Source organism: Heterocephalus glaber, unplaced genomic scaffold (genome assembly GCF_053883595.1).
Source record: "Heterocephalus glaber isolate CG9 unplaced genomic scaffold, H.glaber_assembly_v1.0 deba00001452, whole genome shotgun sequence".
Lineage (NCBI taxonomy): Eukaryota > Metazoa > Chordata > Mammalia > Rodentia > Bathyergidae > Heterocephalus > Heterocephalus glaber.
Genome location: NW_028258302.1, coordinates 984,334 through 1,128,512, shown reverse-complemented (window position 1 = coordinate 1,128,512; position 144,179 = coordinate 984,334). Strand labels below are relative to the sequence as shown.

The window sequence follows — 144,179 nt, the reverse complement described above, 5'->3', positions numbered from 1 at the left end:
GCTGTAGGGCCAAAAATAACACACCTGCACAACTTTTGTCTCCCATGAGACCATGCACTGTCTTTGGTACTTCCTCTTTCTATCTTCCAATATACACTTTTTAATCTCTCATTGTGGCAAGGTCTTATGCTAGGAGAATAAGTGCAGAGCCAAGTGGAATTCTTTCCTTGTGACTAAGCAATTACAAATCTTTAGAATGTTCCATGAAGTTTGCACAAAATGCTGGGGCTCTGAAGAATTACCAGCTACGTTTTCCCAGGGGAATGAAATTTAAGTTGGACATTTAGAAAGCAGTGAAATATTTCTTATGGGAGGGAAGGAGAATCTTAGATGCAGACAAGAAAAATCTAAATGACATCAACATTTATAGCATGTTGTAGAAACAGTGAATTATTTAGAGATAGACCTGGGTGTATATCTGAGTGAGATCTAAGGGAGAAGTCAGGGAGAGAGGCAGGGCTAAGTAATAAATACTCCCTTCAATCATGGTAATAATCTAGGAATCTGTCCTGAGCTGTATGAAACTCTTAGAGCATTTAACATAGGAATCTGAATTTCATGAAATGACCTAAATTTGACAGATATCATTCTGGTGACTATTGTGTAGGAAAACCTAGAAAGGATATCCTGGAGATAATGATACCAGGAAAGAGAAAATCTAAAACTGAGAAATATTTCCTTGCCATAACTAATAGGGGCAAGACAGAGGGAGAAGTACTACCATGAGCATCTAGTAGGTAGATATTGGAGGTTTCTGAATGATCCAACAGTGCACAGGACAGCCCCCTACAATAATAAACTATCCACCCCACAAGGTCACTAAGGCCAAGGTTAAGAAATCCAAGATCATAACAATGTGAAGTTGTAGATCAGCTATATACTAAGTGATGGGTCTGCCTTGGCTTTCTGGGATATAATTAGGATTGAAAAGACAAGCCTGAGAGGCCAGAGGCCTGAATTATGTCCCAATTCTATCATATGGAATTTAAGATGAATTTACCCTGAGAGACAACGTTCTTATTTGTGAATGAGTGATTTTGAGCTTAAAGAGGTATGTTCTCAGAGTATCTGCTATTTTCCTGAGAAATGAAAAAATAATATATGGCTCTTACTCTCAAGGGACGTGCATGTATCACATGCATGTTTAGTCACCATACCTTAAAGATAACATTTTATAGAGGGGGTTGTACAAATGTTCTGCGTTAATGCTGTGACATCTGTATGAAGGTTTTTATTTTCATTTCTATTTTTACTTTGGTTGTTGTATTTATTGTTTCCTTCCTTCTTTTTTTAATTTGGATCATTTTGATTGGTTTTGTTTTTTGTTTTTGTTTTTGTCTTTTTGTGTTTTTTTTCTTTTCCTCTGGTTCTTGCTTCTTTATTGGTATTGCTTCATATTGCAATTTGTTCTTTAAGGTTTCCCCTTTCACTTGCTCTTTCTTTTAGTAGTTTTTCTCTTCTATTTTTTTACTCTCTTCCTTCCCTATTCCTTTTCTCCTCTCTTTCTCATTATCTCACCTCTTTGGCTTCACCTCCTCCTAATCAACTATCTAATGGCATAAATATAACAGAGGCTTGTAAAAGTGCTGCTGAGAGTAAGAACTAAGCAGTGTTATAAGTTAAACACCACTATTCATGGGCATGTCTAGGTTATCCTTAACAAAATTGGATTTAGAGGATCCAAACAAACCTATAAGTTCTGACCATCTCACAGACTCCTACAATCTCTAAATACATTCCTATTCATCTACATACCACCCCCTACCAACATCAATACTCTCTCAAACCTGGTCAACACTAGTCCTTTATCCTAGCTATAAAAATAATTACAACAGAGTTCAACTTCTTCTCTATTTTTCACCTATTGACATTTCTCTTACCTCCCTCTCTTCACACTGAAATATCCCCTTCCTTTTCCCCTTCTTTCTTTCCCCCTACCCTCCACATCCCAGACAAAGCACAAGTAGCAGTATAATACAGTCTGTAAGTGGTATTGACAAAAGAGTAAAATTATCAAAACAAGTTTTAATGTTTATGATTGATGTATGGTTGGATCTGTTGACACTATTATAATCAGTAGAAATGCTCTCCTTCCAATGTAGTGACAGGGTCCAATCCAATTAAATTGAATAGGTTGAAGTGGTAAACAATATCTCTTGACAAATGAAGCCAAGACTATAACACTGGAAAACAGAACCTAACTAAAGAGATGTTCATATCAACAGCAAACTCCCTAGGGCCTGGGGATTTAGTTCAGTGGCACCGCACCTGCCTCGAAAGCACAAGGTCCTGAGTTTGATCCCCAGTAAAAAAAAAAAATAACAAAACAAAAAGAAACAGAAAAACAAACTCCCTTTACTCTATTTAACTTCAACCCTCTGCATAAAAAAGAACATGAAAAAAAAAGGCAACAAAATGTCTCCAAAGGTTCCTAACTCTCCCAAAGCAGACCCACGGGACAATGAAAAAGAAAGCAAATGCCAGATGGCTGACCTATACAAAATGATTAAAGAAGAAGTAAAGAAACTCAGTGAGTTCAAAGAAGACAATCCCAAAAACAGTGGAACCATCAAACAAACTGACCAATGTGGTTATGAGAGAAGCAAATAAAAAATTGGAGGAAGTGACCAAAACAGTTCAAAACATGAATGACAAATTTCCCAAAGAAACAGATGTCACAAAAATAAACAGCTGGATGATTAATATGAAGACAGGATTTCAGAAATCAAGGACAAAACAGAGATGCATGATGACTTGCTCAGAGAAATTTTTTAAATTTTGACAGCAAGAAAAATTCATCTACCAGTTACTAGATGACACTAAGAAGACTAACCTAAGGCTAGTTGGAGTTAGAGAGAAATTGAAGGAGAGCACATATGGAATAAAAAATATGTTCACAGAAATCATAGCAGAAAACTTTCCCAAGTATGGGGGAAGAACTCAACATACAGGTAAGCAAGGCTTACAGACACCAAACAACTATATGAAAAAGGAAACTCTCCAAAATATATCACAGTCAAAATCCCAGAAGTAAAACACAAAGACAGAATCTTACAAGCTGTCACAAAAAAATTACTCAAAAGCCAAACCCAGTAGGACTATAAGAAGACATTTCAACACAGACTGTAAAGGCCAGAAGAGCTTGGAATGAAGTGTTTCAAGCTCAAAAAGAAAACAACTTCGAATCCAGACTAATGTATCCTGCCAAACCATGCATCAAAACTGATAGAAAAAATAAATATCAATACCCATATCAAAGAACACCTGAAGAGAGTCATGAACACCAACTAGCACTCCAAAAATACTCAAGAATATCCAGGACAGAGACAATGAAGCCACAAAGCCAAAAAGTCAGTTGGGATAAACACATCAAGCAAGGCAAGCAGTTAAACAAAAAGGAAAAAATAAAGGAATTAACAACAGAAAACAGAAGGCAATGACAGTAATGTCAATACCCTTCAGTAATAACTCTCAATATAAATGATCTCAACTCCTTGATTGAAAAACAAAGATTGGCAGACTGGGATCAAAAACCAAAACTCAAAAGTCTGCTGCATTCAACAGACTCATCTAACACAAAAACACATTTACAAACTATAAATCACAGGATGAAAGACAATATTCCATGCACCAAGACCCCAAAAGCAAGTATGGGTAGCAATTTTATTCTGAGAAAAAGTAAACTTCAAGTTAAAACTAATCAGAGAGGCAAAGAAAGTTGCTACATATTAGTTAAGGGAACAGTTAAACAGGAAGAAATAACAACTGTAAATATAAATGTATTGAATGTCAGTGCATCTAATTTCATAAAACAAATGCTACTGGACATAAAAAGATCAGATAAATACCAACTCAATCATAGTGAAAGACCTTAATACCCCACTTTCACAAGCAGACTGATCAACTAAACTAACAAAAAAATAACAAAGAACTATCAGAGCTGAACCACATTCTACTACAACAGAATACACATTCTTCTTAGCAGCAAACAGAACTTTCTCCAAAATGTATCACATCCTAGTCTATAAAGCCTGCTCTAAATGCAAAATCATTCCATGTACACTATCATATCATAGTGCACTGAAAATAGACATCAATGACAAAAGAAACCACAGAAATTTTACAAACACCTGGATATTAAATAACACTCTTGAACATTCAATGAGTCACAGAAGAAATTATACTGTTCCTAGAATCAAATGATAATGCCTATACAACATATAAGAACATATGGGACATAATGAAAGCAGTCCTAAGGGGAAAGTTGACTGCTATTAAAGCTCACATTAAAAAATAAAGTGAGAACTAATAAATAACCAATGATGCACCTCCAGGTACTAGAAAAACAAGAACATTCCAAACCTAGTACAAGGAGGGAGATCATAAAGATTATAGCAAAAATTAATAAAATTAATTTTATTACTTTTTAAATTAATAAGAAATATTAAAATAATGAATTAAATAAATAACCATCTTATGAAGAAATAATGAATTGAAGAGCTGGTTCTTTCAAAGAATGAACAAAATAGCCCCCCCAAAAAAAAAGGAAAAAAGACAAATGCCAATGCAATAAGAAATGAAAAAAGCAAAACCACAATGGACACTTTGGAAACTCATATTATTAATAACTACTATGAAAAATTGTATTCCAACATATGGTAGAATCTACAAGAAATGGACAGTTTCCCAGACACATATGAATTACCAAAACTAAACCAAGAAGACATAAAAACTCCGAAAAATCCAACAACAGGCAATGAATTGAGGCAGTAATAAAAAACCCACTGAAAAAGAAAAGCTCAGGACCTGATGGATTCACTACTGAATTCTACAAGACCTTCAGGGAGGATATAATGCTAACATTCCTCAAACTCTAATGAAATCAAATAATAACAAATGCTGGGGTGGATATGGGAGAAAAGAAACCCATTTACCTTGTTGGTGGGAATATAAAATAGTACAAACACTATGGAAATCAGTATGGAGAGCCCTCAAAATGTGAAAATAGAAATCCCATTCAATAAAAGATGGAAGATGGGGAAGAAAGAAGGGAAGAGACATAAAAAGAATTAAGATGTGTCATGTACATGTACCAACTAACCACAATGAACACAATCATTATGCATCATATACATATACTAATAAAAATATATAAAAAAAGAAAGGTAACATTTTATGGCCACAAAATTCAAAGTGTTTAATAAAACAAGGAAAGAGGTCCAGACAGAGATAAAAGAGTTTTTTAAATATACAGTGTGGAGCCCACTGCAGACAGGCAGGTCTGCAGACACCATACCAAGGTCACAAGTCTTGCAGAACACATTGAATCAGCCCACTGCAAACAGGCAGGTCTGCGGACACCGCAAGTCATGCAGAGCATGCTGAATCAGCCCATGCCCTGGCAGCAATCCACTGGACACCCCTCCCACCCTCGCTCCTCTGGCCTCTTCTCTGTACAGCCACCTGGTTCCACACTACAAAGACACAGAGGACACCGGACCACCAGACCACTGTACTGGGTAAGTTGGAGTCATCTTCACCTACAATCAGGACCAGGACTATCTTCAGAGGAAGGGCAGCTGGAACCTGCAACACAACTCTGCAGAGTTCAACCCTACAGGAGGACAGGGAGCTCAACTGGGGACTTGCAGCCAGAAATCTGCCTGAATCTCACAGGTCTGCAACTAGTTTGCTGAGACTCATTGACTTATATCTGCATACTGCTACCCACATTGTCTATTGTGACAGCAGAGACATACTCTGAAAGAGGCCCTTCATCTTCATTGTTATTTTTTATTCCCAAAATTAGTATTATTAGTTTGGTTTTATTCTCTTTTCTTTTCTTGTGCTCCTCTTATCTTTATTTTTTTTCCTACTCTTTGCAAATATTGGTTTTTCTCTCCTTTTTTTCTTTTCTTATCTTCTTTCTTTTCTTTCCTTTCTCTCTCTCTCTCTTACACTCACTCTCTTGCTCTCCCACATTGTTCATCTTCCCTTTTTGTCCCTGTTTTGGTCCTCATTTGGAGTTCTTCTTTATTTTCCTAGTATTCTCTTTTTCCTTCTCACCTGTGTCCTCTGGCCACACTACTAACCTTCCCCTATCCTTCTTCCCATCTGTCCCTCCCTCCCCAAACCCTTCTAACTCCCCATCCCAAAGGGTAAAGTTGTTATATTGAAGAGTTTATTCACTATATATTGGGTTGATCCTCAATCTTGATTTAATTCACACAGCTAAAGGTGATAGATTAATAACTACAACAAAATGTCATTTTTGAAGATGTACTTGATGCAATGGTGTTGCTGATTGTAACACTTGGGCTAAGGTGTTGGTATTGATCTAGTCAACAAACCTTCTTACTATAAGGACAATGAGATAGCCTTAGAGTCATTAGAGACTCAAAACTTAAAGAACAGCTATATCTGGAAGACACCTCTGAGAAGCAATCATTCCATAAGGGCTCTAATTACAAGTAACAAAGATACCTACAATAAGCAATTTCAAACTATCAACCCAGGAGTTAAACCAAGGACAGTACCAAAAACAAAAATGAGAAGACATTTAAGTAAGGCACAAACTCAGACTTCCACCCCAACAAGGGTAAACTCTGGGGGAAACGAGGTGGAAAAGTCCCATAACCAACCACCTGGAAACCCTGAACTGATAGCACAGGAAGTAACAAAAGAGATGAATGAGACTCTAGAAAAATTCAAAGCAGAAATAATCTCCCAGATATCTACAGAGATGGTGAGCAGAGTGAAAGACATGATTAGAGGATCTAGAATAGAAACTGATAAAAAAAATAGATGAGCTCAGAAACATGCTGGAAGCCATGAATACCCAGCATAAGAAAGAAATGGAAACCATGATCACACAACATAAGAAACAAATAGAATCCATGAAACAGATTCAAACAGATATTCAGGAGATCAAAAACTCCAGTGAAAGTATCCACACCAGATTAAGGGAATCTGAAGATAGAATATCCATGAAAATAGAGATTTCTTAAAAATAGTAAGGGACCACAAGAAATCAATCCAACAACTGCTAGATGATGCAAAGAAGAATAACAAAAGATTGACAGGAGTCCATGAAAAAATAGGGGAAAGCACAATTGACATAAAAAAACTGTTCACAGAAGTAATACTGGAAAACTTCCCAGACAGAGGTAGAGAATTGGACATACAGGTAAGTGAGGCATATAGAACTCCAACTAGCCATGATCAAAAAAAATCTACATCTAGACATATAATAGTCAAGATCCCAGAAACCCAACAGAAAAACAAAATCCTACAAGCAGTTAGAGAAAAGAAACAAATCACCTACAAAGGAAAGCCCATCAGAATCACGGCAGACTTCTCAACACAAACCCTCAAATCAAGGAGAGCTTGGAGTGAAGTATTTCAAGACCTAAAGGAAAATAACTTCCAACCTAGACTGTTGTATCCTGCAGAATTATCTTTCAAAATCGATGGGGAAATTAGATACTTCCATGACGAAGAACACCTGAGAAATTTCATGAACACCAAACCAGCACTACAAGCAATTCTAAACAATATCCTAGAAAAAAGCAATGAAGACCACAACTCCATGAGGCTCAACAGAAGGAAGCCACCAGGCAAGGTAAGACACTAAAGGGAAAGGGGGAAAAAATAAGAAATAAAAGAGCCAACAAAAGGAAAACATCATCACAAGGATAAATCAATACCTATCAATTATAACCCTCAATGTTAATGGCCTCAAATCACCAATCAAAAGAAATAGACTGGCAGAATGGATTAAAAAGGAAAATGTAACAATATGCTGTATACAAGAAACACACCTAACTAAAAAAGAAACTCATAGACTGAAAGTGAAAGGATGGAAAATGGTTCTCCAGGCCACAGGAACCCAGAAGAAAGCAGGGCTAGCAATCTTATTTGCAGACAAAGTAGATGTCAAACCAAAACTAATTAAGAGAGACAAAGATGGTCACTACATCCTTGTGAAGGGAACAATCCAAGAGGAAAAGATGACAATCTTAAATATATATGCACCAAATACGAATGCCCCCAACTATACAAAACAAATATTAATAGACATGAAAAAACAAATAAACACTAACACAATTGTAGTGGGGGACCTCAATACCCCACTATCACAAATAGACAGATCATCTAGACAAAAAGTTAACAAGGAAATTCTAGAACTGAACCAAGCTATTGAACAAATGGACTTAATAGATGTTTACAGACTGTTCCACACGACAAAATCAGAATACACATTCTTTTTGGCTGCACACGGACCACTCTCCAGAATAGAGCACATTCTAGCTCATAGGACATGTCTAAGTAAATGTAAAAGAATAGAAGTTACCCCCTGTATATTATCAGACCATAGTATAATAAAATTGCAGATCAATAACATAAGAAACCGCAAAACCCCAACAAACACATGGAAACTGAATAACACCCTCTTGAACAACCAATGGGTCACAGAAGTAATTAAAGAAGAAATTAAACAGTTTCTACAAGTAAATGAAAATGTCAGGACAACATAGAGGAATCTATGGGACACAATGAAAGCACTTCTACACAGGAAATTCATCGAAGTGAATGCCCATATTAGGAAAACAGAGAAAACTCAGATAAATAACCTAATGCAGAACCTCAAGCTCCTAGAAAAAGAAGAGCATAACGAATCCAAAGCTCATACAAGAGAGGAAATTATAAAGATCAGAGCAGAAATCAATGCAACGGAGACTAAGAGAACAATACAAAAAAATCAATGGATCAAAGAGTTGGTTTTTTGAAAGAATAAATAAAATTGATAAATCTTTAGCCAACCTTATCAACAAAAGGAAAGAAAAGGCACAAATATATGCAATTAAGAGTGAAAAAGGTGAAGTCACAACAGAGTCAACAGAAATCCAGAGGATCATCAATACCGACTTCAAGAACCTCTACTCCAAAAAATGGAAAACACAGAAGAAATGGGCAGATTCCTAGATACATACAAATTGCCAAAGTTAAATGAAGAATATATAGAAATTCTAAACACCCCAATTACAATGAGTGAAATTGAAAATATAATAAAATATTTACCAACAAAGAAAAGCCCAAGTCTGGATGGCTTCCCCGCTGAATTTTACAAGACATTTAAAGAAGTACTAACGCCATTACTCTTTAAACTCATCAAGGAAATTGAAAGGGAAGCAAGGCTTCCAAATTCATTCCTGGAAGCAAGTGGTACTTTGATTCCAAAACCAGGGAAAGACCCAATTCAAAAAGAGAACTACAGGCCAATCTCCCTAATGAATATAGATGCAAAAATACTCAACAAGATACTGGCAAAAAGAATACAGAGGGTCATCAAGAAGATCATACATCCTGACCAAGTCAGATTTATCCCAGGACTGCAAGGATGGTTCAACATTCATAAATCAATAAATGTAATACACCATATTAACAAAGTCAAGGACAAAAACCATACGATCATCTCAATAGATGCAGAAAAAGCATTTGACAAAATCCAGCACCCATTCATGATAAAAATCCTATAGAAAATTGGAATAGAAGGTCTTTATCTTAACCTGATTAAGGCTATCTATGAAAAACCAACAGCCAACATCATATTAAATGGTCAAAAACTGAAAACTTTCACACTACAATCAGGAACAAGACAAAGATGCCCACTATCACCACTCCTGTTCAATATACTTCTGGAAACATTAGCCACAGCAAATTAGAAATAAGAAAGAAATAAAAGGAATAAAGATAGGAAACAAAGAAGTTCAACTGTCATTATTTGCTGATGATATGATACTTTACATAGAAGACCCAAAAGACTCTGCCAGAAGACTTCTAGACTTAATTGACAGATTCAGTAGAGTAGCTGGATACAAGGTCAACACTCAAAAAACAATAGCCTTCTTGTACACAAATAACAGACTCACTGAGAGAGAAATTAGGGAAACAATTCCTTTTACAATAGCTTAAAAAAATGAAATATCTAGGAATCAATCTAACAAAGGAAACAAAAGACCTCTACACTGACCTCTATAGCACTCTGAAAAAAGAGATCGAAGAGGGTACAAGAAAATGGAAAGACATCCCTTGCTCCTGGGTAGGAAGAACCAATATAGTAAAAATGGCCATACTTCCAAAACTACTATATAGATTCAATGCAATACCAATTGAAATTCCAACAATATACTTCACAGAACTAGAGAAAACAATCCAAAAATTCATTTGGAACAAGAAGAGACCTAGAATAGCTAGAGCAATTCTAAGCAACAGAGACATGGCTGGGGGAATCACAATCCCCAACTTGAAACTATACTAGAAAGCTACTGTGATAAAATCAGCATGGTACTGGCAAAGGAACAGACCTGAGGATCAGTGGAATATGAAGGACCCTTGTTAGCAAGACAGACTCCATATTGCTGCTTGACCCACCTGCCTGCCCTTTAGATGAACTCCGAAGGAGGAAGCTTAGAAACCTCCTCCCCTTAGAGAGTCTCTTAGAAACAACAATTAATCAACTATGGTTTTACAAATGTTCTAACAGCAGGACGTTCCGCTTCTGTACCTTTTGCTTGCTTTACTAGTTCTATCCCATAGTGGGGCCTAGAAACTGTTGGCCTCAAAGGTGTATAAAACATGTTTGTCAACCCCCAGTCAAGGCTCAAGTCCAATGCTTGGCTTGGGTCCCGGCCGGTAATAAACTCCTGTGTGGATTTAATATTGGTCTCTGGTTGGTTCTTTCTCACTGGGTGCAACAGAATAGATTAGAAGATGCAGAAACAACTCCAGACATGCTCAGCCACCTCATCTTTGACAAAGGAGCCAACCACCATCATTGGAGGAAAGATAGCCTATTTAATAAATGGTGTTGGAAAAACTAGATTTCAACCTGCCAAAGATTTAAACTAGACCCATACCTATCACCACGCACTAAACTAAGATCAAAGTGGATTAAAGATATAAATATTAAGACAGAAACACTAAACTTGCTGGAAGATAAGTTAGGTAGAACTCTTGAAGACATTGGCATAGGAAAAGACTTCATGAACAAAACCTCAGCAGCACAGGAACTAGCAGAAAGAATCAACAACTGGGATCTCCTCTTATTAAAAAGCTTCTGCACTGCAAAAGAAACCACCAACAGAGCTAACAGACAACCTACAATATGGGAAAAAATTTTTAGCAGCTCTACCTCAGACAAAGGACTACTATCTAGAATATATAAAGAATTGAAAAAAATCAGACTCCCCAAATTCAAAGACCCAGTTCAAAAATGGGCATCTGAAATAAACAGACATTTCTCACACAAAGAAGTAAAAGTAGCAAACAAATATATGAAAAAATGTTCAACATCACTGGTCATTTGAGAGATGCAGATGAAAACAACACTGAGATTCCACCTCACCCTACAAAGAATGGCTGCTATCAAGAAATCAATAAATAACAAATGCTGGCGGGGTTGTGGGGAGAAAGGAACCCTTCTCCATTGTTGGTGGGAGTGTAGACTGGTGCAACCACTGTGGGAGACAGTATGGAGATACCTCAAAGGACTAGGACTAGAGGTCCTATTTGACTCAGCTATTCCCCTGCTGGGAATCTTCCCAAAAGAATTAAAAGAATCACACCACAGTGATGTATGTGCACCCATGTTCATAGCAGCACAGTTTGTAATAGCTAAAGCTTGGAAGCAGCCCAAGTGCCCATCAACTGGAAACTGGATAAAGAAAATGTGGGGGTTTTTTATAAAATGGAGTGCTACTCTGCCATAAAAAACGAAAAACTAGAGTCATTTATAGCTAAATGGATGCATATCGAGGCCATACTCTTAAGTGAAATAAATAGGACACACGTGTAAATACCGAATAGTTTCTCTAATGTGAGAAACTCATTGTGTAAACAAGGGTTAAAATGATTAAAATGAATAATTGATAATTTGAAATAGGAAAAAAGGTCCAAAGACAAAGGAGTGAAGGGAGGGGAAGGGGAAAGGAAAAGAGAGAAAGGAAAAACTATGAGAAAAGAAAAAAAAATGGAAATGAAATCTATGTAAATAGGGAAGGGCAGAGGGGGTGAAGGGCGCACAGGTAATGGGGAAAAAAATAAGAACCAAGATATATCATGTACAGGTACAAACACCCAATGACAAATGTAAATGAATTGTATATCTAAAGTGTACCGATAAAAGAACAACAATAAAAAATATAAAATGTGGCAACAGCAACAATGATACATGAGTTAATAGAATGCTAGAAAAGAATAAATCATGATAGAAAAGTAGGCCAGACACTGATAAAACCACATTAAGAGACAGGGAATTAGAATTTTAAAAATAAGGAATTAAAGTGAAAAATAAATAATTTGAAAGAATTATCAAGAAATGAAGCACAGGGCTAGGGATTTAGCTCAGTGGCACTAAGCCTGCCTCTCAAGCACAAGGTCCTGAGTTTGATTGGCAGTACCAAAAAAAAAAAAAAAAGATATAGAGCACAAACAAAGACATAAGCAGGAAATGTAACATTAATATTCAAAACTTAACATAAGAACATTTTAAATGAGTCTACATATTGAAAGGTGACACAACACTATGGGTCATGATAATTGATATAGGAGATCAACAAAGAAGCCTATCATAGGTGTACTATGCTTTAATGATAAATAAATCTCCTTTAGAGGGTCCAAAGAAAAACCTATGAAGAAAAATATTAGGTTGGCTTCCAACTTTTTATACCACCAATGATAGAAGATAAGGCATAGTAGACCAATCTTTACCCAAAGTGCTCAGTGGGAAAAAGAAAAGTATAGCCCAAAAATATTATAATTTAACCAACCTTTTTCTTATTCATGGTTAACAAATCTATTTGTAGTTGACAATACTTTCTATATAGAAAATCCTAAGTAATTTTTGCATACACACGCACAAACACACACACACATACAGTGAGACTCAGGTGTGAACCAGCTTAGTGTCAGGCTGAACAACCCAGGGACTACTTGCAGCTCCCCTCAGACAGGCAGAGAGGAGTAAGACTCCAAGCAAAGAAGACCAGAGCAGGAAAGTGAGCCCAAGACTGTATTCTGAAACTCAGTGCAGAACACAGCCAATATACAAAAATCAATTTTACTTGTAAGCACTAGTAGTAAATAATCTGAAGACAATCAATGAAGTAGTTCGATTTATTGTAGCATCAAAAAAATCAGAAAAAATTTTAATAGTAGGGGCCAGGGATTTAGCTCAGTGGTTCTGCCACCTGCCTCGCAAGCACAAGTTCCGGAGTTCGATCCCCGGTACCAAAAAGAAAAAACTTTAGTAGTAGTACAATGGTACCTCAGTTCATAAACTTAATTTTTTCCACAATTCTGGCCACAAACAAAATTGTATGAGAACCAAGTAAAATTCAGTGGTTAGGTTCGATGTTGACCTTATGGGGAAATTTGATTTGGTTCTCATCCAATTTCATTTGTGACCAGAATCGTGGAAAGAATTAAGTTTGTGAACTGAAGTGCCACAGTATAAGGCTTATACATTGAAAACCATAAAACATCACTGAAAGAAATTAAGGAACTAAATAAATGGAGAGACACCATATGTTTGTGTATTGGTAAACGTAATATTGTTATGACAACAATAAAGGGGACTGAAAGCAAGATGGTGGCTGAGTAAGACACTCCATGATTCTCTCCCACAGACACCCATTTGAACAGTTACACACAAATCCACCTTCACAAGAGCTAAGGAAGCCAGATGAGAAACCACAGTGCCTGGTTTTAGTATAATAATAAGAAAAGCAGATTGAAGAAGACAGGAAGAAGAGTTGCCTATATCCATCCTCTCCTAACACCAAGCAGCACAGCATGGAAAGAGATGCCTCCTGCTTGGAAGGAGGAGAAGGAATGAAGTCCAGACCTTACACTTGAAACCCAGGAGCAGACAAATCACTGTAAAATTCAATGCCAGACAGGGGCCCCTAGCCCCTGCCTCCAGATCAGTACCCACACAGTAGGCCCCTGGACCCTTGGCTAAGGGCCTATCTCCACCACCACCACCACCTCAATCTGAGGAAAAGAGCAAAAACCAAGACTCCAGATTCTGGGGAGCAAGGAGGAAAGGAAACACAAGACTTTGTCTTGGAGCTCAGTGCTAGCACAAGTCAGTAAGACCCCACACCAGGTGGAGTACAAAGGCCTCTCTACCCAGGCCAGTGTTCATTGACAGAGTCTCTAGTCCTGTCCTGGCACTACTCAGAAACCTGAATGTGACCCAATGTGACAGACTTGTGTTTCAGCCTGCTTCACCACCAACCACAGGTGGGCCTGATGCACACTCCCAAGAGTGCATGTGTCCCTGTGGCTGTGAGACTCAGGTATGAACAGTTTAGTGTCAGCCCGGACAACCCAGGGACTACTTCCTGCTCCCCTCTGACAGCTAGAAAGAAGAAGATTCCAGGCACAGAAGAACAGAGCAGGAAAGTGAGCACAAGTTTGTATTCTGAAACTCAGCACCAGTATGAAAACCTTACACTGGGCACATCCTAATGTTCCCTGTCCCCAGGTCAGTGTCTGCAAACAGAGCCTCTGGACTGGTTGTGCCAACTAGAGACCCACTGCCCCTGTCAATCAGACGTATATCCCAGTCAGCATCACCTGGGGCAGTGGCTTCTGGCCACAAGTCCACAACAGCATCTGGCAGCCCATAGCAGCATGGGAGCTGTTTCTATGACCATGCTGCACTGGTCTCAGTAAGGAGTGGACTCCAAGTGTGATCCAGCATTGCCTCATTGATGGTCATAAGATTCCCCACAACCTCCAACCCCATGCAGTATAACACAAAGAGAGTAATGTTGTCTTAGGGGAAGAAGAGGAAGGTGAGCACTAAGTCATTGCATAGGAGCCTCAGATTGTTCTCTCCGTGACAGGCAGAGATAGGCAGAGTCCTGTGGTTCCTCACCAAAGGCAAATTACTGTAGACAAGGCATCTGACCCCATCCTGATCCCACTTGCAGGGACAAACTACCCCTTATAAATGTTCTCTCACTTTATCCTGGACCACATACCAAATGTGACTTTAGGACAAACCTAGGCTTTAGACACCCACAATTGCTGAAAGAGCAGCAACACAGCAGCAGATTTGAGGCAAACCTAGCCTTAGGTTGCCACCCAGTGGTGGAAGTGTCCACAGGCTTAGAGAAAACAAGCAGACAGAATTTCTAGGAGAATGGGCACCAAAAAAAAAAAAAAAAAAAAAGCAGTTTGCAAAGACTGGATAATTATCTAATCCTTCAATGTGCACATGACTTGCATGCCACAAGCATCAAGAACTTTTTGGAAACCACAACCTCATATAATAAACAAAAGGCAACAAAAACTGACCATATGTCAACTGATATCTACAAACTCTTGGATGAAGAATACAAAATAGCTGTTTTAAAGAAACTCAATGAGCTTTTAAAGAAACTCAGTGAAAACACAGAGAGACAATTCAGTACTCTAGCAGAGAAACTTAACAGAGAAGTTGAAATAATTTAAAAAGTCAAAGAGAAATTACTGAACTAAAAGGTATACTAGGTACAATTTAAAACTTGATAGAAAGCTTCAAGAGCAGATTGATAAACATAAGAATTAATGGGATGAAAGATAGCCTATTAGAAAATATACAGAGAAGAAAAAAATAAAAACAATGAAGAAAAATGAAATATTTTTGGGAAATTTGGGGCACCATTAAAAGAATAAATATTTGAGTTATTATGATTCAAGACAGACTGTATAATGCCAATGGGGTAGAATGCTTATTCAGAAAGATAATAACATAAAACATCCCAAACCTAGAAAAAGATACAATTATCCACATACAAGAAGGTCAATGGTTACCAGAGTCAGCTCAACCAAGTCTATCCCCAGACACAAAAGAATCAAGTTCTGCAAGGTAAAAGATAAAGAGAGGATACGCAAGACAACAAAAGAAAAAAATAACACATGAAGGTGTCCTAATTCACCTGACATCAGACTTCTCAGCAGAAACCTTAAAGGCCAGGAGATAGTACAAGGAGAGATTCACAATACTGAATGGGAAAAAATTTCCACCAAGAATACTATACCCAGAAAAGCTACTCATTAGATTAAGGAATGAGAAAGATGTTCCCAGACAAAAGCTGACAGACTTTCTCAACACCAGCCCTGTCCTATAGGAAATGCTAAACAATGTTCTTCAAATTGAAAGAAAGACATGTTAATATGTAAGAAGAATTTATCAGACAGTATAAAACTCACTGGTAAGAGTAACTATGCAGACAAATTTAAAATATTGTATACATGGTGCATAAACCATATCTTCAGTATGAAAACTAAAAAACAAAATCACTTTAATTTATATTAAAGATACGCATAGCTATATTAATGTTATGAGATAGGCATTATAGAAAGATACAAAATGGAACGTCAAAAACTCATAATTTGGTGAGAAATCAACTATGAGTGCAGTGTGTGTGTGTGTGTGTGTGTGAGATCTATCTCACAAAGTTTTGTTTGTTTGTTTTTTGGTACTGGGGATCGAACTTGGAGCCTTGCGCTGCGAGGCAGGCGGCAGAACCACTGAGCTAAATCCCCAGCCCTACAAAGTTTTTAATAAATCTGCTTTTCCATGTTACAACTTGGGGGGGGGGGGAGAACAAGGAACAGATTTCCAAGGATGAAATTTCCACATTTATTTTTCTTTCATGTACAGAAAATGGCAGTGAAGTGTCCTATGAAAGAGATCAGGAATGGACAGGATGCTGCCATACCAGACTGGACATTGTGCTTCCAAAGTACACTATTCACTGCGAAACAAAAGATGTCATGGTTTGTTTTTAATTGTTAACAGTTCCTTGGGTTTCCACTTTTAAGCTGTCCATTTCTTCAAATCTCTTTCCAAATGACACACTGCATTACTAATGGTGGCACTTAACTAATGATATTATCCTACTTTTTTCCTCACTGAGACACAATACATGAAACCCATAACTTAAAGGAGGAGAAAGGTTTATTTTGGCTCACAGTTTTTGAAGGATTCAGTCCATCTGGCTCCAAGGCAGAAAGGGCATGGTGGGAGGGCTTGGGCAGAGGAACCTGCTCATCCCATGGCAGTCAAGAAGCAGAGACAGGGGCCAGGGATTTAGCTCAGTGTTTCAGCCACTTGCCTCGCATGCACAAGGACTTGGGTTCAATCCCTGGTACCAAAAAAAGAAGAAAAAGCAGAAAGAGAAGGGAGGAACCTGGAGAGAGAAACAGTGGAATTCTTTGAGATCAGAATGAAAAGCTGAATTCCTCCAGACAAGTTTGCATTTGTTTCATCCAGTTACCTAGGGAGAAGGTACTTCCAATCTGTTACTATAAATTATTTTGTTGAAGCTATTTCAAGCTGGTCAGGTAGTAAAAAATTGGACTGTAAACCATGATAAGGCTAAGCATATGGTTAAAAAGAATTTTAGGGGAGACACTTTTGTCTTCTGGGTATCATGTTTCAAAGGGGCAAAATTTTTTGTTTTTTCTTGTTTACTCTTAAAATGTAGGTGTAGTCTTTTAAGGCTGAATGTTTGCATCAGGATTGTCCATAATGCTCCTCTGGAGAAAAAAATACTAGAAGACAAACTACAAAAAATCAAAATTAAATCCAAGACAAAGTCATTAACCAAAAATTGGCCCATGTATTAAGCTACACTGAAAACATTTTTAATTTCCCCACCAAAACAGACACTATTTATTGAGTAAAACAATAAAATTAGACACCAACAACAAAAATATAATCAAACAAAATACATACTTAGAAATTTAAAAGAAATATTCTCAGTTACTCGGGTTTAGTAGGAAGTTTGTATATGTTAACTTAATAAAAACTATGTAAAAGCAATTAAATAAATACTAAGTAAAATGAAGAATATAAAAGTAAATGCATAAATGAAACAAAAAAGAGGTTATTATCAAAATTTAAAATGTTTTTTAAAGACTTATACAAAGATATAAGAAATAGGCTGGTAATAAACTATAGAGAAGAAAAAGTTAACAAATGACAGATAATAAGGGCATTTTTAAAATTTTAATAAAATACTATGTAAGATTTTAAATCAATAAATTTGAAAATTTAGATAAAATGGGTAATTTGTTAGAACCATTCTACTGGCCAAATTGCCTTATGAAGAACAAGCTCTGAGTAGACCAAAGAAAGACATTAATATGTTAGTCATGTATCTCTACTTTCAAAAAAGTCTTGGGGCCGGGGATTTAGCTCAGTGTTTTCGCTGCCTGCTGCCCAAGCACAAGGTCCCAAGTTCGATCCCCAGGACCAAAAAAAAAAGTCTTGGGGCTCCTAAAAGGACTAAATGTCCCCATGTTATACAAACTATTCCAGAATATAAGAAATATAGACACTCAATAGATACAAAATTCTTAATAAATTTCTAATGAATTAAAGCATGAAAAGTGTATGCCAAAAATACACAGAATATTTGTATAAATTTAATATGCATATTGTACTTCTAAGTAAGACCACATATACAGCAAAAGAGGAAAAATGGTTGATTTGACAAAAAATACAAAAATTTTCAAAAGAAAAATGATAAACTGGGGGAAATATTTGCAAAATATGTAATATATGAGAGATATGCACACAATATATAAAATATATAATATATAAAGGATGTATATTCAGAACACATAAGTACAACTTTAAAAAATCAAAACTAATGAAAAAGTTGACCAATTATATGAACAGAGAACTCACAAAATATAAATTTCATATGGCCAATAAATGTACAATTATGTCCAACCTCATTACTAATCAGTGAAATTCAAATTAAGAACATTAATTCACCCATCAGATTGGGCCAAAAATGAAAAGGAGTGATTGTTTTTCAATTTTGGCAGTGATAAGTAAATATATCCATAGTTTTTTTCTTAGAATATATAAACTCTTTATTAATTATAATTTAAACATATTTTTATTTCCCAAAGTTAAAAGTACACTAAAAAGATAAGGTGGCCTGGTGGTCATTGATCACAGTCACTTTTGATTCTATAATTATAAAAATTTCATCCCCTACAAGGAGTTCCCCATGTATCCTAGCTCCATCCTAGAAAAGGGGTGATAAACAATTGGTTTCAACTCAGATATAGAATTTATGTCATTTACATTCTTTGTTACACTTTAAATGGAACAGTACTCTTTGGGAAGAATCTATAAAAAGTAAATACAACTTTGACCCAGCAGTAGAAAAAATATGATTTATTATTATTATGTTATTGATATCACTGTGTGCTTCTAAGAAAAAAGAAATGAAATAAAATCATATTTCTAGATGTTCATATAAATGCAATGGTAAAGCATATTTTTAAAGTCTAGAAGCTGACTTTAACCTCTGGTGTGGGCCCTAGTATTGAAGAAAGGGAAAGGTTAACTCTTACTTATAAATATTATTTGAATGTTTATAATGAGTATATTAATATTTATTGTGTAGTTAAGGAAAAATGAAAAGAAATTACAAATGATGGCACTAAACCCTTCAGGGGCTTCTGATGTGACCAGGCTATCACTGGTCCTTTAAAACAGTCATTTAAGAGCTAGCAGAGACAACCTCTAAGGCCCATAACACTGTGATCTCAGAGGCTGACTTGCACTTCAAGGGCAGCTCAAGGTAGAGTAAAACTTCCCAGGCAGCAGCATGTGCCACCTGCATTCAGAGACCTGCCTTAGGGTTGTGTATGTGCCCTCCCAAGTACAATCACAGGCTTTGAGCTGCTGAGAATCTCCCATAAGCTCTGCAGGAGGCTGAGACTTCCCAGGAGAAGAGCAGAATTGCTCTTCAACTGAGAGTGACACTCTTGGAATCCTAATTAAGCTTAAGGTATTTCTTCAAAGCCTCTTCTCTTCCTCTTCCTCACTACTGAGTCTCCAAGTTTATTCCCCAGGCTGTGGGGGCTACTCCTGGGTGCCTCTGTCCCTGGAGCCCTCCTTCCTAGATGTGGCCCAATTAAGCCACAGTTGAGTTGCTCTGAAGTGAGAATTCCTGGGAGGCTTGTTAAGTTCAGCGCTTGAGAAAATGAAAAAACATCATTAAGAACTTCAGCTGATTAAGCAGCTGGATCAACCCCAGCAGCTAGGCAGGAAAAGCAGAAGTGACTCAGTGTTCCTCAGAGGTACCTGAATAAACTTGTTTTAACTTTTTCCTAACTCCATCCCGTGTGTACATCAGCTACTAGCCACAGACCCAAGGTACCTTCCCTTTCACCACCAGCACCTTGTTGTTTTCATCACACATTGCATCATCATAGCTCATCTCTCCATTAGTGTTCTCATTACTTTTATCCACGATCACACCAAAACTATCATCCTGTCCCTATTGCATTACCGTTCTCAGTATTATCACCCAGGTGACAACCATTCAGCTTTACTATCCCATCACTGTCATGACCACCACTGTAACATATAGCATGTAGCAGCTCAGGAGCACAGAGCAATGTGATGAAGGCTCAGAGGAAAAGTCTTTTATTTGAAAAACAGGCAAGAAAAATATTTCTCAATAGCCATTCTATCGTTTCAATCAGGTTCAAGAGAACAAAACATGCTATGATAAAAAGGTAATAGACTAAGAAGAATAGAGTAAGTATAATAAAATAAAATCGAACCCTAGAAACAGTAACTGTAAAAATTAACCTCTCATAAAAATTGAAATATCCCCCCCCAAAAAAATTGAAATATTCCCTAGGATGGGGGGATTATAATTATAGAATGGAGGATGAGATACACAGATCCATCCTACAAATGTTAGAGGATTTCTAAAGAAGAAAACAGTGAATGGATCTGAGGCAATATCCAAATGTATGATATATAAAAACTTTCTGAATCTCAAAAGAAATACTGTTGACATCAAAATGTCCACTATATTCCAGGGAAAGTTAATGAAAGAGCTCTACATCTGCATATCTTCACCTGGTAATCTATCTACTACACTGCAGCTAGGATGATCCATTCAAATGCCAAGACTTACAACATTGTTACCAGGTTTAAATAGTTTAGTAATACTCCAGAGCTCAAAATACAAAAAGCAAAATCCCAGAGTGGCCCACAGACTCATGGTTTGGTTAGGGTTATTTCCTCCCTTTCTTTTGCCTAACTGGTCTTCTTTCTGTTCCTTGCACATGGCATGCTCCTTCTGGCAAGAGGAACTTGGTAGAACTTGTTCTCTCCCCTCAAATGCTCTCAACCCTCCACCGTCAATTTCCTCTACTGAACTCCTACTTTATCATCTCATACAGCCTCCGACCTCCACAAGGAAAGCTTTCCAGCTCACTCTATCTAAGCTAAATGGATTTATTGTAAGCTCTTACAGCACCATGCTCCTTTAACCTAAGTTCCTCTAACAATTGGATTTTTATTTCTAATTCTTCAATTATTATCTGCCATGCCCTTTGATTATAACATCCATGAGAGTAGGCGTAAAGGAGGCAGGTCATGTGTCAAAGCCCTTTCCCAACAAGCTGATGTCCATTGCATTTCATGGTAATCACGCACATCCTTGGAACACCCTGTGGGGAAATGCAGGCACCCTCCCTATTGTTCTTCCTCTTCTCCCTGCCTTCAAGGGCCTCTCCAGTGTACCCACTACCTTCAGAATTCTCCAAGTGAGAAGGAGGCACCCTTCTCATTCATTCACAAACTTTCAAAGGGCCTCATTAAATCTCCCATCATCTCAGGGTGCACCTGTCCAATGGCATTGTGGGGTGAGGGTGGGGAGGAAGCCCAGAGTTGCTGCAACTCAGCCCAAACTTCTCTCCACAATCTCCCAAACCTGTTTCTTGCAGAGCCCTCACTTGACCTGTGAGGAAGCCCTCCCTCAGTGAAAGGAAAGAGAAAGAGCCACACTGCCCTTTCCACTAGGACAAGGAATAAAACAAATACTCCTCTTCAGTGACTCTTCCTTCCACATTTCAAGTCTTTTTGTGTATTTGAAAGATGTGTGATGACAGAGTGATCATCACAGGATTGGCTTGTGTCTAACAACTTTAGCCAAGCATGGTAGTGCATGTCTATAATTCCAACACTGAGGAAGCTGAAGCAGGAGGATCATTGCAAGTTCAAGGCCAGACTGAACTACAAAGTGAGACCCTGTCTCAAAAAAAAAAAAGTGTCACTTTACTTTTGAGCTAAAGGAAAAGTCCAGTCAGCAACCTTTTATGGTTATCTTCCTAGAAGACAGGAACATAGGGAATATTAGGGAATATGAAAAAGGAATCAATCATAATCCCTCCACTCTGAACCCAGTGAGATTTTCTTTTTAGTGTATTTCCTTCCACTTCTTTATCAAGAAGATATTTTGTATAAATTGGCATCACTGTATCCTAGTCATTTATTTGGTAGATTTCTGTTGTCCACATCATGTTCTATCGCATTTGCTCCCAGTTGCTTCACATTCAAGGTTTATATCATCTTAAATGGATACATAATAACAGGTACAATTTAACAAAATTTTCTTTTATAAGAAATACTGAAATGTGTACCTTTACATATGTAGAATCCTGAATTTTTTTACTAATTCCTTCCAAATTATTATCAGAATTAATTTCCTAAACCACGTGGGATGTCTGCTTTTGCTAGCCAGAGTCCATTCCCACCGCTTCTAGTAACAGTACCTTGAAGCTTCTCTCCATAGAAGCTTAGAAAAGCCCAGAAATTCCAACATACTGGTTTGTATGGCTAAAAGAAGGAAATGATCAAAGTATGACTTCATGAATCACAGGGTTCACTACCATACAAAGAGTATCATTTTGTTCACAATGCTTAAAAATAGAATAAGAACAAATCTAAAAAAAAAAAAAGAGCAAATATCACTGGGATTACATTTGATAGATGAGGTAGACTAACCACATAGGGAGTTTCAAATTTGTCACAGTGAAGTTATTTATTCTGGTTGCTCAATTAGGATGGAAACAGATCTCTATGCAAAGTAAAGATTAGTTGAGATTAAAGGTGAACTTTCATATGGCTTGGCCGATAGGAGTGGAGATCCATGAGGACATGTAAGGTCCCTCAATACTAGAGGGCAGGGCCCATGTGGACAGTGAAGCTTTCGAGATCAGCTTAGAGACATATGTGTGGCCTTGTTGCTACCTGAGCTCTCAGTCTTTGGAGAAGTGGCCAACAGAGCGTTGCCTGGTCATTCCCCATTAACAGTCCAAACTCTTAGCTTTATATGTACTTTGAATTCCATAATTGTAGTCAATCACATATGGGGCTTGATAAGCTGTGATGTAACACTCCCAAGGTAAGAGAGAGTACACTCCAACTTCTTTTTTTTTTTTTGGTACCAGGGATTGAACTCGGGACCTTGTGCTTGCAACTCAGGCACCGGAACCACTGAGCTAAATCCCCAGCCCCCAAGTTCTTATGACAGTAAAACACATATCATTCATATAGCAAACTATGTAAGTACATAACACATGCTGAGTGAATTCTGTCAAATTTATACATAGAAAATCATATCATCAAAGAATAAACATTTAATGGGGAAAAAATAAGAACCAAGATGCATTATGTAAAGGTACAATTCCCAATGAGAAATGTAATTGTGTTGTATATCTACAATGTACCAATAAAAGAATTTAATAAAGTGAAAATAAATAAACATTTTTAAACTTCTTGTTTGTGTTTTTTGTTTGGTTGAGGTTTTTTTTTAAACAGGGTTTTGCTACCTAGTTCAGGCTGGCCTTGAACTCACTATGGAGTGCAGGCTGGCCTCAAACTCGCAGCGATCCTCCTGCCTCAGCCTCCCAAGTGCTAGGGTTACAGGCATGCACCACCATGCCCAGCACTCCTTTCCTATGTTTTTCTTGCCTTAGTGCACTGGTTAGATCCTCTAGCCCACCTCTGAATAGAAGTGGTAAGAGCAGACATTCTTGTCTTGTTCTTGATCTTAGAACAAAACCATTTTCACCTTTTGTGTTGGTTACTTTTCTCTCGTTGCTGAGAAGAATGTCTGACACCCAAAGTTGGAGGGGAAGAGGTTTATTTGGCTTACAGTTCATAGAGGTTTCAGTCCATAATCAGCTAGCTCCGAAGCTGGGATGGCAAACAAGCATTGCAGAGGAGAAACAACATGGCACACACAAGGTAGCAAAGGCAACAAGAGGAAGTTAACAGTGTCTCCCTGCCCCTTTTATCTTATTCAGACTACTTAGGGTGGGAAGCACTCACACCCTTGATCCTAGTGCGCTTGAGCCTAGCATTGCATCATGAATCAATTCCAGCTGCACACATTCTCCATCAAGCCTATGACCCCGTGAGGCTTTGGGGAGACATCTAGACCCAAACCATAGCACCTTTTACTATCAAATATAATTTTAGCTGTAGAGTTTTCATAGATGTTCATTATCAGGTTCAAGGAGTCCTACACCTTTTATCAGGAGTGCATGTTGGATTTTGTCACTTTTTCTGTAGCTGTTGAGATGATCACGTGGTTTTTAGTTTGTTGACATGATGAACTACATTGATTGATTTTTGGATGTCAAATCGACCCGGCATCTACAATAAGTGCTACTTGGTCATTACATATTATACACTGTTAAGATTTTGTTTGCTAAAATTTTGTTTAGAATTTTGCATGTGTTCATTAGAGACAATGGTAAGGGATTTTCTCTTCTTATCTTTGTTTTTGGCATCAGAGTAACGTGTGGCCCATGGAATAAGTAGGAAAGGAGTCTTTGAAGGAGTCTTTATTTTCAATATTCTGGGAAAGTTTGTACTGAATTAATATTTTCACATTTAATATTTAGCAGAATTCAACAATGAAGCTAATTGGGCTGGAAAGGTGTGTGTGTGTATGTGTGTGTATGTGTGTGTGTGAAGGTTATTAACTAAAAATTCTATTTATACAAATAAACCACTCTCCAAAAATCTCTTGAGTAACCTTTGGTTCCTTGAGAAACATTCACTGATAGTTGTCTTCTTTTACTAATTATTTCATTGATTTACACTCTAACTTGTATTATTTCATTTCTTTCGCTTGTTTTGAATTTAATATGCTCTCTTTTTCTAGTTTCTTAAGGTGGGAAATGAGAACATTGATTTATGCTTTTTCTTTTTTTCTAGTATAGACTTTTAGCACTATAAATTTCCTCCAAGTACTGTTTATGAAACATCCCATGTAGGAAACTTTGATATACAGTATTCTATTTTCTATTTTATTTAGTTAAAAATACTTTCTAATTTTCCACTTTTTAGAAGTATGTTATTTAGTTTCCAAATATTTGGAGATTTTCTAGAAGTGGTTGTCATGGGTTCTCGATTCCATTTGTGATCAGAGGATATATGCTGTATGACTTGAATAATTTCCAATTTATTGATACTTGTTTTATATTCCAGAATATGGACCAGATACATCAGAAATTCTCTGTGCACTGGAAAGAAATGTTTGCTCTGCTGTTATGGATGGGGTGTTCAGAAAATGTCAATTGGTTCAAGTTGGTTGATAACATTTTGAAGTTTTCTGTACTATCATGGATTTTTGTTCTTTTGATTTTTCCAGAGAGAATTACTATATCTAACAATAATTGTATATTTGTCTATTTTTCCTCGGAGAGCTCTGTTTTTGCTTCATATATCCAGCCCCTACTAATCAGGATGGCTTTCCTGGGACCCTCCTAGAAAAACCTCACTCCCAGCTCACCCACTCCTACTGTAAGGCCAACAGTGGTGTCAGGAGTTGGGCCACAGCAGACCCTCTGTATATGTAGTTGGGGACATTCCCTGCCACCCACCTGCTAGACTCCCTGCCCATGCCCAAGTCCGCCTTGCTCCATGTCTACCAGGCAATCAGCCCCAAGTGGACCTTAGGAAATGGAGCCACAGAAATGGGCAGGCTAGGAGACTCTTACCTCTCCCTCAAGCCAGAGAGAGAGAGAGAGAGAGAGAGAGAGGGAGAGAGAGAGAGAGAGAGAGAGAATGAATATTTGAATATTTGGGGAGCAGATCATAACAAAAAAGAAAGGGCAGACCTGAATCCATCTCTGAAGAAATGTTAAGTGTTCCTGTAGGCTCAGGCTACAGGTGTTGCCACGTCACTACCAGATTGCTGGTGACCCCCAGATCCTTTCAGTAGCCTGGGGCAAGGTGAAGGGGTAATGAAGGTAACTGTAGGAAGCATTAAGGATTATGACACTCTTACTCCTCTTCACCAGGGTTTGTTTTCCCTACACCTTAAGGTTTGGGCCTTAAAATATCTGCAATACGCATAAGTTCTTCATAGAGCACTTATGCAAAATAGGTAGAAAACTCCTACCAATCAGCAAGACAGGCAGCCTAGTGCCTGTCTTGAAAGTAATTTAGAGATGAGAATAAGTACTTAGTAAATAAGGACATGCCAATCACCAATGAATACATAATAGCCCTGGGACCCTTGCTCAAAGATCAGCTTCCCACAGCAGCCATTCAAGAAAGCTTGTCTCACAGAAAGACTAATGGGCCTGGAAGCAGCAGGGTGGGAGGGAAGTCCATTGCTATGACTTTTTCAAAGCAAAGAACACAGTAATGGGTTAGGGTGCTGACCCCAGGTATGCAGGAATTTATCTCCTTTGAGATGATGTTTACAGAGGGGAGGAGGAATGTGTCCAGGTTCACAGTAAATGACAGAGCTGACCAGTATGATGTCAAAACCATCACTATCCTCATTTCTTTTTCTGTCCCATATTATCTCTCTGTGCCTGTCTTTTTCATGTGTAAAAAGTGGATAATAGTCTCAGCTTTAAAGGTCAGATATTAAATTGACAGTTTATGTGAAGATACATTTTGGAACAATTTAAGTCATTTGGATTAGTCTGAGGTCACATGAAACTGTAATGGTTTCATCCATTCGAACCAGTCTGTACCAGATTAAAGTAGGTTGATAGAATTTGATCTGGATTCTGCTGGCTAGACAATCTGAGAAACCTTTGACCTTTCTTTTGGTAACACTTTCACAGAAATACTGTTGGCTGAGATAAATTTTGATTATTAAGAAAATACAATTTTATTCTTGGGTTACTAAGGGCTTTAATCAGGAATGATTACTCTCAAAAAATCATTTGGGCATCTTTAACATTACTAGCATGTAAAACCATGTGCTCAATACCTCCTTCAAATTACTACCTTCTCCTCTTTTCCCAAGAATATTTTTATCCTCACTTAAAATGCTGTAGACTAGTTTCACCTACTTAGGAACTTTTTTTTAAAATTTATATATTAATTGGTACATTTTAGGTATACAATATATTTACATTTATCATTGGGTGTTTGTACCTGAACATGATGTATCTTAGTTCTTATTTTTTTCCCCATTACCTGTACACCCTTCATCTCCACCACCCTTCCCTTTTTACATAGATTTTGTTTCCATTTTTTTCTTTTCTCATAATTTTTCCTTTCCTTTCTTCCCTTTCCACTTCCCCTCCCACCACCCCTCCACCTTTGGACCTTTTCCTATTTCAAATTATCAATTATTTGTTTTAATCATTTTCATCCATATTTACACTTTCAGTTTCTCACACTACAGATACTATTCAGTATTTACACATGTGTGTCCTATTTATTTCACTTAAGAGTATGGCCTCAATATGCATCCATTTAGCTATAAATGTCTCTAGTTTCTCATTCTTTATGGCTGAGTAGTACTCCATTTTATTAAAAAAACCACATCTTCTTTATCCAGTTTCTAGCTGATGGGCACTTGGGCTGTTTCCAAACCTTAGCTATTACAAACTGCCACTATAAACATAGGTGCACATATATCGCTGTGGTATAATTCTTTTAATTCTTTGGGGAAGATTCCCAGTAGGGGAATAGCTGGGTCAAATGGGACCTCTAATCTTAGTTTTTAGAGGAATCTCAACACTGATTTCCACAGTGGTTGCACCAGTCTACACTCCCACCAACAGTGGAGCAGTGTTCCTTTCTCCCCACAACACTGCCAGCATTTGTTATTGCATCCTGTGGGTGCAACGTATGGAAATGTCACACCTTTGACCTTCCAGGACATCTAGTGGCAAGCTCCACATACATGATAGGAAGAACAAGGACATCTAGTGGCAAGCTCCACATACATGATAGGAAGAACAAGATCTAGGTTGGCCCACCTAGATCTGCGCTGCTCTGAACCTCCTGTGCCTTGCAGATAAGAGATTGCATTTGTCTGAGTTGCAGGGGCCTAAAAATACTGCGTTCCCGCTCATCATTATAAATTTGTGGGCAATGCCATTGCATGGTTCTAGTGGCACATTTAGAAACTATATCCCCCCAAAACATTAGATCCAGGTGTTGTGGAACCATAAGAGGAAATGAAGATGGAGTTCCAGAGTGATGTGTTCTGGAACAGAAATTTGATGGGCCCCAACCTGGGATTTCCTGCCCCCCTAGCAGGACCTCCCCCATTCGGGCAAAGAACCTCAACCTTAATAATGGGGACACTTGGAGAAGCCACACTCAATGAGCACCTTTTAGTGTTAATGTCTCCTGGTAACATTTCCTGAAAATATTGTACAGTGTAATTAAAGTTTCTGTAAAATTTATGTCAGAGTGCTCATTCTCACTCACTTCTCTGTGCAATTCCTTCCACAAAATCATTTTTTCATTCAACATATACATATTGCAAAAAAAAAAAAACCAAAACACATACATATTGCATACTTAGTGTGCTGGATACTGTCCTAGGAAGTAGGGTTACATGGACACAGGTAGAGCACTTCCTTTCTTGAAGCTTACTTTGGGGGAGGGTGGTTGGTGTGGCTCCACCGTAGGTAGGAGAAAGGGCTATGCCTCTGCTTTGCATAGGTTACTCCCATCTTCAACCTCCAGACTCTTTAAATATGTGTTAGTATCTCCATTTCATAGATAGGGTTGATCAAGAAAAAGGATCTGAGACAATATATCTGGAGAGAGGGGCTCGATTTAAGCCCAGGCCTATCTGACTCAAATTCAGGTCTTCCCACATGCACATAAGCCTTCCTCTTCACCCTGCATTCTATCTAGGTCGACCCAGACCCCCATGACCACAGGCTAAAATCACTTAAGGGCCTACAATGACATCGCTCTCATCTTAGTTACTTTCTTATCACTGAGACACAATCCCTGACACTCACAATTTAAAGGAGGAAAGGTTTATTTTAGCTCAGTTTGTAGAGGTTTCAGTCCATAGTCAGCTGGCTCTAAGGCAAGGCATCATGTCAGAGGGGCATGGCAGAGGAGAAACAGGTCATGGTGTGGCAGGCAGGAAGCAGTGAGACTTTCTCCTTCTTCCCCTTTTTATTCTATCCAGGCTACAAGCCTATTGGTTTATGCCACTCACACCAAGAGTGAGTGTTGCCTCTTCAGTAAACCCATTATCCACACCCACAACTATCCAGTGGACCAATCCAGTATCACTCGTGATCCAGTCACTTCCCAAAAGCCCCACCTATGTGTGCATGAGGTTTTAGGGGGACATCTAGATATAAGCCATAAAAACTCTCTACAAGGCTAAAACGGGGAGCTTAGGTGACGATCCTCACAGTATTCCAATGGTGGATTCAGACTTTGTGTTGAACACCCAAAGTATGCATTGTCCAGAGTATAAATATTTCTTTTGTTAAATTTGCAGCAAATCTCATTTTACAAATTATAATTCACTTGTAAGATTCTAGAATCAAGCAGTAGTCTGGAACAAAAATTGTTCAGAATGTAGCACTCCATCAAATGGACCGCTTACAGCCATGGAAAAGAAAATGGCCTACTGAAAAGGGAAGTAAGGTACAACAAAAAGCCAATTGGTTACAGCTTGTGTCAATCTTACTTGAACTGGTTTAAGCAGATGGTCGTTTGTGACTGGCTAAGCCTCGGCTACTTGTTACAAGACAAGGTTGCAATGCTTGCACATTGGCTTAGGTACAGTATGTATGGGGGCAGCTTGAGATGAATCTTAACACTTTCAAGCCTAAGTCTGGCTTTTCCTATCCTTAGTACCACTTTTTTCATTTCTCCCAAGAGATGTAAACCTTTCTCTTCTATACCAGTGTGAGGGTTCCAGGTAAAGATGGCAAACTAGGGACATATAATGATCTCCACTACCTTCTCAAACACCAATAAATAAATAAATAAATAAATAAACAAACAAACAACAGCAGGGGTCAAAATAACAGAGTGAATGGGAGGAAAATTTATACATATTTAAAGGATAGAAAGTTGATGGAGGAGGGTGGAGGAAATCACAAAATCCAAGCTGAATGAGATGGCTCTGAGCATGGACTCCCAGACAGCAGGGTATGGAACAAAGAACTGCAAGTGGGCATTGGCAGGAGTCCACAGAGTCCCTCTCCACACATGCAGGGGGAGCTAGGTTTATAACACCTCTCTCACACAGGAGGCTTATTCTTGGAGAAGTAAAATAGTCAGAGGGCTCAAAGGCAATAAAATACAAGAGTAGGGGTAAGGTGTGTACTGAAAACATAAAGATCTATTCATTTTTACACTGCATTTGAAATTGGAAGTGTGTTTGGAAAAATGAAGCCACTCTAAAGACATCCACACAAGCTGAGTGTGGTAGCACACGCCTGTAATCCCAGCAGTTGGAAGGCTGAGGCAGAAGGAGTGCTGTGAGTTCCAGGCCACCCTGGGCTACACAGTGAGTCCAAGGCCAGCCTGAACTACATAGCAAGACCCTGTCTCACAAAATTTTTTTAAAAAGACATCTACACAGTATCATGTGTGGGTCTCCAAAGTAAAGAGGCAGGAAAGTCAGTTTCCCTATCATGCCACCAAGTGCTCCTTCTGAACATCATCATGCTGAGCCAGACCCTGCCTCAAACTGCAGCGGCCTCTGCTTTTCTCAGCTTTTGCAGACAGGACTCACCTGTACACTGCCACCTGGGCCACAGACCTCTGCAGGGTGAGCAAAGCAGCTATGTGAGCAGGCATCTGGAAACCTGCACCCTAAGTTGCTGCACTTCACCGAGAAAAGTGTGGCAGCATGAGGGATGCTAGGCCACCAGCTCCTCACCAAGCTAAGAGGCAAATGGCTGAGAAGGGGGGAAAAGTCAACAAGGCAGGAAGTCAGAGGAATCCTTATAGCAGACAAGTGATCATGAAGGTGTCACTGAGCCAGACGTTAATGAATCTGCAGAGGTAACCAAAAAGATAATGGAATGGGCAAATAAAGTGTGCTGCCACTGAAGCCCCAACGATGAGCTCATATGACTTCTAGAAAGTCAATGACTTGTTCCCAGCTACCATCAAGCCAGATCTTTAATCATTCTGTGTTTCAAGAGAGCACTGTCTTCAGACAAGGCCAAAAGCCAGTGGTGCCATACAAAAGGTGTGCTAGAGCCTTTGATGCAGCTCAGCATCCGAGCTCAGTAGCAGAGACCATGAGACAGAGCAGCTTGCTACCCTGCCCTTGCCTATAAACTGAACAATGATGAAGATACCAGCAAAATGAAGAATGAAGCTCAACCAAGGGTAAGAGGACTGCAGAACACTGGAGAAAGCAGCAAAACATGTGAGGAGCCAATTAAGGCAAGGCCAGAGAGGCAAGGCCTCAGGAGTCACACAAGAGGGCTCAAATGGACATGCAGCAGCTCAGCTTGGTGACATCCTAGATCGTCTTTCTGGTTGAATGCCTAAATCAAGGGAGTGGAGCAGAATGGCCTGGATTCACAGGAATGCCTTGGCTCAATCAATTCTAAGCAGTGAAGCTCCTTTAGCACTGAAGAACCTAGAAGTAATGATGACCCTTCAGGATGTGGCCCAGATTTCAGCAGTTTTCAGAGCAACCCAAAGGCTATGAATCTTAATAATTCACTGGTCAAATGTCGAGGGCACACATAATGCCTTTTTGACAAAGTCTCTTTCCCCAAAGAAAAATAATGATCCAAATCAGTTACTGGACATCACAATAATTAAAACCACGTAATTTTTTCCTCCTAACAGAAAATTATCTGGAAAGAAACCTTGACCTAATACATTAGAAACATGTTAGAGTAATATACCATTAGTATTTTCAGATGTTTTCCTGTTTCCTGGTTATGACAGATTTGAACTAAAACAGGCATCTTAAGCTAATGTAATGGCTCATGTCTGTAATCCTAGCACTCTGGGAAGGCAGGAGGGTCACAAATTTGAGCTTAGACAGCAATTTAGTGACTTAATGAGACTTTATTTCAAAACAAAAAAAATTAAAAGTAGCTCAGTTTATGGGCCAGGGATTTAGCTCAGTGGTTCCACCACCTGCCTTGCAAGTGCAAGGTCCTGAGTTCAATCCCCAGTACCCAAAAAAAAAAAAAAAAAAGTAGCTTAGTTTGAAGGCCCTGGATTCAATTCCGAGACCCACAAAAAATTAATAAATGGGCATCTTAGCATTCTTTAAAACTAGAAAGTATAGAAAGCTCAAAGAAAAGTGAGAGTTAATTTCTAAATTTTAGAATGTACTTATCACTTTAATCACTTTTTCCTTTTGCTTGGTTGGATAAAGAAATTTAAAGTGTAGGATAATCCATTTAATTAGAAGAAAACATTGCTCAAATAGGTATATTTGTCTTTGGATACTGTTTTGTAATTATTAATTTTAAGAATACAGGCCAAGGGCCGGGGATTTAGCTCAGTGGTTTCGCTCCCTGCTACGCAAGCACAAGGACCCGAGTTCGATCCCCGGTACAAAAAAAAAAGAATACAGGCCAAGACCCATCAATATATAAAGTTTGGTCAAGGGTGGAAGGAAGTTTCAGCAGTTTTACCCTACTGTGTATCATAGAAGCCCATATGAGCAATGAAACCCTGCATTGTGTGAAGACATGTGTAAATGTTACATAGTCTTGGTTTTGTCACCAAACGTACAGATGAAATACTGCGCAGTTTTCACATCTGGAAGTAAGTTTGTCTGTGTCTGAAATTACCTTCCTATCAAGAAATACAAAATCCTTAAGTGCCCACTCTGCTTATTTTCTATGTCCGTGCTTTGATTTTCATTGAGTGAAAAGCCTTTTTTCATGTATCATCAGAGCTGCCATTATCCATAGCAACTCTGTATGAGCATATCTACACTGGGGGTAATTCAACCAGCAATGCGGTAGGTGATATGAAAGACAATAACCAGACATCATTCTGTCCAGAACAGTTAGCTTATATGTATGCATTTGGGTTCCAATGACCTGCACTTAATATTTTATACCAAAAGTTCCTGGAAGATACTATTGGTCATTTCAGTCTTCAATTTGGAAAAGGTATCAATTATAATTTTACTTACATGCATTATCATGAATATTTATCATTTGAGGAAAGCATAGAAAGTAAGCTAGTTGACATGCAGAGATGAGTCGAAGTTTTATGATCTGCTGTAAACTGTAAAACAAATTAACCCCTGGTTAGTTTTCATCACAAGGCTATTAGCTCTGAAAGCAATCATTCTGCACTCCCATAGTTCCATTCCTTTAAAGAGTGATCACATTTCTTCTTTCACCTCCTTCTCAACTACACCACAGAAAGAGAAAGATTTGCACACTCAACCCATCTTTAAAAGTACCTTACAGGCAGTCACTTTGCACAGAGGTGCAGGACTATAAAAGTGGCCTATTTGCTGAAACCCTCGATCTGTGGTTTTTCAAAATTTTGTCAGTGTTAAAAATTCTGTTAAATTTCTAAGAAATGAAAAATAGTAAAATATTTAGTAGACTAAAACAGTAAAAGGATTACAAATAAAGTGCTTTGTTTAAAAAATGTCCAAGCCTTTATTTCCTTATTAAACAATTTGTGATACACAGCAAGCATATTTTGTGTGTGTATGCTGGGGATTGAACCAAGAACCCCAGGCACACTAAGCACACACTCTATTACTGAGCTATGACCCCAGACAAACATCTTCTTTATGCCTTGACAAACAGTCTTACTCTTAAGTTTGGATTCACGCCAACATTTTAATTTTCATGCATTCAGTTTCAAGAAATGTCTTTAAGAGTCCCTTTAACATAAAATTTTCTCCACTACCACTTCCTCAGAGACATCATCATCCTTTTAATATTTCATTTATGTAAGTTTACCTTGACTAAGTTTCTTTTTTTTCCATTAAGTTTATTAGTACATTTTAGGTATAAAATACAGTTACATTCATCATTGGGATATTGTACCTTTACAGGAGTTTCTTGATTCTTTTTTTTTCCCTCTCCCCTGCCCTCTCTTCACAACCTTCACCCTTCCCTATTTGCAAAGACATTGTTTCCATTTTTTTTCCTTTCTCATATTTTTGCTTTTCCCTTCTCTCCTTTCCCTTACCCCTCCCACTTCCCCTACTCCTTTAGACCTTTTATTCCTATTGCACAATATCAATTATACATTTTTAAATTACAATATCAAGATTTAGAGGATATTACCACAGATTTTACAGAATTTACAAGGATATAGAAAGCATATTACAAAAATCTTTTTTGAAATAAATTTGACAACTTCTAAGAAGTACCTTGGAGGACAAATTAATGAAACTGACTCTGGAGGAAATATAAAATTTGAATAGCACCTATTAAAGAAAGTATACTCCTAGTTTGAAAACCTACCTATGTGACAACAACAGGCTCATATACATTTTAACTGATAAGTTATATCAAACATTTAAAGCAGAAGAAAGAAGGAACACTTCTCCCCTCATTTTAGGAAATCAACATTGTGCTAATCCTAAAACTGGATAAAGATAATAGAAGAAAAAAGTATGAACAGAGATAAAATTTTGTTTAACAAAACAAACTATTAGAAGGCAGATCTGGCAGTATGTAGAAAGTGGTTTTATTATAGGGATGGAGGTGTTGGTTCAGCATTGGAAGATCCACCCCCATAAATTATCATTTTAACAGAGGAAAGGAAAAAGCCATATGATCCTGTCAGTAGTTGGAGAAAAGTATTGGGCTAAATTCTACAGCTGTTCATGGTAAAAGGTACCAAGAGGCTAGAAGTAGAACAGAACCTTCTCAACAGATCAGACATGTACTCCATACTTCCACAAAAATGCCTCACATGAATGGAGAAGATACAATGCTTTCTCCCTAAGGTGAGGAACAAGGGCAGATATGCCTACTCTTCATCTGTCCATTAAACTTTGAAACATAGGCCTAAACCAAAATAGTCTGCCAATAAAATGACACAATTAGAATAGGATTGGCAAGGTAGAAGCAAAATCTTTATATGTAGATGAAATGATCATCTACAGAGAAAATACTAAGAAATCTCTAGGAGCCCCTAGAACTTGTATTTGAATTTAAAAGGATTAGAAAACACAAAGTATATATAAAAATTCAGGTCTCTGCATACTTGCTATAGATGAAGAATTGGATATTGAAATTTAAAAGTTATGTAGGAGTACAAAAGACCTAGAAAAGTAAAAAGAAAAAACAAAACAAAACAGTGTTGGAAGACATTACCTAATTTTAAGACTTTCTCTAAGGCTACAGTAATCAAGGCAGTGTTGGTGTAAGGAAAGATATATAGATCAATGGAATAAAACAGAGAATCTAGAAATAGAACCACACATATATGGTCCACTAAGTTTTGAAAGATTATTTAACATTAACATTTTATAGAATATAAACTCAATTCAAGAGCAGAGGAAAAGATAGTGTTTTCAGCATATGGTATTAGAACACCTGATATCCGTATGTAAAAACTTAACCTCAACCCTTTATTTCCATACATAAAAATAACTTGAAAGGATCTATGAACCTAAATATGAAAGACTAAAACTATAAAACTTTAAGAAGAAATTATAAGGGAAAATGTTCATGAATTTAGGGTAGGCAAGAATTTCCTAGGATACAAAAAACATGATGTTTAAAAGAAAGAAACTGATAAATGAGATTCCATCAAAATTTAGAACTTTAAATGACATCGTTAAGAAAATGAAAAGTGGTCCTTAAACAGACCATATTTATAATACATATAACCTAAGACCAGAATATAGAAAGAACTCTTACAGCTCATTAATAGACAACCCAATTAAAAAGTAGACACAAGATGATAGCCACTACAGATATGTATTGACTTATCATTGTCATGACTTTTTCTTTTTGTTGGGTTCTCCCCCTTTACATTTAATTTCTTGTCGTGCCAGACGGATTCATTCTGCTTTGCTTCCTGGGGATGTGATCCTCATTGTCTGTTCCTAGGATAGTATGTAAAATTTTTTGCAGTGTTGGTTTGGTATTCATGGAGTTCCTAAGGTGCTCTCTGTCATGAAGGTATCTTATTTCACCATCAATTTTGAAAGGAAGTTTTGCAGGGTACATCAATCTGGGTTGGAGGCTCTTTTCCTTTAGGGCTTGAAATACATCATTCCAAGCTCTTCTAGCCTTGAGGGTTTGCACTGAGAACTCTGCTGTGATTCTGATGGGTTTCCTTTGTATGTGATTTGTTTCTTTCCTTTAACTGCTTGTAGAATTTTGCTCTTCTGTTGGGTTTCTGGAATGTTAACAATTATATGCCTATTTGTAGATTCTTTTTTGATCAAGGCTAGTTGGAGTCATATATGCCTCACTTATCAGTATGTTAAGTTCTTTTCCCCTGCTTGGGAAAGTTTCTGCCATCACTTCTGTGAATAATTTTTTTATGTCATCTGCACTCTCTATTTCTTCATTGTTTCTCATCAGTCTTATGTTATTCTTCTTTGCATCGTCTAGCAGCTGCTGGATTTATTTCTCGTGGTCCCTCAGTATTTTTTTTTTTTTTTTTTGGTACCAGGGATTGAACTTAGGTCCTTGTGCCTGCACAGCAGGTGGCAAAACCACTGAGCTAAATCACTGGCCCTCCCTTGTTTTTTTGTATATCCTTTTATTGGTACATTTTAGGTGTACAATATAATGACATTCATCATTGGAGATATGCACTTTTACATACTCTCTTGGTTCTTATCTTTTCTCCCTTCCCCTGCCCTCCCTTCAACCCGTCCATCCCTATTTACAAAGACTTTGTTTCCATTTTTTCATTTTCTCATATTAATTCCATTCCCTTCTTTCCTTACCCCTACCGCTCCCCTTACCACTTCCCCTTCCCCTTTGCCTCTTTTCTTCCTATTTCACATTATCTATTATACCTTTTAGTCCTTATTTACACTTTCAGGTTCTCAAACTAGAGAAACTATTCAGTATTTACACCTGTGTCTTGTTTATTTTACTTAAGAGTATCACCTCAATGTGCATCCATTTAGCAATAAATGTCTCTAATTTTTCATTTTTGATGGCTTAGTATTCCATTTTATTAAAAAAACACATTTTCTTGATCCAGTCTCCAGTTGATGGGAATTTGGGCTGTTTCCAAGTTTTAGCTTTTACAAACTGTGCTGCTATGAACATGGGTGCACATATATCACTGTGGTATGAGTCTTTTACTTCTTTTGGGAAGATACCCAGCAGGGGAATGGCTGGGTCAAATGGGACTTCCAGTCCTAGTTCTTTGAGGTATCTCCATACTGATTTCCACAGTGCTTGCACCAGTCTACACTCCCACAGGCAGGGGAGGAGTGTTACTCTTTCCCCACAGCCCCGCCAGCATTTGTTATTGGTGGATTTCATGATAGCAGCCATTCTTTCTGGAGTGAAGTGGAATCTCAGCATTGTTTTCATTTGCATCTCTCGAATGACCAGTGATATTGAACATTTTTTTGTATGTTTATTTGCCAGTTCTACTTCCTTGTGTGAGAAATGTCTGTTCATTTCAGATGCCCATTTTTGGATTGGGTCTTTAAATTTGGGAGGTCTGATTTTTTTAAGTTCTTTATAGATTCGAAATAGTAGACCTTTGTCTGAGGGACAGCTGGTGAAAATTTTTTCCCACATTGTAGGTTGTCTCTTCACACTCCTGGTGGTTTCTCTTGCTGTGCAGCTTTTTAGTAAAAAGAGGTCCCACTTGTTGTTTGTGCTAGTTCATGGGCAACTGAGATTTTGTTCATAATGTCTCTTCTTACCCCAATGTCTTCAAGAGTTCTACCTAACCTCTGTTCCAACTGGTTCAGAGTTTCTGTTTTTATATTTAGATCTTTAATCCATTTCAATTTTAGTTTAGTGCATGGTGGGAGATATAGGTCTAGTTTTAGTCTTTGGCAAGTTGAAGACCAATTTCTCCAGCACCATTTATTAAAGAGGCTGTCTTTCCTCCAGCGATTGTGTTTGGCTCCTTTTTCAAAGATGAGGTGGCTGAGTGTGTCTGACGTTGTTTCTGCATCTTCTAATCTGTTCCACTGGTCCTCAAGCCTGTTTCTTTGCCAGTACCATGCTGTTTTTATCACAGTAGCTTTGTAGTAGAGTTGCAGGTTGGGGATTGTGATACCCCCTGCCATGTCTCTGTTACCTAGAATTACTTTTGCTATTTTGGTTCTCTTCTTGTCCCAAATGAATTTTTGGATTGTTTTCTCAAGGTCTATGAAGTATGCTGCTGGGATCTCAATTGGAATTGCATTAAATCTATATAGCAGTTTTGGAAGTATGGTCATTTTCATTATATTAATCCTTCCTACCCAGGAGCAGGGGATGTCTGTCTATTTTCTGATAGCATCTTCAATCTCTCTTTTCAGAGTCCTATAGTTTTCAGAGAAGAGGTCTTGATTTCTTTTGTTAGGATGATTCCTAGGTATTTCAGTTTTTTGGATGCTATTGTGAAAGGAATTGTTTGCCCTATTTCTCAGTGAGTGTGTTGTTCGTGCAGAGGAAAGCTATTGATTTTTGTGTATTGACGTTGTATCCAGCTACTTTACTGAATTTGGTTATTAGGTCTAGAAGACTTTTGGTGGAATTCTTGGGGTCTTCTATATAGAGTATCATGTCATCTGTAAATAATGACAATCTGACTTCATTTCCTATCTTTTTTTTTTTTTTTTTGGTACCAGAGATCAAACTCGGGTCTTTGTGCTTGCATAGCAGGTGGCGAAACCACTGATCTAAATCCCCGGGTTCCTATCTTTATTCCTTTTATTTCTTTCTCTTGTCTAATTGCCGTGGCTAATGTTTCCAAAACTATATTGAACAAGAGTGGTGATAGTGGACATCCTTGTCATGATTTTAGTGTGAAGGATTTCAGTTTTTGACCATTTAGTATGATATTGGTTTTTCATAGATGGCTTTTATCAGATTGAGGTAGAGACCATCTATTCCAACTTTTTGTAGGGTTTTTATCATAAATGCATGTTGGATTTTGTCAAATGCTATTTCTGCATCTATTTTGGTTTTTGTCCTTGGCTCTATTGATATAGTGTATTATATTGATTGATTTGTGTATGCTGAACCATCCGTGCATCCCTGGCATGAATCCCACTTGGACAGGGTGTATGATCTTCTTGATGATCTTCTGCATTCTATTTGCCAGTATCTTAGTAAGGATTTTTGCATCTATATTCAGTAGTGAGATTGGCCTATAGTTCTCCTTTTCAGTTGGGTCTTTCTCTGCTTTGGGGATCAAGGTGATGCTTGCTTCCAGGAATGATTTCAGTATTGCTTCCCTTTCAATTTTGTTGAAGAGTTTAAACAGTAGTGGCAGTAGTTCCGCTCTAAATGCCTTGTAGAATTCAGCAGTGAAGCCATCAGGACCTGGGCTTTTCTTCATTGGTAAGTTTTTAATTATGTTTTCAATTTCATTTGTTGATACTGGGTTGTTTAGAATTTTTAGGTCTTCATTCAACTTCAGTAATTCATATGTGTCTAGGAATCTGTCCATTTCTTCTGTGTTTTCCGTCTTATTGGCGTATAGGTTCTGGAAGTAGGTATTGATGATTCTCTGGATTTCTGCTGGGTCTGTTGCAATTTCACCCTTGTCATTCCTAATTACATGGATTTAGGCCTTTTCTTTCCTTTTTCTGACAAGGTTGGCTAAGGGTTTGTCAATTTTGTTGATTCTTTTGAAGAACCAACTCTTGCCTTCATTGGTTTTTTTCTATTGTTTTCCTATTCTCCATTGCATTGATTTCTGCCCTGATCTTTATAATTTCCTCCTTTGTATGAGCTTTGGGTTTGTGCTGCTCTGCTCCTTATAGAAGCTTGAGGTTCAGCATCAGGTTGTTTAACTGGGCTTGCTCTGTTTTCCTAATATGCATATTCACTGGTATAAATTTCCCTCATAAGACTGCTTTCATTGTGTCCCATAGGTTCCGATATGTTGTATTCTCATTGTCATTTATTTGAAGGAATTGTCTGATTTCTTCTTTAATTTCCTCTGTGACCCATTGGTTATTCAGAAGTGTGTTGTTCAATTACCATGTGTTTATGAAGTTTTTGCAGTTTCTTTTGCTGGTGATCTCCAATTTCATCGCACTATGGGATAATATACAGGGGATAACTTCAATTCCTTTGCACTTACCTAAATATGTTCTATGAACGAGTATGTGGTCTGTTTTGAAGAATGACCCATGTGCAGCTGAAAAGAATGTGTATTCTGATTTTGTGGGGTGAAACACTCTGTAAACATGTTAAGTTCATATGTTCAAGAGTTTGATTGAGTTCTAGTATTTCATTGGTTGTTTTTTGTCTAGTTGATCTATTTGTGACAATGGGGTATTGCGGTCCCCCACTATTATTGTATTAGTGCTTATATGGTTTTTCATGTCCATTAGTGTTTGTTTTATATAGTTGGGTGCACTAGTGTTTGGTGCATAGATATTTATGATTGTCATCTCTTCCTTGTGGATTGTTCCCTTTACAAGGATATAGTATCCTTCCTTGTCTCTCTTAAACAGTGTAGGTTTGAAATCCACTTGGTCTGCAAAGAGGATAGCTACTCTTTTTTTTTCAGGTTCCCATCACATGGATTATTACTTTCCACCCTTTAACTTTCAGTCTAGGAGTTTCTTTTTTAATTGTGCTTCTTGTATGCAGCATATTGTTGGATCTTGCTTCTTGACCCATTCTGCCAGTCTATTTCTTTTGATTGGTGAGTTGAGACCATTAACATTTATGGTTATAACTGATATGTATTGAGTTATCATTGTCATGACTTTTTCTTTTTGTTTGACCTCCCCCTTTGCTTTTAATTTCTTGTCGTGCCTGGTGGGTTCATTCTGCTGGGCTTCCTGGGGTTGTAATCCTCATTGCCTTTTCCTAGGATTGTGTCTAAATTTTTTGGTGTGCTGGTTTGGTATTCATGAAGTTCCTAAGGTGCTCTTTGTCATCAAAGTATCTTATTTCACCATCAATTTTGAAAGATAGTTTTACATCAATCTGGGTTGGAGACTGTTTTCCTTTAGGGCTTGAAACACATCACTCCAAGCTTTTTGCCTTGAGGGTTTACATTGAGAAGTGTGCTGGGATTCTGATGGGCTTTCCTTTGTGATTTGTTTCTTTAACTGCTTGTAGAATTTTGTTCTTCTGTTGGGTTTCTGGAATCTTAATATTATATGCCTATGTGTAGATTTTTTTTTGATCAAGGCTAGTTGGAGTCCTATATGCCTCGCTTATGTGTATGTCAAGTTCTTTTCCCCTGCTTGGGAAGTTTTCTGCCATCACTTCTGTGAAGTTTTTTAATGTCATCTGCACTCTCTCCTGTTTCTTCATTGACTCCGGTCTTATGTTATTCTTCTTTGCATCGTCTAGCCACTGCTGGGTTGATTTCTCGTGGTCCCTTAAAGTTTTAAAGAATTTTTTCTTTTCCTGGTCACTAATTGCAATCTTATCTTCTATATCTGAAATTCTGTCTTCACATTGGCTCATTTTGCTGCATAGACTTTCAATGGAGTTTTTAATCTCCTGGAAATGTTTGCATCTGTTTTATGGATTCAATTTGTTTCCTATGTTGGGATTCCATCATGTTCCTTAGCTCCTCTACTTTTTTATCTGTATCCTCTCTAGATTTATTAATCATGTCTTGCACTATGGGCACAATCTTTGCTGTTATGTGAGAAATTATTTCTGCTTTCATTTTTTCCAGATCCTCCTTCGTTGCCAGTTCAGGGAGTCCAGGTGGTTGAGTATCAGTGTTCCATCTCATTTCACTTTGGGGTTCCTGTAGGTGATCTGGAAGTCTGGTTCTGAGGCTTGTTTACCTATCTTCTCATTTTGACGGGGGGGGGGGCAGTGTTCCTGGCACCCATGCGGCTCACCTCCTCTATGCTAGGAACCGCAGCACACCTACCTGGAAGCCTCCTCCTGGCAGGGAGCCGTGGCACACCAACCTGGAAGTCTCCTCTGGGCTGCAAGCTGTGGCACACTGATCCACAGGCCTACACTGTGCTGGGAGCCACAGCACACCTAACCAGAACCTCCTCTATGCTGGGAGCCACAGCACACCTACCCGGAAGCCTCCTCTATGCTGGGAGCCACAGCACACCTACCCGGAAGCCTCCTCCTGGCTGGGAGCCATGGCAAGCTGACCTGGAAGTCTACTCTGTGCTAGGTGTGGCACGCCGACTGGGAGGCCTCCTCTGTATTGCAATCTTATCGTCTAAGTCTGAAATTCTGTGCTCACATTAGCTCATTCTGTTATATAAGCTTTCAATGGAGTTTTTAATCTCCTGGAAATCTGTATCTGTTTTATGGATTCCATTTGTTTCCTATGTTGGGTTTCCATCATGTTCCTCAGTTCCTCTATTTTTTTTATCAGTGTCTTCTCTAGATTTATTAATCATGTCTTGCATGATTATGGGCACAATCTCTACTGTTATCTGAGAAATTATTTCTGATTTCATTTTTTCCAGATCTTTTTTGCCAGTTTAGGGAGTCCAGGTGGTTGCGTATCAGAGTGTTCCATCTCATTTCCCTTTGGGGTTGCTTTAGGTGATCTGGAAGTCTGGTTTTGCGACTTGTTTATGTGACTTCTCATTTTTTGACTGGGGGGTGGTGGTGTTGCTGGCACCTGTGTGGCTCACCTCCTGTGTGCTGGGGGAGGGGACGGTATGGTGGCCCAGAAGCCTCCTCCTGGGTGCTGGGAGCCTCAAATTTCTTGACAAGATACCCTAGTCCTTCTGCCCTCTCCCGCTCCCTCCTTCACTACCAGATGGACCTCATCAGCCTTCAGTGGCCATTTCTTCTTCTTCTTCGCCATTTTCAGGACCAACTCTCCACCCGTGCTTCTTGGTCCCAGCATCCCCTGCATTCACCTTCACTAAGTTTCTATGTTATCTGTCTCTACAATGGCAGCAGTAACAACATCCCTATTATCAGCTATTTCTTCTATATCACCAGTTGCATCCTATTTAAATTCTATTTCCAGCCTAGTCATTTTAATTTTTTGCTGCCATTTGTCTTGATTACTAAGTGTTCAAGCTTCTTTAAAATATGTATGTAGATTTATTGCTGGAGACAAGGAATTATACAACCATACACCTTGCTTGTCTGTCTGTGAAATGTTTAACAGATGTATGATGACCAACTGGACGGACTTTGAAAGAAGTGACATTTGATCACTGATCATTACACATCTGCTACTGATGTAGTGACCGGTGGACTGAAGGGCTGGCAGGGCATGCCAAAACTCATGCATGTTGGAATTATGCACACCAAGAATTACCTGGGCTCTTTCTCAAAAACAACCTATCAGCCTATCTTTCAATGCACAGGATTAGATTTTAAAGCACAGGAAAGGATAGTATTCCCTGCATCCTGATCATACTTTGAGGGCTGGAATGGTAGATATTATAGCTTGTGTCTAGATGTACCCCAAAAGCCTCATGCAGTAATAGCTGAGGCTTTTCAGAAGTGGCTGAACCCAGAGTGCATGATGCTGGGAACAAGAGTGGGTCATTACTAAATTAGTCCACTTACTGGTTTGGTATAATTCTGGGTAGGATTAAGGGTGCCCCACCCTGAGTGTGAGTGCTACCTGCCCTAAAGGCAAGTAGTCTGGATACAATAAAAGGGACAGAAAGAGGGTCAGTCACTCGTCACTTGCTGCTTGCTACCTTTCTGCCTACCAAGAACTGTTTTTCCTTTGCAATGCCTCTCTGCCATGCCACCTGCCTTGGAGGCAGCCAATTATGGACCAAAACCTCTACAAATTATGAGCTAAATAAGCTTTTCCTCCTTTAACTTTGGGTCTCGAGTATTTTGTCTCAGCAATGAGAAAAAGTAACTAAGACAGTAGAGAAGGTGATGCAAAGGAGTTGAGACTACAGAAGATAGCTCTGAGACTACTGAAAGGGATTCCATTTGTAAACTTTTGCTCTGCAATAAAAAGGGTAGGAAGAAAAGGAGGAAAGGGTCCAAGCAAGGGAAATAGTTTTCAAATCCTTTAAAAAATATTTAGCATTGGGCCAGAATTTAGCTCAGTGGTTTCGCCGCCTGCTGTGCAAGCGCAAGGACCCGAGTTCGATCCCTGGTACCAAAAAAAAAAATATTTAGCATTGATAACTTACATTTGGCCTTACCAGTACAAAGTGTTCTTTCTTAAAACTCTCAATGTCCCACATATAATTCAAAGTTTCTACATGCTTCTGAAGCTCCTCATCCCCATTCACTAATATTGCAAATGGACAAAAATAAGACAAGATAAAATATTCTAGGCTTCTAAAAACAATCACTGTGATCAGAATTTTGTTAGCACAAATTTGTTTATAAAACGCACTTTGTTCTACAAACTCAGTATTATACGAAACCAGAATTGCCCTTTGTATGTACTATTATTGCTGTAAGAAAGAAGAAATGTGAAAATTATTTTTTCTACTTAAGGAATACAGAGTTAACAGATATTTCTAGCTTCCTTAAAGTATGGTTTCAGAACTGCAAGGGAGAGAGTGAGGGCAGGTACCCACCACAAAGGTAGTACCTCTGCACAGCCTGCAGTTGGATCTTAACACCTCTCAAACATAGACAATCACCAAGGCTCAGCAGACACCAAGGAAAGCCGCCCACTATAATTTGGATGTCCTTTCTCTCCCAAGGGTTCATGTACTGGAGGTTTGCTCTTGAAAGCGGCAGTTAAGGTGATGAAACTCTGAAAAGGTGAGACCTGGAACAAGGTCACTAGGTCACAGAAGCAGTGCCCTTGGACAAGACTCATGTTGGCTTCATAGTTCTCACAAAATCAAGTTATTAAAAAAGAGCAAGCCTAGCCTCTGAATCTCTCCAGCTGCCTGTCTTGCTATTCAATCTCTTCTAATCATGCTCCCACAATCACTGTGCCAGCAGCCATGAGGCCCTTATCAGAGACCTAAAAGATGAGGCTGCCCAATCTTGGAACTTTTAACCTCCAAAGCTGAGCTAAAAAAACCTCCTTTATTTATAAAGTTCCCAGCCTTGGGTATTTTGCTATACCAACAAAGAACAGACCAATGTACTACCCAAGCAAAATAATCCTAAACAAGGGTATATGGAGTATTATTAGATACAGAATAATTGGATTATATCATGGCAGGCAATGTCCTAAACTTTCTACACATATGAATTCAATGCTGAAAGCCAGAGATTGATCCTATACTGTGTCAACCTTTTGTCAGAGATGAAAAACCACAGAAACTTCACTTGCCAAAGGTCAAACAGCAAGTAAATAGAAAAACCAGGTCCAAGAGTCCAAGCTTTTAACTTCTACAGGGAGAAGACACATATGGCACTTCTCTCTCATATGTGGATGCTTTAGTAATTGGAATGGAATACAGAACAGTAATTACGAGATGCTGAGAAGGGTGGTAGGAGTAAATTGAGGAAGATTGGGTAACAGGTACCATACACATTTAGAAAGTAGTAGTAAGTTCTAATGTTCTAAAGCACAGTGAGATGGCTATTGTTCAAAATAACTTATATTTTATGAGTAAGTAGGAGGAGCCTAAAGACTTCAAACAAAAAGTACTGATATGAAAATGTTAATTACTCTAAAATGATCAGTAGTATTGTGAAGTGATAGTATACATGTATTAAAATATCACATTGGATTCAAAAACTATGTACAATTAAAATAATCTTTTTTTAAATGTGTAGGCAAGGGGCCAGGGACTTAGCTCAGTGGCACCACGCCTCACTCACAACTGCAAGGTCCTGAGTTTGATCCCTGGTACCAAAAATAAAACACACACACAAAACAAAATAGAAAATGTGTAGGCAAAATGCACAGTGAAGGAGAAAGCTGAGGAAACAGAATGAAAAGAACACAAAATCTTTTAAAAGTTAAAACTATAATTCATATCCTCAGAGACATATTACTGCATCTGTAAAAGACGATATGAAATAGACAAATTAGAGAATATACAACTTAGGAGGAATAAAGTAAAAGCTAAAGTGCCAGGTGTGGTGCCACACACCTGAAATCCCAACATTTGGGAGGCAGAGGCAGGAGGATCACTGCAAATTCAAGAATAGCCTGGGCTACATAGTGAGTTCAAGGTCAACCTGGATTACACAGTATGACCCTGCCTCAAAAAAAAAAAAAAGCTAAAGTAAACATTCAAAAATATTCAGTAAAATAGAAAAAAGAATCAAAGAAATCTTTCCCCCAAAGTAGAACCAAAATATAAACTTAAGAGTTACCAGCAGATGTTCAACTTTCAACAGAAATTTCAGAATCAGAACAAAACAAAAAGGCAAAGAAAACAGGTTATCAAATAGAATTTCCTAGAAAGAAAGAACTTCAATCCTTCCAAACACTCTAATCAAAATATGGAAGCAGGGCTGGGGATTTAGCTCAGTGGTTCAAGGTCCCAAGTTCAATCCCCGGTACAAAAAAAAAAAAAAAAGGAAGCAAACCAACATTAAAGCAGGGGAACTTAAAATTTCAGATCAAGCCAGGGATTTAGCTCAGTGGTTCAGCTGCCTGCCTCAAAAGCACAAGGACCCAAGTTCGATCCCTGGTACCAAAAAAAAAAAAAAAAAAAAATTTCAGATCAAGGAAAGCCACAAAAGAGAACGAGAATGGAGAAGGCACCAGATTCCTCAATGCAACACAAGAGGCTGCCAGACAAAGAAGGGCCTTCGACATTTTTAAGGAGAATTTTTGCCAGCCAAATTAGAGGCAATTTTAGAAAAAAATGGCCTCGACTAATAAAAAACTAACCTCTCATATTCCCTTTCTTAAAAACATACTAGCCATCAGGATGTATCAAAAGAAACATAAGTTAAGAGGGAAAGTATGGGACCCAGGAGTACTGGAGCCAACCTTAAAGGTCTAGAAAATACAAGGTGACAGTTTTATAGCAGACCTAGCATGGAGCAGGAAAATCATTAAGGTGGACAAAATGACAAATATATGGAAAAAATAAGGACACAGGGAGAAAATTAGAAAAAAGGAAAAATATATGATGATTAACTCAAGGAAAAACCTACAACAGTGCCTCAGAGGAAATCTGAGTATAATGCATCCAGCTTTGTAAGAACTGACTGTGATAAAACTATTTGGAAGGATGGGGAAGAGGAAGTGAGCGAAGTAGAGACTAAATCTTCGACTACCATAAAATAAAGGCAATCTGGATCAGTTTATATTATTAATAAATAGCAAAACTGTTTAATATGCAAAGTAACTTCTAAATCTTTCAGTTCTGCAGGGTTTTGTTTTTGTTTTTGTTTTTTTGGGTACCGGGGACCAAACTTGGGTCCTTGGGCTTGCACAGCAGGCAGCAAAATCACTGAGCTAAATTGCTGGCAGATATAAGCCAAATTTTTTTTTTTTTTTTGGTACCAGAGATTGAACTCAGGACCTTGCACTTGCAAGGCAGGTGGCAGCACCACTGAGCCAAATCCCCAGCCCCCCAGTTCTGAGTTTTTAACCAAGGTATATGTTTCGTTAATAATTTTTTTAATTTATTAAAATAATTTTTTCCAATTAAAAAAAAGAAAAATAGTAAGAGATAAGGTCCAATTGTATTGTGAAATTCCATGTCTTCATCCTTTTTTCCCTGTTCTTCATTAAAAAAGATGTTGTTTTAACGGGTTCTGTTCTTCATCTTCTCTCTTGTTCGTTTTCCAGGTCTCTTCTATACAAAAATAAAACCACAAGTGCTCATATATCACATAGCCCTTTACCTCTCAGACAAAGGAGAGGGAGGATGTGGGGTTGGGAGGAGGCTGAACCTGCCTCAGTTGTGCCCCCTGGCTCACTTACATTTGATCCTTTCTTTCCAGGCCTCTTGAGGCCTTTCCCATGTGCTGTCTTGGCCCGGAAGCTGGATACATCATCATGGCTCTCACGAGTGTTCCACTTGGAGCCTTTCTTCTTCCCCCCAAAGCCAAACTTCTGGTTTTTATATCGTCTTTTGGCACTGGGCCTGAACAAAAGGGACCAGATAGATTACCACAGCACTATAAATCCTGGTGAACTTCGTGACCTGAAGATACTCTCAGGTTCCTTTGTGAAAAGCCCCTTAGGCACTGGCACCAAATCCCATCACTGGCCCACATTTTTACTCGCAGATTCCCTTAGGCAACCTTGTCTATGTATGATTTTAATTCCCATAGCAGGAAAATAAAGAAAAAGTAGGAAAGAACCTACATAATGGCTTTCTGTTGTCTTCAGAAAGCTTTTATATTTTCACTCTATCTTGCTAAATCACCCTCAGTTGTTTCTATCCTCTCAGATATATATATATATATATGCAGCTAACATTCAAATGTGATAAATTCTAAAACTCATCAAGCTCAGTATATACAAAAGTACAACATCTCCCATCCTAGACAGGCCCCACCTCCAGTACAAACACCTACCTTGTGGTTGGTGCTGCTACCATCTGCCCAGCCACCCAGGCTGCTGTCTCTCTGTACTCAATTTAGTTACTGAGTCCACCTCATTTAACCTCTTCAGCATTTCTTTCATCCATTTCCCCTCCTCTTCTTGACTATACTTTTAGGGTATGATCACTGTTCATCTGAGCTTTTCTAACAGCCAATCTGGTCATTTCCCTCAAGTCCATCTAGGCAATTGTCACTATTACCTTTCTAAACAATGATATAACCTACTCATCACTGTGGGTACAGCCAGCAAAGTGCAAGCCCCAAGCCCACCTCGCTGCTCCTTACCTCATGGTTCACCACCCCAGTGTGCCAAACACCAGCTGCTCCTCACACCCAACCTGCTGTGTCACATCTCTGTGCCTCTGCTAATTTAGGTTCTTTCTTCTTCCCCAAACCAGCTTCTCTCCTACTTTTCTGCACAATGTTTACTGATCCTTCACACTAGACTCAAGGGGGGCCCTCCTTCAGGAAGCTATCCCCAGACCCAGTGCTTAATAATAGTCTCTAAATGCTTCTATCCATAACACTTCCTGTTAGTATGAAAATTATCATTCCTCCTAGGCCTGCTGTCCAGGTGTGCAGAAAGTTGGATTAAATAGAATAAAAACAGTCAACATTCTCCCTTTGTCTTTATAGTAGTACTATGAGTGAGGCACAAACCATTTTCCCATGAGAATAGATGAGGCCATTAACAAGTGACTTGCTCAAAGCTACCTTCCTACCGAGTGACAGAATCTGGATCTGAACCCTAGATCTGTACTCTTTACCATCACACTGCGAGCAGGGGGACCACAGTGATGCAGCAGTAACTTTAAATTAGGCAAACACCTTGTTGTCATCTTCAAAGACTCACATTGCTAGAGACCCATCACAAGGCACTGTAAGTCTTAGCCATTGCAGTGGCCACACTCTCTCCATTCAGGGCCACTCCTGGGAGGTCCCCACCATGCTCATGCACTATTGGCTCATCACACACCAAAGAAGTAAACCAAACCAGCATGTTTCTTACCCTTTCTTCATCTGCTGGCCTTTAGTTCCTGCCTTTGTGCCCCAGGCAACAGGTTTCTGATCTCCCTCAAGGAAATCCAATTTATCAGAGAAGCCTGTGAGTAGAAGCATTCTGATCAGCACTTCTGTATTTTTTTTTAAGTTTTTAAGAAGCACCTTGTTCCCTGCACCATTGGCAAAACTTAGGTCCACATTTCCACCTCAAGAAGACATCAAAGAACTGTGTGCCCAAAGTACCTGTAAGGCACCTAATACCCCTCCCTGTTCCCCAACATCCTTAGCAAAGATGTGCTGACCTTTTTGATATTTCTTAATGGCAGTCATCATATGTGATTTCTCCTGCCGCCTCTTCTGAAGAACCTCTGTTTGCACCTGTAGTGTGGACATAAGGAAATTATTCCAACTGTCTACATTCTCTCAATAATAATAATGTATTACAAAACACACACAGAAATACACTGTGATTCGCACCACTACCAATTATTTATACATGCCCAAAACTATGCTAAGGGCTTAGTTCTTCTTCATAACCATTCAATGAAGTTTATATTCTTATTATCTACTAAATGAATGCACAGAGTGGTTACATTCTTGCCCAAGTTACACTGCAAAAAAGTACAAAATTCAGATTCACATCCAGGCAGTCCTCCTCCAAAGCTTGCACTTTTACCGCAGCATACAATCCTGCCTACAAAACTAGCAAATGTTTGAGTCTACATTCAGTTTTGCCCAGTAGTTACAACTGGCCAGATTAAATGTCCAACCCATTGTTACAAGGGCTGGAAATACCAGAAGAGAAAAAAAAATCTCACCAGAAAATAGAAGGAAAAACTAAAAAGCTTTAAAAAAAAAAAAAAAAAAAAAAAAAAGAAAAGAAAATCTAATAATATAAAGAACTCAAAAAAATTAGACCACCCAAAATAAAAGACAAAGACACAATCAAAAATGAGCAACCAAAATGAATAGATGCTTCACAGAAGTACAAACGGCCAATAAATATATGAAGAAATGCTCAACACCACTGGCCGTTAGAGAAATGCAAAGTGAAACAACACTGAGATTCTACCTTATTCCAGAAAGAATGATCATCATCAAGAAATCAAATAACAAAGGTTGGAGAGGCTGTGGGGAAAAAGAAATCCTTCTACACTATTGGTGGGAATGTAAACTAGTATGATCACTTTCAAAATCAGATTCCTCAAAAAACTGAAACTAGACCTAGCTATTCTCCTCTAGTTTTCTTCCCAAGAGAGTTAAAGACATAATATTAGCAATACATGCATACCCATGTTTATAGCAGCACAATTCAAAATAACTGAATCTTGGAAGCACATACAGTATGTTCATCAACAGATGAATGGATAAATATGTGGTTTTTGGCCGGGGATTTAGCTCAGTGGTTCCAGCACCTGCCTCTCAAGTGCAAGGTCCTAAGTTCGATTCCCGGTACAAAAAAAAAAAACAAAAACCAAGAATATGTGGTTTTTACACACAATAGAGTACTACTCTGCCATAAAGAAATATGAATTATTTGTAGGAAAATGGATGTGTTTTGAGACACACAAGCTTAAATACTGCATGGTTTCTCTTTCATGAGAAAGCCAAAGTATAAAGAGCAAAATAAAAGATAGATGATAAAATGTAGGGAGGCAGATCATTCTAAAAGGGAATCAAAGGAGAGGGAGACAGAAAAGAGGTGAAGTAAGGGGATGAATAAGGAATTAAGATGTGTTATGTGCATGTACCAACACCGCACAAGAATATAAACACTATGTGCTGCAAATATATACCCAGAAAAAGAAGGGAATCAAGAGATGAATGGAGGAGGAAAGAAGGAAGGGAAGAACATGAAAGAAATTAGGATGTATTATATACATGTTCCAACTCCCCAAAAGGAATGTAAACATGTACTATAAGCATGTACTAATAAAATAAATAAATAAAAGGATTTATTTATAAAAACACAAAAGACCAAGTAGCAGAACTCCAAAAGAACAAAGGAACTCCAATAGTGTAGATGGACTCCTCTTTCCCCAAGGGCCTCTTTGGCCTTTGTTATTATTTGATTTCTTTTTTTGTTTATTTGTTTTTTGAGACAGGGTCTCACTTCAGGCTGGCCTTGAACTCACTATGTATCCCAGACCAGTCTCAAACTCACAGTGATCCTCCTGCCTTAGCCTCCAGAGTGCTGGGATTACAGGCATGTGCCACCATGCCTGCCATTATTTGATTTCTTGATGATGGCCATTCTTTCTGGGATAAGGTGGAATCTCAGTGTTGTTTTACTTTGCATTTCTCTAACAGCCAGTGGGGTTGAGCATCTCAATCTCAACACTACTGACAGTTTAGAAGGAGCAATCCTTTGTTGGTGGGTGAGGCCTATTCCTGTGCATTTTAGGATATTTAGCACCATCCTTGCCTTCTATCCACTAGGTACCAGTAGCACCCTCAACCCAAGATGTGACAACTGACACATCCAGACAAGGATAAATGGGGCAAGGGGCAGAGGAGGCAAAATTACCTCAAACTTCTCAGTTTGAGAAGTTTGCCCAAGTTTTGCACTGCCCAAAGGTTTTCTCAAATAAAAAACAACAAACCAACAGGCCCAACGGTGTTTCTTTGATAAACTTCACGTTTTCTTGATAAATTAGGTTATATTCAACTAATTGTCAGTGTCTTTGAGATAATATTGGCCACTCAATTCCAAATCATTGAAACACAAAATCCACAGCAGACTTTTTGCAGAGGAGAGAATGCTCATCTACTCTTCCTGTGCTGGGAATCCATCAATGAAATGACCCCAAATGTGGACAACTTCAGCCTCAGCCCATAAATGTTACATTCAAAATGCTGACAAATGGGCTGGGGATTTAGCTCAGTGGTTCCACCGCCTGCTGCACAGGCGCAAGGACCTGAGTTCAATCCCCAGTACAAAAAAAAAAAAAAAAAAATGCTGACAAATGCTTAACATCCATGAAGAAACTCCTCACATTCGTTCTTTCCCCAACCCTAATTCCTGTCATCTTCTTTCTTAGGTGACTTATACAACAGAAAAGAAAAACCAGGGCTGGGGATTTAGCTCAGTGGAACCAGGCCTGCCTTGCAAGCACAAGGTCCTGAGTATGATCCCCAGTACCAAAAAAAAGAAAAGAAAAACCAAAAAGCTTTTGTGGAATGCCTAACCTGGTTTTACATTAGAACTCCAACAGTCACAGTGAAACACATGGGTGACCCTTTACTTCTCAGACTGGGTGATGATCAATAGAATAATTTCTCCAGTGACCTGACAATCATGGAGAACAGTGTGTCACATCCAGGACACAAATCATAAGTACCTGGGAGGCTTTTTAGAGAAAAGGGAAAGCATACAAAGATTCCCAGAAATTCTGGAGCCTGGAAATACTTCAAAATTTTTCCCTAATTTTGCTGAGATGTAATGTTTAGAAACTTCTGATCTGAATCAACTCTTCACCATATGGATGCGGAACTTAAACTCCAGAGAGATGACTAGCTTGCCTGCCACTTCCACAGTGCTGCAGAATCCCAACACACACACTCTACTATGAGACAGGAAGTACGTGATCAAGCCCATACAAGGCATGAAATCAAATCAGACCACAGCAATCTAATCGGACAGACATAACTGGCCCCATCCTATTTCCTGCACATTTTCTTTCTCACCTTCTTTCCATATTTCCTAAGTGCTCGCAGTTGCTTAGCCTTTTCAGACTTCTCCATGGCAGCTTGTTTAGTCTGTAGCTTCTGTCGAATCTAAAATGCAAACAAAATGTTGTCAGACAATCTTAGAGAGCAAGGAAACAAGGAACAGATATTCTCAGTTCTGCAAACTATGGTATAAATCATTTACTGTATTCTAACCCATGAATTTTACACATGAGGACAATAAGGCCCAAAGGCTCAACAGTTTGCCTAATGCACCAACGTGGCACTGGTACAGCCAGAGATTAAAAGTGAACTTCCCACTCCCACTGTGGTGATTGTTCCATATACAAAAATGTCTGCTTGTAGTTTAAGAAAGACCAATTACTCTCCATCCTTAATGTCTACAAAACAGCATGCAACTTCAATGACTTTCTCTAATTAGCCACATAAACAAGAAAAACTCCAACAGATATCCAACACCAAACATACACATTTCAGTTAAAAATAAGTTGTAAGTGTGAATGTACGAGATATATCTGGGCTAGCCTCCAGACGAAGTTCTTTCAGTACCACCTAGACAAGGCCTTCATAAAATCTTGCCTGAAACCCAAGGGAAGTATTTAAAAATATCCTGGATATATGTTAGAAATCCTCTTCCTCTCAAAATTAAACGAGGACCATGTTCTACCTAACTGTTTTATACTACAGGTGAGCCATATAGTAATTCCTCATTCCTAGAAAACTGAATCCCAGAGAAGACAAACTGTGACAGCACTGCTCAGTGGCAACAGCAGGACAAAAAACACACCATGCCATTACCATGTCAGGTAGGAAACACAAAACCCACTTTCACTTCAGAGACCATACTCCTTATAGTACTTCTTCTCTTCTTAATCATTTAAATTAAGAAAATGTAATTCTCACATTTATCTAATGGGTGGTATCTGCCATGACTCTGAAGTAGTGAATTTCTAGAAGAGATGATAATTGTCTCTAACAATCAGCTCCCCAGTATTGGACTTACATCTATTTTTTAGAACATTATAGGAGATAAATCCACCAACATTTCAGTACAAAGCTTTGGCTTTCCAGAGAAAAATTTCATTTCTTACCTTTTGCATCTGCTGATCAGACTTGGCCATTTCCGCAAAATAATCAGTGGGCCGCTTGGTAGGGACTTTGAGCTGGTGGAGGCGTGGTAATACTGCAAGCACTGCTGCCTGAGCCTGGCCGTAGCTGAGATGGTAGATAAAGTGAGGTATGAGATGAGGGAGAAAGACTTCCATGCCTTCTTACTGCCTCTCAGTTATCCAAGACTAGAAGGACTATCAATATCTGACCTCCACTAGTAAGAACAAAGGAATAAAACAAACACTGTAATAAAACCTCACTAATTTGATATCCCAGAGAAATTTCACTGTACATCATTTTTTCAACAGGGAAGAAGAGTTGCTAAAAAATAAATTAGTAGTATAAAAGGATAACCATCATACCCATTAACACACAAGCAAATGTCAATTATGAATTCTTATGTAATCACTAAAGAAAAGTCCTCACAAGAACCCTTTGTAAGCAAAGTTTGTTCTAGTGACTAAACGCAGACCCAAAAACACTGAGCTCTTTTCTCAGCCAAAGAGAATCTCCTAACTCCCTCTCCATTCCCAGGCCTAACCTAACCCCCTGGGGTTTCTGAGGTTGAGGGCTCACTACTGTCCTCTCCCCTCACCCTCTAGCACAAGAACACCCCCAACTTCTCCCACAGCGGCAAACAAACATACAAACTCATTTCCCGCTGGAAGTCGTCTTCTGGATTAACAGCTTTCGGGTCCTTGTTCTGAGGTGTTGGCTCAGGTCCACTGACAACCGGCACAGGACCCAGGGTCACATCGAGCCTTTCAACCCATTCTAGACTCCGCTTGAATTCGACGAAACACTGCTTCAGGCCATTCTAGATAATTCAGACATAGAGCTTAGAACACTGAGTTTGTTTCGGGTGCTAAGCCAACAGACGAAACGTTAACCAAATACCCTGACAGATAATCGACCCTCTTGGCAAATGTGTGTTCCTTGTGACAATTATCAGCCTCCCAAGCACAACTCCTCCGAATGCGCTTCCCATCTCCAAGCACGGTGTCCGACCCGGCGCCCGAGCTCACCACATTGTTCACGGCCTTCTTCGGCCCCTCGAGCACGACATTGAGGCCTGGCTTCAGGAGTCCGCAGGAAAATGCATCCTGCAACTGCAGGGCACAGTCTCGGTCATAACTAGAAGAAGAAGGCCCCTTCTCCCAAGCCCAGTCCCGCGAGCTCCGCTGTCCCCTACCTCTCTGTCCGTGACTAGAGAATCATCAGAATCCGAGTCCGAGCCTGAGAGGGGAGTGTCCATCTCGAAGCCCGCCAGCCCCACGCCTACCCGAAGGGGCGGGTCAGCCCGAGGCCCGGGCAGCTGGCACAGACCAGCTCTCACCCAGGCTCTTGCCTTCGACCCCAACTCGCACGCCGCCTTCCCACGTGCGCTCAAACTAGACTGGGGCCACCAACTCGCCGTTCCGGCTCGGCGTTTCGAACGGGACTTCCGCTTCCGGCGCTGAGACACACTTCCGGTTTGTGGTTGCCATAGGAACTGCTCCGGTGTACGGCTGTGCACCAATTGCTTGGGACAGGCAGAGCTAAAGACTCTGGATACTTGCATGGTCTGGTGACTCAGAGAGAAAAGGCAAAAGGTGGGAATGGATCCCTGAGAGTTGTCAGAACGAGCTGGAAGCACTAGAGAGGAAAGGAAAGGGGAGACGGAACTTCGGGAAGGAGTGAGGAGGCTGAGAAAGACTTGGGGGGTGGGGGGCGTGTCCTGAGGCGAGGCGAAGCGGGGCGGGGCGAGGTGAAGCGAGGAGGGGCGGGGAGGGAAGGGGCGAAGAGGGGGCGGGGAGGGGCGGGGAGGGGCGGGGAGGGGCGCGCTTACATTCTGGCTGCTCTCTGACTTTAGGCGAACTCTGGACAGGTATAATGTCGACCGTGGTAGCTCAGTCGCTGCATGCCTTTGGTCTTCGATCTCACGTAGCCAACAATATCCTCTTCTTCGATGAACAGATTGTAATATTTCCTGCAGGAAATCACTGTGTGAAGTACAACGTAGATCAGAAATGGCAAAAATTCATTCCAGGTACAATCCTTTGCATGCTAACATATGTATTAATGGCATGTGCCATATAGAACGCCATAATCTCAACACTATGATTGACAAAAAAAAATTTTTTAGCAGATGAAATATACATATAATTTTATAAATGTAGAGGATATAAATGTAAGCTTGCATTACTAATTATAGATTAATCAAAGACTCAGTTAAAACCATATATACAGTGTTAAAAGTATTTTTCACTGCAATATCTTGAAAAATTAGCTTGATGAATCTCTTCACACATCTTCAGTATCATTGGCTTTGTCATCACCAGAGGCCTTTGGGAGTTGTCTGTTTTTAAAAGCACACCACCTTGATTATACCTTTTGAATACTTGTATCATGAAGACACTAGAAATTTTACCTACATCACAAATAACTATGTGTATAACATTAGATTTGTTTTTGTTCACATTAGTCCTATAGATCGTATTGATGACAATTCAATCTATTCACTTTTTTCCCACTCTTGCATTGAACACATTTTATTGTGACATGTGCTTATAAAAAAGTATTTATTATATATATGTCATACTTAAAGAATTACTATAAAATGAAGATCTTTGAACCCAACCACTCAGGATAGGAAATAAAACTTTGCCAGTTCCATTGCTTCTCCCCATTGTCTTCTTCCCACACTCCACACACACCCCATCTTGGATTTTATGATTATTTCCTGTATAATTTTACCATATATGTGTCACTTTATGTAAAATATGCTTTTTTTCTATTTTCTCACTTTATATAAATGGAATCATAATTATGTATTCTGTGACCTTTTTGTTCAACAAGATGCTTTGGGGATTCATGCATCTTGATATGGATATATAGATATATTGAGTTCATTTTATTCAATATAGTGTTGTAGTCTATGGATACAATGTCTCAAATATATAGATGGAGAGAGAGATATATAGAGATATCCATTCTAGGTTTGAGAGATACTAGGAAAATAACAGTTGTTTGCTATTAGAAACCTGCCACTATAAACACTCTTGCATTCATATATGCACCTTTACTTGTACAAAGATTCTCCAGGGCACACAGCCAAGACTAAAATTACCAAAAAATAAGATAGTGCCAATTTACATTCCCACTAGCAATGCATAAAGGGCCAAAATTCCTCCACAGCTTCACCAGCTCTTAGTGTTATTGGACTTCCTAATGTTTTTCCTATACTAGTGTTTGACAAAAGGTATCTTATTGTCATTTTAGTTTGCATTTTTCTATTGTTAATAAGGATGAGTATCTTCACACGTTTATAGTCTATTTCTATTTAGCCTTATGTTAGATACTTTTTTCAAGTCTTTTACTCATTTTCTATCTTTTATGTGGAGGTTAAGATTTTTGTAGTAACTTTCTCCTTGATTTATGGGCATACTTTATATAGTCTGTCTATTAATCATTTCTCAGATGTATGTGTTACAAATAATTCACCTTTGAGGCTTATATTTTATTCCTCCTTATGGTACCTTTTGATGGACAGAAATTCTTAGTTTTAATGGAGTCAAATTTATCAAACACTATGTAATATCTGTTGTAATAAACTTATTAGATGCAGTTGACTTATTAATTTCTGTGTCCAGTGTATTTGCTAAATTATCATTAATTGTAATAACTTATGTGTAGATTCTTTGGAATTTCTACATATTATCTACAAATAATGTTGGTTTGATTTCTTTTTCTTGTGTTACAGTAGTGGTAAGCATCTCCAGACAGACTCAAATGGGCCAATGAAAATGGACATCTTTGTCACGTTTCTGCTGTAAAATGGAATTCTTTTAACATTTTCTTATAAAGAAGGATGTTTACTATAGGGATTTGTCAGTGTCCTTTATCAAGTTAGGGAAATTTCTTTCTTTTTCTAATTTGCTATGCTTTTTAAGATCCCAGTAAACATATTGAATTTTAATGTATGCATTTTGTTTTTTATATAAGATCATATGATTTTCTAATATTAAATCAATCATCATTTTATCCAGACAATATTTGTTTATATTTGCTCTCATGTTTACTCATCTCTGCCACCAATACTCTGTACTCCAGCTGGAATAATTTTCCTTCTGTATTGAGTGATAATGTGTTAGTGCTAAACTCTCCCAGTTTTTGTTTGTTTGAAAATCCTTTATTTCATCCCTATTTCTGATAGATAATTGACCAGATATATAATGTTTGTCCTTATATTACATGTCTTATTTCATTTTTTTGTTGTTCTTTTGTTTGGTTTAGGGAAATTTTTGTTTTGCTTTTTACCTCAAATCCATTTTTTCAGTCCCAACTTCTGCCTCTAGCTTTAGAATCATATCCAACTGCTAGACCTCTTTACCCAAACATTCCACAAGATGGACCTCACACATTATATCCAAAATCCAATTTATCATTCCCTTATTTCTCATGCTCTTTCATTGAGACCTTTCCTGCCACATACTCAAACATATGATATAGATATGATTGCGAAAGCAATATAGCCCTAACATCAATACCCAAGAAATCAAAAAATATGTGTAAATGTATAATTTTAATATATTATAAAGGTGGTGTTAGTAGTTAGTGCTGGGACAACTAGTCAAATATTAGACAAATGGAAACAAATTTGGATCTTCACTTCCTGTCTTTTACCATCATGGACCCAAGATGGATCAAAGACTGAAGGGTAAAAAAAAAAATCAAACCATAAAAAAACTAGATACACATACACCTAAAAAATATCAAATATTTGTTTTGTCGTTTTAAACAAAAGTCAACGAACATAATCTTCACCATCACCCCTGTTACAGTTTAATATCTAGGTGTCCCCCCAAATCTTCGTGCACTCATAGATGGCACCTTTAGGAGATGACTGGATCACGATGTGTGATACTGGCTTAGTCCACTGACAGGTTTATGGCTAGGTGCAATGATGAGAGGTGAATCGGGTGGGAAGAGATGCGTCCGTGTGGGTGTGGCCTGAAAGGTGTGGCCATGAGCTCTTACTCCTCCACAATGCCCCTCTGCTATGCCACCCTGCCTTGGAGCTGGCCGACTATGAGCCAAAATAAACCTCTCCTCCTTTAACTTTGGGTGTTGGGTGTTTTGCCCCAGCAATGAGAAAGTAATTAAGAGAACTCCCAACTTCTGCCTACATTCTGAGGGTTACCACCCCTCCGAGACGCCTAAACCAGAAACCTAAATGTCATTCATACTTACATCTCTCCCTCTTAAAACCCAGGAGATCACTAAGTGCTACTGATTCTACCTCTTAGCATTTGTCTAACTTTGTATCCCCTCCATTCCTATCACTCTTTCTACCTTTATATTGCCTATTGTTACCATCACCTCTCATTTCTTCAAATGGTCTTCTGACTGGTTTCCTTCCCTCCAAGACTGCCTTCCCTACAGCTGCCAGAGGGCTCTTCCTACAACACACATTGGAGGGAAAGGAGGAAGGAAGGGAGGGAGGGAGGGAAGAAAATTTTCCAGTGGCTTCCATTGCCTCCCAGCTGAACCCCAAACTCTTGTGTGAGGTGCTCAGTGACCTAGAGCCTGGTTCTTTTCTGAGATGCAGTTGCTGCCTGCAGCCCTTCCAGGGGAGACCCTGGTAGACAAGATGCTGCCAAGCAGCTTGTCATTCCCTCCTTGCCTTTTGAACCAGCAGCATGGAGCACGTCACGGGAGACCCTTCACATCACTTTCTAGCGCATCTTGCCCTGCCTCACTCCTCATCTCCTCCTGACCGACCTGCATCATCAATAACTTATCCACAGTGCACAGTACCTAAGGCCTATGATACTTTTAGAAGCCCATGAAAATACTTTTTGTTTTAAAATCAGAAAAAAATATGAATTTATCCCCTGTACGAAAATATATATATATATGAATTTAACAGTAATGAATATATAATAATGAATCCAGTCTTGATTATACTCCTTTTTATATCAATGCAGCCATCAAATATATGACTGACTATATATTTTTAAATAGTATATAAAAATAAACATATTTTTGCCATTTTTAGTGGAAGAAGGGACCCATGAAAGCAAAAGTGCCCAAGGCCCACAAAAATTATAATGTGGCCTTATTGCATTTCTTTTTTTTTTTTTTTTTTGGTACTGGGGATCGAACTTGGGACCTTGCACTTGCGAGGCAGGTGGTGGAACCACTGAGCTAAATCCCCAGCTCCTTATTGCATTTCTTGAATAAAATATTTACACTCTAATCTTTGCCGAAGGCTCCACTTTCTGGAGGACCACAGCTTTCATTTTTATGCTTATTATTTCATGGTTGCAAAATGACTGCTGCATATCCAGGGATCCCCTCTATATTCCAGGAATGCATCTGTCCCTAGTTTTTGTTTGTTTTGCTTTGTTTTGCTTTGCTTTGTTTTGTTTTGTTTTGTTTTGAGACAAGGTCTCACTATGTAGTCCAGGCTGGCCTCAAACTTGCAGCGATTCCTCCTGCCTTAACCTCACAACTACTAGGATTACAGATGTGCGCCACCATGCCTGGCCTGTCCATAGTTTTCAGGAAAACACAAAGCTTTATCATAAACCACTCTGGCAGACTTCTGCATCAATCGCATGGCCAGGATGTCCTCACGTAACTAACTGCAAGAGAGGCTGACAGATCCATTCACAAGCATGCCAGTCTCTGGAGTAGAGGAATTGTTGAGTGCTCAGCACTCAGGGCATGAAAGCTTCTATGATAAGACCCTATTCTGCCCTCCTAGACCGATTTTTGATCACCCCTGACTCACATGCAGAGTCCCAGCAATAACCCACTGTTTGCAGTTCTCTCGCTGTGCTGTGCCCTTTAATACATCCACAGCTTTGTTCAAGCTCTTCCTGACGTGTGCCCCCAACATCCCACCTCATCCTACACCAGGAAAGATTCCTTGCCTTTCCCCACCTCATCCTCAGTGAGGTGTCCATCCTAGTCATAATACCCTAGATGTGGTTGCAGCAAGGATAGCCAGGGACCTGTAGTTACATTTTTACACATCTTTCTCCTTTGTGTCAGCAGTGCCACTACTATGTATGATTGAATCTTGGTGAAAGCATCATCTGCCCACGCTCTCCCTTTTTTCTCTGTTTGCAGGTTCGGACAAGAGTCAGAGCATGTTGACCTTGTCCATCAGTCCCAATCGACGATACCTCGCTATCTCTGAAATTGTACAAGAGAAACCCGCCATCACCATTTATGAACTGTCATCAATCCCTTGCCGGAAGCGCAAAGTTCTTAGTAATTTTGACTTCTCAGTTCAGAGATTTACAAGCATGGCTTTTTCTCCAGACTCCAAATACCTCCTGACTCAGACATCACCTCCAGAATCAAATCTTGTCTATTGGCTCTGGGAAAAGCAGAAAGTGATGGCCATTATTAGAGCTGACACTCAGAACAATCCTGTCTACCAGGTAACTCCTAGTATAAGAAGTACCTTGCAGATTATAAAATATTAAGAGCTGTCTCTTATTGAATGTTTCCTTTGTACCACGGTGCTCATTTCTTACACACATTTTAAGAATTTAGTCTTACAACATCCTGTAAGGAAGGCATGATTATTATCCCCATGTTATAGATGAGGGAACTGTGGCTCCAAGAGATTAAGTAACTCATCTCCAAGATCACACAGGTGGTGAATGGCAGAGCCAGAAGTTCTCTGATTCTAGCTCTTGTCTTCTTTCTCATGGCTCAGAACTGCTTTCTGCTTAGAGGTTAGGCCCAGTGCTAGACGCATAAAACTCTCTCTCTCTCTCTCTCTCTCTCTCTCTCTCTCTCTCTCTCTCTCATCTCTCCCCACCCCCTTGGTTCTAGCCTCTTCCCATTAGTATTCTTAGGCACTAGGAAGATATGAGGAGTAAAATGGTAGATCTTTAGGAAGTTGTTGAAGAAGTAGCAGTTATCTAGGGCTCAGAATTGATTTGAGGGCAAAATAAGGAAAACCTACTAGATAGCTTGCTGCCTGCTAAGGCACCAATTCCCAAGGTTTTTGTCTTGGCACAGTAGCCCCAGTCTGTTTCACAAATTCACAAATTCAGTTTTGCTCATATTCAAACATACTCGCTAATCAGTGCCTCAAGCATAGACTCAATTATTCATCTCATTCCACCTCACCCCAGAAAGAATGGCTGCTATCAAGAAATCAACCAATAACAAATGTTGGTGGGGTTGTGGGGAGAAAGGAACCCTTCTCCATTGTTGGTGGGGGTATAGACTGGTGCAACCACTGTGGAAATCTGTATGGAGATACCTCAGAGAACTAGGACTAGAGGTCCCATTTGACCCAGCTATTCCCCTACTGGATGTCTTCCCAAAAGAATTAAAAGAATCATACCACAGCGATATATGTGCACCCATGTTTATAGCAGCACAGTTTGTAATAGCTAAAGCTTGGAAACAGCCCAAGTGCCCATCAACTGGAGACTGGATAAAGAAGATGTAGTTTTTTATAAAATGGAGTACTACTCAGCCATAAAGAACGAGAAACTAGAGACAGTTATAGCTAAATGGATGCATATCGAGGCCATACTCAAGTGAAATAAATAGGACACACATGTGTAAATACTGAACAGTTTCTCTGGTGTGAGAAACTGAAAGTGTAAATAATGATTAAAATGAATAATTGATAATGTGAAATAGGAAGAAAAGGTCCAAAGGGATAGAGGAAGTGGGAGGGGTAGGGGAAAGGAAAGAAGGGAGAGGAAAAATTATGAGAAAAGGAAAAAATACAACAAAATCTTTGTAAATAGGGAAGGGTAGAGGGGGTGAAGGGAGGACATGAAATGGGGAAAAAATAAGAACCAAGACATATCACGTAGGGCCGGGGATTTAGCTCAGTGGTTTTCGCCACCTGCTGCGCAAGCTCAAGGACCCGAGTTCGATCCCTGGTACCAAAAAAAATAAAAATAAAATAAATGAGCACATTATAACCAGAACACACATCATTTGTCCAGGGTATTCTGTTCCTAATACAGAGAAGTGAGAGCTGAAATTAGTCATCAGAAGGTTGCTTGATGATCAAAGGCAGGCAGACCCTGGAGGTTATTTCATGCCGGCCATAATGAATCCTAATGAAATATCCCAGTTCAGAGCAAAGAGTAGATTCAATGAACATGTATTGGATGCCCACTATAAACCCAGTGCTTCAAATACAGAGATAAAGAAGCCACAGCCCACAAAGCTGCTTCCCATCCAGTGGAAGTTGATGGGAGACTACCCAGCATGCCCTCCTATGAGGTTTCTTCCCCCCGGATAGGTCTGCAGGCACCTGCCCAGCCCTCATTTCTCTGTTTCCTGCTGAGCTCCATTCCTTTCTGTTAGCACAGAGCTTAGCTATTGTCAAAACCTGCTTGTTCTGCTTTTTCACCTTTGCAGATTTCCTAGTTTGACTCATATAAGCCCTGCACATAATGGGTATAGATATGTGCCTTTGTCAAATGTGGTATAAAATCCTATGATTTAGTGATATATAAAAGGAAGGACCATTAATGAAATGGGTGTTAATTAGTAAAGTTAGAAATAATTCCATCAAGATTCTATTTATAAGTCATTTTATTCTGTCACTTATTACAGGTGAGCATCAATCCCCAGGATAACACTCAGGTTTGCATCACTGGAAAAGGGATGTTTAAGCTTCTCCATTTTGCTGAGGGCACCCTAAAGCAGACCAATTCTCAGAGAGGAGAACTTCAAAACTACCTAGCCCATGCCTGGCTGGCTGATGACAAGATTATCGTGGGCACAGACACAGGCAAGCTCTTGCTCTTTGAATCTGGAGATCAACGCTGGGAGACAAACATAATGGTCAAGGAGCCCACGAGTGGCTCCAAGAGCCTGGACGTCATTCCGGAGTCAGAGAGGTAAAAGGCTGCAGGGCTGGTGTCCCCGCTCATTGTATAGAGGTAGCCTTCTTCAAAAGCCCTTCCAAACACTTCACAGACCCCTCTACCTTAAACCCAATTTCATACTTTTTCCTTCTTCCTTTTAGGGTCCATCTGTCTTCGAGCAGAAATTTGCATTATAATGAAGACACAGTTATTTTTATTTTTATACCTGACTCCATTTCATAAACATTTTAGTAAGACTAGTTTCAAAATTAAAGGTTTTTTTCAAGAAAATTTTTGAGTGGCTGGCTATCTAATTTACTTCACTGATTAGATAAATGTCCACTGAGCAAGGCATCTCATGAGGTCTTGAGGACCCTACAGTTCAGTTAGGAGGCAAAAGATCAACAAAGAAGCACAAGGAAACATTTTAAGTAAATCTGACAGAAGGGTGTGGGATAAAGGGAAGTCTCAAGAAAGGATGGTCAGTCTAACCTTTGTTATAACCAGGGGCCATCATATCTCACACATATTGGAATGTACCGCTGAGTGTATCAGGAACTGCTTTAAAGACTCTCTGTTCCCATTTTAGTCTTTCCTTACATAGTACATGTGATTATCATGCCCATTTTCTAGATCAAGAAACTGAGGCTCAAAGAGGTTAAGCGACTCACCCAAGATCATAGCACTGTTAAGTGGCAGGATCAGGATTCAAACCCAGATCTGTCTGAACCAAGAGCCCAAACTCTCAACCACATGGCATCCTGTGTACTCTTATTCCTTAGTAACTTCCAGCCCACCCATTTTTAACCATTCCCCCATGCCAGTGACCTCTCCTCTTTGGTCATGATTCTGTAGGAGCTTCCTAAGAAGTCCCTATGCCAGTGATGGTGAACATATGGCACAGTGAGCTGTTTGTGTCATTGAAAGCTCTAAAAGAGTCACACTCACTGCCCTATGCCCTCCTCCAGTTTGCTGTGTGTGCAGTCCTTCAGTGGGTCCAGTGCTCCCAGCACAAAGCCCAAGCTTCTTAGCTCACCCCAGAAATGCCACAGCTCTCGCCTCCCTAACGTGTACCCTCAGCTGCCTCACATGCCCCATATACTCACCCGCTTGTGGGCTTGGCCATGTTCAGCTCCCTCTGTCTCCCCAGCCACTGCACACCCCAGACACATGTACGTACTTGACACGCTTCTATTTATCCTACATGGTCCTGTCTCTCAGGGCTCTCAGCCTCTGCTCACCTCCAATGAGTGCACCTGCTCTGTGCCTGCCCTCAGCCCTTGTTACCTGCCAGCCACCTCCTCCCATCATGCTCAGCTGCCCCTGACAGCCCTTAGCTCAACTCTCCCTAGACTGTAAGCTTATGAGGACAAGGACTGTGTCAGTCTTATTTACCATTGTTTCATGGGGCCATTAACACAATTTAACTCCAAACAAATATTTATAAACAAACATATTTATTTAGTGAATTAGTGAAATAGATTAAAAATGGAGATCTGTATTTAAATCTCAGCTCTGCCACTTACCAGTTGTGTGATCTTAGAAAACCCAACCCCTCTAAGCCTCTTATTTCTTTTTTTTTTTTTTTTTTTTTTTTTGTACCAGGGATTGAACTCAGGACCTTGCCCTTGCAAGGCAGGTGCCGGAACCACTGAGCTAAATCCCCAGACCTAAGCCTCTTATTTCTAAACAAAATGAGAATCATCATCATTGTTGCTATATTTCCCCACAAAGGGTTGCAAAACTACCAAATAAATGGAAAGCCTGCCATTCTTCTCTCTTTGGAGTTGTGTGGCATTCTCAGGCCAAAGGCCTGGAAAGGGGATCAGTGGGTGACTTCTCTCACATCTGAGGATTGCCCTCTATTTTTCCCAAACTGAATTAATCTCCTTGGGGTTGAGCATGATGATCCACAGTTATAATCCCAGCTATGCCAGAGGCTGAGGCAGAAGGATCAAAAGTTCAAAGCCAGCCTGGGCAATTTTGTGGGAGTGTAGCTCAATAGTAATTTACCCCTGGGCCCAGTCCCCAGTACTGGGAAGAAAAAGAACTCATCTCTTTGGGATTGTCTCTGAAAACTTTATGTGCTATCTTCCTTTCCCAGCCTGGTCAAATTTCCACCAGTCAGTTCCCCGCTTCCTTCCTATGAGCAGATGGTGACAACCACTAGCCAAACAGACCGCGTGGCCATGCCCCAGGTGTTTGCCATCGCTGCCTATTCGAAAGGATTTGCCTGCTCTGCTGGGCCAGGAAGAGTTCTGTTGTTTGAGAAGATGGAAGAGAAGGACATTTACCGGGAGAGCAGGGAAATCCGGGTAGGAGGGGGGTGGGGAAAGAAAAGCAAAACTGCAGTCCTATTTGCTCTTGTTCCCCAGCAGCAGTGCTCTGACAAAGCACTTGATGAGGAACAATGGACAGTGGTGCTGAAAAGAAACGCTGATTTGACATATAAACCTGAGGGAGGTTTTAGGATGAAATGAACAGAATTGGAGTTGAGAAGCAGGAAGGTCAGGAAGGTCTGGATTTGAACCCTGGAAGAGAATTTTGGCAAAATATACTTCTCCACTAAACCTTAGTGTTCTGATAATAATTATATTATTAGGTACATATTGATATTTAGTGCCAAGCACACTACCTGGCACATCATAAGCATTTTGTAATGCCTGTGGAATAAAGGGTACTAAATATTTTAGAGGGAGATACTGTACAGAGGGTGGAAAAGAATTTGGAAGCCTTTTTAGTACTCGATGATAATCTTTGACAAAGGATCTTAGAAGATGGACAACATTAGAAAGAAACTAGGAACTCTGGATGGAGGGAACAGTTGCAGCAGAAGCCCCACAGAGGCAAGGGTAGGTTTTGTTTCAGAGATGTTCTGTTCCCCAGTGGAAAGAGATTAAAGATACTGGAAGGGGAAAGAGAGGAGTTAAGCCAAATGAAGGACCTCAAACACCAGCCAAGAGGCATGTGCATAATTCAGCAGGCATTCTGCAAGGTTGTGAGTGAAAGAGTTACGCTGAAGAAAAGGAATCTGCCTATGACACAGGGTGGAGTGATTCTAGAGGCATTGGACTTGAAGAAGTTAATAATATACAGAATGGATCAAACTCAGAGAGCACAGATTTGAAATGGATGCCTGAGAAAAGGGCAAGGGAGTAGACCAAGGAGGGTGAGGATGAGGGAAGAAAGCAGAAGCAGCATGAGTTTACTTTGCTCGTTAAGCAATTTACTCTTTTATTAGTTAATTTATTTATTTAACAAGTATTTACTGACCATTTACTGCATGCCAGGCTCTGTGGAAGGGGCTGGGAATACAGCAGAGAAGCCAATATACAAAAGAGCCTTCCCTTAGAACTCAATCCGTAGGCAAAGAGACAAAATATGTACAGGGTTTCAGATGAGGATCAATAAAGTGAAGAAAACAGGGCCAGGGATTTAGCTCAGTGGTTCTGCTGCCTGCCTCAAAAGCACAAGGTCCAGAGTTCAGTCCCTGGTACCAAAAACAAAAACAAAAAGCCAGAAAGAGGACAGGAAGACAGAGAGGTCTGTTCCAGAGTGGCTGGGGGAGACCTCTGAGGAAGGTGACATTTGAGCAGAGACCAGAATCCAATGGAAAAGTTGGAAATATGGACATGGACTTTGATGGGGAGTTCAGTACATACACACACACGCACGTGCACACACACACACACTAGTTGATGCCTTATTTCTACTACTTTAAGTATTTGTAATTATATTTACTACCATTGTTTTTATTTAAACCCTCATATTAGGCAAAATCACTGAGAGATAAAATACACTGAGAGAATAAAAAAATGATCAAGGACAAGACTTGGCATTTCCTAATTTAGAAATAGACAGGATGGAAGCCCAGCAGAGGATACTAGAAGTTGTGATTATTCACTCATTCAACAAATGTCTTCTGTGCACCTGCCATGGGGCAGACTCTGTGCTTGGCTGAGATAGATGAGTCAGATATGACCCCTTCTCACAGGACCTCACTGAGTCTGGAGGAAAGAGACAAGGCAACATCCTTTCCTTTGTTGAGCACCCATTGTTGAGTTCCCATTGAACTTTGCACAGTATGATAAATGTGACAAGAGGGAGCTCCCAGTGGCTATGGGTGCATATAGGGAATATCAGTACCCACCCAGCCTGAAGGAGGTCAGTGAAGTTCTGGACCCTTGCTGTGGTGGCAGAGCAAGGGGTGTTGGCTATAAGAAGAAGGGTTGAGCTATATAGGAAGATAAGACTCCAAGCAGAGGGAGCCAAGCACACAAGCCCAGTATCATAGACCCCAGGGAGGAGTGGGCTGCCTTCGGTGCCACAAGCTCTAGAAAAGTAAAGAAAATGGGGACTGAGCAGGGGCCTGAGCTCAGGTGATAAGGAGATTTCTGGTCTTCCTGAGGACAGTTGCAGGGCATGATGCACCAAAAGCCAAATTCTAAAGAGCAAGCACATGGCAGGGAAGCAGAAACAGGCATGTAGGCCAGCCTTTCAATGAGTTCAGTTGCTAATAGAAGATAAGCAGCAGCAGAAAGAACATTAATGTTACTATGTCTACCTAAGAGGTAAAGAGCCTCTCAAAGACTACCGGCAGGAAGACACTGTGTGACTCCTCTTTGCTCTGCCCTGTCACCCACCCTTCATGGTAGAAGGGCTGCCACATCCTTCTGCAGCCCTGAAGTGACACTAATGTGCCAGTGCCAGGTGAGCATATGCACTGTTGGTTACATACCCGCAGGTGGGTAAAAGTGGGATTTAGCCAGATGTGGGTTTTAAGGGAAACCACAAATCGAGATGCATGGGTTGATAATTTCCACATATTCTGCTATCTTATTACTCAGTCATTAGTTACCTAAAGGTGAGTGTTTGGTGGTATTTAAAACCCACAAAAACAGAGGCATTCAGGCCCTCCCTCCTCCACACCCGAGGAGAAGGGAAGCATTCTAGTCTGGGATCCTGGGAGCTAAAACTGTCTGGGAGAACTCTCAAACCCCAAGGACACATTGACCATGTGAGGCCATTACTGATAGCTCTTTTGTGTCTTGGGCAGATTCCTACGGACCCACAGAGCAATGACCCAAATCAGTCTGACAAACAGGATGTTCTGTGCATGTGCTTCAGCCCCTCAGAGGAAACCCTGATTGCCAGCACCAGTAAGAACCAACTCTACACCATCACCATGTCCCTGACAGAGATCAGCAAAGTAAGTCTCCCCCAGCAACACGTCCTTCCAGACCAGGCCTACGTGCCTGGCAGGGGCTGCTCACTATGTGGGCAACTTTCCCACCCATAAGCTGAGCATGGGTTCATTCACCCCTCCTCTACTTCATGACTGAGCAAAAGAAGCTCTAATTTTTTTTTTTTTTTTTTTTTTTTTTTTGTTACTGGGGATCGAACTCGGAACCTTGCGCTGCAGGGCAGGCGGCAGAACCACAAGAAGCTTGAATTTTAAGATGTCTGTGTAGAAGCACTCTGACAAACTCAGAGGAATTGACAAACTCCCTCTGCAGCTTCTTCGGGTGATGCCTCAGTGTTGACAAATTAAAATCCTACATACACATTTACCAGAAATTGCCTTTCAAGGAATTAATTTGCTATGCTTGGCTCATGAGTACAAAGGTGTGTGTGTGTGTGTGTGTGTGTGTGTGTGTGTGTGTGTGTGTATTTTTCGTTTTATTTTAGAATAACAAAGAAAACTGCTATAAACATATGCAGACATTACAACAAAAAAGCCCTATGAAAGATTAAAAATATTGTAGTTACTGTAGAAAAGTTTCACTTTATCAATAAGCTAATTTTAAATCTGTGTGCACCTAATAGCATGGATTTAAAATATGTAAAGCCAAATGTGACAAAACTACAAGTAAAATATGCCCTATACAATCACTGTAGTAGATTTTAACATACTTGTCTTAGTAATGCTTTTAGGACAGCTTTGCTTCATGAAGTGTGATTGAAACATACAGTGAATATTTAATTTTTTAAAAAATTATTACAGTATATGGCACACTGCCACTAAGCCCCCTTACATACTCTCCCTTACCTCAAACATATTTATTCCATTGTTTTGTTTTGGTACCGGAGATCGAACCCGGGTCCTTGCTCTTATTCCACTGTTCTTGCCACTTTCTGAAGCAGCTCTGGAAGCCTCCTTTGGGAGTGTCTTTAATTACCCTGTCATTGCTCCCTCAACATCCTGAACTGATTAAAAACATTTCTCTTTTATAGTCATTTTGACTTTGAGGAAGAATCAGAAGTTACACAGTGCCATATCTTGTGAATAAGGTAGATGAGGGCACACTGTAATTTTTATTAATACACCTCATGTGGAGTTGGTACATGTACATAATACATCTTCACTCCTTTTCTCATCCTCTTTCATCCCCTCCCTCTTCTCCCTCCATCTCTTGATCCCCTTGCTATTTGAGAAAGATCTATCTCCTACGCCCTGTTATCTATCTGTTATTTTGCTCTTTATTTATAATTCAGATTTCTCATATAAGAGAAACTATGTGATATTTAACCTTGTGTGTCTGATTTCTTTCACTTAACAAGCCTGCCTTTCCATTGGATGGCATTCAGCAACAGCATTCATCATATTTTTAATCACAACTTAAAAAGACACTCACAAGAGAGGACTTCCAGAACTGCTTCCAAAAGTGGCAAGAACTACAGGATAAGTATGATTGAAGCAAGGGGAAGTATTTTGTGGGGATTAATGGCAATGTGTCCTTTACTATAATAAAATTTTTTAAATTTAAACATTCACCATATATTTTGATCGCACCTCACAATTTATTGCATAGTTCACCTATTTAAAGTGTACAGTAGTGTAATGTTTAGTATATTCAGAGTTGTACAATCATTACTACAGTTAATTTAGAACATATTCATCACCTCAAACAAACAAAAAAACCCACACTCTAGCTATGATCTGCCCATCCTCCTGCCCGCCCAGTCCCAACCCTGAGCAATCACTAATCTATTTTATGTATCTATAGATTTCCCTATTCTTGGTATTACATGCAAACAGAATCATACAATATGCGAACTTTTGAAACTGGTGTCTTTAACTTAACATAATGTTTTCAAGGTTCATCCATGTTGTACTGTGCTTCATTCCTTTTTATGGCCAAATACTATAGATATCCCATTGTATGGATATACTACACTTTGAATATCTGTGCATTTGATTTTTAGATGTTCAGGTTGTCTTCGCCTTTTGGCTTTAATGAATATTGCTTCTATGCACTTTCCTATATATAGTCTTTGTGTGGGTGTTTTCATTTCTCTTCCTAGAACAATTGCTGGGTCACATGGTAACTTCAAGATTAGCCATTTTAGGAGCTTCTAGAAAGTTTTACAACATTTATATTCCCATAAGCAGTGTTTGAGGGCTCTGATTTCTCTTTGTCCTTGAAACCACTTGACTTTTTGATTATAGCTATTCTAGAAGATGTGGACCAGTATCTCATCATGGTTTTAATTTCCATTTCCCTAATGATTGTGATTTTTTGTGTGTGTGGTACCGGAGATCAAACTCGGGTCCTTGAGCTTGCACAGCAGGCAGCAAAACCACTGAGCTAAATCTCTGGCCCAATGATTGTGATATTGAGCATTGTTTTATGTGCATTTGAGCATCTGTGTGTCTTGGAGAAATGTATCCAAATGTTGGCCATTTTTTAAATTGTGTTCTCTTTTTATTATTGAATTATAAGATTTCTTTTTTTTATTGTAAGATTTCTTCATGTACTATAGATATAATTTCTCCCATTCTGTGAGTTGTCTTTTCATTTTCTTTCCTTTTTTTTTTTGGTACCAGCGATCGAACTCAGGATCCTGCACTTGCAAGACAGGCGGCAGCACCACTGAGCTAAATCCCCGGCCCCATCATTTTCTCGATAATGTCTTTTGAGTTAGTTTTCAGTTTTCATGATGTCAATTTACCTGAGGATTTTTTGTTGTCTTTTAGTATAATATTTAAAAACCCACTGCCATAGCTAAAGTTATGAAGATTTATCCCTATATTTCTTTCAAGTTTTATAGTATTAGCTCTTACACTTAGTTCTTCGATCCATTTTGAGTTTATGTATATGGCATGCAGTATGAATCCAACTTCATTCTTTTGCATGCAGATGTCGAATTGTTCCAGGAGCATTTGTTGAAAGATTATTTTTTCTACTTTGAAGGGTCTTAGCACCCTTGTAAAAAAAAATCAATTGATATATTGGTTTACTTCTAGACTTTCAGTTCTATTCCATTGTTTTGTCTTTCTGTCCCCCTGCCACTATCTTGATTACTGTTGATTTTTAGTAAGTTTTAAAATCAGGAAACGTGAAACTTCCAAGTTTGTCTTTCTTTTTCAAGATTGCTTTGGCTATTCTGGGACCCTTTCAATTTCATATGAATTTTAGAATCAGCTTGTCAATATCTAAAAAGAAGCAATCTGAGATTCTGATATTTGGAATTTGAATTTATAGATCAATTTAGGGACTATGGTCATCTTAACAATATTAAGCCTTTCAATCCATGAACATGTGATTTTTTCCCGCTTGTTTAGATCATTTGTTTTTGATAATGTTTTATAATTTTCAGACTGTGACTTTCACGCTTAATTTATTAAATTTTTCCTACCTATTTTTTTGAGGTGGGGACTCACCATATTGCATAGGCTGGTCTCAAATTCATGAACTCAAAAGATCCTCCCACCTCATCCTCTTGAGTAGCTGAGACTAGATGCATGAACCACCATCTCCAGCTAATATTTTATTCTTTTGATTCTATTGTAAATGGAATTTTATTTCATTTTGAATTTTTCATTTCAAGAATATAAAAATACAACTGCTATATGTAGGATTCTAGGTTGATAATTTTTTCTTTAAGCATCTTGAACATGTTACCTCCCCCTTCTCATTTCTATTGTCTTTGCTGAGAAGTCTGCTGTTAATCTTACTGGGTTTCCCTTGTAAGCGATCTTTTGATGCTTTTAAGATGATCTCCTTGAGGAAAAATAAGGTTTTCAGCATTTTTATCATGATGTCTGTGAATCTCTTTGTGTGAACTCTACTTGGAGTTCATTAAGCTTCCTATAAATGTGCATTAATGTCTTTCAATAAGCATTGGTTTAATAAAAAACCAATAGTTTAATCCATCATTTATTCATGTATTTTGGCTCCTTTCTCTCCTATCCTCTGATATTCACATTATCTATCTGTTGGTGTTCTTAGTGGTGTCTCATATTTGTCTATAGCTCTATTAAATTTTTTCATTCTTTTTACTCTGTGTTCTTCAAATTGCATAATCTTTATTGACCTGTCAAACTCACTAATTCTGCAAATTCAAATCTGCTGTTCAGCCACTCTAGGGAATTTTTATTTCAGTTATTTTACTTTTTAGTTCCACAACAGTATTTTCAAACTATTTATTCCTCTATTAGTGTTCTCTACTTGATGAACACTGTCATTATTTTTTTTTTAAGTCATGGTTTCTGCCTGTAATCCCAGCACTCTCAAGCCTAAGATAAGAACATGGAAAGTTGAGGCCACCCTGAACTACATAGGATGACCCTGTCTCAAAAAAAAAAATCATAATTTCTTTTAGTTCTTTGAACATATTTATATTGGCTACTTTGAAGCCATTTTCCATTAAATCCAACTCTGGTTGTTCTCAAGGTCATTTCTGTTGCCTGTAAGAAGAAAAATGCAAATTAAAATAACTCTGGGATGGTTTTTGTAAGGACTTTCTTTATTCTTTTATTAAAAATTAGGAAGGCAGATATCACCAGAGATTTCCAAGAACAAGGAGGAATGGGAATCTTAATGTAAGTGTGTCAGTTACTTTCTTGTTGCTAAGACATAATACCTGACACCTACAACTTAAAGGAGGAAAGGTTTATTTAGGCTCACTGTTTGTAGAGGTTTCAGTCCATAGTCCACGGCTCCAAGGCAGGATGAGATGGCAAAGAGGCATGGCAGAGGAAACAGCTCATGGCATGGTAGTGGGAAGCAGAGAGACTGAGGGGAGGAGTCAGGGAGATAGACTCTTTCAGGCCATGCTCCCAGTGACACACCTCCTCTGACCAGTCTTCACCTCTCAAATCATATTTAGATATAAAATCATCAATGGACTCATCCACTGATGAGTATCATGTCCCCATGATCCAATCACCTCCCAAAAGCCCCTCCTGTGAGTGCATGAACCTTTGAGGGGATATGTAAATACAAATAATAACAGAGTATAAACTGAGATAGCTGTTCTAGAGAGTAGTCTGATAGTTTTGGTAGAGAACTAAATAAAATTATTATCCAGTAGTCTGCCACCAAATACATACCAGAAATTCCAACTCATAGATCCATTAAAGAACATGTACAAAGATGTTGTTTTAGTGTTTTTACCAATGGGTAAAACACTCTTGTTGCCCATCCCTAGTGGTAGTGGTGAAATAAAGTAGCTGGATGAATATTATAGAATACCAAACATCAGTTAGAAGCAATAAATTATATATGCCAAACATACATGATTCCTTAAAAACATAGCATTGTAAAAGAAAAAAGTAAAAATAGAGAATGAAATCTATAGCACAATTCCATTTATAGAAATATGAATATATTCAAGGACAGAAGTAAAATTCATCAGTTGATACCTATGATAAGAACAGTAGCAAAGAAATAGGGGGGAGAAAGATTAAATAAAATTGCCTTTACGTGAATTAATTATGATAGTCTACAACTGTGCTTCTGAGATACAAAATGAAGAATACAAAGATACAAGATCAAAGAACTATGAGGTAGTGTCATCAGATGAGAGATATAGATGGAAGAAAGAATTTAGAAGATTTGAAAAGAGAGAATAAATAGTATGAAATAGTTATCTTGGAAGTTTAGAAAATAAACAATATTGGAAAATGTCACCTGGATGTATTAAATGCCCATTGGAGGTTTGTGATCATGAAGTTTAAGGGAAACTAGTAAGCCTCTGTATCTGATTCCCCATGATTACACAACTACTCAGGCATATGTACACAGAAGCAGGGTAAGATAAAAAATTTCTATAGTTTATAAAACAAGGAAGTTGAAAGATTTGATGGTGTTTCAAAGCTAATGAGAGACAGGAACATTGAAGATATTGGGTGGGGGGAGGTAAAAAGATGGAGAAGAACAGAAATGATCTGTACGTGCTCCCAACCTAGCACAGTGCCTCTTTCTCTGAGGCAGTAGAAAAGGAAGGAATGGATACATATAAGTGAGGGAGGGCCAGAATTTGACAGAATTCACTCTCAGCCTTTGTCTTAACTTGCAAACCTAAAATGTATATTCATTAAATATCCTAACATCGCTCCTTATTCAGATGTCCCAAGGATAACACCTCTGATAACAAACATCTCTAATACGTACACAATCACTGCAACAGGATGCATTTTGATTTAAAATCATTCATTCAACTCTCATTTGCTGCTGCTGATAGAATAATTTGAAGAGAAACTTGGCGATACATATTAAGATACTTAAAATCATTTATACCATTTTACCCACCTTACCACTGCCAGAAATGTATCCTAAGGAAGTAATCAGAGAGGTGCACAAATATTTATAGGTATGTGGATATTTAGTCTAGTATTATTCCTAAATAACAATAAAAATGGAAACCACTTTAATAGTCCTATGGTAAAGGAATGGTTAAATTAAATTATAGGATACTCAGAATAAAAATTTTCCTGCCATTAAAATAATGTTTTAAAATAATACCATCATAGGGAAATATGCATAACATTAAGACAATTTGCTAAGGCTAGATTTCTGTGCATACAGCCTAATTAATGTTCCCAGGTACTAATTAGAGCTGAAGTACATAACCAGCCTTTTGCTCACAGTGCTGTATTTCATTATGTGTGCTCTCTCCAGGGGGAGGCTGCTCACTTCGAGTACCTGTTATACCCCTTACACTCAGCATCCATCACCGGTCTAGCTACCTGTATCCGAAAACCTCTCATTGCCACCTGTTCTCTGGATCGATCCATTCGCATCTGGAATTATGAATCAAAGTAAGGAATGAAGGGCTTTACTGCGGTAGTGTGCAGAATTTTTATTGTTAAATTTGTTTATGTGAACAGTTTTAATTAGAGAGTTTTATAATTTAATTACTTAGAAGCTTTCAGTTGGAAAAACCTTTTTTTAAATCAAATCATCCAGTCTGTCAGTCACTCTTTTTTTTTTGGTACTGGGGATTGAACTCAGGACCTTGCACTTGCAAGGCAGGCAGTGGAACCACTGAGCTAAATCCCTGGCCTTGTTTGTCACTCTTGTATGGAATAGAAAATTAATTTGTTATTAATTAAAGGCTTACTACAGGGCGGGGGATTTAGCTCAGTGGTTCCGCCAGCTGCTCTGCCAGCGCAAGGTCCCCAGTTCGATGCCCAGTACCAAAAAAAAAAAAAGGCTTACTACATACCAGACCCTATTTTGGACACTAGAGACATAAAGTCAACACCCCAAGATCTCACCTTCTTACATAAATTTTACCATCCTCTGTCTCTCCTGTCCCCTCCATTCTACTAGGTCTGGTTTTTGTTTTAAAGAGTTCTCCAGATCCTTTTCTCTTCTTTCTCCTCTTCACTGTCCCAACTACTACCAACTCCCTGGGGATTGTATCCTTCTGGCATAGCTTCCCTAAGAATCTCCAACCTTAGGTTAGATCCATATGATTTTCTTTGCTCTTGTATGAAGCTCTGCAGCTGCTGAAAACACATACCTGTACAGTACTTAAAATTCTTGGAATCTCAACAGAACTGTGTCTTCACCATTACTAGACAGTTCCTCAACCAGATCCCCTCCCGGCCATGCTCAGAGCTAGACATTATCCTCAAGTAACCAGAGTCTAAAAAAGAGAGGAACTAGTAATTGCAAGCAATAATTTATCTCAAATGCTATAATAACTATATTATACCATATTCAAGGGAAGAGTTGAGGGATCTAGGAATTTGGCTTATAATTCAATTTTTATCACTTTCACAGCACTCTTGAACTATTTAAGGAATATCAAGAAGAGGCATATGCAATCAGCCTTCATCCATCTGGACACTACATTGTAGTAGGGTTTGCTGACAAACTATGCCTTATGAATCTACTCATTGATGATATACGTCCTTTCAAAGAATACTCTGTCAGAGGATGCAGAGAGGTAAAAACTGCTGGAGATAAAGGTCCAGTTTCTTGGAAAGTCAGGGTTGAAATACCAATACCAAGAACTAACACACTCTAGAGAGGTAGAACCAAAGTCTGCCTTATAGAACTTTAGTGGCTTTTTAAAAATCCAACTTGGGGCCGGGGATTTAGCTCAGTGGTTCCACTGCCTGCCTCGAAAGCTAAGGACCCGAGTTCGATCCCCGGTACAAAAAAAAAATCCAACTCATTCAAACTCATACAATATATGGTTCTACCCCTATTTCTTACTGTCAACCAAAATATTTTGTTGACCCTAAATCTTTGTGATGTCCCACCTTAGTACCTTTTCTCTGTGATCATGGAGTCTCAACAAATATGGAAAAAGGAATCTCAGGATGAAAGTTCTAGTTGGGACCATGAGAATAGAGATGGGGAGGAGCCAGGAACATTACATCAACAGTAGAGGCAGTCATTGGCCCATCAGGTGCCCTACATGCCCCTGAGATAACTCACAAAAACAAGACTGTGATTTTGGGGAATCAGTTCCCCACTTTTCTACAGACAAAATAAAACTCTGTGATTAAAGCAGCTGAATGACCAGTGGAAATGGCAGTGTCAGCCTCTTGGCTGGTGCGAGCTACAGGAAATAGTGTATGACAGTGTCTGAAAATATCAGCCAAATTTCAGTCCTACTGCCACTAGGAATTGTAGTTCCCACTGAACTCTTTCAGAAAAGCCCCACCAGACCACAGCCTCCAGTTAGGTTGCTCATCTCTCTCTTTTTTTTTTTTTGGTACCGGGGATCGAACTCAGGACCTTACGCTTGCAAGGCAGGTGGCAGAACCACTGAGCTAAATCCCCAGCCCCAAGTTGCTCATCTCTTGCTCATCTGCTTGCTCTTGTTTCTCTGTAGTGCTCCTTCAGCAATGGAGGCCACCTATTTGCTGCAGTCAATGGAAATGTGATTCACATTTTTACCACCACAAGCCTAGAGAACATCACAAACCTGAAAGGACACACGGGGAAGGTAAGTGAATGAACAGCATTTGGGAAACAAGGGACCTGGAACCATGCACACGCTAGTGGATGGGATACAGGTGAACAAAAGGAAAGCAATTTTTTTCCTCATGGAGTTCACTGTCTACTTGAGGAAAGAAACAGTAAAGCAAATAAATGCACAGATTGCAGTTAATTCAGTGAAGAAAAACAAGGGTTTCCTATAAGAGGAAATAACAAAGGAGTAGGTATAACAGGTTGGGCATTTACAAAGGCTTGGTACTGGAGTGAGGAGGAATTAATCAGACAGAGCTAGTAATTATTATAGATAAGGATTTAAAGACCCACAGAGACTGCAGCAGCTGCCAGAGGAACTGTGGGGCTGAAAACCTAGGTATCAAGAAGAAGCATGAGTTAAACTGACACTGGAGAGGTTCACAGCAGCCTAAATACATGGAACCTTGTAGGCCTTGCAAAGATTTTATCTTCTATCCTCCTTATTCCTTAAAATCATTGAGGACTTTCAGGGCAGGAAATGATAGACCAGATTTGCATTTTAAAGATTCCCTTGGCTGCAGAATAAAGAATATGTTGAAGGAAACAAGGATGGAAATGATAAAGGGGCTCTTGTGAATGTCTACATGCTAAATGATAGTGTTTTAAACCACGGTAGTAGTAGCACAATTAGGGGAAAGTGGGTGAATTCAAAAGATATTTAGAAAGTGAAATCAGTAGGTCCTGGAGTAGATTAATATCAGGCCTGAACAGGAGGAAGACAAAGATCAAAAGGCTGAAAAGTCGGCAAATGGATCTGAAGAAAAGAGGCAGTTGAAATGGGAGGGCATCCTAGGCAGAAGGTGGAAGAGAGGATGGAATGGAGTATGAAATAGGATGGTGCTTTATGTTTTCTGTAGCTAGAATATTGGGCACGTTTGAGAAGTGATAAAAGAGGGATCTGGCGAGTTTGGATATTTCTAGAAGGCAGTGTATGCCATGCCAGAGAGTTGGATGTTAGAAGATAAGTGACAAGAAACAATTAAAATATTTAAGAAAGGAAAGTCATGGGGCTGGAAAGGTAATTCTTTAAACTGTGTTGAAGCTGGATTAGAGAGGATGGGAGCTGGAGTAATGGATACCAAGTAGGAAGTGAGGGTAAGATGAGTTTGGAACTAAACTATGACTTTAATAGTGGACATAAAATAGATATTACTTTCCATTTCGATATGTTATATTTGATGTGCCCAGGAAATATGCTATATGTGTGTGGAGATCAGAATAGAAATCAAGGCTGAACGTGAAAACTTGGTGGCTCAGGTGATAGTGGAAGTGGAGGGTAGATCAGATCACCAAGAGCCTGTGTGGAATCTGAGAAGAATCTTGGGCAGGAGAGAGTTGACCAACATTTAAGGGATGGATAGAGGAAGAGGAGTCTGAAGATGAAAATACAAGAACCTGGAATGAGAAAACTGTATCAAAGAAGGGAACCAGACAACCTTCAAAAGGATAAAGTTATCAGTGGTACTAGATATCAGAAAATATCATGTACTCTTAAAGACTAAAAGCTGACCATTGATTAACAATTAACAGGTTATCAAAAGGAAAAAAATTAAAGGTGGAGGGATTTAAAGGTGCCGTGCAAACACAAACATCGTTATTGACAGCTGCTGAACTCCCTTAGCTTTAACAACAAACCAGTCTTCAGGTGACAGAGGAGATGCAGATGACAACACAGAAAGTAATTCGGATGCTCTTTCTAGGACCATGCATAGCCCCTTGGGGAGCCCCACCCCACCAGTCCAAGAAAACAGCCATTTGTGTCATAATTTTACAAGAATTTAAAACAGTGGTCTCTAATTGGTGATATATGTTGGAGCTACATGTGTAACATTTTTTAAAAATTGAGAGGATGCAGCTAAAGCCATACATAGAGAAATTTATAGCCATAAATATATACATTAGAAATGATCAGTGATATAAGCATCTATCTTAAGTTAGAAAAAGAACAGGAAATTCAAAGAAAATAAAAGGCAAGAAACAATAAAGACAAGAGCAGAAGTTAATAAAATAGAAAACAAAGAAGCTGGTCATGGTAGCTCATGCCTGTAATCCTAGCACTTGGGAGGCTGAGGCAGGAGGATTGCTATGAGTTTGAGGCCAGCCTGGGCTACATAGTGAGTTCAGGGCCAGCCTGTACTACAAAATGAGACCCTGTCTCAAAAACCACCCCCCAGAAAAAAAGAAAAAGAAAAGAAAGAGAAAACAAACAAACCAAACAAGACCATCAAAAAATCAAAACTTGATTTTTTTTTGGTACTGGGAATCAAACTCAGGTCCTTGTGCTTGTGAGGCAAGCGGCGGAACCACTGAGCTAAATCCCCAGCCCCTAAAGTTTTTCTTTCTTTTTTTTTTTCGGTACTGGCAATCGAACTCAGGACCTTGTGCTTGCAAGAGAGGCATGGTGCTACTGAGCTAAATCCCCAGCCCAACAAACAGTATTCTTGATCATGAAATTATGAAGCATTTTCTCAGAGATAAAGAACAAATATAATGCCTTTGGTTAGCCTTCTCCTGAGTCCTGCCTAGTGCAATAAGGCAACAAAAGGAAATAAGAAGCATAAATATTGGAAAATAAGAAATAAAACTATCACAAACATCATTTGATTATGTAGAAAATTCAAAGAATGTTCAGATAAACTTAAAATTAGTAAATCTAGAAATATTATTGGAAATAAACTCTATATTTTAAAATTACATTCTTATATAATAGTAATAAACAATTATAAAATATTATTTAAAAGGTGGAGATGGGGTTGAGAAGATGGCTAAAGATATGGCAGACAGGGCAGGAATCATGGAGATACCCAAACACGTGGCCAGTGAGTCACAAGATTGGTTACTTATAGGGAAAGTGAGAAAAGCAAATACAGTGAAGACAACAGGACCCTGGTCTCTCACTACTGGAGAAGGAAGTTACAGATGTGGCAAGGGGGAAGGGCTAGAATTAATCTTGTGGTTGAATCGAAATTGGAGGTTATCAGTGTGAATTCATGATTTTTAATACATAGAGATAGGTAGATAACAGATATAGATGGCGTACATACACACTTAAAGAGGAATTAAAGCCAATTCTACACAATCTCTTCCAGAAAATAGAAGAGGTAACATACCCCAACTCATTTGATGAAACCAATACTATTGTGATGTCAAAACCTGCCAAAAAGAATATATTAAAAAAAAACTTACAAATCAATATCCTTCATGACCATAGAATCAAAAGTCTTTAACACTGTATTAGTATATTGAATCTAGCAATATATATTAAAAAGCATTATATTTCATGACCAAATGAGGTCTATTCTAGGAATAAAATGCTGATTCAACACTTGAAAATCAGTGTAATCTGCCATATTAATGGGCTAATGGGAAAAAAATCAACTTAAAGAATTTAATTTCCAAATATTATCTGACTTATTTCTAGTAAAATAGAAACTTTACTCTCACAGAGTCCATTCAGCTCTACCCCTTGTTGTGCTGTCATTGCTATACATATTACATCTTTTTATGTTATAAGCCCAACAATACATTGTTTTAATTATTAGCCTATATGACCTTATTGTGTCTTTTTAAAAAGCCAATAGAAAAAAAAGAGAGCAAGTGTTAATTTGTCAATTTGTTTTATATGAACTTTCTTGTTGCAGTTGCTTTTTAAGTCAGCTTAAAGAATTAAGAAAGCATAATCTGTGATTGTATTATATCTTGAATACCTACAAAATTACTTGTTTTGTATGAATCCACATTGCTGTCTTAGGTCACCTACTTTCAACCGAAAGAACTTCCTTTGTGTTTGTTGAAAGGCAGGTCTACTAGCAATTTATCCATTTTTTTAAACTTGGGATATCTTTATTTTTCCTTCGTGTTTAAAATATAGAAATGTAGTTTTGCAAGATATAAAGTTTTTTCTTTTACTTGCAGTTCTTTGAATATTGGCTCCCATTACCTTCTGACCTCCTTCATTTCTGATGAGAAGTCAGTTGTTAATCTTATTGGGGTTCATTCATGTGTGGTGAATTGTGTTTCTCTTGCAATTTCTAAGGTTTTAATTTTCAATGTTTTCACAATGGTGTTTCTGGATATAGATTTCTTTGCATTTTGTCCTACTTTGAGTTTACTACACATCTTGGGTGTTTAGATTAATATTTTTCAACAGATTTGGGTGTTTACAGCTTTAAACATGTATTTATGTATTTTTTTCTGTCTCTTTTCTCTCACTCCCTAGCACTCCCATTACATATATGTTGAAAGACTTAATGGTTCCCCCCATTTCTCTAAAGCTATTAATTTTTCTCAGTTTTTCCTTTGTTCTTCAGATGGTATAGACTCTATTAATCTGTCTTCAAGTTCACCAACTCATATCTACTGTTGATGCCCTTTGGTGAATTCTTCATCTTGATTATTGTACTTTTCAACTCTAGAATTTCCATTTGATTTTTAAATAATTTCTACCTCCTATTGACATCCTTTATTTGATAAGATTTGTCACTGTACCTTCCTTTAAATGTTTAAACATGGTTTCCTTTAATTCACTGAACATATTTATATTAGCTGCTTTGAAGTCTCTGCTAACTCTACTATCTGGGCCCCTCCAAAGGCAGTTTCTTTTGCCTGTCTGCCTTTTTCTCTTTCTTTTCCTTTTTGGTCACATTATCTGTTGGGGTTGTTTGTTGCGTATTTCACAAGTTTCTAATTGATGAAATCTTTTAGACAATATATTGTAGCAATACTGAATACTTATTCCCCCAAGGAGTTGTTGTTATTATTGGTGGTAGTTGGTTGATTGGTTAGTTGGTTGGTTGGTTATTCATTTAATAACTTGGCAGAGCTAGTCCTGTGACCCCCTTTCCCCTATGATACAGTAGTATGAAGCCTCTAATATACATGCCTAGATTTTTTTCTTGGCTTCTAGCCTGGCTACCTAGGATTTGCCTCTGGGTGGCATAAACTGCCTATGAATCACAGATTGTACATAAGCCCCTTAGCCAAATAGATTTTTACTTTTTACTACTGGATTTATGTGTGGCTTGGAAGCTGCTATCACAGTTCAGTGAATTTATGGCTTCTTCTCTGTTTCAGCAGAGACTGGTAGTTGGGATGGGCCAGCTCTGTACTTAAAAATGTGTGGCCTTGGTCAGGTACACAGTCTTCCAGGATGCCAAGGATAAGTGACTTTATTTTTAAGCCTGGCTTCCTAGGAGGTGCCCCTGATTGTTCGATACTACTTGGTCCACCCTTGGGCCAATGAGATTTTTCACCTGAGTAAACTGCCCTTCAAGTAGTTTAGGAGGTGCTTTTGTGTTTTCCTATATCCTGCTCTGATTATTGCTGAGGGGGAGCCCCTAGAATTGTCTGTGACTCCTAAAGGAGCTCTTCTTGACTCTTCCCTTGTTCTATTAAAATTCTGCTGCTCTGTCATTTCACTTATATCATGGTTACCAGCCTCTTCTTAGTCACTCTCTACTAAGATTTTACACATGCCCATAAGCACAGACTTTTCCATGTTCTGTTCTAAATGCAGTCCTCACAGGCAGAGCTCCAGAGCTCTTTGTCTCAGGGTCTGAATTTCCCGTGGGCAGAACCCTTGCTCCACTGTACCAGATCAGGGTACAAAGATCTGCTTTCCAGGAGTGATACCCCCACTCTGTGAATGGAACTGGTGGGGTGAGAGTAGGATAAATGGAAACCCTTGGTCTTTTTAGCTTGCTCCTCATGGTGAGGAACCCCCAACCTTCAGCAAAATGGGGCAGGAGTAATCAGGCACCATTATTCTTCACCTATTGCACTTATAGTAGAGCTTCTGCTTACAAGTGAGCACTGGCTGTTGGGAAGGAACCCAGGTCTTCTTGGCCATGCCTGCCTGAATACAGCTCCCACAACATGAGGCTAGGGATGAGACACATTAGCTGTCTGCCCTTCCTAGGGTGAAACCAGTGCCCAAGACCAGGAGCTGCAGGCAGCAGGAGTCCCATGGTCTTGGCAACTCTTGCCCAGAGTACACAGCAGTGCAATTTCTGGAGCTGGGGTGGCTCAAAGACTATGGCCAGACTGTTGTTACTGAGACAGGGTAGATTTTCTTGAATGAATGTTTCTTCATTTGCCATATACCCTAAGACAACTTCCAGAGATTTTAAATAGTTGTTTTGGTCATTTTTATCAGTTAACTTATTTCACTAGGATCAGCTAAGATCCTTACTCTGCCATTCTGGAAATCCACTCTGTGCTATTTTTGCAACTGCCTGTGAATAAATATATAATTGTTCAAAAATTGAAATTTTTAAGACATAGCAGTATTTGATTGGTAATAGCATTAAGCCATTATGATTCAGTCTTTGCATTCATAAAGTGCAAAAGAAATAGGAGTGCTTGTCCTCAGTGTTTTGCAAGCCTCTTAAAAAACAAAATGTTAACATTTCCAAGAAACTGTGTTTTGTAATTATAGGAGGGAAGCCCTCTAGCAGGAAGAAACATTCTGACTTCCTCTAGTAGAGCACCTGAGGAGTTCATCCCCTTCCCATATTGGGGTGTGTATATGCGTGTGTACACACACACACACACACACACACACAAACACGCAGATGCCACTCTTATCTGGCTGGCTTTATCCTCTGCAGATCCGTTCAGTTGTGTGGAATGCAGATGACAGCAAACTGATTTCTGCTGGCACAGATGGTGCTGTATATGAATGGAATCTGTCCTCAGGAAAGAGAGAGACAGAGTATGTGCTCAAGTCCTGCAGCTACAACTGTGTTACCATCTCCCCTGATGCCAAAATTATCTTTGCTGTTGGATCAGACCAGACCCTTAAGGAGATTGCAGATTCTTCGGTGAGTCTGCCCATGCCCACCCCCTTGGCTGCTGCACAGATCTGCAGAAGAAGCCTCTTGTACCTACAGCAGAAAGTGTGCCCACAAAGAGGGTTCTTCTTTATTGCATAGCACTTGGCTACTCTTTCTGTTAGGTCAGCTAATTTACTGTTACTTCTTGAATTTCCTGCCTAGCAGCCTTCCAGACTGGGTTCAATTGTGTAGCTTCTTTCCACTTCCGTTTTACATGCTGTCTATAACTTCTCTTCTCCCCTCCAGGCATGAGAGTCAGCAGCATGCCTAGTGAACTCTTGCCCATGGTCCACACTTAGCTGGGGTGAAAACACAACTATCATTAGCTGCTATAACCTGGGCCACCTCTGAAATGTTAGAATTATCACATTTGGTTCCATATAGTTAAGGGCAGAGAAGAGGGCTCAGCAAGGACACTTCATACAAATGTGGCTTGTATCCTCCAGAAGCCCAGTGATGGCTGAAATTCATTGGTTTCTCTAGCTTTTTCTCAGCCCCCCTCATGGGGCTGGTGCCTGGGGAAGTGCTTAGCTACCACAGCAGCAAATTGACCTGAGGCAGGTTTCTCCATGGTTGGACATAGCTTAATGTGTAGTGACTCTCCTCCAGACACCCAGGTAGCCTGGTCCTGATTCCATGGCAATTTTTATAGCACCAGAATAAATCTCCTCTAGGGTAAGAATTTCCCTCCTCTTAATATCCTTAGTTTGTACCTTTTATGTGCTAGCCAGTATGTCAAATGCTATAGGGAAAAGAAAAAAAAAATGCAGACCTCTGAGGGTGCTATTCAAGGAGAGGAAGAGAATGACATCAGGACAGTGGAGACATAGCTGACCCTCTCTACTGAACAGAGCCATCTGTGTTCCAGATCCTGCGAGAGATGTCAGCATTTGACGTCGTCTACACAGCTGTTGTCATCTCACATTCCGGGCGCATGATGTTTGTGGGCACCTCAGCGGGAACCATTCGTGCTATGAAGTATCCTCTGCCTTTACAGAAAGAATTCAATGAGTATCAGGCCCATGCTGGTCCTATCACCAAGGTGAGATGGGCCTCCCCTCCATCAGGGGCCCTGTCCCAGATCGTGCCTGATGGTCCTTCATCCCTCAACCTCCTGGTGTCATTTCCCTCTCTTTACCCATTCATCTGTCAACCTATTGACTCTTGTCAATCTATTGACTACTTGTTTAAACTACTCTAGGAATTTATTTTAGCAATTAATCAGAGATACACCTAAAGATTAATGACAAAGTTGTTCACCATAATAAGCACAATAATGCACCATTTGATAGATGCTGTAGTTTCTCACCCAGGTCAACACATCTCCCAGCTGCTGGGAGGGTTGACTGCTAATGACCCTCAGTGCTCCCTTCACCACAGAATTGCCCTGGACTAAAAGGAATCATAGCCTAGGAAATTAACTGGTAAAATGTCCCGAAGATACAGTAGATTACCTCCATAGCCAATAATATGAGCATACATTTGTAAATTGTCCTTCCATGCCTTCTTCTATGAAGTAGTACCTATGGTCAGTAGATAAATGAAAAAACAACCAAATGTCCATCCACAGATGAATGGATCAGCAAAATTGTGGTGTATCCATGCAATACAATAGTGTTCAGCCTTTAAAATGACTTTAAAGTTTTGAGAAAAAAATGTTTTTCTGCAATATGCTATATGATGAACCTTAAGGACATTGTACTAACTAAAATAAGCCACTCACAAAATGACAAATACAGCGTGATTCCACTTTTATAGGATACTTAGTCAAAATCATGCATAGTATGCTTAGTCAAAATCATACAAAGTATGATTACAAAATACCAAATCAATGCCATGATTGGGAAGAAGGAAGAATGGGTTATTATTACTTTATGCAGGTAATTATTACTTAATTACTTATAAAACTTCGGTTTTATAAGTTGAGTAATATGGTGATGATGGTTCCACAACATTAATAATGTGTTTAATAACACTGAACTAAATAAACATGTAAACACAGTTAAGATGGTAAGTTAAGAGGGTAAGTTAAGATGGTAAGTATTATATATGTGTATTTTGCCAAAATTAAAAAATGAATAAAAAAAGAATTCAGTAGCATAAAACATGGTTGCCAAGAAATCATAGCCAATGACAAATTCTAGGCTATTCACAGGCAAGAAAAAAATAGTATCTATGTTTGCACATAGATACTGGCACTGGGAAAATATATGTCTCCTCTCCCCTCTCTGCTCTCTCATTTCAGATGAATGGCATGAAGACCTGGGGATTTTAATATATGTCAAATTCTATACTGGCTTACCTGTAGGTCCTACCTTTATTTAAAAAACAATTTTTTCATTATAAAATGACATATAACTGCATGAGTCTGGGCCTTAGGTCCAAAGTAAATATATAGTCCCCTCCTTCCCTCAGATCTACTAAGTTTTGTGAATAAGATGTTTGTTGTTATAGAAGACATGTCTGCTTTAGAAGTAAAGATCCTCATAGTAGTATCATCAAATATTTTGATACATTTGTATCTTCCCTTACATATTTTGTGTGTGTTTTAAATAACATTCAGTCATACGATAGAGCCACTCTTTTGTGGCCTGTTTTTTTTTAAACTTAACACTATTATAAGTATTTTTCCATATAGCTAAATATTCCTCAAAAGTTAGTAGCTACATAAATATCCTATCATATAATGAACCATAAATTATTAACTCTTCTCTTTCAACTGGTCATTTCAATTATCTTATAGACTGCAATGAATATCCTACTTGCACATTTATATGTGCATCTCCGATTATTTCCTATGGCTAACTTCCTGGACAGAGATGCTGTTGCTAGACAGAGATTCCTAGAGATTTCTATTTTTAAAGTTCTTAACACATATTGCTAATTGGGAAAAGACACTTCATAGTTAATTCTTTTGCCCTAACTTTTTGTTGTGAAATAATTATAGTCACAGGACATTTGAAAGATAGCACAGAGATCCTGTATACCCTTCACTCAGTTTGCCCCAATAATTATATCTGATATCATTCTAGTACAATATCAGACCAGAAAACTGAGATTGATGCACTGCATATGTGTAAACCTGTGTCATATTATCACGTGCATACTTTGTGGAACCACCACCACCACCAAGATCCGAAACTGCTCTGTCACCACCAAGACCTGCTTCATGCTGCCCTCCTACAGTCATACCCACCCTCCCCACCATCCTAATCCTCGGCAACCATTCATTTGTTGTCTATTTCTATAATTTTGTCATTTTGATAATTTTATATAAATATAACTATATAGTGATTCACAAACCTTCGGAGGGTAGCTTTTCTTACTCAGCGTAATGTTCTTCAGACCTATCCAAGTTTTGTACACTAATAATTTATTCCTTTTTATTGCCACATAGTATTCCATGATATTCCAGTGTAAATAAATGACAATTTGTTTAACTTTCCTTCCATTGTAGGATATTTTTTCTAGGTTTCTGGCTATTGCAAATAATGCTACTATCATGACTAATAGCCATGTGCAGGGGTTTTTTTATGGACTTAAATTTTCATTGTTTGGGATAAATGTCCCAGGAGTACAATTACTGAATCATACAGTAAGTGGATATTTAGTTTTTGAAGAAACTGCCAAGTTGTTATCCGGAATGGCTGTACTATTTTACATTGCCACCAGCAATGCTTCATTCTCCACCTCATTGCCAGCACTTAATATTGTCACCCTTTTTTATTTTAGCTGTTCTAATAGGTATGCAGTGATATCTCATCATGGTCTTAATTTACAATTACCTAATGGCTCAGAATGTTGAGCATCTTTTTAATGTACATATTTGCCATCTAGTATATCCATGTCAGTGAAATGTCTTCACATTTGCTGCCCACTTTGGATTTTCAGGTATTTCTGCTGAATATTGAGAGTTCTTTATACACTCTGGATGATAGTTGGGTTTGAAGATTTCAGCCCCACAGGAAATATAGAAAAAGGCTTGCTTCTTTTACCCATTCACAGAAGCCCCCTGTGGAGGCTCCTGTCTCATTCTTGTCCAGGACTAAATCTACCCTGCTGTGAGTCTGCGCCGGGGTTTCATGGACCAAGGCCTTGCCCAGCAGCTGGCTCAGCCCTGGGCATCTCCAGCACCAGAAACCTTCCTCTCTGTGATCTTTTGCTCTGTAGATGTTGCTCACCTTTGATGACCAGTACTTGCTCACTGCTGCTGAGGATGGCTGCCTGTTCACTTGGAAGGTCTTTGATAAGGATGCCAGAGGAATCAAGCGAGAGAGAGAGGTGGGCTTTGCTGAAGAGGTGCTTGTGACTAAAACAGACATGGAAGAGAAGGTAAGAATCAGACTGAATGAAGAGGGACATGGAGATTCCTTACTAGAGTGCATTTGAACTTCTCACACCAGCATTCAAGGTCCTCTGCAAGCCTAGCTGCACCCTGTGCCACAGACAGGCCACCACTGCTCCCTGCACCCCCGCATCCATACTACCAGGCTGTCCTTGTTGCTGCTTGATTCTATTTCCACCCTCACTGCCTGTCTTTCTGCCACATCATCATCCTGACTCACAGTGTGCTCCACTTTGATCCTGTGATCCTGCTTTCCTCTGGCTACTGTTTGAGAGTAGGAACCTTGGCATACAAATCCTTTGTTTGGCCAGCAGTAGTTTCTAACACATCTAGACACATAGAAAGAAATTTATAAATATTTACAAGATCAAACTCACAAACCAGTATCCCATTTGCACCTGTGAAATGTAATAATTGTTGGTACATAGAACCATCTTTAAAAAAACAAAACAAAAGCCAGGCATGCTGGACTATGCCTGTAATCCCAGCATTGTGGGAGGCTAAGGCTGGAGGATTGCAAGTTTCAGCCAAGCCTGGACAACTTAGTGACTTAGCTAGATCCAGTCTCAAAAGAAAAAATTTTAAAAGCGCTAAGGATATGGTTCAGTGTAGAGACCCTGGATTCAATCCCTATACCACTACTGAAAAAAAAAAAGTAATAATTATATATTTAGAAAACATTTCTGTAAGCCTTTACTCACACCTCTGAGTAATCATAATCATCATTTGCTATAAAGCAGGCATCATGCTGACTGCTTCATAATTATTTCTTATTAAAATCTCCTAACACCTGTATGAAGAAGATATTGTTATTTGCCCCGTGTTTCAAAAAGCAAATTTGGGGCCAGGGATTTAGCTCAGTGGTTCTGCCACCTGCCTCTCAAGAGCAAGGGCCCAAGTTTGATCCCTGGCACCAAAAAGAAAAGAAAAAGAAAACATGATAAATGTAAATGTATTGTTTACCTAAAATGTACCAATAAAAGAATTTAAGGAAGAAAAAAAAAGCAGATTTAAAGAGGTTGACTGCTGGGTCCAAAGTCACCACTGGTGGTAAGTAGTAGGACCAGTACTCTAATCCAGATTTAATACAGAGCCCCTCTCTTATTTACTATATCAAGGGAATTCCCTCCTGTTAGTGCAGTAAATGTTCCACAGAGATGTGTTTTGCAGCCAAGTGTAGTAGCACATGCTTATAATCCCAGCTACTCAGGAGTCTGGGGCAGGAGGTTTGCAAGTTCAAAGCCAGCCTAGACAATTTAGCAAGACTTTTTCTCAAAATTTTAAAAGAATTGGGGATTTATCTTTAGGGTAGATATGCAAGGCCCTGGGTTCAATCCTCAGTACCACAAGGGGAATAAAAGTGTTTTTGCAGATATTTAGAGTGCATAGGTCTGTGCTATGCTCCCTACAGGAGAAGCTGAATGGATAGCTCCCAGGAAATCCCAAAGCTACTCATGCTGCTGTTCATCAAGAATCTAATTATCTAATTGAGTTTATTGGCATCTAATCTTTAGCTAGGAAATGGGGATGCATGTGTAAAAGGACAGGCACAAGCCTTGTGATCAGGAAGCTCAAGTCAAGTGGAAGATAGAGACAAGTAAAACTCAGAGCAGTGATGCAAAAGCAACCACAAAGCAGGATGTAAGGCCTCTAGTTTTTCCTGGACATCCTTTCTGGAGCTCCCTGGAATTTTTTGCAGGAAAAGGAAGAGAAGGAAGCAGGAGGGAGAGCCTGACCTCCCTGTGGCAGACAAATATTATGTCTCTCCTCTGTTTCCTTCTCCATTCTTCTTCACAGAGAGTAGAAAAGACCAAATAGGAGACACCATACTGAACCCAAGGCCTGAAGGTGTCTGAGCTGAGGTCTGAGCACCTGACAATGCTGCTACCAGACAGGAAATTCTGAGTGTCTATACTGCTCACTTCCTGATACCTCCTTCTTTCTCAGCATTCAAATGCCCACATTCTGGTTATTTCTGTAAATTTCTCTTAACTCCTCCTCCCCACCTCCCTCCCTGGCTCCTCGTCCACCTGTCCCTTAGAAGTCACATTCCCTAGAATTCTCAGCTCTCTTTTTGATTTATACTCTGTGACCTTCTATGTAACTATCTCTCAGCCAAGGATTTACACATTCATCTATCACTCATGTGTTCATTTTCCGTCTAGTATTGACAGAGAGCCTGCTATGTACCTGACACTATTCTGAGGTCTTATACTGAGATAAGGGACACAGAGGTCCTGGGAGAAGGGCCTGACAATCTGTAATGCAGAAGTACAGTAAATGTTAGAAAAGAACAATGCTGTAGAAGGACCCTGTCCTAGGTCAGGTGATGCCAGGATGGAGTCTTCCAGAATAAATGAGAAAGGGCCTTCCACACTGAGGAATGAGTGTTTGCTGAGGGATAATAGAAGAGTGTTCTGGGGAAGATGCTTCCAGTAGGTGTGGCTGGAGAGTAACAAGTGTGCCAGAGAGAAAGGTTGGAGAAAGAATCAGAGAGAGATCGTGAGGGGCTTTTTATGCCATGTTTTAGATTTCAGAAATTGTTCGTAAGCACCCACTAATAGGTTTAAGTTAGGGAGTATCTTGACAAGATTTGCCTCTCAGAGAGATCATTCTGCAAAAATGTGGCAATGGAATGAGAACCATCAATGAGCAAGTACTACAATCATCACATGTCAAAAACTGGATTGTTCCCACCAATAAATGTACCACAGTCCAAGGCAGACCCTAGAGTCACTTATTCACCTGATGAACATTTATTTATCAGTGCAGATGATGTTACCAGTCTTGTGCTACACTCTGGGGATAAAGCAGTGAAGCAAGATAGGCCAAGACCAATCTTCTGGTACCAGCTAATCTACCTAAGGAAAAATCTTCAACCACAGTCCTCTCACCTCTACCCTACACCCAGCCCCATCTCTATTCTTTCCATTCCTCTCTGCTTCTGCACAATAGCTTAAGCCCTTACTTTCTCTTCCCTGGACTATGTGGTTGTCCTCCAATTCATCACCTTGCCTTCAGTCCATCTCTAACACAGACCCTTCTGTGCACCACTATCGAAGAGGCTCTTAAACACTTAAGTCATCATAATCAGGTTAGATGAGGACCTTTGGAAGCCACCTGGTATAAAATCCAAATTTCCTACATGGCCTGCAGGGACCTTGATGATCTTGCCCAAGTCTCAGCCTCCTCTCCCTCTGCCTCCTACCAGCTCCAGATCACATGAGTGCCTTGACCAGGCACTCTTAGCTCCCTTGTTAATTACTTTTCTCTCTTGTTGCTGAGACAAAATACCTGACACCCAAAGTGAAAGAGGGAAAGGTTTATTCGCACACAGTTTATAGAGGTTTCAGTCCATAGTTGGCTGGCTCCAAGGCAGGGTGGCACATAGAAGACAGGGATCGCAGAGGAGAAACAGTTCATGGTGGGCAGAAGGTAGCAAAGCAACAAAGAATGACTACAACTCTTTCTACCCCTTATATCTTAGGCCAAGATAACCCTTTATATTTTAGGCTACTTAGGCCAAGTAACACTCACACCCTTAATCCTAGTGCCCTTGATCCTAGCATTCCACCATGAATCAATCCCAGCATCACACACTCTAGATCCAGCCACTTCTGAAAAAGTTCCACCCATGACCACATGAAGCTTTAGGGGGACATCAAAACACAAGCCATAACACTCCCCAACTTTGCATATCTAATTTATATCCATCCTTCATCTCAGTACTTTCCTCATGCCAGATCCACACTACTGTGCTGGACAGGAGTGCAGTGACACACAGAATTTGCTCCTTGTCATCAAGTCACTCACCAGCAGTGGGGGAGACAGATCAGCAAAGATGAGAGAGGGAAGCATAGGGTGTAATCAGGGTGAGCAAGAAGGAAACACCAGTATCCTCACCCACTCTGTCACCAACTTTAACTCTTGGGAAATGAGGAGTATGTATTGTAGTATTTTTTTAAACTAGCAGCAGTAAGTACAATGGAGGAAGAAGCTACAGGACACAAGTGCCAGAGAGAGAGTTAGGACCTACATTAAAGTAATAGCGATGAGCATGGCACAGGCATAAAACACACGAGAAGGGGCAACTGACGATGCAGTTTGAGGACTTATCACAATTTGTGATTCTATGTTTACTTGGCTGTTTAGTGAACTATAAATTCCATGGGGGCAGCAATCATGATTCAATAATACCCTTTGCCTACCCATTATATGTTAGACATTATTCTGGGTACCTGGGGTACATCAGTAAACAAAACCAACAAGGATCTCAGTGCTCCTGGAGCTTAAGTTCTAGCAGAACTAGGAGAAGAAAGACAAAAGAATAAACAAAATGATAAGTAAGTTATATATTCAAAAGTGCCAAAATCTAAGGAAATGATAAAAAATAGTGGAATGGGGCAGTTCTGGGAATGGGAAAGTGGTAGCAGGATTAAATAGTGGGATCCAAGCAAGTGAGCTTCATTGAGCAGATGACATTTAAGCCAGTTTGAAGATGTGAGAGTTGTCAGAACACAGTAGCACTCACTAAATGCATATTGTAAGGACAGAAGAAGCTCCTACATCTCATTTTTAGCCTCTGTGTCTTTCGGGGGAGGAGGAAATGACAAGTTCTAGTTGAGATGAGTTGACTTTGAATGTAGGAAGAGCTGCAGGTCTCAGGTCAAGGCTACAGGTTTCAAAATTCCAATTCATCCCACTGTGAATACTCTTGATTCTGTGTCCTTCCCCCCAAAGGCTCAGATTATGTTGGAGCTGAAGACTCGTGTGGAAGAATTAAAAATGGAGAATGAGTATCAGCTTCGACTCAAAGATATGAACTATTCTGAGAAGATTAAGGAGCTAACAGACAAGTTCATCCAGGAAATGGAGTCCTTGAAAACAAAAAACCAGGTCTGTCTGAGAGGCTGAACCACTAACCACAAGAAACAAGAAGTTTTCACTCTGCTCAATAGAGGGCCAGCAATATTGCACAAACTAGGTTCAAACAAAAAGATACAGGGTAATGTTCAGTTGTAAAGCATAGTTGATCATGTCAGAAATGCTTCAACAGGGTGCTAAGTAGAAAAAAGTAAAATATAAAATTCTCTATAGTGAATGATATTAATTTGGTAAAATAAATACAAGAATCAGGTAATAGTACAACTATCTCTGGAAGTTGGAATTATGGATAATTTAAATTTTATTTTTTTATAATTTTCTATAATTTCTAAATTTCCTACAATGGTAATTTATTACTTTTGTCATGTGGAGTAACTTCTTTAAAAAAAACAAAATGAAAACATAGCACAAAAATATAGAAAGAGAAGAACTAGCAAATACTGTTTCCTAGATTGTCAGACAGTTAAATAAAATTATTCTCAGTGGTCTCTCTAGGTAATCAGATTTGGTCTAGGACTCTTCCAGAGTCCTGTCTATGCAAATCTATCTCGCCCCTCATCCACAACCCCCAATTTTTCAGAGTTATTTGCTTTTTAGGGGCTGGGGATTTAGCTCAGTGGTTTCGCCGCCTGCTGCACAAGCGCAAGAACCCGAGTTCGATCCCCGCTACCAAAATAAAAAAAGAATTATTTGTTTTTTATGGTATCTCCATGGATCAGAGTGTTTGAAAAAAAACCTGGCTATTAATTTTATTCCACACATTTATAATTTCATTAATTTAGTCAGTGAACATTTATTTGGTGCCCTGCATAAGCCAAACACAAAGTTAGGTCTGTGATGGCACCTCCTCAGCCTGCAAGGAGCTGTCCTGCCAGTTAGAGGAGAAGCGTACACATGGACATACCTGAGGGGTTAGTTGTCAGCAATGTGCATGCAATAGAGGATTCTAGTGAATTCCTACTATTCATCCCCAAATCCACTCGACACACATCTAAGACTACACTTAGCACTGACAAACCCATTCAGTTTGGGTTTTCACCATGTTGGAAGGGTATAAATAGGGAAAGCATAAAACTTTTAGAGCAAAATATGGTGCAAATGAAAAGCACTAGAGTGTTGCTCCATAGAACAATGTTTGGTGCAAAACAAGGGCTAGAGAAATGGCTGTGATCAAAGGATGGTGTTACTTGTCAAATTAGTTGTTATCCTTGTGGTGCTTTCAGCAGATGTGTAGAAATGAGGAAATGTGACTGTGTTGTAGGTTTTAAAAACAGATAAAGAGAAGCAGGATATATATCACCGTGAACACATAGACGAACTCATAAATAAACAAAGCCAGGAACTGCAAGACCTGGGTAAGTCCACAAGTAGAAGCTACATGGGCTGAGGGTGGCTGGTGAGGATTAGAAAGAGTCGGGTCGGGGTGAACATTTGCGAGTCCCCCACAGCAGGAGTCCCAGGGAATATGTCTATGAACCAGCTATATGTATCCTCCAGAATTCACTGTGGTTTTTAGTCCTCTGTATTTGCTCATTCATTAATCACTTGCTGCATGCCAGTAGGAGATAAAAACTGCCTTTGGTCCCGACTTACCACTCATTTTTGAGGTGGATGGGGTCACCTTACCAAGCCTCAGTTTACTCTTCTGTAAAACAGGTGTACTAATACCTGTTTTACATATTCAGGACATTTCTTCTTGACCCTGAACCCTCAAATGCCCTTCTGCCCCTGTCTAGAGGGGAAGAGAAGGAGGTTGGCTGCCTGGCGAGATATGGAGTAGGGTCAGGCAGGGGAGCTGGGCAGGTCCTCAAGCCCTAGGCTCTGGAAGCAGCTGCTCTGGATGAGATAGAAGGGCTGAGAAACCACCCAGGGAGCTTGGCTGGCCCTGAGGCTGGTGCTAACTCACCCACCTTAAATACCCACCACCCTGCTTCTCTCCAGAGTGCTGTAATAACCAAAAGTTGCTGCTAGAATATGAGAAGTACCAGGAGCTGCAGCTCAAGTCCCAGAGAATGCAAGAGGAATATGAAAAACAGCTTCAGGACAATGATGAGATCAAGAGCCAGGCCCTGGAGGAATTGACTGAGTTTTATGAAGCCAAGCTGCAGGAGAAAACTAGCCTTCTGGAAGAGGTATTCTGGAGAACCCAACATGTGCCTCCCATTCATGGAGAAAGGGCAGATGGATTAGCCTAAGGGATGGGTGGGCAGGGTTATAGACTTCCTCATTTTTCCATGATTCACTGAGTAGCTACTGTGTACCAGCATGTGCTATTCACGGGGAATTCAACAGTGGGCCTTAGAGATACGATAAGTCCTCAAGGAACTTTCATCTAATGGGAGAGACAACAAAGTAATTTCACAAATAAATGTGAAATTACAGCCATCACAAGTTCCATGAAGGAAAAATATAGGAAGCCTGGCTGTTAGTGTCAAGAACAGAAACAAAAGAGGCTGTAGAGATGTTGTTAAGAGGGTGCTTGAAGTAATAGAGCCTGAGGCCTCTTCTGGTTAGGAAAGAAGGGAGACAGGAAGAAAATGAACACATCAAAGGACCTCCGGCCTTCTTTTCCATTTCTATAATAACACTCGTCTCATATTCCCCATGATAGGGCTCTTCTGTTGGTCTCATCCCAGGCCCTCTGAGTAGAGGGGCATCAGGCATCCCCTCTCCCATGACCACACTCTCTCCCTTCCTGTGAGCCAGGCACAGGAAGATGTCAGGCAGCAGTTGCGGGAGTTTGAAGAGACCAAAAAGCAGATTGAAGAAGATGAAGACCAAGAAATCCAAGACATCAAAACCAAATATGAGAAGAAGCTTCGGGATGAAAAGGAATCCAACCTACGGCTCAAAGGAGAGACAGGCATTACAAGGAAGAAGGTATTGGGCTGTTCTCTGAGAGACCTGGGAGTGTGGAAGGGCAGTATTGTAGAGAAAGCAGGGGACACATGGACAGAATGTCCTGGGTGGCTGTGGGAAGATGCTGGTCAAAGGAGTGATGGAACCTGAGTGTGATAAGGAAGGGACCTTGGGGAACAACAGTTCCCATGCTCCTGGTATGCATGGTTAGAATTTAGAGCAGAATCTGCGGGACAACAGTCAACAGAATTAAGAGCAAGTTATTGTCAGAGACGATTGCTTTGGCCGTTGTGTCTCCTCTGCCCCAATAAAATTGCCTAAACTAGGTCAACATGTGTCACATAACAAACCATCCTATTCTGGCCCCGTCCCCTGATAAAAACACCTATACAACATATTACAAAATACTTTTCTTCTGCATCTTTGTTCTTATGTCCTTGAGTTACAAATAAACAACCACAAAGGTCTAAGCTTGTTTGTTGTTTCCCTGAGGATCTGTTATGCCCAAGAAGCAGCCCCTCTGAGTTCCATGATTGAATTAAATCTCATCTCATCCTCTGTGCAGCCATGGTCACACACTGTGACACACTGTGGCCGAGCAGAGCTCCCACCAAATGTCCCACCTCCAGTGTGCTGGTTAAGAGAAGAGGGCTGGCAGATGGTCTTTCAGCAGACTGATGCCACCATGTCCTCCAAATGAGCCACTGCCTGGCTTGCCCTGCTCTTTCCTTCTCACAGGAATGCTGAGCCTCCCTGCACACTGAGACTCTATGGCCTCTCACTTCCCTGCAAGTAGGGTCTGACAAAAATGGAAATAAAGTCTGTTGATGAGACAGATAACATCTGAACCTGGAGATGACCTCAGGCTCTGGTAGCTCCTATTCTGACTATGTAGGTGGGAATGTGAATGGATATGTAAACTGCTTTATATATAGATGGTGCAGGTATTTTTAGTCCACTGGTAGTTCAGTGAGGGAGGATATAATTCACAGATCCTTATAAAATTGCCAATTTTCCTAAAACAGTCTTAGAGAAGCCAAGTTCAAAGCAAGCTCATGCTCCTTCCTATTAGAGATCATACAACTAGTGAATCATGCCTTCCCTTCTTGGACATGGCAAAGACAGCTCATCAGGTAGAGTCAACCTCTTTGACCTTGGTAGGCCATTGCTTACAACCTTTCAAGGTCAGTGTGGTCATGGAAGACCCCGAGTCCATTCAGAGAAGTGGTCTCAGGAGCCTCTGGTGCAGAGACAGGCCATCCTCATGTACAGCGAATGGGCCTGGTTACTACCAGACAGAATATTCTACCATCCTTTTGACCTGAGAAATTGGCAGACTGTCTCGAATGGTCCAAAAATTCACCCCCCAAAGTCCAGAAATGTTGAGTACTTGGTGTTTCCAGTTGATAGAAGGAGAGCTGATTCAGTTCAGTTGGTCAGTGATGGGAGCTCTTCGCACTCAGACAGTCAGGAGGAACAGAGGTGAGCTCAAAGCCTACAGTGATCTTTGTTGTTGCCATTTGTGTCTTCAGTTCAGCAGCCTACAGAAGGAGATTGAAGAGAGAACCAATGACATTGAGACTCTGAGAGGAGAGCAAGTAAACCTTCAGGGAGTCATTAAATCCCTGGAAAAGGATATACAAGGCCTCAAGCGAGAGATCCAGGAAAGAGACGAAACAATTCAAGAAAAGGTGAAGCTTCATCTTCTGTCTCCCCCAGCTACAACCCAGATGGATTTGGGCCATTGGGACAAGGCCTGAGAGGAAATGGGCCCCTGGCTCTCTGAATACATGTCTAACTTGGTGGAAATGAGGGTCAGTGAAGTGTCTGCTGTGTGCTTGGCACCAGGCTAATTACTGTCAACACATCACACTAAATTCTGCCAACAGCCCAAGGATGTGAGCAGCCCATGTTAATGGCTCAGAAAACTGAGTCCCACAAGATTTGAGTATCCTGTCAAAGGTCACATAGTTTATAGGCTTGAGTTAAGAACCTGAGTCAACAGACTCCAAGCCCCCTGCCCTCCACGGCTTCAGGCATCCTAGGGTGACACATCTCTGCCAACTGAGGCCAGCTCATCTACCATATTTCCCACATGGTACCCTGGTCAGGGAGGAATTCTCCTGGGCTTGGCCCTGTAACCACTGGGTTCCCCCAGGAAGCCACTTTCTCAGAAAACACTCAGAAGACAAACACACATTTCAGGAGGCATAACACCTCAATATCCAGAATTTAGAATCATCCTCCTGAGCAAATCCAGACTGCATGCCCTCTTCTCCATCGACTCTGTGTCTGTTGCTTTAGCCAGACACAATTCTCCTGTCAATGACCATGGGGTTTACCATTAGATAAGCAGATTCCAGCACAGGTCCTTCTATTTGCTGGGCATTGTACTTTGGCAACTTCTCTAAGCCTTCATTTTCTCACTTGTAAAATGTGTATGACAACTACCTCAAGAGGTCTTTTTAGGATTACATGGAATCATGCCTGCATATAAATGTTGTATATGAATCTAGGGTTTCTGGGGGAAAACACAAAGCTCTCTTCAGATTCTCAAAGAGGAGACTGTTGAAAAGAAAGAGACCAAGGCCTCCTGACCTAGAAAATTGCAACAGTCTCCTAGCCAGGCCTTCCCACTTCACACCCCTGGTCCCCACCACCATAGCTGCCAAAATGCAAGTGTAATTATGTCACTCTCCCACTGAAAATCCTTTAGTAGCTCCTCATGGCCTACAGTGGGAGTCAGTAAGCTTTTTCTACAAAAGAATAGATGGTAAATGTTTTAGGATTTGCAGCCCATATGGTCTCTGTCTCAATTAATCAACTATGGGCACCATATGTGAAACCACCCACAAACAAAATATAAATGAATGAATTTGGCTTTGTTCCAATACAATTTTATGAAACAGGCCAAATTTGGCCCCCAGGCTGAGTTTGCCAACCCTGGCCTAGAGGATAAATTCTGAACTCTTCATCCCCACATGCAAGATCCTTGCTTCCCCCAACCATCTTCCCAGCCTCATTTCTCACTTCCCCTGAGACTCACCACTTGACACTCAAATGGGTCATTCTTAGCACCCTAAATTCATATCATGCTTTCTGTGCCTCCCTCTTGTGCAACATTTGTCACATCTTAGGGTTATGTTTGTTTTACACATCTACCTTCACAGTTAGTGTTCTATCCTTAATGTCAGGGACTGTATCATACTTATATTTGGAATTCTAGTACTTGGCAAAAGATCTTCATTCAGTAAATGTTTGATAGTTGGATAGACTCAGGTTACAATTAGTGTTACTGTGCACTGAATCACCTGAAAACTTAGTAATGAAAAGCAACAATTGCATTAATCACTTTTTAATTGCTGAGACAAAGTACCTGATATACACAACTTTTTTTTTTTTTTTTTTTGGTACCAAGGATCAAACTCAGGTCCTTACACTTGCGAGGCAGGTGACAGAACCACTGGGCTAAATCCCCGGCCCTGATATACACAACTTAAAGGAGAAAAGATTTATTTTGGCTCACAGTTTCGGAGGGTTCATTCAGTCCATGGTCAGCTGGCTCCAAGGCAGACATGGATGGCAGAGGGCCTGGTAGAAGAAATCTGCTCAAATCAGCAGCCAGGAAGCAGAGAAAGGGGAAATAACCAGAGTGAGAGATATATTCTCCAAAAACATGCCACCAGTGATCCACCTCCTCCAACTGGGCCTCCCCTCCTAACAGCCCATTCAGCTATAAGCTCATCAATGGATTCATCCACTCATGAGTATAGAGCTCCCATGATCCAGTCACTTTCCAAAAGCTCCACCTCTGAACACCTGACTGGGTCTAGAATTTGGACAGAGCACAACAGGATGGCTTGCTTTGCCCCTGTTGTCTGATATGCTCTTGATATGTCTGGGACATATCAAGGATATCAAGGGTGACTCAAACAGCTGAAAGTTGGAGGATCAGCATCCAAGGTAGCTTCTTCTCTTATATGCCCAGCGCTTTGGAAGGGAGGTTGGGAGGGTGGGTCTTTCAACCAGAGCCTCTACAGTCAAATTTCAACCAGAGCAGTACAGTCAAATTTCTTACATAGCAGATGGCTTCCCCCAAGAGAGCCAGGTGGAAGATGCTTGGATTTCTGACCTAGCAGCCCTCCAGTTACATTCTTTGGGTTATAAACAAGTTATAAATCCAGACAGAAGCAAAGGAAGGGAATTAGATTCCATCTCCTAAGAGAAGTGTAGGGCCATATTGTAGAAGAGCTGCAATGTAGGATGGGAGATATAGTCATCAACAACCAACATGTGAATGAGCAAGTGAATGAATGAAGCTCCTGGCACAGAAGCAAAGGAGTTAGTACTGCAGCTGGGGGGTAGGGGGCAGTTGGCCTTTGTACCCCAGTGAGAAGTCTATAGCCTCCTCAATCGGGAGAGTCACAGAATTTATGTTATTTGCCCTAAAGTGGTTCATGTACCAGGGCCTTGTGATATCTCACACTTCTCTTTCATTCTACCCCCAGGAAAAGAGAATTTATGATCTGAAAAAGAAAAATCAAGAACTAGAGAAATTCAAGTTTGTGCTCGACTACAAAATAAAGGAGCTGAAGAAGCAAATAGAACCGCGAGAGACTGAGATCAAGGTGATGAAGGAACAAATTCAGGAGGTGAGAACCATCTGCGACATCCTGACCTCTCAGGCCCTTTTTCCTCCTCCACTGTCCCTGGCTGGCCTGAAAAGAATGACAGAAAACTCTTCTCACAGCTCCTCTCTATTCCCAGGGTGTATGCCGCTACCCCCTCCACATAGGATGCCCTGGAAGACCCTGGCCCAACTGAGGGTTCAGTTGTCCAAAAGCACAGTGTTTCAGGACTTAATTTGCTGCAAGGCCTTGAGGTGGGCTTTGGCCCTGCCCACACCTCAGTGTACAGGTCTATGTTCAAAAGAAAGACACAGCTATTGGCATTCTGCCACCAGAGGGCAGCGTGTACTCAGCCAACAGGCTCTTTCTTGCCAAACACACTCCCTCGGGCTCCACTTGCTTCTCAAACTACAAGTGTTGGTGGGGCCCTCGGTAAGGGCATGGTGTTTGGACTTCATCTGATAAGGAATGAGAAGTCATCTAAGGCTCTTTAGCTGGACAGCGGCACAATGTAAAATGTGTCCTGGGAAACAAACAGGATAAAGGTAGAGAGGGAAAAGATTAAAAGCAAGATCAGTTAGACAGAGGTTTCTAAGAGTCCAGTGAGGTATAAGTGTTCCCTCTTGTCCCCTGCACTCCCTACGCATTGAATTTCCTTATTACAGGTGTTCACCTGTCAGCCTCCCCTCATGGGCCTGGTTCCTTCCAGGAGCCTCTGACCTTGGAGCTTTCTTCTAAGAGTCCTTGCAGTTCCTCTTCCTAGGGGAAGGAAGCCGAAAGCTCTTGGCTCAGGGATAGAGCTGGGATCTCTGTAAATGAACACATAATCTTCCTTGATTCAGGTAGCTCCTCCGTCAACTCCAATTCCCCCTCCCTTCCTAGGAAAGAGGTTTCTAGATCCTTGTTGATTTAGTTTTCTCTCATTTACTCATCTAGTGCAGGGCTTCTCAACATGAACACGGTTAACATTGGGGGATAGAAAATTCTCTGCTGTGGAGGAGCTGTCCTGTGCGTTGCAGGCTATCTAGCAGCATCCCTGGTTTCTACCTGCTACGTGCCATTGGCACCCCCTGCCCAGGATGGTACAAACAAAAATGTCTGCAGACATTGCCAGATATCTCTGGTAATGAGAATCACTGAGAATCATGAAGAATAGTATATGGAAAAGTAAATGGAATTTCCATGCTGGGAAAGGAAAAGCCAGTCTTCCGGTGGTACAGATACTCAAATTTCACAATTTTTGTATAAAATGAATAATTTTTATTCTCAGAGTAATTTGAGCCTTTGCAGAGGGAGGGGGGAACAGAGGTAAACAATAGAGAAAGAGGCACAGTCAGCTGTAAGCACTCAGACATGACCCTCAGGAGCCCTGCAAACTGGAAAAACCCCTTTCCCTCTTCCAGCTGCCAGATCCCTGGTCTAGGACATTCATCTCTCTGGGCCCCAGCAGCAGCCTCTTAGTTGGTCTGCCTGGCTCCAGTCTTGTTCTTTCTAGTAAAGCCTCTGTATCAGGCCCTCTAGGATGACAGTCCACTCCTGCACTTCTGTCAAAAACCCTTCAGCGGCTCCCTGAGCATTCACTCAAGTCTCTGCCCTGTGTTACCCAGCTGAGGTGACCTCTCCAGCCCTTCCTCCCTCCCATCCTGCAGTGCCCCTCCTGCAGCCACCTGAACCCTGGCAGCCTCAGAGATGCACCAGGATGCCCACAACCTCTGATCCTCTGTGTGAGGCTGTTCTCTACCTGCAGCTCTCTTCCCCTTTCATCCTCCAATTCTTGCTCTTCCTATGAAACCCTGCCGATGTGTCCCTTTTGTGGGGGCCAGCTGCTCATCACCCCTGCACATGCACAGGACACTTTCTACCTTGAATACATTGTTTATCCCCTTCCACCTTAACATCTGACTTACTTCTTTTATCCCCCTAGACAAAGCTTCTTGAAGACAGAAGCCACTGCTTAATCACTTCTATACCCTAAGCCTATGACAGCTGGACAGCCCTTTCTAATGAGTGCGTACTTGTGCACATACAGTCTTCACCCTTGCTGTCTATTCTCTATAGGGTGGCTCTACATAGCTCTGCCAGCACTACTTGTTTACCTTATCACTACTCTTCCAGAGGCAGGTGTTTCCAACCCCTCCCACATCCCTAACTATTGCTCCCTTTGCCCTCCATACTTCATTTATTCATTCATTCATTCAGAAATATTTATTGAATGGCATGTTTATGCCATAATAAAATGTCTCTAATAATGAAGAAAACAATCTTCTAAAAGCTGCTTTCTCATGTTCAGAACATGAATGTGACTCAGTAAAGCCTCTACTACCCCACAAGAGACAAGAGTTTTGAGGCCACCCCACCCAGCCGCGCGCGCACGCGCGCGCACACACACACACACACACATAAAAGAACTATTCCATTCCCACCTCCCTGTTAACAGGAATACTAGTGTCCACCAGAGTTTGTGTGCAAATAAAACATTACCCTTTGCTCTGGGCAGGAATTAGGTCTACCGAATGCTCACACACAGTCTCATCCTGATTAAAAGTTTTAGTTGGGCTGGGGATTTAGCTCAGTGGTTCCACCGCCCGCCTTGCAAGCGCAAGGTCCTGAGTTTGATCCCTGGTACCAAAAAAAAAAAGTTCCAGTTAATAGTCACATGTCCTTGGTTAATAGGAATGCAGTGATGAATTGAAAATCTTTCAGAAGCTCATTGGTAGTTTCTTGATTCAACAGAACGATGAAGCAGAGCTTCCTTCTGAGCTTCCTCTTTCCTGTTTTATGCCTTAGATTGGGGATGGCTCCATGCCATGCTGGTCCCCTAAAACTCTGCTTTAGAATCTACCCCTAATTTGTGCTTTAGAATGACTACACCTCCCAAGGGTCAAGTTTCACTCATCCAACCTCACAAAGCAGGATAGGAAGGTTCTTCTCCAGAGAACCTTGCCTCAGAGTAGTTGAGATGTCAGTACTTGAGAGTTACAAGGTTAGACGGAATACAAGAATAGAAAAGAATCAGCATGGTTAAGGAAAGGGAAGGTGACTAAGAAGGAAACCTCCTAACTTGGCCATAGAAATGTGTGGCCCTATGTTGACACCAGTCAAGGAATTGAGGGGCTTTCAGGCTGGCAAGAATCAGTAAGAAAGGTTTTATTCCAGAGGAGATACATGAGAACTAGAGAAGAATGCCCTGGTATCAGGGACTATTCTCACCAAAAGATTCCACCTCTTTTTTTTTCCGTTAAGTTTCCAATTCTTAAATATAAGTTCCATTCTTTTGCTTTCTTGTGCTTCACTCTTTTTACCTTTTCTCTGTAGATGGAAGCTGAGCTGGAGCGTTTCCATAAACAGAACATGCAACTGGAGCTGAACATCACAGAGCTGTGGCAGAAACTGAGAGCCACAGATCAGGAGATGCGCAAAGAGAGACAGAAGGTGTGAGGATTTTCAGAGTCTGGCAGTTCTTGGACTCAGGATCTGGCACCTTCCTGCACTGGACAGCTGGCTTCTTAGAGACAGCCAGCCCATTGCTAAGATACACTTCCCATTTTAACTCACATGCTTTTCTTTCCCACAGCCCTGCCTGATTTCAGGCCCATGCAGGGGTACATGACTGAGGCCAACCAAGAGTATAAAGGGTACAGTGATCAGGGTGGTAAGCTGGTTTCACAGAAACATTCTTAACTTTTGGCTTCTTTGGCCTAGGAAGGAACCTACCCAGACAGATCATGTGTAGTCAGTGGATTGGTGAGGCTAGGAGAACCTCAGAGATCTGGTACTGATCTCTTCATGATATAAATAAGGCAAGTAAGGCCAGAAAAAGTAGGAAGTTAAACTTTACCCAACACCCATAGCTAGCTTACAGAGTCAGTTCAGGAAACCAGGTCTTCTGCTCCTGTGCCATGGTATGCTTGTACCACTTTCCCTGTTGTAGGCCACCCCATAATGTTTGCTGAATCAGATTGAATGTTTGCACCCTCCACATCAAGCGTTTACTCCTGCACAGGATGATACTACAAGCTTTAGCACTGATATAAACTGAACAGATCCTGCCCCTCACAAGCTGGAGATGCTGATAAGTGTTTTATAGCATGTGCATAGTATAATGCACAGTGGAAAATTATGGAATGTGGAAAAAAGGCATGGGATCAAAGAGATAAGAGAGACCCTCTGTAAATCACGTTAGTGAAAGACGGGATTCAAAGAAATCATGATTGGAAAGAGGGAGCTAGCCCTCGTGTATAGATGAAGCAGTCTGCCTTATTCTGTGGAGTTTTCTCCCCACCCATTCACAGCAGTAGTTCTGACCATCTGGGAAAGCTCATGAGGGAAACATGAACACCCTGGCTGGGATCTGCAGAAGAGAAATGATATCATCTATCTTGACTCTAAAGGAATACGGGTGGCTGCTTAAGATTCCTTTTGTCTTTTAAAACTTATAGTTCTGAAAAGACTCCAGAGCCAATTAAGGAAGCTGTGTGTGTGTGTGTGTGTGTGTGTGTGTGTGTGTGTGTGTGTTCTCTTACAATGAAGCACTGGAGCCAGGAATGATGGCAGAAACCTGTAACCCCAGCGCTTTAGAAACTAAGGCAGGAAGATTGCAACCCAGCCTGGGCAACTTAGAGACTTAGAGAGACCCTGACTCAAAAGAAAAAACAATCAAGATCTTGGGGTATAGCTCAGTGTGAAGACCCTGGGTTCAATCCCCAGTACTGCAGAGGAAGAAGGAAGGAAGGAAGGAAGGAAGGAAGGAAGGAAGGAAGGAAGGAAGGAAGGAAGGAAAGAAAGGAGGGAGGAAGAGAGGGAGGGAGGAAGGGAGGGAGGGAAGAAAAAGAAGCACTGAGCCACATAGGCTGTTGAGGCCATGAGGCCAGTTACCCAGCCCCAGCAGGAACACAAAAGTTTCAGTGCCATCCTCTCCGATCTGTGCCCATGTAGGTTTCCATGCCTATGGTAGTCAGCTCTAAGTCCCAGATGAGACTCCTCTTGTCCCTTTCTGTGCCAGTAGCCTCTGCCTGCAGCCTCTACTCCTCAACAGAAGTAAACATCCAATTGCAGGAACGGGATTTGGAAGCTCTGGTTAAACGGTTTAAGACAGACCTTCACAACTGTGTGGCCTATATCCAGGAACCCCACCTGCTGAAGGAGAAGATCCGAGGTCTCTTTGAGAAGTATGTGCAGCGGGCAGACATGGTGAGCAGCCTCCCCTGCCACCCTGTCCTGCACTGCCCTGTGCTGCCTGTGTGTTCCATAGCCTCCCCTCCCTCACTGAGAATCCCCCACACCCTCTCAGGTGGAGGTAGCAGGGCTGAACACGGACCTGCAGCAGGAGTATGCCCGCCAACGGGAACATCTGGAGAGGAACCTGGCCACTCTCAAGAAGAAGGTGGTTAAGGAGGGTGAGCTGCATCGTACAGACTACGTTCGCATCATGCAGGTACGACACACACACACCTCTCTCTGGGAGGCTGAGCTGTCAGAGATGGGAAAGTGGTCGAGAATCCCTCTGAGACTTCCAGCCTGGGGCTTCCCCAGATATCCACGGGACCCACTAGCTTTCTCTATGACTTTCTTTTGGCTCCTCTCCTCTGACCTCCCAGAAGCCATCCTGGCTGTGACCATGGCCAAGAGCCCACCACAGTCTTTCCAGGCATCTCCATGCCCACCGATCCCCCCACCTCAGCCACCGCTGTTCCTTTTCCCATCCATCCCATCTATTTGCCTGTGTCCTCTCTCGCTCCTCTCAGTGACCGCCAGTCCCTTGGGACCTACATCCAGGTCATCTCAGCTGTCCTGAGTCACTGTCCCCCTCTTGTCTCCTATGTTCCCAATGCTTGTTTCACCTTACCTTGTTTTTTATTCAGTTCCTCCCCGCTGGCCCGTGCCTGTCTGCACCTGCCTCATCTCCTTTTCCTGGTGCCTCAGGTCTCTACCCCTATCTCCATCCACAGAAAACCACACCTTCCTGAGTCACCTCCTACCCCCACCTCACCCTACTCCTAGCTCTGATTTAATGAGTTTTCCACATGCACCTCCCAGGATCCTATGCAGGGCTGTGCAGAGAGCCTGGACCCATTACCACCACCCCCATTTAAGCACCTTATCAGCACTGCCAGTTGGGATGCTTCTGCCAGATTTCTGCTTGGGTGTCAGTATCATCTGCGGTAATTAATGTAAATTAATATCAGAAGAGAACATCAGAATCACATTTATAAAGCATGTACCTCTTTATATTTATATTTCTTTAATGTCCTAATTAAAATGTTAGAATGAAGACAGGTTGTACTTGGGTTGAAACCAGATCCTAGGTTGGCATTCCAGACACAGCTGGGCAGAGCACACTGGAATCCATGGCCGCTCTCACATCTTACCGTCTGCTCCCAACCCCCTTCATCAGACCATTGCCCTACTCTGAGCCACAAAAGCAGTCAAAGGTCCACAAAGAAGAGTAGATCCAGTTGGTAGGACCCTTAGTACCAGCAGCCCCACAAAGGGCCCTAGCTAAGGACCACAATGTCCTGGAGCATGGAGAAGCCCCTCTGGCGTGCAGCAAGCTGGGCAATAGGACAGAGGAGCAGTTGTCAGCTGGTGACATGGCTGAGCTCATTTTGGTGCCCTGCCACTGACACATGGGCCTGAGAGGTCCTCCTTTTCTCCTAGCCAAGCAGGTATCCAAAGCAAAAGTCTGTCCTAGGAGGAAAAGGAAAAGTGAAGATGCAGGCTGACGGGCACAAGCATCTATCTGCATGAGCTGTTGGGGCATGAATCAGACCCCACTTTTTCCTCCCTCAGTCACAGAGAAGTTGGGGAACAGAGACCCAGGCAGGACTCCTGCCCAGCCCTGCCCCTCATCTGTGGTCAGCAGAGGGAGCTAGCAACAAGGGCAGCACCCCAAAAAGGGTTCTCTCAGTGGCATCCTAAACCTCTGTGCCGTCCAGTCCTGTGGACCCAGAAAAGAGGCTTAGACAACTGCAGGGAGCAGAAAGAGGGCCCAGGACAGGACTCTCGACCAGAGAGGTTCCTTGCTGATCATTGTAAGGCTCCATGTAAGATTTGGTTTGCAAAATGTTAAGATTTTTTTAAAAGAAAACCTTTCAACCACTGTTCTGGATGCTAAAAATATTTTCCTTCTTTTAAAGTTGAAGAAGAAAGCCTGGGCCAGGGCCGGGCCAAGTGGCAGGGCCTCCTCACAGGCAAACTTAGGCTTGGAATGGTGTTTCTACCCAGGGTGTGAAAGAGAGTGGTACTGCTTCGGTGTAGATCCATGTTATGCACCCTCTGCTACAATTTGACCAGGAAGCTGAGGGTAGATTCCTTGGCTTCTCCAGGAGCTACCTCCTTACCTGTAAAAAGGGGATAAAACACTAACCTCAGTGGTACTGTGAGAATTGAATGAGATAAAGCATTAGGTACTCATCTGGTACACAGTCTGCACTCAAAAATACCATTTCCCTTCCCTTCTGCCCAGCAAAAAACATATTCAAGAACCAGGATTGAATTCCAGTGGGAGAGTCTAGAATCCTGTCATAAGCACATGGTTGGGGGGGACTGGCTTGAGGGTGAAAAAGAGGACAGAACAACTGATTCCATCCCCTCTGCTGGTAGCCAGGGGCTCCTGCTGCCTGGGCATGGTTAGTTGGGACCTGGCTGGAGCTGTGTCTGCAGCTACCAGGGTCCTGGCACTTCAATCTCAAAACAGGAAGACTGGGATGGGCATGGCATCTGAGAGATACTCATTAAATCTAACAAAAAATGAGGTCGCTATCTCATTTGTATATCCAGATCGGAGCTCCAGGCCTCCCTGCAACATTCTTCAGCATACTGGCAGATATGGAAATCAGAGTTACAGTGACATAGAAACATCTAGGGCACGTTCCGTTCATTTAGTTAGCATTTTTTTAGTGCTTCTTACGCAGCAAGCTTTGTGTCAGCCATGGGAGATCCAAAATGAATGGGAGAGTTTCTTCCCTCAGAGAGCTCCTCCTAGGCAACTTGGACCATACAGTGTCCATGCAGTGTATCCAATGCTGTGAGATCACGGTGGAAGCAGAGATCAAGTGTGCCTTGAGGACTCAAGCAAGGTTTCTGAGAGGAAGTGGCAGTGGAACTGAGCTCAGGGTGGTGCTTAAGGACCAGCTGGGAGAAGAGTCTTCCAGGCAGAGAGAACAGCTGAGAAAAAGTAGAGGAAAGGTTTTTTGGTTTTGGAAGGAGTGACTGCAGACCTGTGAGTCCACAGACCTTAGTTAGTTCCAGATCATCTGGGATGGAGGGAAAGAGCCCATAGAATCCTAGGTCATACTGGAAAGGGCTTTCCACATCGTGCCAGGAAACATAAAGTTCATCATGAACACAGACTCTTCCCAAGGCTTCTTGAGTAGGCAGGCATGTTTTATCTTTGTCTCATAAAGATAAACTCCGTGGGCAAAATGGACAGACTGTGAAGAAAAAGACAGGTGGCAGGGAAGCTGGTTAGGAGACGGGTGTCATGTGAAGGATAAATGAGAACATCTTGGAAAGAGGAATACTGTGATGTCAAAAGGTATTTCAAGAGTGGAATGACAAACGGAAATGCCGGGTTAGACATGGGAGAGAGGTGGCAAAAAGAGTGGAGGAGGATTCCAGGATGAAACTCACTCGTGCAGTTGGACAGATGGCCATCCCACTTACTGTGGGTTCCAGAAAGACACCACTGATGCAAAGCTTTCAAGTTCACAAAACGCATCTGTTGCCTGGTTTTTCCACACTGTGAGGCTCTCCCCTATTCTTAAAAGCATGAGCTAGCACCAGCCAGTAGGGGGTGCTACCGACATTCCCATCTCTTCTCTACGCAGCATGAATCCCTGAAAGATCTAACAGGGACATCAGGCATTTCCAAAGGCCTAAGGCAGTCCTGCTCAGCTCAACATAGAAATCTCTATATAAATGAACCTTGGCATCTCCCATCCACTCTCTCTCACATTTCCAGTCTCAGCACTTGAGGGACCTCAGGTCAGATTTTCCGGCTGCTGACAGGCTGGGTGGAAGTTTGGAGGGTTGGAGGATTTTTGTAGGCCATGTTGACAAGGGAGAAATCACAAACAGAAGGTTCAGCAAGCCTGTTGTGTTCACATTTTTAGTTCACAAAGCTACACAAGGCATATGCAGTTGCCCTCACTGTGATCTCTGTACTCTTCAGAACACAGGATACCCTGGAAACCTGTTTTTAGGGGCCCCAACTTGTACCTTTGACTGTGTTTTTGGCTACTATAATGTGAGGTATTGGAATGGAGGTATTGGAACAGAGATAATATAAATGGGAGGTGAGAAAGTAGAGTCTGGGAGGCAGTAATCACAGAGAAATAGGGCACTCTCTACTATTTATGCACTGCCTCACTTCCTAATACAAAAATGCATCTGATAGTAACCCACTTCATAAGGTTATAGCAAGGATGAAATGAAGTAATATTTACAAAATGTTTGATATGTTGCAGGGACCCAGTCAGTCCTTGTGATTGTAATGGAATCCAGTCATAGGGTTATTACAGTGTTTAAATACATTAAAGTCATATAAAATTGCTTAGGAAAGCATTGTTATTGATTTGAAAGAGCTAGGATGGATGGGAATGGTGCTGAGTCCACCTGAAAGTAAGTGAAGAGGCTGAGCAATGAGCAGGATAAACACGCCCTTCTAGGTGCTGTGGCACAGGCCTATAATCCCATCTACTTTAATAGGGAGGGATGGAGGGGTTGAAGGAAGGGCAGGGGAGAGGGGAAAAAATAAGAACCAAGAGAGTATGTAAAGGTGCATATCTCCAATGATGAATGTCATTATATTGTACACCTAAAATGTACCAATAAAAGGATTTTTAAAATCCCATCTACTTTGGAGGCTAAGGCAGGAAGATCAAGAGTTCAAAGATAGCCTGGACAACATAGCTATACCTCATCTTAAAAAAAAAATTATGCCCCCATAGAAGATCCAAAGAGTTAAACTGGATCCAGACTCTACCCTGCACATTCTCACCCCTCAACCTCTGGAGGGCATGCTCTGTGCCAACCATTCATTCATCCATACTCACTCTCTTTCCTACTTTTCTGAAGGAAAATGTCTCTCTGATCAAGGAAATTAATGAGCTCCGCAGGGAGCTGAAGTTCACTCGCTCTCAAGTCTATGACCTTGAAGCAGCTCTGAAACTGTCCAAGAAAACCCAACCACAAGAAGTTTCAGAGACAGGTAATGGGAAATGGGCATTGAGGTCAAGGGACCAATGGCAGCCATAACCAGTCTCCCTTTGCCTTCCTCCTATATCAGGTCACATCCACCCATGGCCTTCTGGGAAGCTCTCCATGCCACATAATCTGCTGTCCAAAGGATCTGTAAGGGCCTTCCCACATTCACTCTCAGGTCCACAGTGCCTGGCTGAAATCCTCAGGGTTAGCTACAATTCAGAATTCAGACTCTTTCAGATTTTAGAAAGAGCATGCTATATATTATGTAACATCCCCAGATGGGTCGAGGACAGTGCCCTGGAATCAAACACATTAGTATTCTGTAGTGACAGATGAATATTCACACTAAGCTTCATAAATTTAAAAAAGTGTTCTATTTTTAAATCTTTTGCATTTTAGAATTGTGGATAAGGGATTGTGGAGCTGTACAATTAAAGAAAAAACGATGAGAAACTATTTAAAGGGAGAGGGGAAAGAATTACATAAGAAATACTCAATGAGCTAAGTTACTATAGTTATGTCCTCAAGTACCTCTAATAGTCAAGGCAGAAAGGGAAATGAAAAAAATACAACAGCTTGCATAGTTCTCATTATATGGCAAAAGGAAGTTGTTTCCTGGAAAAACAGACTTTTCCCTAGCACTAAATTCTATGCAAAACTTATCGCATGGATCTTTATGAAAGGAATGTTGAGTAACAGTGGACAGTCTCTGACTATAGTCTTTAAGCATTAAAAAATTATTTTTGGTCAATCAATATAAAATCAAAAATATAAAGCATTCCTGTGAAAATTAAGTTAGCATGGTTCAAGTATTTTGTTTTCTAGGGGTTTATATTCAAGAATAAATCTTAGAGAGCTTGATGAACTGAAACATCCCACAGCTATGGATTGGATCTTTCAGATGTCAGTTGTTTCATGTACTGTGGTTTTTATCACTGGGGAAAGGTGGCTGGGAGGTACACAAGGACTCTTTTACTATTTTAGCATCTTATTGTGAGCCTGAAACTATTATAAAATTGAACATATGAAATGTTTTATTTATAAGAGATATGATAGTATATATGTATATGTATATATACAGATATGTGTTGAATAGCAGCATTGCAGTCAACAATGGACTACATAGGGCCGGGGATTTAGCTCAGTGGTTCCGCCGCCTGCCTTGCAAGAGGAAGGACCCAAGTTCAATCCCCGGTACCAAAAAAAAAAAACAATGGACTACATATACAACAGTGGTGCCTAAGATTGTGTCACCTAGTGACACTGTAGTCAGTTTGTGCAGTTACACTTTCTGATGGAATCAACTAAGGACACCCTTCTCAGAACATATGTACCCCTGATGTTAAGTGATACATAACTCTGTATGTGTGCGCATGTGTATATAATTTTGTCATTTCATGTATTATTTTGACTAGGGTTAAAGTTGAAACCAAAACAAATGCTCTGAATAGAACCCAAAGTGGCAGTATTAGGTGTATAACACTGATGTGAGAGCACAAAACATATGAAACTGAGATTCTTGACTGCTCAGAGCTAAAACTATCTTCTCTTGGGCATAATGCACAGATATGCCTGTAAACAGTAGAAAAAATTCTCTTTGAAATGTTTTGAATATGGCAAAGCATTCTAATGAATGCTCATTTGGGACCTGCTCAGGCTGCTGTGTGGTACAGCCAGGTTCTTAACGTTACTCTTACAAAAATTTCCAGATATAACAAAAATCAAGAAAAAAGTCTAATGAAATCCTATGAATCTATTTCCAAACTTCACTTTCCAACTCTTGCCACTCTTGTTTCATCAGTAACACACACACACACACACACACACACACACACACACACACACAGAATGTTATTTCCTCCTCTACCCACCATGGGTTATTTAAAGCAAACCAAACATAGTATCTTTTGTATGATACTGTTTGCTCAAGGAAAGTTCATTTGTAACAACTGAAGATAAGTATTATTGTTTGCCTCAATTATGAAAAATCTAAATCTAACCTCTGAGTTTGAATATAGATCCACCAAGACAAGTCAGCTCAAGATATATATCCTCAAATTGTTTAAAGAATTGGCCAGCTTAATTGGTGTTTAAGAATTCCCTGTCTGAAAAAGAGAGGTCGTCATCCCCAAACCACTATTTATTTTAGCAGAGATTAATTTTTCATACATGTAACAATTAACTAACAGATCTACTCTAATAGATATGCCTGCTTGTCTTTTACTTACTAAAACCATGTCATTAGAAAAAAATAATAAAAAATCCTAGAGAGGTTGTGGAGGAAAAGGAACCCTTCTATACTGTTGGTAGAATTGTAAAATATACAACCACTATGGAAATCAGTGTGGAGATTCCTCAAAAAGCTGAAACTAGAAATTCCATTTGACCCAGCTATATACCTTCTAGGTATCTTCCCAAAAGAGTTAAAGACAACATATTATAGTAATACATGCATATCCGTGTTTATAACAGCACAATTAGTAATATAATAACTAAATCTTTGAAGCAACCTAAATGTCCCTCAGCAGATGAATGCGTAAAGAAAATATGGTATTTCCATAACTCTGCCATAAAGAAAGATAAATTCGAGTCATTTGTAAGGAAATTGATGCACCTTGAGACCATAACGTTAAGTGAAATCAGACACACAAGCTTAAATATTTCATGGTTTCTCTTATATAAGAAACACATATAAATAAAGAGCAAATAAATATACATAAAGAGAAAAATAAAAGATAGATAATAGGAAGTAGAAAGATGGATCTTTCTCAAAGGGGAAATGGATCAAGAGAGGAGGTGGGATAGAGGATTTAAAAAAAGAAGTTAAGATGTCTTATGTACATGTACCAACTCCTCACCAGGAATGTAAGCATTGTGTACTGTAAGCATGTACCTAAAAAAGGAAGAGGATAAAGAGATGGGTGGAAGCACAAGGGAGAGAAGGGAAAGGGGGTGAAGAAAGGAATTAAGGTATATTATGTACCTGTGACAACTTCTCACAAGGAGTGTAGATATTATGTGATACAAACATGCACTAAAAAGAAAAAGAACTGCTGATTAAAGACAGCTCATTGAAAACCAACTGAAATGGCATAACTAAATCATGAGAACAAAAATGAAACAAGACACAAAATTTTAAAAGCTGGAAAATAAATGGATGAATGGTAAACAACTTCATAGAGGTGAGAAACCTAAATCCTAAACCAGAAATAAGAGCCTAGAAAAAACATAATACATACCACAAGTCTCAAGAATCATCAAGTGTGACAGCTCTGGAAGTAGAGGTGAAAGCAAGGCTAAAAACAAGGGAGAAATTTTTAAGAAGCTTTAAGAAGCTATTTAAGAAGGTGTTAGTTAGATCCACCTAGTATCCAATATAGTGATTAAAAGTAGAGTCACTGCAGGTCTATCATCATGAAATCTCAAAACACCAGAATACAAAGAAAAAAAATCCTTCACACTTCCAAAGGGAGTAAGGGGAAATTTCATACAAAAAAATCCCAATTACAAAGCCAAGTGTGGTGCCACATACCTGTAATCCCAGCACTTGGAGTTGAAGCAGGAGAATTGCCAGGTGTCCTAAAGCAAACTGGGTTACATAGTCAGTTCAAAGCCAGCTTGAGCTACAAAGTGAAAGCCAATCTCAAAACAACAACATTCCCAATTACAGGATACAAAACCAAAAAAAAAAAAAAAAATGCGGGGCCAGGGATTTAGCTCAGTGGTTCCGCTGCCTGCCTCGCAAGCACAAGAACCCGAGTTCAATCCCCAGTACCAAAATAAAATGCATTTTTATGCACTAATAATGAACACTCTCAAAAGGAAATAAATCAGTAGAATAAAACACTTAGAAATAAACTTACAGACAAAAATCTTAAAACTAAAAATCATTGTTGAAAGAATTTAGACACCAATAAATGGAAAAAGTTCTAATATTCATAGATTGGAAGACTTAATATGTTAAAATGTCAAACCCAGGCATAGTGGTACACACCTGGAATCCCAGCTGAGGCAGAAGGATCAAGTTCAACCCCAGCCTGGGCAATTTAGCAAGACCCTATCCCAAAATTCTTTTCTCCATGCAAAGACTCTGGGTTAAATCCTCAGTACAAGAAGGAGGAAGAGGAAGAAGAAAGAGGAAGAAGAAGAGAGAGGAGGAGAAAGGAAATGAGAAGGAGGAGAAAAAGTAGTAGTAGTAGTAGAAGTAGTAGTAGTAGTAGTAGCAGTCATACTACCCAAGTGATCTGCAGACTCAATGCAATCCTTATCAAAATCTCAATGACTTCTTTGCAGAAGTGGAAAAATTCACCTTAAAATTCATATTGATTCTCAAGAGACCCTGAATATTCAAAACAAACTTTAAAAAAAGAACAAAATTGAAGATCCTATACTGCTTGATTTCAAAATTTACTGTAAAACTATAATAATCAAAACAGTGTGTACTGGCATTTAAAAAAAAGACATATAGACTAATAAAACAGATTTGAGAGTCCAGAAATTAAACCCTCATACACATGGTCGAATGATTCTCAACAAGGATGTCAAGACTATTCTATGGAATAAGAACAGTCTTTTCAACAAGTAGTGTTGGGGAAATTAGAAATCTGCATTCAAAAGAATTCAAGTAAATCCTTAACTTACAACATATACAAAAAATAACTCAAAATGGATCCAAGATCTAAACATCCAAGGTGTAACAGTGTATGCCTATAGACCTAGATATTTGGGAGGCTAAGGCAGGGGAATTGCTTTAGTCCAGAAATTTGAGGGCAGCCTGGGCAACATAGCAGAGCTCAAATTATACAACTCTTAGAAAAAAGCATAGAAGAAAAGCTTCATGACATTGGATTTGGCAGTTATTTCTTTCATGTCACCAAAAGCAACAGGCAACAATAGAAAAACAAATAAATTATACTGCATCAAAATATAAAGCTTGTGCTGGGGATTTAGCTCAGTAGTTCTGCCGCCTGCCTTGCAAGTGCAAGGTCCTGAGTTCAATCCTCAGTACAAAAAAAAAAAAAAATATATATATATATATATATGAAGCTTGCATGCATCAGAGAACATTAACAACAGAGTGCAAAGCCAGCTTACAAAATGGAAGAATATTTGCAAATTATGTACCTAATAAAGAATTAATATCCAGCATATATAAAGAACTCGTACAACTCAACAACAACAAAAGTTAAAAATGGACATTTCCCAAAAAAAACTATGCAGCTGGGCAACAAGTATATGAAAAGATGCTCACCATCATTTATCAGTAGGAAAATGTAAATCAAAACTACAATGAGGGCCAAGGATTTAGCTCAGTGGTTCTGCTGCCTGCCTCGCAAGTGAAAGGTCCCGAGTTTGATCTCTGGTACCAAAAAAAAAAAAACTACAATGAGCTGTGGTGCACACCTGTAATCCTAGCACTCAGGAAGCTGAGGCAAGAGGATTGCTGTGAGTTCAAGGCCAGCCTCAATTACAGAGCAAGGCCCTGTTTCAACCTCCCTCCCCCTCCAAAAAAAAAAACTACAATGAGATACTACTTCTCCCTCCTTAGGATGGCTATAATAAAATTGAACAAAAAACAGAAAATAGCAAGTGTAGGCAAGAATGTAGAGAAATTGGGCCCTTGTGCACTACTGGTAGGGATGTAAAATAATGCAACCACTATGGGAAACAATATGGAAGTTCTTCAAAAGATTAAAAATAGAGCCAGACATGGTGGCACATGCCTGTAATCCTAGCACTCTGGGAGACTGAGGCAGAAAGATCACAAGTCAGTGGTGTAGCTAAGGTTTGTGCTGCTCAGGGTGGGTCTTTAATTTACCAGCCTCCTCTAACCCGCCCCCCCCAAGCTACGCCACTGTCATAAATTCAACCCCAGCCTGGGTAACTTAGTCACTTAGTGAAACTTTGTCTCAAAATTTAAACTAAATAAACAAATGTAAAACTCTGGGGATATAGTTCAGTGTGAAGTCCCTGGGTTCAATCCCCACGACCATAAAAAAATATTAACAGAATGACCATTTTGCTATAGCAGTTCAACTTCTAAGTATATACCAAAAGAGTTGAAAGCTGAGGACTCAAAGATACATGTGTATAACATGTTTGTAGTAGTATTATTCACAAGTGACAAAAGGTGAAAGTGACCCAAGTATCCACTGATGAATAAACAGAATAAAAATATGGGAAGGAGGGGAGGAGAAGGGAAAGTAAAAAGAATCAAGATGTATTATATACATATTTCAATACCCCAGAATGAACGTAATCACTGTGTACTGCAAACATGCACTAATAAAAATAAATCTTTAATTTTTAAAAAAAATGGATAAATAAAATGCAATGTATGTACCATTTCACTACCACTTAAAAGAAGCAAAGGCATATTTTTCAGCTTTATAGCAGCCAAAGAAAAGAGAGATTCCATACAAAAGACTAAGAATTCAACTAATATCTGACTTCTCAATGCAACAGTGAAAGCCAGAAATGGTGACCTTGCGTCTTCAAAGGGCTGAAGGGTAGCAACTATCTCCTAGAGTGTATAGCCAGTGAAATCGTTTTCTTAAAATGAGGCCAAAAGAAAAAAAAATGTGAGAAATAAAAAAGTGAGAGAATTTGTCACCAACAAAAAGCAATTTGAAGGAAATCCTAAAGAATATACATCAGGAAGAAAAGTGATTCCAGAGGAAAGGGCGAATGCAAGAAGAAACAATGAACAAGAAGTCAAATATGTAGAATTGAAACAATCATTAACTACATAAACCAGTGTTTAAATTGTGGATTAAAATATCAAGATAGATAAAATACTTGGTATTCACATATAAGCCAGAAGGGCTTGGAGCTACAGCATTCTAAATTGTGTACTGTTTTACAAGATATTGATTTACTTTGGAATCTTTTGTGTTAAATGTGCATGTTAAACATTTATTTATTTATTTATTTATTTAGTCTGCCTATGTAGTCCAGGCTGGCCTAAAACTCTTGGCAATCCTCCTGCCTCCGTCTCCTGAGTGCTGGGATTATAGTCATGTGCCACCACGCCCAGCTTGCATGTTAAACTTTTTAGAGTAATTGCGGGGGTAGTAAAAGGAACAGAGGGACAAATGAAAGGAGGGAAAACCTTCCAAACCAGTAAAGGGAAACATTACTAAAAATTTTTTTTTAAGTTTTTAAAGGGATGGGCCGGGGATTTAGCTCAGTGGTTTTGCACCCTGCTTCACAAGCACAAGCACACAAGTTCAATCCCCAGTACCAAAAAAAAAAAAAAAGTTTTTAAAGGGAGAAAGAAAATACACAAAGTAGAAAAAAATTTTCTAGGATCCTTTTTTTGTTTTGTTTTCGGTACCGGGGATCAAACTTGGGACCTTGCGCTTTCGAGGCAGGCGGCAAAACCACTGAGCTAAATCCCCGGTCCCAAAAAAATTTTCTAAAAAGATAAATGAGTCCAAATGAACCCATAACCACATTCTTACTTTCAGTCATTTAAAATCAAACTTTGGGTGCTGGGTGTAGCTCAGTGGTACACACTGCAAATAATTAACCATAATAATATTGTTATTATTAATCAGAAATACACTTTAATCTATTGGAGGCAACTTGTGGGCAAAATACAGAGAGGGAGACTGAGGAGAGCTCTGGACAGAGCAAGGAAAAGAAGAGATTGGAGATGTGAGGAGAAGCAAGGGTGGGGCCACATGAGAGAACTGATTTCATACAGTCACAGAAGGAGGACAGAAGGGTTTACACAGCTGCAGCACATGGAAGCAGGGCCATCAAAGGGCCCTCCCCCCCCCATGAGGCTGAATCACAATATGTTGAGCAGACAGGTCATTGTCAAAGGGAATGGGGAAAGAATCCTAGGAGTAAAGGGAAGAAATGGAGGAAAACCACAACCCATGCCCTCAAGATGCTCACAGACCGGAATGAGAGACTGACCGGGAACCAAGGCAGAACACTGGGTCCACTGGGCCAAGTTCCACACGAGCTGCTCTCCCAGGAGGCACAAGTGCACCCCTGGGTGCACTTTCTTGGCAGAAAGAGGAATTCAAGTGTTGGGACATTTTCAGATTCACTCCACTGAGTACCTTTAGGACTGTGGCTTCACACACAGGTTGGGGTCCCCTGGGAAGCCAGATAGTGACTGGGTAAGTAGCTGTGTGTAAAGTTGGTGGGAGAGAGCACAGAGCTTAGTTTAAAACAGGAAGTGGCTGAGGAAGCATGTAGACAGGAGAGCAGAAATGAGGCAGAGGTGAGCGATCCAGGACCAAGCAAGTAGATGGATTTAGAGACGCATTTCCTGGACCTCCCAGGGGAACACTGCTCACAGGGTCCCAGGGCCAGGGCACAGCTTGACTAATGGGATGGCTACCAGGAGCAGAAGGAGGATGAAGGGTCAAGATCTAGGAAAAGAGGGGCCGGGGATTTAGCTCAGTGGTTCTGGCTCCTGCCTCTCAAGTGCAAGGTCCAGAAAAAAAAAAAGTGATGAATACAATGTGAAAAAGATCTAGGAAAAGAAAAGCTAGAAGATCAAGAGCCTAGAGATTACAGAAAAGGCAAAAAGCAGAGGCAGAGAGAGAGGATCCAGCTGTCTCCTGAAAAGAAGGCAGGGATAAGCCAAGTGCTCCTTGAATGCTGGCTTAATTAGGCCAATTAGAGGCCCATGGCAAGGCCAGCCGCTGACCACTGCTGATCACTTCCTCCTTGAAAATCTTTCCCATCTGTTCTGGGTTTTTCTGGGGGTGGTTTTCCCCACCAGATGTACAGGAAGGGTTGGCAGTGGTGAGGAGAGACCTCTTTTCCACTGAGATTTGACTCAGTTCAGTGAGATGGAGACAGTTTCAGGGAGTTGGAGAGAGGTGGCGAGGCCATTCCTTAAGAATGAGGGAGAGGAAATGGAGGTTGAAATTCAGACGTGCTATGGTGGGGGGTGGGAATATTTGTGACTATGAGTGTAAAACCTATCAACATTTGGAGACAGAAGGACACAGCAGTTCCAATACTGAGGGTGCTGTCCAAGAAATGGAGGAAGAAAGTCACAGTGCGTCTAACTGGCCAGGAAAGGAAATGAATGGAAAAGGAGTCCATTTTGGGGGGAAGGATGAAGTTGTCCACGAACAAGAGTTCACAATTCAGCCAAAGAGCGTAAGGCAGCGGAGAGGTTGTGGTCAGAGAATGGCGTACTAGAGCGAACAATGTACACAACACAGGATCCTGGGTAAGGAGGAGAAGCCCAGAGCGGGTGCTGACATGAGGTGGAGGTATTGGTCACTAGTGCTGGGAACAGGATGAGCCATGGGCCCCAATGGATGCTGATATTGCCCAGGATGATGGCAGAACCTGAGACAGGGAAATGACAGAGCCAGGAGTAGAGAAGCCCTCAGGGAACTCCAGTGGGTGGCCATTCAGGAGGGGCTCAGAGTTCTCTGTCTCCAGGAGCAGGGGCTGCACATGAGTGCCACCCCGCCTGATGGGTGTGGAATGGGAAAAAACAGCCTCTACTGGACAGGACCCAGTGCAGGCACTCAGGGGACCTGGACCGGGGTCATCCTCAGCCTCCACCTTACCACTCCCAAGTGTCTCTTAATGTCTCAGTCTCTCTATGAAATGGTAAAGAAGTTTACTTACCTCTGTACTCCCAGCACCTAAGATTGAGTGTCTTCCCACAGTAGGCATCCAAAGAATGTTTGGGGAGTGGGGAAAGAAGAGAATGCAGCAGATCAGTAAACAGGCCACATTTTTCCTGCTCTGTCCCGTACAGTGTCCAGCAGGGACATGCCCACTGCCACTGCCACAATGAGACTGAATGAGCAAGAAGAAACTGGGAGAATCATTGAAATGCAACGCCTAGAAATCCGGCGCCTCAGAGACCAGATCCAGGAGCAAGAGCAAGTGCCAGGGTTTCACACCATTGCTGGAATTCGACTTCCTTCCCTTGTAGACCCAGATGCGGATTTTGAGGTGAAGACCAAGTAATCCCCCTGGTGAGCTATCTCCATCCACAGCCAGAAGCACAGTGTGTCTGTCCTCCGGCCAGCCTTGCACTGGAGTCTCTGTAGTCCCTGCAGCACCAAGCTCTTTCTCTTGCCCTGGGGACCTGGGGACAGTCAGAATAAAGGTGTTTGCCTACAACCGTGTCCAGCTTCTGCTCACCTGGTGCCGGGGCAGGAGTGGGCGGTCGGGGGGGGGGGGGGTTGTCCCTGAGGCTTGGGAGAGTGCAGCTCAACCAAAGCCATTACTGCTGGTCCTTGTGTGCACTCAGCACTGCAGAAATTGCCCTGGACTTGGGGCTGGCTTCCTCCTACCTGTTGTCCTCTGGGCCTCAGGATGGTCTGCCTGCTCCCAGCTTAAATAACTCTGTCTGCTGTCTCCCTCCTGGCTTTCTTCTCTCCCAGCCAGGTCAGGGCCAAAGCCTCCTATATTTTCTTTTCTTTTCTTTTCGAAATATAATGAGACTTTCTGAGGATTTGTGTAAAAGTGTAAAAATGAGGGAAAGGAGGAGAGTAAAATACAGTGATGCCTCAGTTCACAAACTTAATTTGTTCCACAATTCTAGAAAAGATGGCCATATTCACGTTCCTGTGGGAAAGATGACCAAGGTCATGTTTGTCACCTGATGCAGAGTTCACAAACAAATATAAAATTTTGCCAAATGCTACTGTTTGCCAACCAAATTATTTGCAAATAAAAGCATTTGTGAACTGAGTCACCACTGCATGAACATGCCAAAGTCTTGCATTACCTGTGGATGCTGCTCTTAAGACTATAAGTGGAGCTCTGCCCTTCTTTCTCTTATGTCACCCTAGAGTTACAGTCTGTTTTGCAGGGCCTGCCCAGCTCCACCATTTCTTGGGCTCTTTTCCCTCTTACTATCCTCTAGGCCCCATTCTGGGACACCCAGCTACACACAGATGTCAGCAAAGATACTTCTTTATGCACTAAAGAGCAAAGAAGTGTAAGCCAGATGTCCCTCCCTGGCTTCTCCCTGCAGAGACAAGGTGCCCCTCTAATACCCAAATAAATATCTAAGCCCACAGTCCCTGTGTCCCTGCTGGTCCCGTGGGGCTTCATTAAGTCTGTCACCGACAAGGCTTCCTACCTTCCTCAGTCTGCTTTACCTACACTCTGGCCCTGATCTTAGGTTAGTTTCCATAGCAAGAGTTCAGAATTAGCTGTCCCATTTGGCAAGACTCTCTTGAAGGCAGATGCAGTAAACAGAGGGTTCCTGGCAGAGGCCACAAAGCAAAGTGCTCCACATCCCTCTCACAGCAGCTAGCTCATCTGTGCCATGCCATCAGGTCCTCTACTCTCTGGGAGACCAGATTCCAAAAGCAGGAAAAAAAATGTAGGCAACCTGGAGAAGTTCTGCCACAAAGACATTATCACACCAGGTGGCTGGGATCTTCTGGGACTCAAACTTCTCCATTCCAAACTAGCATCTTGACTTTATCTTTACAGGAGAAACTGGATTAAAATGAGATTAGGGGAAATATGGAGTCAGCTGGGCCAGAACATTCAGGGCCTTGAAGGCACATCAAAGATTCAGACTGGAGTCCAGAGGCCAGCACTAGGATGCTTTGAGTCACTGCCATTTGCTGTCCAGACTCTTGGCACACTGGCCTCCTTGCAACTCCTATAGTAGACCATGGTCTTCCTGCCCCTAGATCTTTCCACATGCTGCTTCCTCTGCCTGAGATGCTTTTATGCCCCCACACCTCCTTCAGATCTTGACTAGAATGTCACTTCCTCAGAAAGTCAGTGTCTGACCCTTCCCATATACATTACACCTGCCATGTTGTTTTTCTTCATAACCCCCACCACACCATGTTCATTTACTTTTCTAATTCTTGACTCTCCTGCTAGGACAGTTCCATGAGGGCAAGAGCTGTGTCAGCATCTAAAGCTCATCTAGGTTTCTGTGCAGAGCACTGATTGAGGACACCCAATAGTAGAGGCAGGGAACCAGTTAGAAGGAAGCTGTTGATGTCCAGTTGTGACAGGCCAGTGGCTTGGACCAAGGTGATGGCAGAAGGGAGGAAGAGGAGCAAACACTTCCAATTTAAGGACTGGAGAGAATTAGCCAAGCCAGGGGAGAGGGAGCCTGCCTAGGGAAGAAGAAAAACACAGAGGAAACTGGAGCCCTCCTGAGAACCAGAAGGAAATTTGCTGTGGCCAGGATACATCCACATTCAAATGATGAAAATTCAACTAAAACATATGTTAGGAGTCAGGCCATCATCTTTCACCCACAAGATGGACTTCAGTTTACTAATGAGGAAATCAAAACCAAGGAGTAGCAAATGAACTAGCACATGGTCACACAGACAAGGCCAGAATTGTAGCCCCATCCACCCGAAGGACTCCAAATCCCATGCTTTTACATATTGCACTGAAGAGGCATCCAAGCAAAAATTCCACAGACCAGATGGTGGGCTGTACAATGTAACCCCTAGAGAGTCTAAACCAGAAAGAAAAAGAGCTGAAAACTCCCAGGTAAGCTAACCTGGGCCTACATAAACCCAGCTGCTGTCCTGCTGGTAAGAAGGAGGAGGCAGAAGTCCAGGCTATGGGAAACCCCTACCATAGCAAAAGCTGGCACCTCGGCCAGCACATCAGCAGGGTATTTTCTTGACTGCACAGTGGGTGAACACAGCCTCATGCTAGTGAATCTGGGGCTAGAAGTCCAGTCTTGTTTAACATTCTCCATTCTGTTTTCATTGATGGAGTATGATGACTTTAACCCTTTCGGGAAGGTACCTGAAAGGGAACAGCTGAGTCAAATGTAACTCTACTTTTAGTTTTTTGAGAAATCTCCATACTGATTTCCATAGTGACTGTACCAATTTACACTCCCACCAACAATGGAGAAGCATTCCTTGCCCCTACCCCACCATACTCCACAACCCCTCTAGCATTTGTTACTGGTTGATAGCCATTCTTTCAGGAGTGAGATGGGATCGGGGATCGATCTCGGGTCCTTGTACTTGCACAGCAGGTGGCAAAAGTCTTGTTTTAATTTGCATTTCTTGAATGGCCAGCGATGTTGAACATTTTTTCATGTATTTATTGGCCATTTGTACTTCTTCATCTGAGAAGTGTCTATTCATTTCAGGTGCCCATTTTTGGACTTTTTAAATTTGGGGGATCTGATTTTTTTTAGTTCTTTATATATTCTAGATTATCAGAGGGAGATTAATCCTCTGGCTACCTAGAAAGGGGGATGGCAAGAGCAAAAGAAAAAAGACAATAGAGATTTGCATAATTTCAAAGTATATGGAGGGCTGGAGGTCAGTGCCTCAGAGTGAGCAATGACAAGGACTCCCAAGCTGATGAGGATCTTAAGTCACGAGGTTGTTCTGTTGAGGAGTACTGTGGGGAGAGCATTCTTACAAAGCTGGGCAGGATGAGTTTTTGACAAGGAATTAGTCTCTCGTCAGGTGAAACCTTTCTCTTTTGTATCACTACTCGGTTCTCGAAGAACCAGGATGTCTTCAGCTGATGCAGTCTTGCTATTAAGCGCCACAGCATCATCAGAACCTTGAGGACTCAGCTGTGACAGAAGGCAAAGTGTTTCTGAATGCCATAGCTAGCTCTCGGGCAAGGTGACATTGAGCTTTAGACAGCTAGAGTTGTATTTTAATTATGAAATGATTTTTCCCCAAAATGTATGTAGAAATTCTCCTGACACTAGACATTATTCCTGTGCCTGAGGAGTAGCTGGCAAAATTTTTTTCCCATCCTGTAGGTTGTCTGTTCACTCGGTGGTTTCCTTTGCTGTGCAGAAAGAAGCTTTTTCATTTGTAATCCCATTTGTTGATTCTTTGTAATATTACTCCAGCTTCCTGGACAAGCATAGTATGAGGCAGGAACAAGGCAGATGCAGGGAAATGGGCCCTCAGGCTCTCTCTTCTCCCCCCCAGCACTTTCCCCACCACCTTCTAATGCACCTGAGGGCAAGTCAAATGCACACCTTCCCCGGAGTTCCCAGGCCACCTCCTCCCCTGACCTTCACTGCCCACCTGAGCTGCCCCTGTGACTTCTGCTTTAACGGCCCTGCGCAGAACCTGCGGCCCATTTAACTACAAGTCACTTGGTAAGTCCCAGATCCGGAACAAAGGCTTGCCCAGTCAGTGTTTACACGGCGGCGGCGGAAGCTTTTAGACTGTTTTCCCCATTCTGAACTCCCAAGGGAAAGAGAAATGGAAACAAAATCTTATGAGTCCCCTGCCCCAGCTCTGCCTGGGACCACTGGACAGTGGGTCTGCCTGGGACTGGCCCTTCCTTGGGACCGGGAGGTAAATAAATGTCTGATGTGTGCAAGAGGAATCCACAGTTGGCAATCCCTGCTCCTCTGAGCCCCTTTATTATAGAGGGAGCACCTTTATAAAGCTTTGCAAACCTTTTGAACACCTATAACACCATGCCACTGACCTGCCCCACAACAATCAGACTGCCCTATCCTTTTCTTCAGGAAAGGACATTTAGAGCCCTGCCACCCAGTAGGGACACAACACAAACCAAGGATGACTGGACACTGGAAATATGACTATCCTAAACAGAAGTGCAGTGTGTGTAAAATACACATTGAATTTTCAAGACTTTACACAAAATAAAAGATTTTCAAATAGCTCAGTAACAACTTATATATTAAAATATATTTTGAAGCTGGGCGTGGTGGTGCATGCCTGTAATCCCAGCACTCGGGAGGCTGAAGCAGGAGGATCAACAAGAGTTCGAGGCCAGCCTGAGCTACATAGTGAGTTCAAGGCCAGTCTGGACCACATAGTGAGACCCTGCCTCCAAAACCAAAATAATAAAAATAATAATAAATATATTTTGAGACTAAAATGTGTTATTTCATGTGCTGATCTCACCTATTCCTCCAAAAGGAGGCTATTAGAAAAGTTTAAGTGACACAGGGGCTCACAGTCCACGATCATGCTGCCCCTAGTCCTCCCCACAGGTCCAAACAAAGGGGAATGCAGCAGGTCAGGGCAATCATTTGGGGAATGGATAATGGGAAATAACATTGACTTTGTTTTTCTTTCCATTCTATGTACATCAGAATGAGAGGGAAGTGGTCCTAAAGGATCTGTGTCCCCTTCGATCAGAACCCATTCTGCCACTCCAAGAATGGTGCACGGGCGGTGCCAGACTTGCTGGTTAGAAGCAGAGGCCTAGCCATGTCCCTGTTACACTTCAGCACCCTCCATGGTCGCCCTGCACAGTCCGAATGCTACCTGGAGGGATCCAACAACCCCCCAGCCTGAGCCAAACTTGTCTTTCCTGTCTCATCTTAAGGCTCCCTGCCAAAACCTCTACACCGGTCCATTCTCACTTCCATTTATTCACTCAGTCACTGAACAAACCCTTATTGATTATTCCCCATGTGCAGTCGATTGAGTGTTGGCTACTGAGGACCGGTTAGCAAAACAGGCACTACCCCTGCGCTCACCAGGGACCACACATCTAGAGAGGGACAGATACTAAAGGGCAATGAAGCACGTTGCAGGAAAAGCCATTGTCAGGGAAGCACGGTGGCCATGAGTGAACCCAAATCAGGCTGCAAGTCAGGGAGGGCCTTCTGGAGGAGGGGACATCACAACTGAAGAATCTGAGTTGACCAGACTGAGGCTGGGGAGCGGTAAATATCCTGGGCAAAGGGAACTCTGAGTTCAAAAGTGATGAAGGCAGAATGGAAGACACCCTACAGAACTCAACAGCACTCCTTCTAACCAGAGGGCAGGGGTCACATGAACCCTGGGAAGTAGTGTGGCATTTATTTCAGGATCTTCCCTATGAAAGCCCTTTACTCCTCCTTCCGCTCCCCCCTAGCAGGACCCAGCCCCAGGGAGCAGACCCACCACAGCCAGGTATTCAAGGCCTCCAAGGAGAATGAACAAAGGCCTTGTGAGGGGTCCAGTTCAGTGCAAGGGCCAAGGATGGCAGCACTGGGCCTGCTTTGGGGATCAGCTGGTGCTGGTCTTTGGGGTTGAGGCTCAGTTTGAGGTTGAATTGAGGGTCTGGGGGACTAGACTCAGGAATGGGAGGCAAGGTTGGGGCTGAGGATGAAGCTGGAGGTCCAGGACCTAAGTCCAGAATTTGAGTTAGAGGTGTGAGCTGGAGCTGAGGTTTACACTGGAAGTGAGGTTGAGTTTGGCAAGGAAGCAGGGTCAGGGTGGGGCTGGGAGTTCTGGTTAGACTTTGCAGCTGGAGTTGGGGTAGGTTTTGAGGCTGGAACTAAAACTACAGTGGGGTTGGGGCTAGGGGTTGGGCTAGGGCTCAGGCTCCCGGGCAGATGGACAACATTCCTCCTGCCGCTTAGGTCTGCTAATTGTGTTCAGCGTCCAACAGCAGCTGACAGACGCCCCTCCCTCCCTAGGAATGTCTCGGCCCAGCAGGAGCAGTGCCACGTCAGCCAATCAGCTCAGGCCCTGCCCTAGAAACACCACCTGTTAATCCCCCTCCCTCTAGGCTCACCTTCGCGCAGGTTAGGCAGGTGAAGCGTCTCCCCGGAAACGGAGCTAGAGCACCCCACCTGCTGGGCTCTTCCTGCTCAAATTGGATCCAACACATTCTCGTGAGTGCCCCACAGTCCCCCACCCACTCTACCCCACCTTCTCCCCCTGGCTCTTCCCCTGAGAACATCCACCCCACCCCCAGCCTAGCCCCACAGTCAGAGCAACCTCTGCCAGCACTTTCTGACCAGCAAGCCACAGCCCTGGGGAATGCTGGGAGGACTCCACACCCCGCCCATGGCCCCTCCTCCACCTCCGTTGGGGGCATAGCCTCCTCCCAAGTCCTCTTGTGTGCCCAGCAGACCCAGTGGAGGGCTGGTGAAGGACCCATGCCTCCTGGGATATAACCTGTGCAGGGTTCTGTCAGGTTCCTGGAGTAATACAGGACCCATGTTCTGTGTACCATCTTGTTTGAAAGGGGAAACATCTTGTTCACTTATTCAAAAAGCATGCGGTAACCTCAGTGTGGGCTAAATGAAGATATCAAATAATTTGCCCCCCACCCCTCAAGATGAATGTCGTGGTCCTCAGTTTTCAGAAAAGGAGATTGAGGCTCTGACAAGTGAATTCAGGGGGCTCCCAGAGGGTCAGAGCTTCCCCGAGGGTCCTGGCTTCCCGGGTCCTGTGCCGATGCACACCCAGCTCTTACCACTCTGCAGATGGGGATCCTGGAGGGCAGGGATTGCGCCAGCCTGATTTTTGCCTGCTTCAAGTCATGTTGACTGTCTTCTCGGAGACAGATTAAATGACTACCAACTACTGTTAGGTCCCTCCCCACATTTCCATGTCAGGAAGGACTGGGCTGGGATTCAAGTCCAGAGTCCTCCTTTTTCCTCTGCACCACTTGGAATAAATCATGGAGGAGCCTGGCACAGGTGGAGTGCAGGGGAGAGTGGGGAGGAGTGGAAAGGCAGGAAGACCAGTGCAGGTAGGGATGAAGAGGTAGGCGCAATGGGGTGAGACCAGGAACTGGATGGAGAAATGTTTGGAGGAGCCTCTGCCCTGGGATTGGGTGTGGCAGAGGAAGATGAGCAACTCCTGCAGCTGAGAGGGAAGTGATGCCACCTGACGTGTGGAAACAGAGGAAAAGCAGGTTTAGAGTAAGATGACAAGCTTGGGTTGGGACTCGTGGCATGAGAGATGATGACTGGACATCAAAATGACAATTGGCTCAGAAGGAAGATCTGGGTGGTGGCAAGGTATTTGGGAACCAGCATCTTTTATTGCTGGTCAGGCTGTGACTGGGATGAGATTAGGGGGAGGAGGGTGTTAGGGGTCAGATCCCAATCCACAGAGAAAGAGCAGACACAGCCCTAAGAGAGAAGGTTCAGGGTCAGGCTGCTGGTTCCAGAAGGGTTAAGTCATCAGCACCCTCCCTCTCCACAACTCCCTCCCAGGAACCAGCGGTGACAGCTGAGGCCATGTGAGTTGATCCTGAATGAGGCTTTATCCCTGGCTGTTGGTCCCATCATCCTCTGTGGCACCAGCTCCCTCGGCAGGCCAGGATGGGACAGGCGACCGAGAGAGCCAGAGCCAGAGAGGTCAGGGCCTGGGCAAGGGGGGAGCCCCGCAGAGGGAAGGAGCTCTCCTGGGGCACTGGAGAGGCTCTCCCCAAGGGGGGATGCTGGACAAGGGGCTTTCCCAGAGGAGACTCCAGAGGACACTGGGGAGGATTCTCAGGGATCTTCCCCAAGGCTCCCAGGTGAGTCCCTGAGGGTCCGCTGGGTGGGAGGTAACACTGTGACCTTGCCCTTGCAGGTAATGGTGACCTCAGCCTGGGCTAAGAGGAATGAGGCTCTGGGCCTGCAGCTGACAAGCAGGTGGTGGATGCACCACGTCATGATCTGTACCCTCTGACCCCTGACACTGACCGTCTGTCCTGACCCTGCCTGACCAAGCCATGTCTGAACCAGTCCAAGTCTCTGCCATCCGGGAGCTGCCCCCAGATGTGCTGGCGGAACAGGTGGAGCTGTGGTGGTCCCAGCAGCCACGGCGCTCCTTGTTCTGCTTCATTGTGGCTGTGGGCCTTGTGGCAGGCTGTGGGGCAGGTGGCGTGGCACTGCTGTCTTCCACCAGCAGCCGCTCTGGTGAGTGGCGTCTGGCAACAGGCACCGTGCTCTGCCTGCTGGCCCTGCTGGTTCTGGTAAAGCAGCTGATGAGCTCGGCCGTGCAGGATATGAACTGCCTCCGCCAAGCCCACCACGTGGCCCTGCTGCGCAGCGGTGGAGGGGCCGATGCCTTGGTGGTCCTGCTCAGTGGCTTGGTGCTGCTGGTCACTGGTCTGACCCTGGCTGGGCTGGCTGCTGCCCCTGCCCCTGCTCGGCCTCTGGCTGCCATGCTGTCTGTGGGTATTGCCCTGGCTGCCTTGGGCTCATTCCTGCTACTGGGCTTGCTGCTGTATCAGTTGTGCATGAGTGGACACTGCCCTCCCTTCCATGGGCCAGCCTCTGCCACACACAGTGGCACTAGCAGCATCTTCAGCATCTCAGGACAGCTGTCTGCTGGCCAGCGTCATGAGACCACATCCAGCATCGCCAGCCTCATCTGACCAGCCAGAGCCCTTCTTCACACAACTTTCCTTGGTGTCCCCAGAACTGTGCCAGGGTGTGCGTGTGTGTGTGTGTGTGTGTGTGTGTGTGTGTGTGTGTGTCCGTGTGTCCGTGTGTCCGTGTCCATCCCAGGGCCTTCTGTGTATGTCAGCCCTTCTGTGGGATTGTGTGATCCAGAGCCCATGTACATCCATACATCCGTAGTACAGGAAAGTGAGTGTGTGCCTTCTTAGAACTGCATGTTTGTGTCCATAGACTGTCCCTCTGCCTGTCTGGGGCTGGGGTCTCTCGGCAGAGAAATGTCTATGACCCCTGAAGATTCCTGACCCAACACCCCTCATCTCCACTTCGCCTTGTAATACCTGTCAGGGATTTCCACAGAGATGTCTTTTCCCCACCCCTGGGACTGCACCAGTGACTGCTCATCGAGACGAGTTCTGCAGATAAAGCAGAGCGAACATTGGCCCCAGACTAAGATGCACCTGGAGTGGAATCTTGCTTTGATCACCTTGCAGCTGGGCAATGTGAGCAAGTGATTTAGCCTTGCTAGGCTCAGTTTCTTGAGGTTCAGGTTGCCATCAACTGAGAGGAATAAATGTCATGAATGGAAGGATTGGCTCATAACAGATGTGCAATAAAATGAGGGCTACTATTGTCATAATCTTCACCCCAGACACCTTCCTTTCCCCACACCCCAACCCCTCCTAGGCTAGCCCTTCCCACCATTTATAAACAATGCCTTGAAAGGTGTCCTCAGCCAACCCCATGGTTTCTCCTCCCAGGTAACAAGGGGCAGGAGAGGAGATGGGAGGGCTGAGTGGATATGCAGGTTTGGGAAGACAGTGGGCTTCTTCCAGTCCCAGAGAAAGGGTAGCAAAACTGAGTCCTTCCCATTGATTCACATGCTAGTTTAGGAGGCTTTAGGCATTGGGGTGGTTTCTCCCGAGACTGCACCTTCCTTTCAGTCTCCCTTCACTGCCTCCTGAGGGCAGTGGGGAGGCTGCATCTCCCTGCCCCACTTGGAAGCCAGTGCAGCCTGTTTCTATATGGTTGGTCAGTATACTAGCCAGTCTGCTTCTGGGCTCCTGGGCGTGGGAAGGGTGTTTGAAACTCTTTGGCATGGTGGAGGGCACTTCCTTCTTGAAGGCAGCCCTGGAAGGGAGCACCTCTTCTGTGGTGACAGTGACATTTCCTGATCAAGCTCCACTGGAAGCAGGCACAAGAGTGCTTGTTACTGCATCACTGCTTCCTGCTGTGCAAAGAGCAGGTTACTTGACAGATGAGAGGACACCAGAGAGGCAGGGGGATGAGACCTGTCTCCTAAGACACATCATGCTAGAGCTTCGAGGACATTGGTGGGAGATAAATGCTTTCAGCAGGCCAAGGCAAGCACATCTCCTGAGTAAACACCAGGCTGATGGATGAGGGGATACAAACTGAGGGAGGAAAAGACAGGCCATGTCTAAGAACACCCAGTACCACAGAAACCTGTTCCCTGAGGCCTCATACTCCACACATTTACAACAGAATCCCCTCCTGTCAGCCTTGAAGGAGATCTTCTGTATCCAGATGCCACCAGTCACCCAGCATCCAGGTCAGAGACCTCAGAGTCGTCCCAGATAATAGCGGCTCCTTCACTGTCTTCTGTCCCCAGTACAACAACAAATTACCAACTCCTCTGATTCCCCCCATAAATCTTGCCTCGTACTGTAATGCAAATCTCCCACAACCTAGAAGGAATCCCTTTTGTCTGCCTGAATTGTACTGCTGCCTCCTTACTAATCTCCCCACTTTTGCTCTTTTCTTCTCTGAACCACCACGGGCATACGCTTGAGCTAGAATGAGCACCCTAAAACTAAAACGGAATTCCGTGTGAAAATCTTTCCATGGCTCCCCACTTCTCACCGGCTTCCTGACGTCATTCAGTCTCACTCTCCCCTCAAAGAACGCCATGGTTCTCCAAACCATTTCCACAAACTCATGTGTTCTCCCATTTGTCCCAGCCTTTACATGTTCTGTTCTCTTTGCCCTCTGGTCCTTCAAGACCCAGTCCTCTGGGACTCACCTTCTCTGGGGAGTCTTCCCTGACCCTCTTCTCTTAAACTAGCTCCTTGTTCCTTTTCTAAGCCCATAGCACCCTCAATTGCAGACGCTAGCCTGGGATTCTTTCTGTGTCTCTGTCACCTCAATCAAGGGTTGGGCTCATGCCAGGAAGGTTTGGTCTGGCTTGCTCATCCTCCTAACGTGGGCCCAACACATAGCTACTTTGTTGGGTGGATGAAGGACCATCACTTGGGCAGACAGCAGTGTGATGGAGGTGGGAACAGGAGACCCAACTTGACCTGGGAAGGAAGGAAGAGGAAGATAGGTCGCTGTGCACTTGATCCCACTCCATCCTCCCTGTGCTCTCTAGCCCAGAAATCTCCACTCTTTCTGGGTTTTCAAGAGATATCCAGCACTATACCAACTCTTAGGTGCTAAGAGAATCACAGAATGCCCTCCCATCCTATCATATGGAAAGAAGTCCATTTTCCTTTGGCTGAGACAGGGTTAGATGCCAATAATATTTCTTTTTAGAAACTAAAAGAAGAAAAATAAAAGAGGCTTAGATGACGAGGAGAGGTTTAGGCAGCATGAAGGTTTAACTGAGCAGCGTCACAGGCAAGACCAGCATGAGGCTGCCCAGGAAAGGATCCAGAGTGGAGACTATGGCACCTACTATTCCAGAGGGTAACATGAGACAGGCAACCAGCAGGAGCTACACCAAGACACAGGCAGGCAGAAATGCATCTTCCTCCTCCATCTCTAAAGCAGACCTGCTGTCACCTCCTACCTTTCTCTGGCTGCTCAAAGCATTTATCTAAAGCCCTGCTTGTCCAGTAGCCTTTCTGCTGTCTCTGTCTTCTAAAGCTATGCCTTCTTTAGCCAGTAATGGTGGTGCACACCTTTAATCCCAGCACTCGGGAGGCCAAGCCAGGAGGACCACCAAGAGTTTGAGGCCAGCCTGGGGTACACAGTGAGTTCATGATCAGCCTGAACTACAGCAAGATGCTATCTCAAAAAAAAAAAAAAAAAAAAGCTGATGTTACTTCCCCCACTATCTTCACCTCCCTTATCATTTAGTTAAGACTCTGTAGCCTTCCATTCTGTGCACTCTGTAACAGACTCCTCCACTCCTTAGTCCCCTGCCCTTTGGTCCCACACTCCCACCAAAATCCCCTCCCTGGATGAATCCACCCATCTGTACTTCCCTGTTCCCCAGGGAGATGGTTCTTAGAGAAATCTGCACAGGGCTTTCCTCCCATGCCAAGTCTCAGCAGATAACTCAGTCTCCCACTTCAGATAATAGAAGTATAGAACAGGAGCCCTGCCCTTTCACAGCTGTCCCTTCAGTGACTTTGACAGCCCAGCAGAGGCATCTGGACTTTGTCTTCCAGATCCCGAAAAGCATGGAGAGATTTTAATCAAGGGAGTACTGTGGCCAGAATAGGATTCAGGCTCACTGGCTGCTACATGGAGCTGGGGATTGGCCTTAGGAGAAAAAGAAGAAGAAATGGCTGAACAGCCCGGAAGTACTGTCTCAGCAGGCCCCTGAAGGATGAGAAGTAGCTGGCCAAGTGAGACAGGTTAGGAAGAGTATCCCAGAAAGAAGGAACAGCACAAAGACAAGGGCCCAAAGAGAAGAGGACTGTGGCTCCTGGAGGAGCCATGAGGGTGTGGGGGGCTGGGAAGAGGTGAGGGTGAGGCTGGGGAGGTGCACTGGGCCAGTCCCAGGACTTCAGAGACCACTTGGCAGATGGGTTACTTTCTTGAGACCAAGAGGAAGCCAGTGGAGAATGTTAAGGCGAGGGATGCTGTAGTCAAAATTGTGTATTCAGGTGATGACTCTGCCAGTAACATAGAGGATTAATTGGAAGGGGCGAAAATAGAGGCAGGGAAATCAGTTGGGAAATGAATGCATAGTTCAGCTGTAAAACACGGAGGTGAGACTAGGGGGTGGCTGGTGGGATATAGTTCAAAGGGAACAGATTCGATGGACATTCACAAGGTGGGACCAACAGATCTTTGTGATAACTGAAGAGGCCTTTTAAGATGGGAGTAATGTGATTGTTTAAACATTGGGAAAAGAAGGGTTGAAGATACAAGGGGAGAATAAATTGGTCTCAGAGGGAGGCAGGTGGACCCGGACCAAGAGACGGAGGGACTGGGCTTGCAGCTGTACATCAATAGAGAGAAGAAAGACTGCAGGGGCCAGGGGGTCAGTGTGTGGGGTTTGAAGCAGGAAACTGAGTGAGGCCCCAATCAAGAGCTATTCTCTCTGCAAAGTAGAGGCAGTTTTTAAAAAGCTGTTAGGGAGAAAGGAGAGAAATCTGATCAAGGAAACGGCAAGGTTTCTGAAAGCCCATGTGAGGCTGAAGACCAGGCATCACCAGAGGCTGGGATACCAGCCCAGGAGTGGTGGTCTCACTGAGGAGTTTCACCAGAGGTGTACAAAGGTGAGATGCTGGGGCAGGTAAGTTGATGATATTGGCAAGGGCGAGGTTGAAATCATGGACCTCAAAATCTAAGCTGGTACTTAATGAAGAGGAAGGATAAGAAAGAGCTGATGGAGAGCCAGAGTAGGGTGGCCTGGACTTAAAGGCACTCAAGTGACAGGTGAGGTGGAGAGAAAGACACTTGACACATATCCCTCCTGGGCTTAACAGTCAAAGTCTAGATTCTCAGGGCTGGTTCAAGGAGGTCCTTACACTATGTCCAGTCACATCCCACATGACACCTCAGGCCTCATGGGGACACCCTGGTCTCCCTAGAGAAGCATCCTCCAGGCCCCAGGGGACAGCACATGCGGCCTCATGCTCAGCATCCTGTCCCCAGACAGGATGCCTCCTTGACTGTTCTCCAGGACCCAGGACGCTCCCCTGGGCATAGACTCAGAGGTTGCTGGGGCCACAGGACCCCAGATGTAGAAGGGCAAGGACAGGGCATGAGACTTCCACTTTACAACCTGCTCTCCCAAACCTAGAGCTTGTACCCCCTACACTTCTGGGTTCCCATTTGCTGGGAGTGGGTCAGGGGAAGCCAGATGAGGCCAGGAGGAGATGAATCCCACACCCAGGAGTTTCTCTGAATCTGCTTTATCCTTTCTTCCAAGTGGGACAATGGCCTTATTGTTGGGAAAGGCAGGCAAGTTGCAGTTACCTTATTTGAAACTCAGCATCTCAACTGGTAAAACAGAGTCACCTGCCCAGCAGAGATGTGGCAAGAAAGTACTAGAACCATATCCATCCTCTCACTGAGGCTCGTGTTATTTTATAGCATCAGAATCTAAATCCTTTGCTGTCCTGACCAGATCTTCTTACCTGAGTCCTGGGAAACAAAGAAGTTCAAGTCTCCAGCTATAAGTGAATGGAGAGGGAGGAGGACTGGCAAGCTGCCCCTCAGGATTAATGCTCCTGCCTGTTGTGGAGAGGTATCATCCAGGGCGCGCTGCTCAGGACACAGCTAACGCTGGCAGAGCACTGGCTCTGTTCTGTTTTACGTATAGAACTCATTTGGTCCTGCCAACAACCATGTGAACCACATACTATTATGATCCCTTTTTTACCAAAAAGAAGTTAAGTGTATGGAGGAGCTACGTAACTTGCCCAAGGTCACACAGCATGTAAATGGCAGAGCTGGGATTTAAATCCAGGGAACTTGTGCTCTCAAACCACTTTGCTACTCTACTGGGATGCTGCTGGAGTTTCCTTACTTCATGTCTGTGGCTTTTGTGACTCCTCTGTCTTTGTTCTCCATGCAGGACAAGGGATGTGGCCTGGCCTTCAGAAAAAGCAGGAAGCTGGATTGTCCTCCATAGCCAGGTCTGAATTGGGGTAGTGGAGCTACTGAGGAGTGGAGGACAGGCACAGGGCTGTGGGCAGAGGCAGGCTAGGGCCAGAACCTGACACCAGAAGGGGCCAGACCACAGGGAGTGCCAGCGAGTGCCAGGCCTCCCGGCAATTCCAGTACCCCTGGCCCTCTGAGCCTTGGACCCATGTCCTGCTCCCTCTTCATGCCTGGGCCCAGGCACGAAGAACACAGTGAGAACAGATTCTTTTGAGGAATCAAATGAGGCCTGGAAGGACAGGGACCAAGGTGTTTATGATGCCAGGGCTCTGCTCAGCCCAGCTTGGTCCCAATGGCAGGTTTAAGAGGAACCCCTCACTCATGGACCTTTGTGGGATGTGGGCTCAGGAAAAGCAGCTGCTTCTCAGGGATCAGTCCTCTACCTTCTATCTTCTACCTTCTCCCCCAGCCTTCTCCTGGTCCTCTCAAGAATTTTGACCCAGGTCCTGAAGAATCTGAAAACAGGGGGAGAGTGAGAGGATGCTAAGGATGGATTAAGGGCCATTCTCACTCCTTTATGGTGTGGGTGTGTAGGGGGTGAGCCTCTCCTGCATGGAAGCGCACAAAGGCAGCTGCTCTGGTGGGAGTGAGGGAGCACGAGGGCAGGGGCAGGCTCAGCTTCGCTTGCAGCAGCTCTTCCCTCAAAGGCCGGAGGGTGCCTTCAGCAGCGTAGGCCCACTGCTCTGGATGCTCCTCCAGTGTCTCAGGCTGGGGCAGCCTCTGCTCTTCCCAGACCTTCAGGTCAGACATCTCTGGGCTCAGAAACGATTGCTGAGTTGGGCTGCTTGAGCTGGCTGCTTCCTCCCAGTCTCCCTTGCCAGGTCCCCCTCCAAGGTCAGTCCCTGTCCTCACTCCATCCTCAGTACCTCCTCTCACTCTGCTCCTCTTGCTTTCAGTGACCACATTGCTGAGTATCCCCAAACCCATGACCACAGACTGGACTTCTCTGTGAATCTGAGAGCCAGCTGGCCTTGGGTATCTCCCCAGAAATGCTGCACCCAACATTGAATCACCATTCCCCCAGCTTGCTCTTCTTCACTGTACCCAGCTGCTGAGCCAGAAACCGGGTTAGTGTACTGATTTTTCCCTGCTCCCCACATCCAAGATCAACAAGTTCTGTCACCTCTGCCTCCTTCCCATCTCTGCAGTCTGTTCTTGTGCCACACTTAGTCAGAGCTTTCCACCTCTCTCCAGCTCACACCCAGTCCATCTCTGCACAGCAGCCAGAATGAATTTTCTATCATGATTGCATCACTTCCTTGCAAAACTAGTCAACAGATGAGTCTCAGTAGCTCTTAGGCTGGAAAGTGAGCTCTGTATCTTGGCTTCCAAGACCCTAACCAATCTGGTTCTCTCAGGCTTCACTGCTGCTGTGGGCACCCTCAGATACTACACTCCAGGCCCCCTGAGCCTCCTGCCTTTCTGCTGCCCCTCTTTGGGTCAGCTGACCCTTGCTTTCCTTCTTTCCTGGCCCTTCCCTCAACATTGCATCCCAATGGACACATGGAGAGATCACTACCTGGCTCATGAGAACTGCCCCAGAGGAATGATCTGAAACAAATAAGTGGCTTCCCCAAACCACATACATCCAGCCAGACCTCACCCCTGTCATAACCAGTGGTAGATATTTGACTCAAATTGCCTAAACAGATTCTCCTCCCTGAGTACTGGACATTTGGAATCCATAGTTTGGGAGACTCTCATCAATGCCCCTGAGTGACAGAGAGCTACAGGTACGATCCTGACCTCTAGCCGGTGGGACTGCTTGCTTGCTTTCTGCCTCAGCCGTCCCTTTGAGTCTATGCAGTAGTCAGGATTTCCCTCCAAATTCTTTTCTATTTAAAGCTGCACTCAAACCTCTCCCATCTTAAAACTGCCCCCTAGCTCAGTCATGACCCCATCCTTCTCCTCCTCTTGGTAATATCTTCCACATGTGTCTCTACTTCTTCACCCTTAATCCATTCACTCCTCAGCCCACAGTCATTCAACAAAAACAACTGCTCTTCAGAATCTAGTATTTCGAGGGATGGGTTCCAGGACCCCTCACAGATACCAAAATTCACAAATACTCAAGTTCCTTATATAAAATGGTGTATGATTTGCATATGACCTATTCACATGCTCCTGTATACTTAAATCAAGTCTAGATTACTTTATAGTGCCTAAAGCATGCCTACCCATCATTTCATTCATGTAGATTCATCATACTGTTTGCTGTATGGCAAATTCAAGTTTTATTTTTTGGATGTCTCTGGAATTTTATTCTCTAAACATTATTGACCCATGGCTGGCTAAATTCAAGGATGCAGAGTCCATGGATATGGAGGGCTAACTGCATGTATACACCTTACATCCACCTTGTGCAAGAATCTGAGAATACAGAGTAAGACACAGCCTGCAACCTTGGAGATCTCAGTCTATCTTTGGGGACAGGCATGGTGATGGCAAGTGCCAACTGTCATACAATTAAAATAAAACAGGCCTGCACAATTGGGAGAAACTCAAGGTATGACTGAAGGAAAGGCTCGTGGAGGTGCCCTGCCGGACGGGAAGGCTAAGCAGTGTCTTCCACTATGAGTGATACATCCTAGTTTGGGAAAAATACAAATGAATGATGACTTCTTATTCCAAATGAAAACAGATTTATTAATTCCTTTGAAAAACCTAATATATTATAACCAGATCACTGACTTTGTTGATAAGAAAAAATTTCAAGAAACTTGGCACTGATTTCTACCTGTCACCCTGGCACATATCAAAGACCAGCAGGTAAGCAGGCCATGGGGGTTGTGGCCAATTTTCATCACTGGCAGAGGGGAGTTGGGTGAAGAACATGACAGCCCAGGAAGGGAACCAAGGTGAGCATAAACTGCATGGTGAGGAAGGGAAAATAACAAACAGCAAGTAAAGGCCAGAAAACAACAACAAAGGAAGGTAAAAAGGAAACTTAAGGGGCTAACAAAGACCTGATCACAGAGGGCTTTTCTTCCATGTTCTTGTCATTATTCGGCTTTCTCCTGGAAACAGGAGGGAGCCACTGGGAGTTATGAATCGAGAGAGGGTCACTGTCACTTTGGTGGCTAGTGTCAGGAATGGAGGATTGCTCCACCCTGGTCACCCCTGAAGCCCTGACCACCTTTGTCCCTGAGATTTTCAGCTCCAGCACAGCATCCTCTGTCCTTATCCTGTCAGGCATGGAGGGAAGGGAGGGTGTCCAAAGATGAGGGCTCAGAGAGGGAAGTGGTCCCTGCTCCCCTCTGTCTCCAGTTCTCCAGCCCCGGGCTGAATGTAATTGTCCTCGATGAAGCCATCATCATCCTCTTCACCCACCTCAGGGTGGTTCTCACTCCCTGTCCTGGACAGCTGGTGGTGCTGGAAGCTGGCGCGGTATCGGCGGCAGAGGTGGCATTTGGCAGCAAGTGCAATGATGACAGAGAGGACCACAGCCCCCAGCACAACCCCTACCAGCACAGGCCATGCCCGGCCTGCAGTGCCTGGTTCAGGGGCCATGGCTGATGCTGTAGGGAGCTCCGAAGGCCCCATATGGGCTGCAGAGAAAGAGACAGCATTACACGTGGGCCCCAGATAGGGTTTCCTGGGGGAACTGAAGGGACTGTGGGCAGGGCAATTCTCCCAATCCTAGCAGCAGAGGGGAGCCCACCCCCTCCTCAGCCACCCACCCTCCTTCACTCACTTTGGTTTGCCTCCCTCATGAAGGGGCCTGATGACATCAGTGAGCCTCGACCTCAACCTCTGCCAGAAAAAGCCCTGGCTCCAGGAAGACCCCCAGAGGCCAAGCAACCCTAGGGCACAAGTCCTGGAAGATAGAGGTATGGGTGTCAGGGACAGCTGGAGGGTGCACATTCCAGGTCACACTCACAGCCATCTTGGGGCACTGCACCAGCACTGGGCCCCTTGCCCACAGAAGGGAAACAAGCTCAGTTGTGCATTTATTTGTAAGGGATTCCACTCTAGAAGCTCCTATAACATAATCAATTTTAGAACTTGATGAGCAACTCCTTATGATTCAGTCACCAGGCAATGTGCTCACAAAACCCCATTATATGGGCAGGAACATTACCCCTACCTTATAAATGAGGGTCCTGAGGCTCAAAAAGGTGAAAGAACTCCAGCAAAGCCTCAAGATTTGAACTCAGGACTCTGTCTGACACTAGAGTCCAGTCAGCTACATTGCTGGAGGTGAGGGGGTGAGGACGGGGAATAAGGGCAGAGGCAGATCCTAGTTCCCAAAGGTTGGACAACAGCAGTTGTTTGGGGCTACCCAGACACAGCAGACCACAGGAAGAGGAGGATGAAAATTAGACTCCCTGGGCCGGGGATTTGGCTCAGTGGTTCTGGCGCCTGCCTCGAAACCTCAAGGTCCCAAGTTTGATCCCCAGTACCAAAAAAAAAAAAAAAAAAGAAAAGAAAAGAAAATTAGACTCCCAGGAGCAGCCCCAAACAGTCAAGGCAGCCCCACCCCTGTGCTCCAGAGCTGGGAGCCACTGCCACCACACCTCAACCATCAGCCCTTTCAGCAAACCCCTGTCCACTCACTTCTACCCACGGGGTGGGGGGTGTGGGGGGGTGGACACGACAACACTCTGCCCCCAGACGGAAGCTCACACCTGGGACTACCCCAACCAGGACAGCCTGAACCAGGAAATGGCCCAGATGAGAATCCCCTAGGGGTGGGCGGTATCCACAGGTGGAGCCCCAGAAGCAGTCAACCCAGGGCAGAATGGCCAGGCTAGGAGGTAGCTAGGGAAACACTCTGCCATACTATTTATTACAGATGCCTGAAAGATGTCCTCATTCCTCACATGCAACCTGCCATCAAGCCCCATCAGCTCTTCCTCTGAGCCTCTCAAATGATGCACCCTCCTCTGCAACCACCGAGTCTGCCCTACCACCTTCAGCATGCACCTCTAGTCACAATGCCCAAACTGATCTCTCCTGATCTTAGTCCACTCCCCAGAACCAACCAGGACCCTATCACCTACTTAAAAAGCTTCCAGAGACTGGGCTTGGTGGTACATGCCTATAATCTCAACACTGTAGAAGGTGAGACAGGAATCTCATAAATTCAAGCCCAACCTGGGCAACTTAGTGATTCAGCAAGACCTTGTCTCAAAATAAAAAGGGCTGGGGTTGTAGCTCAGTGGGAAGGCCCTGGGTTCAATCTGCAATACAGTATTCCAAAACAAAGCTCCCCATGCTGCCCATGGGTGTATGTGAATTCCTAGCTCAGCCCTTGGAAATCCCAAATGTGGCCCTCAGGCCCAGCTCTTCTTCCTTTTCACAAGTCCCTCCTTCCCCCAACACAACCCTCCCAGCTCACCTGCCCTCTGGCTCCAGCCACACTCAAGTTTTTTGGAGTCTCCATCCCTCAGGACCAAATCAGACCATCCTCCCTGTGGGGTTGCCCCAGGATCTCCTTGGGTGACCCTTGCCCTGACCTGCCCAGTCACCGGTCAGAACAAGCCTTTACCAGAAAGGCAGCTCCCTGAGGGTGAGGGCTGGGCTGATAGACTGTCTCCAGGGTGCACACAGAGCACAGGTGGCTGAGCTGAACAGAGGGGAGGGGGGTTCGAGAGCGTATCTGTGGGGGAGGGGTGCAGAAAGGACAGGTACACGGTTCTTTGATTCATCCTCAAGTATTCCTTCATTGCCTGCAGTGAACGTCTCCCTAGGCACTAAGTCCTCTAAAAGTGAGACTTTGTCACATTGAAATGAATTCAATTCGACTTTGCTAAGATTTTACTCCTATTCCTTTCCTCCCGGCCCAGTGTCTGTGATTCTTCCCAAGAATGGACACACACAGCCTCCCAAGGGCACATACACACTTCTCAGAAAGGCCTCTACACGCACAGCCCACACTGACCTGCCCACCCCCCACCACACCCCCCCCCCCCGCACACACTGCCACCCCACACCTTCAGGTCACACAAACACAGTCCCCTCTGATCCGCACACACAGCCCCACTCAGATCTGTAGTTTCTTTGCGGCTCCCAGAAGCTCCTGGGGATCCGTGGCGAGCCTGGGTGCTCTCTATCGCACCCCCAGTGTCACCCCACTTTGCTCCCACCTTCAGGAACTGTGCACAGTCGGTGGAGGTGTCTTCCGGCTGGGTCTGCAAAGGACAGGTGGTGAACCTGGACAGGTGGGCCGGCCAGTTCCGCCGCCTGACTCACCTGGGGAGGCAGAGGGTGGGGCGGAAGCCGCTGCTGAGGGGAGGACCGGGCAGCAGGCTGTGGCTCCAGCAAGGGCGGCTTCTACAGGCTCCCTCCACCCCACCCACACCGGTGGGGGATACAGCTGGGATCCAGAGGGGGGCTCAGGGGCCCCTAGAAGGGACAGACCTCAGCAGGTAGCTGATCAGGCTGGAGGCCCTGATAAACAAGTAAATTTCCGGTGCCGGTGCCGAGTGCAAAGTCCAGAGTTAAAGCTTGGAAACCTGCATGCCTGTGAAGCAGACGGTGGGCGGGCTCCTCAGGGGAAAGGGAGGGCATTCTTCCTAGGCTAAGCCAGAGGGACCAAGGACACTCCAGAATTCCCCAGAAACGTGCATGTGTGTGTTTGTCCTGATGGGGGGGGTCAATCCTTCATCTGGATCTCACCAGCCAGGCTCTGGACCTCTCTCCCATACCCTGCCATGCTCTGATTCCTTTTGGCCTTGCTCCTCTTCCCTGGTCTGGTGCCTCCACGTCCGTCAGAAACCAGTTCAGAAGACTTCTTGCTGAGCCCTCTACCCAGGCAGGCCCTGCCTGTTTCAAGCGGCAGCCTTTCTCTTCCTCTCAGTATCTTGTACTTATTTCTCCCTGTGCTGTCTCCCCCTTTCACCTGGGAGCTCTTCCGGGAGCCTCTGGGTTTCCAGGAACCAACACAGTGCCTGAGGCTGAGCAGCCTCCCAGTAAATTTAATCCCGGGGAGGAAGGACAGCCAGGGCTAATCCATGGTCACCAGGACCCCAGGGACCCACAGGGCACAGCT

At 41.9% G+C, this 144,179-nt stretch overlaps 4 protein-coding genes and 1 long non-coding RNA gene across 19 annotated transcripts; 2 read left to right on the top strand and 3 right to left on the bottom strand.

The window, feature by feature from the left end:
* Positions 1–46,057: 46,057 nt before the first annotated feature.
* Ebna1bp2 (EBNA1 binding protein 2) lies at positions 46,058–55,984 on the bottom strand. The gene is made up of 9 exons (XM_004871844.4): positions 55,616–55,984; positions 55,449–55,532; positions 55,071–55,240; positions 54,405–54,528; positions 53,311–53,400; positions 49,926–50,001; positions 49,631–49,724; positions 47,996–48,158; positions 46,058–47,867 (listed from the first exon to the last, which is right to left on the bottom strand). Exons 1-9 carry the CDS (start codon positions 55,982–55,984, stop codon positions 47,817–47,819), a joined length of 1,221 nt encoding a protein of 406 aa, XP_004871901.3. The 3' UTR covers positions 46,058–47,816.
* On the top strand, positions 55,890–122,208 carry Cfap57 (cilia and flagella associated protein 57). 8 transcript variants are annotated; one of them, XM_021249897.2, is made up of 24 exons: positions 55,890–56,015; positions 56,291–56,452; positions 61,543–61,859; positions 64,018–64,304; positions 66,376–66,586; positions 69,328–69,480; positions 74,044–74,097; positions 76,178–76,317; positions 77,288–77,453; positions 78,351–78,464; positions 85,099–85,311; positions 86,192–86,365; positions 89,494–89,655; positions 94,409–94,564; positions 95,814–95,907; positions 96,494–96,684; positions 97,259–97,432; positions 98,944–99,102; positions 101,920–102,063; positions 105,355–105,471; positions 107,095–107,229; positions 107,330–107,473; positions 112,117–112,249; positions 121,994–122,208. In XM_021249897.2, the coding sequence occupies exons 2-24, from the start codon at positions 56,296–56,298 to the stop codon at positions 122,206–122,208; spliced, it is 3,810 nt and encodes a 1,269-aa protein (XP_021105556.2). In that variant the 5' UTR covers positions 55,890–56,015; positions 56,291–56,295. The 8 variants fall into 8 exon arrangements, with proteins under 8 accessions (XP_021105556.2, XP_021105558.2, XP_021105553.2 ...); XM_021249899.2 differs by having other exon boundaries at positions 55,896–56,015; positions 56,276–56,452; positions 107,164–107,229; XM_021249894.2 differs by having other exon boundaries at positions 55,896–56,015; positions 56,276–56,452.
* Positions 81,212–129,782, bottom strand: LOC106008434 (uncharacterized). 2 transcript variants are annotated; one of them, XR_002391505.2, is made up of 7 exons: positions 129,400–129,782; positions 121,861–122,329; positions 100,938–101,016; positions 98,802–98,952; positions 89,505–89,632; positions 86,096–86,312; positions 81,212–81,643 (listed from the first exon to the last, which is right to left on the bottom strand). It is a non-coding gene; the product is annotated as an uncharacterized LOC106008434 (long non-coding RNA). The 2 variants fall into 2 exon arrangements; XR_015452708.1 differs by lacking the exon at positions 86,096–86,312 and having other exon boundaries at positions 81,213–81,643; positions 129,400–129,776.
* Positions 128,512–131,960, top strand: Tmem125 (transmembrane protein 125). 3 transcript variants are annotated; one of them, XM_021249904.2, is made up of 3 exons: positions 128,512–128,812; positions 130,148–130,173; positions 130,509–131,960. In XM_021249904.2, the coding sequence occupies exon 3, from the start codon at positions 130,651–130,653 to the stop codon at positions 131,296–131,298; it is 648 nt and encodes a 215-aa protein (XP_021105563.1). In that variant the 5' UTR covers positions 128,512–128,812; positions 130,148–130,173; positions 130,509–130,650; the 3' UTR covers positions 131,299–131,960. The 3 variants fall into 3 exon arrangements, with proteins under 3 accessions (XP_021105563.1, XP_004871898.1, XP_004871897.1); XM_004871840.4 differs by having other exon boundaries at positions 128,640–128,812; positions 130,148–130,291; XM_004871841.4 differs by lacking the exon at positions 130,148–130,173 and having other exon boundaries at positions 128,519–128,812.
* A 7,438-nt stretch (positions 131,961–139,398) lies between these two features.
* CUNH1orf210 (chromosome unknown C1orf210 homolog) lies at positions 139,399–143,683 on the bottom strand. 5 transcript variants are annotated; one of them, XM_004871847.4, is made up of 4 exons: positions 143,549–143,589; positions 143,275–143,380; positions 140,880–141,002; positions 139,401–140,733 (listed from the first exon to the last, which is right to left on the bottom strand). In XM_004871847.4, exons 3-4 carry the CDS (start codon positions 140,914–140,916, stop codon positions 140,414–140,416), a joined length of 357 nt encoding a protein of 118 aa, XP_004871904.1. In that variant the 5' UTR covers positions 140,917–141,002; positions 143,275–143,380; positions 143,549–143,589; the 3' UTR covers positions 139,401–140,413. The 5 variants fall into 5 exon arrangements, with proteins under 5 accessions (XP_087071274.1, XP_021105601.2, XP_004871904.1 ...); XM_021249942.2 differs by lacking the exon at positions 140,880–141,002 and having other exon boundaries at positions 139,400–140,733; positions 143,549–143,683; XM_021249943.2 differs by having other exon boundaries at positions 143,275–143,603.
* Positions 143,684–144,179: the final 496 nt, after the last annotated feature.

What these genes read in the sequence shown, in the direction of transcription:
- Tmem125 (XM_021249904.2), top strand. Translation starts at nt 130,651, where the DNA reads ATGTCTGAACCAGTCCAAGTCTCTGCCATCCGGGAGCTGCCCCCAGAT.
- Cfap57 (XM_021249897.2), top strand. Translation starts at nt 56,296, where the DNA reads ATGTCGACCGTGGTAGCTCAGTCGCTGCATGCCTTTGGTCTTCGATCT. An exon ending in CTGTCAGAGGATGCAGAGAG is followed by an intron (nt 77,454 to 78,350) that starts GTAAAAACTGCT and finishes GTTTCTCTGTAG; the next exon opens with TGCTCCTTCAGCAATGGAGG. An exon ending in TGAAAGGACACACGGGGAAG is followed by an intron (nt 78,465 to 85,098) that starts GTAAGTGAATGA and finishes TATCCTCTGCAG; the next exon opens with ATCCGTTCAGTTGTGTGGAA.
- CUNH1orf210 (XM_021249943.2), bottom strand. Translation starts at nt 140,916, where the DNA reads ATGTCATCAGGCCCCTTCATGAGGGAGGCAAACCAAA. An exon ending in CATGAGGGAGGCAAACCAAA is followed by an intron (nt 140,734 to 140,879) that starts GTGAGTGAAGGA and finishes CTTTCTCTGCAG; the next exon opens with CCCATATGGGGCCTTCGGAG.
- Ebna1bp2 (XM_004871844.4), bottom strand. Translation starts at nt 55,984, where the DNA reads ATGCAAGTATCCAGAGTCTTTAGCTCTGCCTGTCCCAAGCAATTGGTG. An exon ending in TTCCAGCGGGAAATGAGTTT is followed by an intron (nt 54,529 to 55,070) that starts GTATGTTTGTTT and finishes CTACCATCTCAG; the next exon opens with CTACGGCCAGGCTCAGGCAG. An exon ending in GGCCAGCAGATGAAGAAAGG is followed by an intron (nt 48,159 to 49,630) that starts GTAAGAAACATG and finishes CCTTTTGTTCAG; the next exon opens with GCCCAGTGCCAAAAGACGAT.